At 42.8% G+C, this 139,209-nt stretch overlaps 8 protein-coding genes across 16 annotated transcripts; 3 read left to right on the top strand and 5 right to left on the bottom strand.

Moving 5' to 3' along the window:
• Positions 1-12,935: 12,935 nt before the first annotated feature.
• Positions 12,936-16,749, bottom strand: LOC121573048. 3 transcript variants are annotated; one of them, XM_045226688.1, is made up of 4 exons: positions 16,623-16,749; positions 13,928-14,133; positions 13,548-13,667; positions 12,936-13,274 (listed from the first exon to the last, which is right to left on the bottom strand). In XM_045226688.1, the coding sequence occupies exons 2-4, from the start codon at positions 14,114-14,116 to the stop codon at positions 13,188-13,190; spliced, it is 396 nt and encodes a 131-aa protein (XP_045082623.1). In that variant the 5' UTR covers positions 14,117-14,133; positions 16,623-16,749; the 3' UTR covers positions 12,936-13,187. The 3 variants fall into 3 exon arrangements, with proteins under 3 accessions (XP_045082623.1, XP_045082624.1, XP_045082625.1); XM_045226689.1 differs by lacking the exon at positions 16,623-16,749 and adding an exon at positions 14,395-14,498; XM_045226690.1 differs by lacking the exon at positions 16,623-16,749 and adding an exon at positions 14,280-14,352.
• An 8,080-nt stretch (positions 16,750-24,829) lies between these two features.
• On the bottom strand, positions 24,830-27,357 carry LOC123492909 (zinc finger protein 420-like). The gene is made up of 2 exons (XM_045226600.1): positions 27,256-27,357; positions 24,830-26,493 (listed from the first exon to the last, which is right to left on the bottom strand). The coding sequence occupies exons 1-2, from the start codon at positions 27,355-27,357 to the stop codon at positions 25,015-25,017; spliced, it is 1,581 nt and encodes a 526-aa protein (XP_045082535.1). The 3' UTR covers positions 24,830-25,014.
• Positions 27,358-29,728: 2,371 nt separating this feature from the next.
• On the top strand, positions 29,729-38,959 carry LOC121572340 (serine hydrolase RBBP9). Its single transcript, XM_041884404.2, has 5 exons — positions 29,729-29,938; positions 35,266-35,308; positions 35,403-35,508; positions 35,611-35,696; positions 38,324-38,959. The coding sequence occupies exons 1-5, from the start codon at positions 29,843-29,845 to the stop codon at positions 38,545-38,547; spliced, it is 555 nt and encodes a 184-aa protein (XP_041740338.1). The 5' UTR covers positions 29,729-29,842; the 3' UTR covers positions 38,548-38,959.
• A 1,322-nt stretch (positions 38,960-40,281) lies between these two features.
• LOC121572342 (DNA-directed RNA polymerase III subunit RPC6) lies at positions 40,282-46,424 on the bottom strand. Its single transcript, XM_045226517.1, has 9 exons — positions 46,263-46,424; positions 45,681-45,798; positions 44,933-45,000; positions 44,749-44,816; positions 44,282-44,394; positions 43,962-44,105; positions 43,478-43,585; positions 42,869-43,060; positions 40,282-40,491 (listed from the first exon to the last, which is right to left on the bottom strand). The coding sequence occupies exons 1-9, from the start codon at positions 46,316-46,318 to the stop codon at positions 40,414-40,416; spliced, it is 945 nt and encodes a 314-aa protein (XP_045082452.1). The 5' UTR covers positions 46,319-46,424; the 3' UTR covers positions 40,282-40,413.
• Positions 46,425-46,604: 180 nt separating this feature from the next.
• dzank1 (double zinc ribbon and ankyrin repeat domains 1) lies at positions 46,605-57,031 on the top strand. Of its 5 annotated transcripts, none has more exons than XM_045226511.1 (21): positions 46,605-46,850; positions 46,937-47,074; positions 47,269-47,422; positions 47,687-47,816; positions 48,199-48,247; positions 48,758-48,879; positions 49,335-49,417; positions 49,531-49,648; positions 50,068-50,181; positions 50,394-50,486; positions 51,459-51,581; positions 51,842-52,006; positions 52,450-52,693; positions 53,300-53,403; positions 53,797-53,880; positions 54,103-54,220; positions 54,726-54,820; positions 55,258-55,341; positions 55,626-55,753; positions 56,214-56,288; positions 56,631-57,031. In XM_045226511.1, the coding sequence occupies exons 2-21, from the start codon at positions 46,966-46,968 to the stop codon at positions 56,797-56,799; spliced, it is 2,361 nt and encodes a 786-aa protein (XP_045082446.1). In that variant the 5' UTR covers positions 46,605-46,850; positions 46,937-46,965; the 3' UTR covers positions 56,800-57,031. The 5 variants fall into 5 exon arrangements, with proteins under 5 accessions (XP_045082446.1, XP_045082445.1, XP_045082444.1 ...); XM_045226510.1 differs by having other exon boundaries at positions 46,630-46,850; positions 46,958-47,074; positions 54,723-54,820; XM_045226509.1 differs by having other exon boundaries at positions 46,630-46,850; positions 54,723-54,820.
• Positions 57,032-59,488: 2,457 nt separating this feature from the next.
• LOC121572339 (cysteine-rich protein 2-binding protein) lies at positions 59,489-66,268 on the bottom strand. The gene is made up of 10 exons (XM_041884403.2): positions 66,013-66,268; positions 65,524-65,645; positions 65,037-65,158; positions 64,609-64,790; positions 63,774-64,199; positions 62,752-63,356; positions 62,335-62,468; positions 61,664-61,839; positions 60,916-61,106; positions 59,489-60,077 (listed from the first exon to the last, which is right to left on the bottom strand). Exons 1-10 carry the CDS (start codon positions 66,266-66,268, stop codon positions 59,904-59,906), a joined length of 2,388 nt encoding a protein of 795 aa, XP_041740337.2. The 3' UTR covers positions 59,489-59,903.
• On the bottom strand, positions 66,209-67,466 carry LOC121572341 (protein PET117 homolog, mitochondrial). Of its 2 annotated transcripts, none has more exons than XM_045226518.1 (3): positions 67,251-67,466; positions 66,778-66,930; positions 66,209-66,292 (listed from the first exon to the last, which is right to left on the bottom strand). In XM_045226518.1, exons 1-3 carry the CDS (start codon positions 67,344-67,346, stop codon positions 66,290-66,292), a joined length of 252 nt encoding a protein of 83 aa, XP_045082453.1. In that variant the 5' UTR covers positions 67,347-67,466; the 3' UTR covers positions 66,209-66,289. The 2 variants fall into 2 exon arrangements, with proteins under 2 accessions (XP_045082453.1, XP_041740339.2); XM_041884405.2 differs by having other exon boundaries at positions 66,212-66,295.
• Positions 67,467-82,141: 14,675 nt separating this feature from the next.
• On the top strand, positions 82,142-133,804 carry LOC123492886 (ribosome-binding protein 1-like). 2 transcript variants are annotated; one of them, XM_045226507.1, is made up of 29 exons: positions 82,142-82,239; positions 86,789-87,481; positions 90,104-90,255; positions 93,264-93,386; positions 93,953-94,105; positions 94,483-94,601; positions 95,202-95,355; positions 111,255-111,393; positions 111,736-111,950; positions 117,302-117,339; positions 117,437-117,550; positions 118,944-119,030; positions 119,525-119,594; positions 120,256-120,384; positions 120,589-120,629; positions 120,837-120,924; positions 121,047-121,139; positions 121,506-121,598; positions 121,949-122,047; positions 122,322-122,411; positions 123,663-123,755; positions 123,865-123,936; positions 124,109-124,201; positions 124,512-124,595; positions 125,245-125,310; positions 126,256-126,339; positions 126,993-127,073; positions 129,173-129,316; positions 132,996-133,804. In XM_045226507.1, exons 2-29 carry the CDS (start codon positions 86,821-86,823, stop codon positions 133,032-133,034), a joined length of 3,414 nt encoding a protein of 1,137 aa, XP_045082442.1. In that variant the 5' UTR covers positions 82,142-82,239; positions 86,789-86,820; the 3' UTR covers positions 133,035-133,804. The 2 variants fall into 2 exon arrangements, with proteins under 2 accessions (XP_045082442.1, XP_045082443.1); XM_045226508.1 differs by lacking the exon at positions 125,245-125,310.
• Positions 133,805-139,209: the final 5,405 nt, after the last annotated feature.

Raw genomic sequence — 139,209 nt, 5'->3', positions numbered from 1 at the left:
CAAACAAATGTGAGCAAGGTTTGTAATTATTATATTTTTTGTCAAATATTATATCTGTTTGAGATCCTTGCGGTCAATTTGCAGTCTTCAAATTATTTGTTATTATGAAGAAATGGAAACACTAGTTTCCATGTGACCTGTGGTCTTCCTCTGTCAGGGTTTCCACTAGTTACCGGAGCCACAAAGTAAAAAAAACAACAACAACAAAAACGTGTGGTTTTTGGTCTTAATTTAAGGTTAGGCATAAGGTTAGCAGTGTGGTTAAGGTTAGGTTTAAAATCACATTTTAAGAATATAAATTGTAGAAATAGGCGGGGTTTATGACTTTGTGGCTGTGGTAACTAGTGACGACCGGGAGGAAGGACCTCACCGATGGCTTCCTGAACAAGGGGGCAGGTCAAAGATACTTTTTGAGGAGATGGGAAACTCCATTTGAATCGACTTATCCCCGATTGTGTACATTGCCCGTGCTACGTCTACGCATTCTGGGCGATTCTGGGACAAGGAGCGCTCTCCTTCAAGAAGTGAATAGAAGTCAATAGGGAGCTAGCTCAAAAACCCAACATTAGCATGAATTTCGTCAACAAGAAGTACAACGTTACAAATCTTTTCCAAGATGTGAGATAATTAACTTGCTATCTGTAATATTGTATAGCTTGTGACATAACGTACTGTCGAGGAAAATAGGCACCTTTCTCGACTCATACCCTGACTTTAAGAAGGGATTGCGTGATGATTAGTTTAGCATCCGCGTGACGCGGATGATAACGTGAACGCAATTGGTCGACAGTCTGTTGGGTGGGACATTTGCTCCTACAGCTTTGCTTCGGTACTGCCTGCAGTGTTGCCAATTTAGCGAGTATTCATACCCCTGTAGTGACACATTTTCAGAAAATCGACTAGCAACAAATCTAGCGACTTTTTCTGGTGTTATTGGATACCTTTGGAGACTGACGTGAAAGCCTCTCTCCCATGTCAATATGCCTTGCCTATTGCTGTTTTGGTTAGTTGTTATTATACAATTTCACTGTAGAGCCCCCAGTCCCGCTCAACCTGCCTCAGATAGCTCCTTTGTCCCACCCCCCACACACGCGGAGACCAGCTCAATCGGTGCCTCCAGTGATGCTATCTCTTTCATCGTTACCCAACGCTTAGGTTTACATCCACTGTACTCATATCCTTCCATATCCTTGTATGTACATAATGCCCTGAATCTATTCTACAACGCCTGGAAATCTGCCCCTTTTATTCTCTGTACCCAACGCACTAGAAGACCAGTTCTTAAAGCCTTTAGCCATATCCTTATTCTACTCCCCCTCTGTTCCTCTGGTGATGTAAATGTTAACCCAGGCCCTGTAGCCCCCAAGTATCACTCCTTTTTTTATTTTTTTTATTTCACCTTTATTTAACCAGGTAAACCAGTTGAGAACAAGTTCTCATTTACAACTGCGACCTGGCCAAGATAAAGCATAGCAGTGCGATAAAAACAACAACACAGAGTTACATATGGGGTAAAACAAAACAAAAATCAAAAAAATACAACAGAAATACAATTAATATACAGTGTGCAAATTTAGCAAGTTATGGAGGTAAGGCAATAAAATAGGCTATAGTGCAAAATAATTACAATTTAGTATTAACACTGGAATGATGTGCAAGAGATGATGTGCAAATAGAGATACTGGGGGTACAGATGAGCAAAATAAATAACAATATAGGGATGAGGTAGTTGGGCGGGCTAATTTCAGATGGGCTGTGTACAGGTGCAGTGATCGGTAAGGTGCTCTGACAACTGATGCCTAAAGTTAGTGAGGGAGATAAGCGTCTCCAGCTTCAGAGATTTTTGCAGTTTGTTCCAGTCATTGGCAGCAGAGAACTGGAAGGAATTGCGGCCAAAGGAGGTGTTGGCTTTGGGGATGACCAGTGAGATATACCCGCTGGAGCGCAGACTACGGGTGGGTGTTGCTATGGTGACCAATGAGCTAAGATAAGGCGGGGATTTGCCTAGCAGTGATTTATAGATGGCCTGGAGCCAGTGGGTTTGGCGACGAATATGTAGTGAGGACCAGCCAACAAGAGCGTACAGGTCACAGTGGTGGGTATTATATGGGGCTTTGGAGACAAAACGGATGGCACTGTGATAGACAACATCCAATTTGCTGAGTAGAGTGTTGGAGGCTATTTTGTAAATGACATCGCCGAAGTCAAGGATCGGTAGGATAGTCAGTTTTACAAGGGCATGTTTGGCAGCATGAGTGAAGGAGGCTTTGTTGCGAAATAGGAAACCGATTCTAGATTTAACTTTGGATTGGAGATTCTTAATGTGAGTCTGGAAGGAGAGTTTACAGTCTAACCAGACACCTAGATATTTGTAGTTGTCCACGTACTCTAGGTCAGACCCGTCTAGAGTAGTGATTCTAGTCGGGTGGGCGGGTGCAAGCAGCGTTCGGTTGAAGAGCATGCATTTTGTTTTACTAGTGTTTAAGAGCAGTTGGAGGCTACTGAAGGAGTGTTGTATGGAATTGAAGCTCGTTTGGAGGTTTGTTAACACAGTGTCCAATGAAGGGCCAGATGTATACAAAATGGTGTCGTCTGCGTAGAGGTGGATCTGAGAGTCACCAGCAGCAAGAGCGACGTCATTGATATACACAGAGAAAAGAGTTGGCCCAAGAATTGAACCCTGTGGCACCCCCATAGAGACTGCCATAGGTCCAGACAACAGGCCCTCCGATTTGACACATTGAACTCTATCTGAGAAGTAGTTGGTGAACCAGGCGAGGCAGTCATTAGAGAAACCAAGGCTATTTAGTCTGCCAATAAGAATGCGGTGGTTGACAGAGTCGAAAGCCTTGGCCAGGTCAATGAAAACGGCTGCACAGTACTGTCTATTATCGATCGCGGTTATAATATCATTTAGGACCTTGAGCGTGGCTGAAGTGCACCCATGACCAGCTCGGAAACCGGATTGCATAGCAGAGAAGGTACGGTGGGATTCGAAATGGTTGGTGATCTGTTTGTTGACTTGGCTTTCAAAAACTTTTGAAAGGCAGGGCAGGATGGATATGGGTCTGTAACAGTTGGGTCCTACTCCCCAGGGCTATCATTTGTTGACTTCTATAACCGTAAAAGCCTTGGTTTCTTGCATGTTAACATCAGAAGCCTCCTCCCTAAGTTTGAGTTATTCACTGCGTTAGCACACTCCGCCAACCATTTACATTTACATTTACGTCATTTAGCAGACGCTCTTATCCAGAGCGACTTAAATTGGTGCATTCACCTTATAGCCAGTGGGATAACCACTTTACAATATGTTTTTTTTTCTTTCTTTGGGGTGGGGTAAGGTGGGTAGAATGATTACTTTATCCTATCCCAGGGATTCCTTAAAGAGGTGGGGTTTCAAGTGTCTCCGGAAGGTGGTGAGTGACTCCGCTGTCCTGGCGTCGTGAGGGAGCTTGTTCCACCATTAGGGTGCCAGAGAACCCTGATGTTCTAGCAGTGTCTGAATCCTGGTTTAGGAAGGCCACCAAAAACTCTGAAATTTCCATCCCCAACTACAAAATGTTCCATCTAGATAGAACTGCCAAAGGGGGCGGAGTTGCAATCTACTGTAGAGATAGCCTGCAGAGCTCTATCATACTATCCAGGTCTGTGCCCAAACAGTTTGAGCTTCTACTTCTAAAAATCCACCTTTCCAGAAATAAGTCTCTCACTGTTGCCGTTTGCTACAGACACCCCTCAGCCCCCAGCTGTGCCCTGGACACCATATGTGAATTGATTGCCCGCCATCTATCCTCAGAGTTCGTACTGCTTGGTGACCTAAACTGGGATATGCTTAACCCCCCCGGCCATCCTACAATCTAAACTAGATGCCCTCAATCTCACACAAATTATCAAGGAACCTAACAGGTACAACCCTAAATCCGTAAAACATGGGCACCCTCATAGATATCATCCTGACTAATTTACCCTCTAAATACACCTCCACTGTCTTCAACCAGGATCTCAGCGATCACTGCCTCATTGCCTGCGTCCGTAATGGGTCCGCGGTCAAACGACCACCCCTCATCACTGTCAAACGCTCCCTAAAACACTTCAGCGAGCAGGCCTTTCTAATTGACCTGGCCCGGGTATCCTGGATGGATATTGACCTCATTGTCACGATTTAACTAGATGTGAACCCAAATGCAGACAACTACACCGAGCCAGAGAAGGTTTAACAGGTTTATTTACAATGTGCAATTGTCCAGGTTTCCAAAAATAGGGGAAGAGCAAGTCCAGGTTTACAGGGAGGGTAACAGATCCAGGTTCTGAGCAGGAGTGGTACCGTAACGTCCTAGTGTCCGTGGTGAGTCCAAAAGGGAGGTCCGGTAGTGGAAGGCAGGGTGGTGGTGGCAGGAGTGAAGCGGAGGCAGGAGTCAGGTTCCAATAATCTGTGGCACAGGAGAAAAGTAAATAGAACAGGCCAAAAACACAAAGAGCGAAAACAAGCAGGTTGAGTCAACAGCGAGACTAACATGGTCGTCTTGACTATGATCTGACGATGAGTGGCAAGTTTGACCGGGTCTTAAAGGCTGAGGTGATTATGGTGAATGAGCTGCAGCTGGAACCCTGACTCCCGCACACCAGACTTCACTCCTGCAATCAAGAACAGACAGAGGGGAGGGGAAGAGCAGAGAGAGAGCTACCTAGCAGCAGTAGGCCTAACACTCATTCCGTCAGTAGAGGATGCCTGGTTGTTCTTTAAAAGTGCTTTCCTCTCCATCTTAAATAAGCATGCCCCATTCAAAAAATTCAGAACTAAGAACAGATATAGCCCCTGGCTCACCCCAGACTTGACTGCCCTTGACCAGCACAAAAACATCCTGTGGCGTACCACCGATAAATCTACGATAATCGAGAATTTAAATAAGCATTTTGCTACGGCTGGCCATGCTTTCCACCTGGCTACCCCTACCCCGGCCACCAGCTCTGCACCCTCCGCTGCAACTTGCCCATGCCCCCCCCCCCGCTTCTCCTTCACACAAATTCAGACAGCTGATGTTCTGAAAGAGCTGCAAAATCTGGTCCCCTACAAATCAGCTGGGCTAGACAATCTGGACCATTTCTTTCAAAAACTAGCCGCCAAAATTGTCATAACCCCTATTACTAGCCTGTTCAACCTCTCGTAACGTCTGAGATCCCCAGAGATTGGAAAGCTGCCGCGGTCATCCCCTCTTCAAAGGGGGTGACATTCTAGATCCAAACTGTTACAGACCTATATCCATCCTGCCCTGCCTTTCGAACGTTTTTGAAAGCCAAGTTAACAAACAGATCACTGACCATTTCGAATCCCACCGTACCTTTTCCGCTATGCAATCTGGTTTCCGAGCTGGTCATGGGTGCACCTCAGCCACGCTCAAGGTCCTAAACGATATTATAACCGCGATCGATAAAAGACAGTACTGTGCAGCCATCTTCATCGACCTGGCCAAGGCGTTCGGCTCTGTCAATCACCGCATTCTTATTGGCTGACTAAATAGCCTTGGTTTCTCAAATGACTGCCTCGCCTGGTTCACCAACTACTTCTCAGATAGAGTTCAATGTGTCAAATCGGAGGGCCTGTTGTCTGGACCTCTGGCAGTCTCTATGGGGGTGCCACAGGGTTCAATTCTTGGGCCGACTCTATTCTCTGTGTATATCAATGATGTCGCTCTTGCTGCTGGTGAGTCTCAGATCCACCTCTATGCAGACGACACCATTTTGTATACATCTGGCCCTTCATTGTACACTGTGTTAACAAACCTCCAAACGAGCTTCAATGCCATAAAACACTCCTTCCGTAGCCTCCAACTGCTCTTAAACACTATTAAAACTAAATGCATGCTCTTCAATCGAACGCTGCTTGCACCCGCCCGCCCGACTAGAATCACTACTCTCGGCGGGTCTGACTTAGAATATGTGGACAACTACAAATACCTAGGTGTCTGGTTAGACCGTAAACTCTCCTTCCAGACTCACATTAAGCATCTCCAATCCTAAGTTAAATCTAGAATCGGCTTCCTATTTCGCAAACAAAGCCACCTTCACTCATGCTGCCAAACATGCCCTCGTAAAACTGACTATCCTACCGATCCTTGACTTCGGTGATGTCATTTACAAAATAGCCTCCAACACTCTACTCAGCAAATTGGATGTAGTCTATCACAGTGCCATCTGTTTTGTCACCAAAGCCCCATATACTACCCACCATTGTGACCTGTACGCTCTCGTTGGCTGGCCCTCACTACATATTCGTTGCCAATCCCACTGGCTCCAGGTCATCTATAAATCTCTGCTAGGCAAATCCCCGCCTTATCTTAGCTCATTGGTCACCATAGCAACACCCACCCGTAGTATGCGCTCCAGCAGGTATATCTCACTGGTCATCCCCAAAGCCAACACCTCCTTTGGCCGCCATTCCTTCCAGTTCTCTGCTGCTAATGACTGGAACGAACTGCAAAAATCTCTGAAGCTGGAGACTCTTATCACCCTCACTAACTTTAAGCATCAGTTGTCAGAGCAGCTTACCGATCACTGCACCTGTACACAGCCCATCTGTAATTAGCCCACCCAACTACCTCATCCCCATATTGTTATTTATTTTGCTCATTTGCACCCCAGTATCTCTATTTGCACATCATCTTCTGCACATCTATCACTCCAGTGTTAATACTAAATTGTAATTATTTTGCACTATGGCCTATTTATTGCCTTACCTCCATAACTTATTACATTTGCACACACTGCATATAGATTTTCTATTGTGTTATTGACTGTATGTTTTGTTTATCCCATGTGTAACTCTGTGTTGTTGTTGTTTTTATCGCACTGCTTTGCTTTATCTTGGCCAGGTCGCAGTTGTAAATGAGAACTTGTTCTCAACTGGCCTACCTGGTTAAATAAAGGTTAAATAAAATAAAATAAAAATGCACATATCGTTCTTACTCTTCTCAACGAGAAGAGATGTAAAAAAACACATGACAACTCAAAAACACACTCAAAAGGCAAAGCCTTATAACAGTTCCACCCAAAACACGCTGCCATTTATGGTTTTAAAAAATTACTCTGCAAAAAAGGCTGAGGCCACCATGGCATTAGCTGTCGCTGAACACTGTTCCATGCTGGCATGTGATCACATTGGAGAAGCATGTAGAGCTGCTTTCTCATACTCCGCTGCTGCTACCCACTTCAAAATGCACAGGACAAAGTGCACAGAAATGATTAATGGTGTTCTAGCGCCATACTTTCTGAAAAAGTTGGTCGCAGATGTGGGTGACCAGTGTTTCAGCCTCCTCCTCGTAGAGTCCACGGATGTAAGTGTTTCTAAGTACTTGGGGGTTGTGATAAGGTACTTTAGTGACACCAAGCAGACAATTGTATCAACATTTCTGGGGCTTGTTGAGTTGGAGGGAGGAGATGCCCAATCTATAGCCTGTGCTGTTGTGGCTTTCGTCGAGAAGTGTTGTCTTAAAAAAGAGAAACTCCTGGGGATATGGACTGACAATGCCTCTGTTATGACTGGGATTAACAATGGGATCCATAAAGTGCTGAAGGAGGAGTATGGCCTCAAAGATCTGGTTCTTATTCGCTGTGTGTGCCACTCTCTGCAGCTTGCTGTAAGTCATGCTTCCAATGACACCATCCCCCGTAGTGTGGAGTACTTGGTACGAGAGACTTATAACTGGTTTTCAGTGTCTCCAAAGCGCAGGGAGGCCTACAAGGCCATATATGAGACCATCAACTGTGGGGAGAAACCTTTACAGATAACCAAGGTGTGTGCCACACGTTGGCTCTCCATTGAACCCGCGGTTTCATGCATTTTGGACCAGTGGGAGGAGCTTAGGCTGCATTTCGCAGTCACCAAGTCCAGTGAACACTGCTACATGGCTGAGGTTTTATACTCCATGTACAGTGATCATCAAAACATATTGTATCTGACTTTTTTGAAGTCAGTGCTGGGTGAGGTACAGTTGGCCATCAAGGCTTTTGAGGGAGAGCAAGTAGATCCTCTTAAGCTACTTGACAGCTTGGTTAGTCTGATCAAGTCTGTGAGCAGCAGGGTGCTGAATCCACTGGCACATTTTGATGTACTCAAAGGGCCAATAGATGGATACATCAGTCCCAAACTGTACCTTGGTTACCTTTTTGAGTCAAAGGCAGCTGAGCTCCACCTTGCGCCTGAGGATGAAAACAATGTCCGAAAGCGGTGTGTAGCCTTCACCATCTTCCTCACTAATGAGTTGAGGGTGAGACTGTCGGACAACATCGAAGCATTGGCACATCAGCTGCTTACTCATTTAAGTCAGCTCCCTCAGTTGCTGAACCTACCATAGAGAGCCTTGACCAAAATGACGATGGCCCACTCTTTCTGTGAGCCAGTACAGCCTGTGTGTGTGTGGAGGGAGGTCTGATATATATATATTTTTAACCTGAATTAGGGCCAGACTAGTTACCATCATTTTCTCACATTACCATTGACTGTTTTTTCTATTGTCTCTTTTTGGTCCATTTAGATTGTTAATGTAGATTGTATACAAAAAAATGTAAAAAATGTTATGGTTAAACATTTTCATGTTTTACTGTGACTTGTTGTAGGCTCCTAAGTGGACCATAAGGTTAAAAACCAAAAAAAACGAAGTAACTCCGCCAAAGTGTCTATTTTGGGTCACTTTTGCAGGTCCCAAGCCCGGATAAAGGGGAAGGGTTCGAACTCGACAGAAGAAAGTTATTTTGTAGTTCTAAACATATTTAGGGTAATTTTTACTCACTTTTTGTCTCTCCCACGATGTTATTCCTCTCTCCTACAGCGTCCATCACAATTACATGCACATGGCCAATTATGCAAATTAGGTGATGACGTCATTTAGCGACTTCTAGCAACTTTTAGGACAGGCAATAGCTACTTTCCTTACTGAGGAGTTGGCAACACTGCAGTGCCTGACGCCCAGCCCAGAAATACAATTTCTATATACTGCCACAGAGTCAGATTCGAAAATTCCTAATAAGACACTTCAGTCACCACCTTAATGCACAAAACATCCATTGCATTATTCAAATAATTGTCACGAGGCAGATTTTTTTTTCATCACTCATCCAACGTCTGCTATGTCGCGCTGCTCCCTGTGCACCCTGGGTGCTAGTGCGCATGTGAAGATGCTAGTCTGTATAAACCGGATGTAACTTGGATATAGACGGTCCATGAATCGGCGTATGCGAACGTGAGTAGATTACCAACAACGGTCGGGCATTTTGGATGCAGTCTCCAGTTTTTTACACCTCATTGTGTGGACCCACCACAGGAAGTCAGGTGGGAAGTGCCTCCTGCATATTGACCTGGGTCATGTACGTGACGGCACACAACAGAAAACGTTTATAAGACACTTTGCAACGGAAAACAAAAATGAGTGTTTCTTATTGGACAAGTCCAAGTCAGTCCCTTTTCTTCCATCTGGTGCCAAATGAACACAATGATAGCAGTGGTCGCCTGAGCTAGGCACTGCACTAATTCATTCATATGTTTTCATAATAAGCAATAGTACATGCCCAGCTGTTAGATATCTGAGATTATTTATATATTTATTACAGTTAAATCAATTGTGTAAGATTTTTAATCACAAGACGGAAATACAGTGGGGGAAAAAAGTATTTAGTCAGCCACCAATTGTGCAAGTTCTCCCACTTAAAAAGATGAGAGAGGCCTGTAATTTTCATCATAGGTACACGTCAACTATGACAGACAAAATGAGAAGAAAAAAATCCAGAAAATCACATTGTAGGATTTTTAATGAATTTATTTGCAAATTATGGTGGAAAATAAGTATTTGGTCAATAACAAAAGTTTCTCAATACTTTGTTATATACCCTTTGTTGGCAATGACACAGGTCAAACGTTTTCTGTAAGTCTTCACAAGGTTTTCACACACTGTTGCTGGTATTTTGGCCCATTCCTCCATGCAGATCTCCTCTAGAGCAGTGATGTTTTGGGGCTGTCGCTGGGCAACGCGGACTTTCAACTCCCTCCAAAGATTTTCTATGGGGTTGAGATCTGGAGACTGGCTAGGCCACTCCAGGACCTTGAAATGCTTCTTACGAAGCCACTCCTTCGTTGCCCGGGCAGTGTGTGCATCCAAATGCACTCTAGCAAACTTCATACGGGCCTGGACATGTACTGACTTAAGCAGGGGGACACGTCTGGCACTGCAGGATTTGAGTCCCTGGCGGCGTAGTGTGTTACTGATGGTAGGCTTTGTTACTTTGGTCCCAGCTCTCTGCAGGTCATTCACTAGGTCCCCCCGTGTGGTTCTGGGATTTTTGCTCACCGTTCTTGTGATCATTTTGACCCCACGGGGTGAGATCTTGCGTAGAGCCCCAGATCGAGGGAGATTATCAGTGGTCTTGTATGTCTTCCGTTTCCTAATAATTGCTCCCACAGTTGATTTCTTCAAACCAAGCTGCTTACCTATTGCAGATTCAGTCTTCCCAGCCTGGTGCAGGTCTACAATTTTGTTTCTGGTGTCCTTTGACAGCTCTTTGGTCTTGGCTACAGTGGAGTTTGGAGTGTGACTGTTTGAGGTTGTGGACAGGTGTCTTTTATACTGATAACAAGTTCAAACAGGTGCCATTAATACAGGTAACAAGTGGAGGACAGAGGAGCCTCTTAAAGAAGAAATTACAGGTCTGTGAGAGCCAGAAATCTTGCTTGTTTGTAGGTGACCAAATACTTATTTTCCACCATAATTTGCAAATAAATTCATAAAAAATCCTACAATGTGATTTTCTGGATTTTTTTTTCTCAGTTTGTCTGTCATAGTTGACGTGTACCTATGATGAAAATTACAGGCCTCTCTCATCTTTTTAAGTGGGAGAACTTGCACAATTGGTGGCTGACTAAATACTTTTTTCCCCCACTGTAGTTGGTTGTGTGCAAGTTATAATACAGAATCTTTGTCCACAGGCACCATGGTGATGATATATTGGAAAACCAGGCCACCCATGGCGAATTCACTGAAATGTGGGATAAATTCGCTCCAAAGAAAGAGCGAGAATCCTTGAGGGAGGTCATCAGCAACCTCAAAGCTATTTGAAGTACTTATGTAAAAATACTTTAAAGTACTACTTAAGTAGTTTTTTGGTGTATCTGTACATTACAATTTATATTTTTGACAACTTGTACTTTTACTTCACTACATTCCTAAAAAAAAGAATGTACTTTTTACTCCATAAATGTTCCCTGACTGTCCAAAAGTACTTGGAAAATTGTCAAATTCACACACTTATCAAGAGAACATTTTTATTGTATTTATTTAACCTTTATTTAACTAGGCAACATCCCTGGTCATCTCTACTGCCTCTGATCTGGCGGACTCACTAAACACAAGTGCTTTGTTTGTAAATTATGTCTGAGTGTTGGAGTGTGCCCCTGGCTATTACATTTACATTTTAGTCATTTAGGAGACGCTCTTATCCAGAGCGACTTACAGTTAGTGAATGCATACATGTATTTATTTTTTTTTCATACTGGCCCCCCGTGGGAAACGAACCCACATCCCTGCCAGCCAAACCGTTCCCTTACCTTGGACGACGCTGGACCAATTGTGCGCCGCCCATGGGTCTCCCGGTCGCGGCCGGCTGCGACAGAGCCTGGACTCGAACCAGGATCTCTAGTGGCACAGCTAGTACTGCGATGCAGTGCCTTAGACCACTGCGCCACTAGGGAGTGATACATTTTTTAAAACATGAAAATTGTGCCGTCTGGTTTGCTTAATATAAGGAATTTGAAATTATTTATACATTTACTTTGACTCTTGATACTTAAGTATATTTTAACAATTACATTTACTTTTGATACTTAAGTATATTTAAAACCAAATACTTTTAGACTTTTACTCAAGTAGTATTTTACTGGATGACTTTCACTTTTACTTGGGTCATTTTCTATTAAGGTATCTTTAGTTTTACTCAAGTATGACAATTGTGTACTTTTTCCACCACTGCACCTATTCGGTGTGTGACAATAAAACATTTGTTTTACCTTCTCTCTGGATGAGTGGGAGAAGTAGGCCTACATCAAATGAGCATTTTCCAAACTTCACCTCCATGTTGCTCAGCTTCACTCTCTGTTCCATCACCATGTCTCTCAGCTCAGTCCAAATGTCAGGGGTGGTGTTGGAGTGTTCAGTTGTCTGTTTGTGGGTCGTCTCTGTAGCTTCAGTCTTTTGCCTCTCGATCTGAACCTCTTGCAACCTACTATCGCCCCCTTCCCTGTGACCCTGTTGAGTAATGTAATTCTCTCTGAACCCTCCACTCTCTCCCTGAGCCCATGTCCCAGACAGACAGCACCCCCCATTCTAAAAGAACACCTCTACTGAAATTATGTAGTCTAGGGCTCAGTGCCCTTTTTATATATATACACAACTTGGGGAACGGCTGCATGAGAATTTAACACACGTCTGTGACAGAAAGAACACTCTGAGAGAACATTGCCAAAGATGACCTCATGTCTCTTATTTCTGATGTTCCTTACAACATTGGGAAAAGTGCACCTGTGCTTCGGTCTCTCCCCTTCCTGCTCTGACCTGTGTTGTTGTTTGGTGGAAAGTGGCAGGCTAGCAGCTTTATGGCTTAGTCAGCCAAAGTAAACAAGGGAAGCAAGAACACTTTCAAACACGCTGACAAGTGTTGCTTCAAGTGCTGATAAAGGTAGACCTACATGGCATGCAAGCTATGTGTATTGTGTAATTGTGTAGTATGTGTAATAGTTTTTCTGCCATTCTAAATGTAAACATTTATAGGCCTACATCAAAGGCACTTTTTAAAACCGAAGTGAAATAAAGTATACCAATGTGTTCCTACTACTAAGAACTATGACAAATTAAAAATACAATTATTCTAGAAGAAAACAACACCAAAACTCCCTTTTAGAGTAATTTATTAACCTCTTAATGAATCAGTAGAACTTGACTGTGGTGGCCAAAGGATTATTAAAGATGTATAATAGATCAAACAGACTAAAGGAGTTCAAAGTGAAACAAAATTGAAATGTCAAGCTCCAAATATTGTGTTTGTGTTGACAATAAAATGCTTTTCAAGAGTTGTAGATGTATGGTGATGCAGCAGCGGGGTTAGTTCATTCCAGAATGCTTTGATAAACTTAAATTCCAACTCCATTGTCAATTACACTGGTCCACCAGAAGGTAGCTTGGAGTTGGAAAGGCAGAATGTGGGACCTCAAGCACGACAAAATGGCAGATCATAGTCTGAAAATTGAGAGACAGACATCATCAGATACTTGAGCATTTTAGGGCCAGTTTCCCAGTCCCGGATGAGCCTATTCCTGGACCAAAAAGCATGCTCAAAGTAAAATCTCAACTGAAAGTGCTTTTTAGTCCTGGACTAGGTTTAATCTGGGTCTGAGAAACTGGCCAATACTGTGTATATCATAAGATCTCAGGTAATCTTATTAATATATACTGTAGGCTAACTATTTACTTCAAGGTGAATGGTGATTTAACAGGTAATTTATATATTACCTTGAGATCCAGAGAATTCTGCAGGCTGCAATCAGCCAAGTTTACATTGGCTTCGTTCTTACACACAGTCTGTCCCACTTTGACAGTCATGATGTGTTTCACCCGAGCCGGAGGATAAATCTAAAAGTCAACAGAAATATTTACATAACATGAATACTTTAATCTAAGTTTATACTTTTAATATTCTCCTTCAGGTCTAGTGCCAAATCTGAGGACATAATTACAATTTCAGTTCAATTAGTTATGAAGTATTTTTTCAGTTCAGTTAGTTATTAAGTATTTATAACTATTATAAAACAAATTATATTTTACTGCAGGTACTATAAAAGGTTATTCCAATACTTTCTTCAGAGCAGTGTGCAAGTGCGCAGTCTACTGACCTGTAGTGTGGCAGATAGAATGTTGATGACCTTGTACACAAAGGCATACTTGCTCATGCGATTATGGAAATCAATGGCAAAGTTGGCTGCCTCTGTGACATCAGAGCCATAGGAGTACTGTCCGGAATTGTCCCCCAACACACAAGAGATCATGGTGAGTGCCGCAAGAATTGTGCGCAAAGCAGTCATCACTGTACCGTTCAAGTCTGTGGAAGCAAGAGAGCATATTTATACATATTTTACCATTAGAGATTTGTTCTATTTGGCGTTCTTTAAGATAGCATAAAAAGCCAACTAAGCATATTAGAGGCGTCAGGACTAGCTACCCTGCAGGTTTTGAAACAGCACGTACTGAACAATAGAGCAGGTTTAGAACAGGTTTATCTTCAATATATGAATATCGTCTGAGAGTTCAGCATTCAGCTGCCTGAATGCTGAGTCATCTTCTAGCAGCTATTCTAGTTTACCGTGGTGAGGATATGCCGTCCTCCTCTTTGCTCAAGCGAAACATAGCATCAGTGATTCTCTAACACTTTCACATTTATTGTGTTCAGCTGGTCCAGAATTCCACTGATGAATCATTTCCACAGAGGTGATTCACCGCTACAGCTGCAGCTTCAGCAGACAGCAGCTTGTTTGTGTCGGCTTCCCTTGACCAGTATGCATCGAGAGAGAAATCAGAACAACACATTTCTTGCTGGATGATGCCTCAGGAGTCATTTATTTACTGTATAACCCAATGCAATTACTTTCTGTCCTTAGGGTTAGGGTTCCACAAAACCAGGAAGTTACCTTTGACAGTATACATTTTTACATTTTAGTCATTTAGCAGACGCTCTTATCCAGTGAGTGCATACATTTGTTATTTTTTTCCCATACTGGCCCCCCGTGGGAATCGAACCCACAACCCTGGCGTTGCAAGCGCCATGCTCTACCAACTGAGCTACACGGGAGCTCAGCGGAAGCCACTCCTACTCATCAGAACAAACAGTTATAAACAGTTATAACTTATACTGACACTCCGCTGCTCAAACTGTTAGTTTGTGTATCAACATGGCAGAGGCCATGGACTTTCTGTTTTTCAATCTGTCTGGATCTACTGAAGGATCCAGTGACTATTCCCTGTGGATACAGCTACTGTATGGACTATATAAGGGTCGGTCCACTTAGCTAACTTAAGTCGAAATTGTGCACCAATATTTAACTTGAATCCACTTAAACTAAAAATGGCGCCATTTTTTAAACCATCATTGTAAAGCCCTAGTTGCTTTGACAAAGTTTTCTGAAGATTATTATTTATTTCAGGCGATAAGTATTTAATTTACATTTGTCCCTCATTTTAAGGTTAACACTGTTGCGTGAACTGAACTCTCGTTTTAATATGGTGAAACTATTCCTTTTAAATAATTTTTTCAAAAGAAACATTAAACATCTAATAGTTAAATCATAGTGTAAAAGCAGGTGAGCCTGGTTTTACTCCCCTTTTGGCCATTTTGTGGTGTTTTGTGGTGGAAAACTGAGCAGGTCAAGCAAAACACATCAACCCTGTAACCATAGATAGATAGGCTAGAATTTTTTTAAACAATAAATAAAACATGTGTGAAGCTTGTTTTCAGTTGCCCCTCCCTGTTGCACACAACATGCTTTCATTCCCCCTGTCACAAGGAGTTATGTTTGATAAAAAAAATGAAAACTTCATACCTGTTATGTCAACCCTGTTACTTAATTGCCACTTTGTCATTTTTCTTAATTTAAACCCTTGAGATGGGAAAACATGTTTTCTTTAATTAAATGAACATGTGCTCTTTATGACAGAATGTTAAAATTAGGGGAAATAAATACTTTTTAAAAACCAAATTACACTACCCAAAAGGCACTCTATTAGTGGAATGACCAATAAAGGGCTGCTCAGAGGTTTACTATACCGATTAGCAGCATTTCTGTCTGTGTAAGATGGAAGGACATGGATGCCATGATACAGTCTTAGCTGCAGCAGAATGGACAGAGAAGCAGGTAAGGATGGGAACTCCACTTTCAGATGTCACATATTTATATTTAAACATATTTTTAGATTTCTTCTTAACCTTCACATTGTCAATATATCTCATATCAAGTTAAAGTGCTTCTATGTTGAAGAGTTAGAAAATCAGCCAATGTTCAGAAATGTCAAATTACACGAAACAATCTAGAATGAGATAAAAGTCAACAATCAAATTATGTATGAACATTAAGGGATAGTTCACTTTTTATGTTTTAGATTACTCAGGGTGTTGTCGTTTTATCCAAACCATTTTAAAGTTTATTATCTGGTTTTTTAGCAACATCCATCATCTGGCATGTTTTTTGGAGCATGTAGCAATATAGTGGAGATGGATTGAACCAGTGTTTTCAAAATAGGGAAATGTGGGAAGGCAGACCACTTTCCCCATGCGTTAATGCATAGCTAACTGGTTGATCCAGTTTGGATGAGATGAAAACACCCTAAATAAGTAAAAAATAACATTATAAAATTCAAAGAGTGGAACTACCCCTTTAGTTTAGGGATTAATTATGTTTATTATCAATTAAGTCATTTGTTTACTGTCCTTATACAGCAATACATTGACACTACACACATGTTATGGTAGAAACAATTACAAAACCTGCCAATATTAGAAAATAAACTTTCAGAGATTTCTTGTAAGACACAGGGTACCTGACAATACGTTTTTAGATGAGTTCCATGTCCATTGTGCTTTATTTCTTTGCAGAAGCAGTTGGAGGAGAAACAGACATCCCAGCAGTGAAAGAGAGCAGATTCAGGAGCTGAGACAGGCTGTGGACACTCTGAAGGTGAGAGTTGGGGACAGCAATCTATATTTACATTATACATATTTACAGGCTATCTGGGGTCCTCCCTGCCCCCCTCACGTCCCTCGCCCCTCCACCTGTCTCATCTCCCTTTCCCCTCCTTACCCACCCTCCCTCCCTCCACCTCCCTCCCTCTCGCTCTCTCCATAAGCACACTCACTCAGTGCTCACGTTGAACCATCAAATAAAATACAACAGTATTCTGACAGAGTTTCTTAATAACAATAGACACTGAACTGCTCTGGGCTATTTGTAAAGCAGTCGGATACATTTCATGTTAGCATCATTTACACGTCTCTCATTTGAACTACAGTGGGGGAAAAAAGTATTTAGTCAGCCACCAATTGTGCAAGTCCTCCCACTTAAAAAGATGAGTGTCACGATCGTTAATAGATGGGACAGACCAAAGCGCAGCGTGATATGCGTACATGTTTATAGAATAAACACCACAACGACAAATGAACCAAAACGTGACGTCCAAGGTAACATACAAACAACATACCTTACACGGAACAAGATCCCACAACTAACAGGTGCCAAAAGGCTGCCTAAGTATGGTCCCCAATCAGAGACAACGAGCAACAGCTGCCTCTGATTGGGAACCACACAGGCCAACATAGATCTAGACATACAAGATCTAAACATAGAAAATCCAACATAGAACATCACCACCATATATTCACAACAAGGAAAATCACACCCTGACTCAACAAATACGAGTCCTTAGAGTCAGGGCGTGACAATGAGAGAGGCCTCTAATTTTCATCATAGGTACATGTCAACTATGACAGACAAAATGAGAAAAAAAAATCCAGAAAATCACATTGTAGGATTTTTTATGAATTTATTTGCAAATTATGGTGGAAAATAAGTATTTGGTCAATAACAAAAGTTTCTCAATACTTTGTTATATACCCTTTGTTGGCAATGACACAGGTCAAACGTTTTCTGTAAGTCTTCACAAGGTTTTCACACACTGTTGCTGGTATTTTGGCCCATTCCTCCATGCAGATCTCCTCTAGAGCAGTGATGTTTTGGGGCTGTCGCTGGGCAACGCGGACTTTCAACTCCCTCCAAAGATTTTCTATGGGGTTGAGATCTGGAGACTGGCTAGGCCACTCCAGGACCTTGAAATGCTTCTTACGAAGCCACTCCTTCGTTGCCCGGGCGGTGTGTTTGGGATCATTGTCATGCTGAAAGACCCAGCCACGTTTCATCTTCAATGCCCTTGCTGATGGAAGGAGGTTTTCACTCAAAATCTCACGATATATGGCCCCATTCATTCTTTCCTTTACACGGATCAGTCGTCCTGGTCCCTTTGCAGAAAAACAGCCCCAAAGCATGATGTTTCCACCCCCCATGCTTCACAGTAGGTATGGTGTTCTTTGGATGCAACTCAGCATTCTTTGTCCTCCAAACACGACGAGTTGAGTCTTTACCAAAAAGTTATATTTTGGTTTCATCTGACCATATGACATTCTCCCAATCCTCTTCTGGATCATCCAAATGCACTCTAGCAAACTTCAGACGGGCCTGGACATGTACTGGCTTAAGCAGGGGGACACGTCTGGCACTGCAGGATTTGAGTCCCTGGCGGCGTAGTGTGTTACTGATGGTAGGCTTTGTTACTTTGGTCCCAGCTCTCTGCAGGTCATTCACTAGGTCCCCCCGTGTGGTTCTGGGATTTTTGCTCACCGTTCTTGTGATCATTTTGACCCCACGGGGTGAGATCTTGCGTGGAGCCCCAGATCGAGGGAGATTATCAGTGGTCTTGTATGTCTTCCATTTCCTAATAATTGCTCCCACAGTTGATTTCTTCAAACCAAGCTGCTTACCTATTGCAGATTCAGTCTTCCCGGCCAGGTGCAGGTCTACAATTTTGTTTCTGGTGTCCTTTGACAGCTCTTTGGTCTTGGCCATAGTGGAGTTTGGAGTGTGACTGTTTGAGGTTGTGGAGAGGTGTCTTTTATACTGATAACAAGTTCAAACAGGTGCCATTAATACAGGTAACGAGTGGAGGACAGAGGAGCCTCTTAAAGAAGAAGTTACAGGTCTGTGAGAGCCAGAAATCTTGCTTGTTTGTAGGTGACCAAATACTTATTCTCCACCATAATTTGCAAATAAATTCATTAAAAATCCTACAATGTGATTTTCTGGATTTTTTTTCCTCAATTTGTCTGTCATAGTTGACGTGTACCTATGATGAAAATTACAGGCCTCTCTCATCTTTTTAAGTGGGAGAACTTGCACAATTGGTGGCTGACTAAATACTTTTTTTCCCCACTGTACATAGTGTAACCACCATTTCATGTAACCAAAAGCTATTCAATACTCAAGCTGTTATTGAATTATGAAGTATTTCCTGGTATGATAAACAGATCTGTATAATCAAGTATTTCGTGGTATTACCCTTAAACAAGTCTTTGATGGCTGGACCTGGGGCAGTCGGACCTCTAAAAGTAAGCTTGGGAGGAGGTCCTGAGTGAGTGTGTGCATGTGCCTGTGTGTGAGAGACGGAGTATGTGTGTGTAGATAAGGAGATAACAACTAGAATATTACAAGATGTTTGTGAACAATAAGTCTCAGTCATGTTATGTCAAGAATAAGTTTAACTGATTATTTGTCTCCACCAGGGCCGCCTCTACGGGGTGGCAAAGCCGGGCATGGACCTCCCAGATAGAATTTGTCAAATTCACAGTTTTCTTTCTCACAGACAGCTACAGCTAGGTTCATTAAGTTTTGGTAGTGGCACACTGAATAATTATAGCTAGTTGGCTAAGCTTTGATCAGGATGGATATCCAGAAATAGCTGGGCACTGCCAAGAGCAAAAGAACTGAGGACCACCATGTCGAGACCGATGCCGAGCTCACCGAGCAGCCTGCTAGCCCGACCACAGAGGTTGAGGAGCCTAGCAGCAAATGCAATACCCACCCATCCCCCGCGCCGCCTGCTGACCAACAAGATCGAGAAGAGCCATGGCCTAGCACCAGCAGCACGAGGGTAACATCACAACAAGCACTTGCACCTCCGTTACCCCAGCCACTAGCACCTGACGACCTCGGTGATGAGGAGCCAGTACAGGTTTGTCTTGACACTTACCCAAGACGCATTTTCAGTGGGAGAAAGTGAGCTTTTAGAACCGCCTGGTTCAAGGTCTGCATTTGGTTGTGGTGCACGCTATGTCGTCTGAGGAGGCGATAGAGGTTTTTTTCAATGTGTGTAGCTCCCAGTACAATTTCTTTAAGAAACCCACGATGGCTGCACATTACACTGGGGAAAAACGGAAAATACTTCTTGATCAGAGATAGACTGGCCACCTCGCCACAGTGTCAGTCATTTTGAAATCAAGTGACAACATCACAGAGATGCTCGGTGAAATCAAATCTACTCGCGCATATGGCACAGATGTGAGGCTTGAGGCCACAGGCTTATTGAATGAAGTGACAGAGCCGAGTTTTAAGATGACTCACAACATCCTGGTGTTCCTTGACCATCTTAACAAGTTACTGCAGTCTGAAGCTACTGATCTGCACACCGGTGTAAAACTTGTCCGCAGTATGTATGGGTGCGTTGAAAAACTGCAATGTGATGCTGAATTCAAAAAGCTTTGGGAGGCATGTCAGGAGGCACAAGCACACCAGCTCCAAGCAAATGACGGAGACTCATGAGTAAAATGCTGAAAGACTATGCAGTTGAAAGAACACTGGGTCATGATGATGGAGACGAGAGGGACTGTAAACGACAGTTTTTCAGCACTTTGGATGCCGTGCTGGGGGAAATGCCATCACGATTTATCAAAGGAAATAGTCAACTGGTGGAAGCTCTGTATGCCATGGATCCCGAGAGCCCAAACTGTTTGGATGTAAACAAGGTCAAGCCATTGTTGGATCTAACCAAAACTGTACTAGTGGAAGTGGAGTTTATTGTGGCTTGCACATTCTTGCAAAGTGAAATCGCATCCACAGCCAGCAACAACAAATGAACCCGACTCAGTGTTCTTCAAAGATACTGCGGGCCTTCGTCAGCAATGCCGACTGTGCTGTTGGCACTGAAACATGAATTAACATTTGGGGCATCTACAGCAATGTGTAAAAATTCCTTCTCCATCCTGAAGAACGTATTCAGTGAACACAGACACAGCTTGTTCAGCTGGCTTTTGAGAGGGACCTGACAAGTAAATTTCGTCAGGAAGAAGAATGGAATCAGAAACTTCTCATGAGGTTCAGCACATCATTGAGGAGGCTGCAGCTCTTCTAAATGGTAAGCTACAACCTTTATGACCCTGGCCGCTGTGCCAGAATGATTCATTCCTTCCTGTTCAAGTGAGCACAGCACAACAAGGTGAGTCCAAAAATGTATTGTATGCTGCTGCATAAATGATGTAATATGCCAGGGAGATATGTATACTGTAGCTAAGAAAGAAAATACTAAGTGTGTGTTGTGTAGTAAGCTGTTAGTAGCCCATGTGCCTCAGCCTAATCATTTGGTCCCTTTTCCCCTCATAACTTAGCCTACTGTTCTGACTTGGTGGTGCACATTTAGCCTATAGCCTGTTTTAGAGAAATGTCATCATCAAATATTGTAAGAGCTTTCATTGTCTGCTTATATGCCCCCTTTATTTATCCTACGGTTCTGACTTGTGTACAGGGAGAATTCTGTCGCTGTACATTTCAAAAGTGCTGAACAAATAGTTACATTGACTACGTCCGTCCTAGCTCGCTCATTAATGTCTTAATCGAAATTACGGATTGCCTCTTATCCGCTCATCGTCCCCTCTGCTGTTTGTGGGCACTGTTTGTCACCGTTATAGTGCAATTCATGTAGTATTGTTTAGTGTTGTGTTGTGTAGTGGCTTTGCTGGCATGCATCCCCAAAAAACGTGTTTTGTTTGCCCCACCAAGATTTACATGCTAAAATCGCCACTTGGCGGAGCGCACTGCATATCAATTACCCGGAGCTCCTAACAGTGTATCTGGCGCTCAGGCACTTCCCCCTGCTTTTGTCGGGCCGGCTTGTGCTGGTCAGAACCGACAATATGTCAGTGGTGGCATGCATCAACAGACAGGGAGAGACTCCCTCCTAACTTTGGCTCGCTCCCTATTGCTAGGGAGCAGTGAGCACATGCTCTCGCTTCTGGTTACGCATGTCCCCAGTTGCCTCAACTCGGTTGCAGATCTTTTATCCAGGTGGGGCCCTCTCTCTCAGGAGTTGAGGCTACACCCCTGGATGGTCTCCCTGATATAGGAAATGTTCGGCAGGGCCGAAGTAGATCATTACGCATCGCAAGATAACACGCAGTGTCGTCAATTTTTCTCAATGAGGGACCTATGGGCCTGGCCCCTGAGAGGGCCAATCTGATGGCTAGAGGATTACCTCCGAATGTTATTGCTACCATTCATTCCGCAAGGGCGCCCTCCACGAGAGGACTGTATGCATGTAAGTGGCAAGCGTTTGAGCTCTGGTGCCAAGATAAAGGGCTGGTTCCTATTTAGTGCTCTGTTCGTACAGGAGCTTTTTAAGCATTCTCCACTTTAAAAGTGTACAACTAGGAATTGTGGGAATTGTGGGAATTGACGGAGCCACCCCCTGGTGGTGCAGTTCCTGAAAGGTGTATGTTGTCTCAGACCGGTCTCTAAACCTATTGCGCCCGCATGGGACATGGCGCCTCTGGAGTCAGTGGATCTGAAGATCCTCTCCTACAAAACCTCCCTGCTCATGGCTGTAAGAATATTTGATAGCCTAGTGGTGCTCATCCTGTCGAGCTGATCTGTGCATGTTGGTAGGTGCCAAGTATGTGTATGCCTACAGCAGCTATGGCTGCATTTTGGATATACTTGTATGTCGTAGTGGGGCGCATATCTTTTTTGTGTTATTAGAACTATGTTTATACTGGTGTCTTCGCCCAATATATTAGTGACCATTGCCCAGTTGTTTGTGTTAGAGATGTGAGAATACAAAAATCTAAGCCTTGTGTCATCACAAAGAGAACTTAAAAAACTTCAGTGAACAGGCTTTTTTACATTATCTTTATTTTAGTGACCTTGATTGCATTTGAGCTATCCCTGAACCTGATTTAGCTTTCAGCCTTTTTGCAGATGTCTTCAACACTATTGTGGATAATCATGCTCGCTTCAAAAAATTAAGAGTTAAAGGTAGATCGAATGCCTGGTACACTCCGGAATTATTAGGTCATTCATTAAAGAGATGATGCTTTGGTCAAGGCCAGGAACACAGGCTTAGGCCCGGACTGGCAAGCTTTTAAGCAACTGAGGAATCAACTGAGGGTTCTTCCTCCTCACTTCCACAATAAATTAATTCAGACACAGCCCTCATTACGGAACAAAATGCCATCATTGAGTCATTTACTGTATCATCATTTTATTTCAGTGGGCTCTCTTTGAAAGAACTTCTAAGCCTATTCACAACGATATTGGGCTGGATGCTGATAGGGGAAACTTGCTGAATGATCAGAGAAATGACAGTAAAAGCTTTTCTTTTAGGCTATTTACAGAAAAAGTCATGGATGCTTTGCTAGCAATAGACAACAAGAACTCCACAGGGGCCGACCAATTGGATCCCGGTCTGCTTAAGTGTGCAGCGCCCATCATTGTTGGCTCAATAACCCCCATTTGTATTTAATATTGTTATCAGGAAATATTCAAAAAGTATGGAAATCAGCTCTTGTGCTGCCACTCCATAAGGGCGGGGATAGTAGTTATCTTAATAATTATCGCCCCATTTCAAGGCTTCCTTGTCTAGTTAAGATTCTTGAATCCTTGGTAAATGTACAACTTTGATCTTTTTTATCTAACAAATGTATTTTGAATGTAAACCAGTCAGGGTTTAGGCCTGGGCATAGCACTATTACAGCAACCACTTTAGTTGTTAATGATCTTGTCAATGCTTTAGACACTAAAATGAAATGTGCTACTTTGTTTGTGGGCCTGTAAAAAGCTTTTGATACTGTTGATCATGCTATTTTATTGAATGGAGCAGCTGCCTCTACTTTTAAACCCCTGGATGCCGTTTTTCATAGCACCCTTCGTTTTATCACAGGAGACAGTTGTATTACTCATCACTGTATTCTTTACCAAAAGGTTGGCTGGACCTCTTTGAAGTCACATAGATCACATCATTAAGCTCTTTTTTTTTTCACAAAGCCCTGCTCAACAAACTTCTGACTTACCTAACATCACTGTTAAGATTTAAAATTACAAGTTATCAAACCCGTTCACAGGGTTGGTTAACTCTGGCGACTTCTTTCGTGTCCAGAGAGTTAGGTAAATCAGCCTTTAATTTCCTTGCACCTTACATGTGGAATGATCTACAATACACTTTAAAATTGGAAGAATTGGTTCCTATGGCATTTCAGACTGTTGTTAAGGGACCTTTTTACTGAAGAATGTCTGTTTTTTATGATTTTGTTTTGCTTTTCATGTATTGTTGTGTATAATAACGTGTATTTTATTTTGTATATGAATGTGTAGTTGAATGTGTTTATTGTATTTTGATGTGTATTGTGGTGCTATTCAGGGCTCATCTGGAAAAGAGACCTTGGTCTCAGGATTGACTCCCTGTCAAAATAAAGGTTAAATAAATATAAAACAACAGTTGTTGTGTACAGCTACATTTCAGATAAAATTTTTGTACATTTGAACTGCAGTAGGACCAATCTACCTTGTTTTATCAGGGCTCTGAATCAATACTAGTTGTGCCCCACCCCCATGGATTTAAAATGAGCCCTCAGGCATGTCATCCTGGAGCCGGGCCTGGTCTCCACTCAACAATAGGAAGCATCAACCTATATCACTAGTGTTGAATAATGCCTGAGGCCATTTATTGATAAAAAACGATTTAAAACAATGCTGAAAAACACCTACTACTACAATGTTTAAACAACACTAATCTAACGTAGCAGCTGTAAAATAAACGCTTGAGCGGGGTCAGAGAAACTGGAAGCATCAGTTTTTGAGGCTTTGCCTCTTCTCTGTTTTCTCCCTAAAAACCGGATACCCCCCTATTTTCAATATACTGTAACTGTTAGAGGCTGACAAGTTTTGAGAGGGCTGGCACCTTATTGACCATGCATAGATCACACAGATGAAGGCCACAATGATGCACTTTAAGAAAGCTTGAGGTAGCAAAACTCCCACCAGTCACAGAAAGGCACGGCTTCTCTCCTATGTGTGTCCACTGATCTACCATCAACTTGCTTGAGCTAACAAAAGTGGGAAGGTTACCCACCAGTGTTGTGTTTTCTATTGTGTTCAGCCAGGCTTCTTGACTGAGTGAATCTCTTCCCACACTGATCACAAACATAAGGCTTTTCTCCAGTGTACGTTCGCTGATGTGATTTCAGCTGCTGAGATTGAGCAAATTGCTTCCTGCAGTCAGAGCAGTGGTAAGGCTTCTCTCCTGTGTCTATTCTCTTGTGTTTAACCAGGGTTCCTGACTGAGTGAATCTCTTACCACACTGATCACAACCATAAGGCTTCTCTCCGGTGTGTATTCGTTGGTGAACTATTAAATCCTTAGAAGAAGTACAGCTCATCCCACAGTCTGAACAGTGGTAAGGCTTTTCTCCAGTGTGTATTCTCTTATGTTCAACCAGGGTTCCTGACTGAGTGAATCTCTTCCCGCAGTCAGAACAGTGATATGGCTTCTCTCCCGTGTGTGTTCTCTGGTGTATGGTCAGGGTTTTTGAGAAAGTAAAGCGCATTCCACAGTCAGAGCAGTGGTAAGGCTTATCTCCTGTGTGTGTTTTCTGGTGGCTGTTCAGGTTGCTTGCCTGAGTAAAACTCATCCCACAGTCAGCGCAGTAGTAAGGCTTCTCTCCTGTGTGTATTCTTTGGTGTAACTTTAAATGCGCCGACCTAACAAAACACTTCCCACATTCAGGACAATGGAAAGGCCTCTCTCCAGTGTGGGTTTGCTTGTGTTTAACCAGGGATCCCGAATTAACAAAACTCTTCCCACATTCATCACAGCCATAAGGCTTCTCTCCTGTATGTATTCTCTGATGTGCTGCCAGGTGGCTTGAGTTAGTAAAGCTCATCCCACAGTCTGAGCAGTGGTAAGGCTTCTCCCCTGTGTGTATTCTCTTGTGTAGAGCCAGGTGTGCTGACTGAGTGAATGTCTTCCCACATTGTTCACAGCTAAAAGGTTTCTCTGCTCTGTGTATTCTCTGGTGTACCATCAGTCCATCTAATCTAGCAAAACTCTTCCCACAGTCAGAGCAGCTGTAAGGTTTCTCTCCTGTGTGTGTTCGCTGGTGAATTTTTAATTCTCTAGAAGTAGTAAAACTCATTCCACAATCTGAACAGTGGTGAAGCTTCTGTCCTGAGTGTCTCCGTTGGTGTGATTTCAGGTTGCTTGGCTGATTAAAACTCTTCCCACAGACAGAGCAGTGGTAAGGCTTCTCTCCCGTGTGTATTCGCTGATGGTTTATCAGGGAGTTGAATGTAGTAAAACCCTTCCCACATAGATCACAGCTGTAAGACTTATTTCCTGTGTGTGCCAGTTGGTGTCTTTTCAAATTACCTGACAGCGCGAACTTCATCCCACAGTCAGAGCAGTGGTAAGGTTTTGCACCTGTGTGTACTCTCTGGTGCAATTGTAATGACTGTGATGTTGAAAGGCTCTTTCCACACTGAGTGCAGTGGTAAAGCTTTTCTCCTGTGTGTATACTCTTATGCCTTTTCAGGTCCAAGTAAAACTATTTCCGCAGTGAGAGCATTGATGTGGTCTGGCTGGTTTGGGCTTCTCTAAGTTTGGTTCCTCTGAAGGACTCTTCCCACTCTCAGAGCAAGAGTCTGGTCTCTCTCCTGCCAAAGACAAACAGAGTATTCAGTTAAACAGCAAGACCTGAATGAAACCTCTACATGATAAATCCATCTTCCTATTCGGTTCAATCCAAATCAGATCCCTCAATAACCTGTATTTTCAGAACATTTAGGCTAATATTTTTTATTTTATTTGGTGGCCTTCAACATCATTGAGATTTTAAAAAACGAATTATGTGGAGCTTCAAATCTAATCATTCTCTCATGAAATGTGATGTATTTAGGCTGAGTAGAAATTGATATTGAGAACTACAATATTCCAATCAATGGCATAGAACGCATTTGATCCATTGTTAATATTTTGATGGTAGCCCTCTGATGGTCTAGGCTAAATATGTGGATTTAACAATTCCTACAGTATAGAACAACATATTCAAGTGTAGAACTTCTGTGGGATGCCACTTTAAAATCACACATCAGTTAAAGTTTCTGGCTGTTTTAAGACAGTACTCACTGGTGTTAAGATCTCCAGTCTCCTCTTTGTCACCCTCCTCCTCTTCTGTCAATGAGACAGTCATCTCACCCTCCTCATCTTTCACCCCAACCACTGCATCCGCCTCATTCTCTTCCTCCTCTTTCACTCTTAAAGCTTCTTCCTCTTCTTTCATTGTAACGTCCTCAAAAAATGTTTTTACTGTGACAGCCTCCTCTTCCTTCTCCCTTTTCACGAGAGCTTCTTTCTCTGTCCGGTAGACGTCCTCTTCTTTAACAGTGGGGAAGTAGCTCAGTGAGCTCATGGTCGGGATGTTAGCTAGCTAGCAATCTAGCTATCATTAGGGTCTAGGCTAGTGCTAATCTAGGTTGAAGATAACCTATAGGTGTCAGCCAACTTGCTGATTCATATGAAAATATGAAATTCACGAGGTAAGTACTAGATAGGATAAAAGTGTATTTAAAACACACAGTGACTAGTATACCGAAATGGTCTAAAAAGCTTCAATGTTTCGGCAATGACGGATAGCAGCAAGCTACGGAGGTGGGATCTGTTGTTGTTGTTGTTGTTGTTGTTGAAACTGCCAAAAGAACCGTGCCGTCCACTACTAGATAGACACACATTGCCATCTGCTGACTGGAGTGCATAACGCAGTTGAGGAAAATATTCTTTTTATTTTCAGACAGAAAAGTGTATTGCTTTCAAATACTTATTTTTCTAAGATTAATATGACATTATAAAGCATACTGCGTACATATAGGCAAACATGCATGTGTTGATTAATGCAAATTCGATTGACACATTTAAACACACATTACATTGTTAAAACATATTAAATTAATATTAGATGATGATACATTAAATAAGATTTAAAAAAGACACAAAACAGAATTCAGAACCTGGCTGTCATGTAAATGGTAACACTTTATTTTAAGGTACACATATTAGCCTCTATTTTCTCATTTGTTAGTGTGTATATAGCTAATAAGGCCTTTATTATGTCTTATTAGTAGACCTTAATTAAGTGTTTCTTATTCAAACATTATAAGTCATGTATTTACTGGTCAATCCGTAATAACCTCATAGCCATAATAAAGGCTTACTAATAGCTAATAAAGGGAAGGTTACACAAGAAACAGACTCTTAGTATGCTGTCTCAATGTTGGATTAATAAGGGCAAAGTACCTTAAGATGTGTTCCCTATACAAAATGTGACCATATTTTTACTTGTAGAAATATTGTCCAGACATGACATCTGGACATAAAGGGAACACCTCATATGCTATACAGCCCAACATTCAAGTCCAAATTTGATGGAAACAATTAGCAACTAAACTTCCATATGAATAGCCTACTTAAAGCAATTGGATTTTTATTTTAACCTATACCCATGTATTCTGGATCTACTGTATGACTACCATAATGTATGGTTGAAATATTTTCTAATTTGTGATGGAATGATATAATTATTTTGTCATTTGTGTAGGCCTATCTCAGAGATGGAAAGAGGTCTCATCTTTGTATCTGTGCCATTATGGTGTCTGTGACAGCATGGGCAGCGCCATTGAGTCTCCATTTTAGGCCCAGTGCAGTCAAAAACGTGATTCTCCTGTGTTTTATTCACATTTCCACACGATGAGGTTGGAATAATACTGTGAAATTGTAAAAATTACGATAATGCCCTTTTAGTGTAAGAGCTGTTTGAAAAGATGACCAGAAATGTCTGCCTGTTTTGGTGGGATGTGGTTTTGGCCTACCTGGTGATGTCACCAGGCGGTAAATTAGTTAATAGACCAATAAGAAAGAGAGTTCCAAACCTCTCTGCCAATAACAGTTTTCCCCTCCCCACTCAGACCACTCCCAGACAGTCCTAGCAAAATATTTGCTTGAGAAATTGCTCTTTGCTAAGAAGCTGGTTTTGTTTATTTTTGACCATTTAAATTGAAAACACTCACAGTACGATAATTAATCGTTGCCCAGAAATGATTGGATATTTAAATAAAACGGCTGCATTGGACCTTTAAAGTAGTCCATTTTCTTCTTCTTTTGTGTTTGAAAAAAGTGTCATTCATTTATTGTGGCCACAAGATGGCGGTGATATAGCTTAAATTCATTTACAAACCATAGCACCCTATTTGAAGAAGAAGACAATACTCTGCTCAATGGCTGATCGCTCCCAACACATAGGAATCCCCACCCAGTTGACTACTTAAAAATGAAGGGATTCGATTAATGCCCCAGACCTTCCCCGGGTGAACCGGGTTACATTGGTTTCTGAACCGGGCTGCCTCCCAGGCGTGAGCCAGGTTCCCCGTTTTGGCCGACGGCGAAGTCGGCTCAAAATAAAAGTGACGTAGGTTAAGCATGTGGAGTAATGAGTAGGATTCTGTGTTTTCACGTGCAAAAGTAATTGCTTTATCTCCTTTCCCAATGAAAACTAGTTTAAAAATTTGAACATATATCTTATGGAAAAGTGATGTTGTATGTTTCTGAACGATGCACCATGCTGCCTTGTTGACAACATGACCAGCACAGATTACTGTTTGATTTGAGAAGGGTGCACCTCCCTCATCGCTTTTGCCCGTTCACTTCTCTTAGTCGAACTCCCTCAATGGCCATGACCATGCTAAAACGGGTTGAGTCTATGGTCTATCTGGAACGCAACCATTCGATGCGCAACATTGACGCACTCGAACATGCACTGATAAGAGTCATATGACTACTCACAGGCAGCATTGTTTAGGGAAGTGTATTCAAACATCGACAGAAGACAACGTGGATAAGAGAAAATGCCATTGACGAAAGCGATAATTGTCCCAGGAAATGGAGCTGGAGATGTAGAGCGGTGCAATTGGTATGGCTGGGCCAAAAAACAGATAAATAAGGTGCGCACTGGTAAAGTATCGGAAAGTCTTAACAGCTTGCGCCCGCATGCTCCCCAAACGAGATGTGCGTTATGTGGCTCCTATGTTGAAGAAAACGTTTTCATGTATTGGTTACTCTGCTTGTTACATAAATTAGCTTTAAACTGTAGGAACCACTTGTTTTACTTTTGCCAGAAGATACCGACCCTACCTTTACACTTGGTTACACTGAGCTGACATGGGGTCGGAACGTAATCATGATTACATTAAGACAGCATGGCGCCAGTGCGAGATATGGTATATGGTACATCAAGAAGATTTAAATACTTATATTTTTCCTGAAAAACGGCCCTTTTCATCCTCATGTTAGCCAGTAGTGGCCATAGCAGCCATTATGGAATGGCAAGGTGGCTTTGAACAACAACAGAGCTGATTTGCTGACACTGCTAGCCAGGGGCGGTGTGTTCATTAGGGCGATATGGGCGATGCACTGCCAAACGGGAAAAGGAAGGGATTTTTTTTCTAATCAATTATATCACGGCAACAGTAGTTTTCAGTGTTCTAATCTAGACGTCTGATCTGCCACTAAATGTCCAATCAGGCTAAAGTCGTGCTTCAAATGGCCCCGCCCCTTTTGGGGCAATTTCAGTCAGGTTGAAAATCGCCCAGGAGTCTCTCATAGACTATCATGTAAAATATTTTTTTTTTCAAATATCAGAGCTTTCAATACAATCTCTATGGGTTCCGGGAGGGCTTGCACTTACGCGCTTTCGTCATACGTAACATAAGTAACCATGAACATAACTAAGAAAAGAGCGGGTAGCAGCGTCAATCAATTCACGTACAACTGTCAAGATGGCTAGCTTTGCGAGGCAAAGATGAAACTGAGGGCTCCACCAACCCTGGTATTTTTCTTGGACTTGTCAACTTTGTGGCACAATTAGATGAGGTGTTTGACCATCTTAAAAATGCTAAAGTTTTCAAGGGCACATCAAAGACCATTCAAAACGAGCTACTGGAGTGTATGCTAGCGGTCATGAGGGAACATATTGTGGAGGAGGTGAAGTCGGCGAACTTCCGTAGCTATCCAAGCTGACGAGACCACGGATGTTTCTACACAGACACAGCTGGTGCTTGTGCTGAGGTACATAGATAGCAACCACAAAGTGCATGAGCGCTTTTTTGAGTTCCTTCCCATCTCGGAATCAACCTCAGTCTCAATCGCCAGTGTGCTTTTGGAGAGACTGAACGGTCTTTTTGCCGACGACGAGAAAGTCAAACTCATTGCGCAAGCTTACGATGGAGCCAGTGTGAGGGGAGAGAAGGCTGGTGTGCAGCAAAAGGTGCGTAAGCATTTCAAGAATGCCCATTACGTGCATTGCTATGCGCATCAGCTGAATTTGATCATACAGCAAGCTAGAACAGTTTCAGTACAAGTAATGTAGCCTCTCTCTCTCTTTGTCCCTCCCTGTCTGTCTCTTTAACACACACACGCCCAAATCAGTTCACAGTTGATGTTGTTTAAAATAGTTATTTTTCATTTTAAAAAAAGTAAAAATAAAAAAAAAATCTGTTCATGTTCATTTTTACAAATCTATACAATTGGCCAGAATATGGTTGTTCATTTTTACAAAGCCATACAGATAGCTGTGTTTACCTTTTCTAGAAATTATTTTCAAATTCTGTTTTCAGGCAAAATGTCTATCACTGTTCATTTTCACAAATCTATACAAGAGGGCAGAATATGGAAGTCTATAAAAAATTCTTATTACCAATAACTTGCATCAATATTTTCAGTAGCCTCTATCAAAAGCTCCTGCTTGCTTGTTGTGAATTATGCTCAGGTGCACATATTTCCAATTCAACCATGAGGCCTTTTTGAAGCAAGTAATGTGTATATCAGTATTGACTTATATGCTGCCCCTGTCTTCATGTTACATTTACATTTACGTCATTTAGCAGACGCTCTTATCCAGAGCGACTTACAGTTAGCGCATACATTATTTTATCGAACCCACAACCCTGGCGTTGCAAACGCCATGCTCTACCAACTGAGCTACATCCCCTGCCGGCCATTCCCTCCCCTACCCTGGACGACGCTGGGCCAATTGTGCGCCGCCCCATGGGTCTCTTTTGCTGGACATATCTTTTTTTAAATGTGTGTAGGTCACCTAAATCATCAGAAAAATTGCCCCCCCTGAGAATTTTTTCAGGAGCCGCCACTGCTGCTAGCTAGCATGATAACGAAAAGGGCAGTTTTCCGGGAACACTTGCACTATTTTAATGTTCTCGATGGAGCAGTGTGGATAAAGGTCAAATTTGGAGTACAGTGGTATATCCCATCTCTGCATTGAGGTACGTTTTCCGACCCATATCTTGCCCCAGCTCCACGGTGTCTTAATGTAACCATGATTGCGTTCCGACCCCAGTGCAACTCTGTGTAAATAAGCGTAACTGTAGGGTGGGTATCTTCTGGCAAGTTTTACTCCAATGTTTGTAGGCTAAACAATGTAATTGTAAACACTGTATAGCTTCAAAAACATGGTTAAAATTATAATTTTGATCTCATGGAGTGGTAACATTTCTCCAGCCCCATTCCTAAAAAAAAAAAAAAAAAAAGTGCTTTGTTTGAACTGCAGACTGCCCCTTTAAAATGTGATAATATGTGCATAAATTGACAGGATTCTGCACAGATTATCATTGCCTGGACTCACTCAGTTTGAATCCTGGAGCCGAAAAGGTCTGTCTGTGCCCTTGAGCAAGGCCCATAACCAGTGGCGGCTCCTGAAAAAATTCTCAGGGGGGGCAATTTTTCTGATGATTTAGGTGACCTACACACATTTAAAAAAAGATATGTCCAGCAACAACATGAAGACAGGGGCAGCATATAAGTCAATACCAGAAGCATTTATTGACTGATCTCAAAAGTGTTGGCTTACCAGGGTTGGTGGAGCCCTCAGTTTCATCTTTGCCTCGCAAAGCTAACTCAAACACTCCGCAAAACTTCACACACTGGATTAGCCGGCTGAGGATGTGGCGGTTCTTGCTAATGTCGTAGTAAATATATTTGTTATAGTGAATATGGAATATGATATGTTGAGTAAAATGTTGTGCTAAGATCTATTTAGGTCAGGAGCTGGTTATAAGTTATGTTCCTATCCAATAACAATGGACAAAAGGGTCCTATCTTGTCAGCCTTGTCAGTTTCAGTTCTCCAGTAAACTTGTGATTATCAACACTAACCTCATCGTTGTGGCGGCGGACAGCTAGCCTGTATCCCTCATCCAGTTGAGTGGGAATGTTCACTCTCCCCAAAGCAGACAATCTCAAACAGCTATCCATGTGGGTCTTTGACAGCTCATGTTTCTTAATCTTTCCTGAAAGATGGTGCATGTCCGTTACACACCAGTCGCTGTCCAAGCGGTGCTGTCTGCCGTGCCGCCTTCAGGGTGAAAGAGTAAGCAGGGGGGTAGCAGAAGACTGCATTAGCTACATCGCAGCCTGCTAGCCAGGTTTTTCGTTCGTACCAATTTTTGGAAAATCCTCGGGTGTAGGACTTCCCCCCTTTAGTAGAAACCTGTTGAATCATTAAATTTGGTCTGGGAGGTCCTAATTGTTTCGTTGCCAATTTATCTTCATTTGTTCGCCGACAAAAAGGAACTTCTTTCAAAGACACAATCGAGTTGCACTGAAGCCTAGCCATTTTGATAGAAGTAGTGAATTGATTGACGCTGCTACCCGCTCTTTTCTTAGTTACGTTCATGGTTATATGTTACGTATGACGAAAGCGCGTAAGTGCAAGCCCTCAGAAACCCATAGAGATTGTATTGAAAGCTCTGATATTTGAAAAAAATAGATTTTACATGGGAGTCTATGACAGACTTCTGGGCGATTTTCAACCTGACTGAAATCGCCCCAAAAGGGGGGGCATTTGAAGCACGACTTTAGCCTGATTGGACATTTAGTGGCACTGTGGCAGATCAGACGTCTAGATTACAACACTGATAACTACTGTTGCCGTGATATAATTGATTAGAAAAAAAATCCCTTCCTTTTCCCGTTTGGCAGTGCGTCGCCCATATCGCCCTATTGAACACACCGCCCCTGCCCATAACCCTAATTGCTGCAGGGGCGCTGGACAATGGTGACCCTGGTCGTGACCCCACTCTCTGAGGGTGTCTTGGGGAGTTGGGATAAAATAAATAAAAATACATTCACACATGCATATTAATACCCACCAAATTATGTATTATTATTATATTCAGTGACAGATTACCACAAATGTAGCCTATATTCCTCACATATCACATTATAAACTTGCCTAGATTCCTCAGATATCATGTTATAAGCTAGCTCTAGACAGAGCCCTGCATTTTGGATGGATGGATATCCTCCATACAGGGTTCTAATTGATAAGTGCAATGCATGGAAGAGATATGGTCTGTGATTGTTCTGGCAATTATCTCATAGAAACTTCATTGGAAGGAAGAATGTTTGATACGCTTTTTACATTTGTATCACAAATCATTTCTGAGAATTATATGACGGACGAGTATGATGGAGTATGTCTAGATTTTGAAATAAAATGTTTCACATTAATTTATTCAACATTACAAATATTAATGTGAATATCTCAAAAGTACCCTTTTTGATTTTGTTAATTTTTTAGACATAATTGTTTTAAACAATATACTCATCAAGTACATCACATTTCCAGTGGGTGCTCTGCTACTTTTGAAGTTATGACACAGTGAATGGGGAAAATTGATTCAAAGGGAACTTCCTCTGCTGGTCATTTGCTGAAATATGATTGGTTAATGACCTATGTCAATTTCTATGTATAAAATGTGTAATATCTTCAAAAGTAGCAAAGCTCCCAATCTGGAAATGTGACGTGTCTGAAGAGTATATTGTTCCAAACAATGTCTAAAAATAAACTATATCAAAAAGGGTACTTTAGAGATATTCATATCAACATTTTCAATGTTGAAGAAATTAATGAAAAATTGCATTTAAGAATTTCGACATACTCCATATTTTAGAGCACACTATAAGGAGTATAATGAAACCAAGATGGCTGTATCATGTGCGGTTCACAGATCATAGGGTCTAAAAAGGGCCTAAAATTGCCACTTTCATCATGCTTTTCTCAGAAATGGTTTGTGATGCAAATGTAAAAAAAAGCCTATCAAACATCCTTCCTCCCAAATAAGTTTCTATGTGAGAATTTCCATAAAAATGTGATACGCAAAATATTTTTGGGCTATCCTGGCGTGGAATCGCCCATTTTCAACCTTTTACTTACTGATACGTCATTAGGTATTAATAGTTAACTTGCTGTCCTGTAGATTCCGGATATGACCTGCCTGTTGAGAAACATGCCTGACCCAGGTATGTAGAATTAAGTTAAGTATTTAAACCCATTCATTTTGGGCCTCCAATTTCATTACTGTGAGGTGCTAGGACTGTATTTTTCTTTTTCTAGTGACAGCCAGAGAGAGCATATGGCTGCCATTCATGCAGGAGGAGCTCCAATGTGATGAGGAGACTGTCATCATTGGCCACAGCTCTGGGGCAGCTGCAGCCATGAGGTAGGATAGTGATTACAAAGAATGAGGATATTCCTCATGCAAAATACTCTTCCCTTTTGTTTGGTCGAAAGTGACTATACCTAACTTTGTGGTACCATGCAGGTATGCAGAAACACACAAAGTGTTTGGCCTCATTCTGGTGGGTGCCTATACTTCCGACCTGGGAGATGAGAATGAGAGAGAGAGTGGTGAGTTTACTGATTTCTTACCAGTGTCACTTCCAATTAACTGCAACACCCACTTTTCTAATTGGATTCCAGCATTCAGGTTGGATTCAATCTTAGAATTGGGTATTTCAAAACCGAAAATTTTGATTCCGATCATTCGGTGTGTAGTCATGAAAATCTGGATAATCTTGATCCCACTGGAAGGGTGGATTAAAAAAGGTATTACAACAGAGAAATTAAAAAAGGTTACTAATCATTAAATATTTCCATTATGTTAAATTGACTGCAGTATAGGTACAGTGGGGAGAACAAGTATTTGATACACTGCCGATTTTGCAGGTTTTCCTACTTACAAAGCATGTAGAGGTCTGTCATTTTTATCATAGGTACACTTCAACTGTGAGAGACGGAATCTAAAACAAAAATCCAGAAAATCACATTGTATGATTTTTAAGTAATTAATTTGCATTTTATTGCATGACGTAAGTATTTGATCACCTACCAACCAGTAAGAATTCCATCTCTCACAGACCTGTTAGTTTTTCTTTAAGAAGCCCTCCTGTTCTCCACTCATTACCTGTATTAACTGCACCTGTTTGAACTCGTTACCTGTATAAAAGACACCTGTCCACACTCAATCAAACAGACTCCAACCTCTCCACAATGGCCAAGACCAGAGAGCTGTGTAAGGACATCAGGGATACAATTGTAGACCTGCACAAGGCTGGGATGGGCTACAGGACAATAGGCAAGCAGCTTGGTGAGAAGGCAACAACTGTTGGCGCAATTATTAGAAAATGGAAGAAGTTCAAGATGACGGTCAATCACCCTCGGTCTGGGGCTCCATGCAAGATCTCACCTCGTGGGGCATCAATGAATATGAGGAAGGTGAGGGATCAGCCCAGAACTACACAGCAGGACCTGGTCAATGACCTGAAGAGAGCTGGGACCACAGTCTCAAAGAAAACCATTAGTAACACAATACACCGTCATGGATTAAAATCGTGCAGCGCACGCAAGGTCCCCCTGCTCAAGCCAGCGCATGTCCAGGCCCGTCTGAAGTTTGCCAATGACCATCTGGATGATCCAGAGGAGGAATGGGAGAAGATCATGTGGTCTGATGAGACAAAAATAGAGCTTTTTGGTCTAAACGCCACTCGCCGTGTTTGGAGGAAGAAGTAGGATGACTACAACCCCAAGAACACCATCCCAACCGTGAAGCAGGAGGTGGAAACATCATTCTTTGGGGATGCTTTTCTGCAAAGGGGACAGGACGAATGCACCGTACTGAGGGGAGGATGGCTGGATGGGGCCATGTATCGCAAGATCTTGGCCAACAACCTCCTTCCCTCAGTAAGAGCATTGAAGATGGGTCGTGGCTGGGTCTTCCAGCATGACAACGACCCGAAACACACAGCCAGGGCAACTAAGGAGTGGCTCCGTAAGAAGCATCTCAAGGTCCTGGAGTGGCCTAGCCAGTCTCGAGACCTGAACCCAATAAAAAATCTTTAAAGGGAGCTGAAAGTCTGTATTGCCCAGCGACAGCCCCGAAACCTGAAGGATCTGGAGAAGGTCTGTATGGAGGAGTGGGCCAAAATCCCTGCTGCAGTGTGTGCAAACCTGGTCAAGACCTACAGGAAACGTATGATCTCTGTAATTGCAAACAAAGGTTTCTGTACCAAATATTAAGTTCTGCTTTTCTGATGTATCAAATACTTATGTCATGCAATAAAATGCAAATTACTTAAAAATCATACAATGTGATTTTCTGGATTTTTGTTTTAGATTCCGTCTCTCACAGTTGAAGTGTACCTATGATAAAAATTACAGACCTCTACATGCTTTGTAAGTAGGAAAACCTGCAAAATCGGCAGTGTATCAAATACTTGTTCTCCCCACTGTATGTGGTCAGTTGTTGTATTGAGAAGTGTTAAATAAAAGCATGTACTTACAAGTGATAAGAGAAGCAAGCTCCATCATTTATGAATATCTTTATTAATGTAGTTTAGTCATCTGTAGTAACATTATCTGTCCAGTACATGGCAAGGTTTGGGCCTATTCAAAGCACTGAAAATACAGATTCTGTGATGTTGAGATTTTAATGTCTGGATCAGAATGACCCTATCCAACCATTTTCTGGCTCAAAATCACCCAGATTGATCTGATCCTGGATTGCAAAATAGGGGGTTACAGAATCCAGATCATTCTGATTCTGAAAAACTGGGCCCAGGTGTTTAGACCAGCCTAGTGTTCATTTCTAAATTGGGATACAAGAGCGCCACAGAAAAGCTGCAGTCAAGTGTCCCTAAATCCAGTTTAATGTAAATCACCACTCACCAGTGGTTTATCCATCCCCCACCTCTAGTCACTGAAACAGTGGCCACATCCCAGGCTGCCTATATTGCAGTCGCGTTGTGCAGATTATCATATCGTAAATCATATTGAATTGGTTTAATGTACAACTCCATTTCCTAATTTGTAGAGATCTGAGACCAATCCGATTTGTATCCGATCTCTGCAAATGTGAAAGTAGCGTTTGACATTGCAGAGACCACATCAATATAATTTAATGATCTGATCATCTGCGACTGCAATGTAGGCAGTATGTAATACGCCCGTTATGTCTCCCTGTGTATCTCTTCACTCAGGATATTTTAGCCGGCCATGGGAGTGGGAGCAAATGAGAAGAAACGTTGGGCACATTGTTCAGTTTGGCTCCACGGATGACCCTTTCCTGCCTTGGAAGGAGCAGCAAGCTGTGGCCGAGGGCCTGGGCGCGGAGCTGCACAAGTACACAGAACGAGGACACTTCCAGAACACACAATTCCCTGAGCTCATTGACGCAGTGCGAAAGCTGAGAACAGCTGCTTAAAAAGCAGCAGAGTTGTCCACCATTGGAATATGAGAAGCAATGAGGACAATGGCCCAATTACAATTCTCTGTTCAGTTGCTCCCTTCACTGTGTCCCTCTGGGGAATCCTCATGTGGACCCTTATGATTAAGATGACGATATGCTGGAGATTCCAATTCATCAAGTGTAGTTCACAATGTCATCAATGTGCTTAATTTTTGCTCCATTACTTTGAGTGCTCTATGGAAGACTCGCCAGTTTTGATTCCCCTGGGTTTCCATCAGTTTGTTGATTCACACACATATGCACGTTTTACTGACAGCCGTGTTTCCATCAAACTGGCTTCTTGCGAATAAAATACTGTGCGTAATGACGTAGTGCAAGTAAAAAGAACTGTCATAACCTTTTTATAACTAATAAAAAACAGAAGTTCTATGTGTTTCCATTCCTTAACTATGTTGATGGTTTTCAGCACAAAAAGTCTGCAACAAACAGCCCACTCTGGTCTTGGCGCTTGCGCTCGAACAGAATATACATTTGAGTAATCGCTTGCACAGGCTAACATCGAACTCCGGTATAAAAACACATGCTATTGAGACCCTTCAATCCAACATTGCCAAACAGGAATATAACCGATTAGTGATCTACTAGTGTACCCAAATTATCTACATCATACCACTCCTTTTCTTCAATCAGATTGAGATCCACATAAGGCCTTCAGAGTCATGAAGGAACATACCAGTCAGCCCTACCAGATCCCTGATAGCATACTCCTCCACCCTTTTTCCAATCACCTGGCCAAAACCCCTCTGTTGAGATACTTCATATTCCCAACAATCTTCCAAGATTGCAAGTGTGGGTTTGTCTGAAGCACTACCCTTCAATCTGTAAGCAAGGGCTTTGTAGCAACATCATAACGCTCAGTCTATTTAAGAGTTGCCTTGGGTGATCTGTTCTTGCAGACACAAATTTTGATTGCAAACACATTACACTAACAGCTTTAGTTTATGAGATATTACATTTTTCTGTGTTTGGCTGAGAGTTTCCGTTTAAGGGGGTGGAGACTTTGCTAATATCTTTTCTCATACATCTCCCCCCAGAACCTAATCAAGCATCTGACAATTACGCAAGATTTTAGTTCTGGGTTAGATTTAGCAGATAATTCAAGGTTTTACCTGCAATTGTGATTTAGTTTTACTTAAATGCCCTATAGTCACTATCGATAAGAGTGTCTGCTAAATGACTGACTTGACCTTTGAAGCTAAAAAGGTTCAGGTGGTATCTCTTCCATTTTGAAACACTCTGATGCTTAAACAGAACAGAAGATGACAAGTTATGCTTCATTGATTGGGTTTCTGTAATGTAAACCACCGTAGGCCTCTGCAGAGATCTGAGACCAATCAGATCTGTGCCAATGCTGAAATAGGGTTGAACATACCAGGAATCCCATCAATACGATTTAGCACAACATGACTGCAATGTAGTCGGCTGTATGACTGCTATTGCTACAGGTAATATTCAGATTGGCAGAAGGGGTAGAAAATTGTCTCGTACAAAAAGCTTTAGGCTATTGCAATGCTATGTTATATCATGTGTGCTGTAGAAGTAAAACAATTTCTATGTTTATTTCCAGAGCAAAAGGAATGCTTTTGCAAAACTTGTCCATCTTCAACACTTTCATGAGTGCTAGATGGAAATGTAGTGGCAGGATACAATTGAGCTTGTTACATTCCCAAGGAGAGTCGACGTTCTCAGTCAGTCTTAAAGGATTTATTAAGCCGTGTATAAATAAAAGTATATTCAGATGCATCAAAGATTGCTAGAAGAAAAATATACATGAAACACTTTCTCCACAGAGAAAAAAAACTAAACAAGCCAAGACACCAGTCAAAAGTCCAGCCACTCTGCCATATACACACAGTTTGAGGGGGATATCTCGCCTCCTTCATGACAGTCATCAAACACCTAAGAGAAGAGACAGAAATAAATTATGTATACTCCTGGAAGAATACTGCATCATCAAACCTACATTACTTACTTTCCCTTTTTCTAGCATTTCCTGATGGCTATCTGGCTCAGAGTATGTGAGCGGAGCTGGAGCGTGGAGCGAGATTCCCAAAGGCTGGTGCCTCGGCCTTCTCGCCCACTCCAATATCGCTCACTTCACGAGCTCAGGGCATGCCCGGCCCAGTACACATTCGTAGTCTACTTGTGCGCTCCTATAGCCCCTTACTTTAGCTACTGTTTTGGAGTATGCTAAATATCTTCATTAAAAAACTGATAAAACACACAGGTGCTAAATCAAGGTGACTTACAAAGATGAGGACCAAGAGCAAGAGAGGGAGTGCGGTTATGTAGTGTCCACAACTAAATAATAATTGTGGAATCTGAAAAGACACTTATCCCAAAAGCATGATGATGTACTTACTACGTGCACATACTAAAAGAAAGGAACGAGGTGGGTAGATAACTAAGTGTGTCATTGTAGCAAAGTATTTATAAACAAAAAAATCAGATCTCAAACTTTTCGTTCTATTATCTATACAATAGGACATAATTGATTTTGACCCAATAGGGCTGGCATATTCCCACGTTCAAGGAGCTTTCCGTTTTGATTGGGTTATTTTGCCTAAAAACCTTTAGGCCTACCTATAATTTTTTAAATGAAAAAACAACTCTGCATCTCTGCCCAGCCTCGCAAGAGTGCCCAAAAGGGTGTTTAAGATCCCCAGTGGAAGCCACAGACTGGCCAAACTTGTGTTTCTAAAAATGAATTCAAAGGCACTAATAAGTAATTGTTTGTTTAATTTGTATTTAATTCTAAGTAAATCAAAGCCTCTATTTGCAAATGTATAGACTATAATGATTGTATACAACAAAATGTTGTTTAAATGCTGCACACTTTATTTCCCTACCAGCCTATTGTGTCGCACTCGCAAATGCTTCACAATGTATTTCTTTGTAGGCTATAGCCTTGAAATAAAAAAAAAATATATAGCCTAAATAATTCATTTCCATTTATTCTTAGGCTCCCTGTCTGGCTCCTGACCTATTTAGAGTGTTTATAGGCTGTTTAATATGACATGTAGCCTATTTTAAATTATGTTCACCTTTTCATGTTTATTCAAACACTTTTCATTCAAATCCATATGGTTTGGTTTCAATACTTAAAAACCAATTGGTAGGTCTAGGTAGTCACAAAAATAGATGGGTATTGGTTAAATTGTGATTTTAATGAATGGAACGAATTTGGAGCTGGAGTTTTGTTCCCGGTTTTTAGCAGGGCCGTAGGAAAGGACATGGAGTGCAAGAGCAGTGCACATCGCTCATCGAGCGGGATTTCCAACCACTCAACTCCGCTCACATGCTCTGATCTGGCTACAGGTGAAGTACTTTGAATAGAAATAGTAAAACATTTAAGATCAGAACTGTCTGCAGGACTCCTTTCTTTCTGCCCAGCCCTAAGTCAAAACATGCATTTCTAGTATTTGACGAGCGACTGGGCACTCCAACGTCCATACTAGCAAACCACTTACGGCCAAACTACACTGGGCATGTGTGTTTACGTGTCTTCTACACGTCTCTCTGAAGCATGCTCAACTGATAAAATGGCTGACGCTTTTGATTTGGGCCTCCGTTTGCTGCTTTTGGTATAGCAGACTAAACAACACTAACGAAGGAAAACGCAACACTAGTGATGTAGTTTTGGTGTTAGAATACAGTGTACAAAACATTAGGAACACCTTTCTAATATTGTTACATCCCTTTTGCCCTCAGAACAGCCTCAATTCGTCGGGGCATGGACTCTACAAGGTGTCGAAAGCGTTCCACAGAGATGCTGGCCCATGTTGACTCCCATGCTTCCCACAGTTGTGTCAAGTTCGCTGGATGTCATTTGGGTGGTGGACCACTCTTGATACACACGGGAAACTGTTGAGCGTGAAAAACCCAGCAGCGTTGCAGTTCTTGACACAAACTGGTACGCCTGGCACCTACTACCATACCCTGTTCAAAGGCACTTAAATCTTTTGTCTTGCCCATTCACCCTCTGAATGGCACACATACACAATCCATGTCTCAATTGTCTCAAGGCTTAAAAATCCTTCTTTAACCTGTCTCCTCCCCTTCATTTACACTGATTGAAGTGGATTTAGCAAGTGACATCAGTAAGGGATCATAGCATTCACCTGGTCAGTCTGTCATGGAAAGAGAAGGTTTTCCTAATGTTTTGTACACCCAGTGTACATATATCCCCAATGCGATGTTTAATACCAAGTGACATGCTGGTATGGATATTGAAACGGAGCCACTTGACTCTTGTTGCCTGTGGAGGAGGGCTCACCGGACAGAGGCCACAGGGCGCCTTGACCAGGCCCGTAGGCTGGATGATGGGGTTGACCCCTCTGTACAGCTTCATCTGGCCGTCCACACTGCCCACAGTGCCCTCCTTGGCCGCGATGATGGTCATCTCCACCTTGCCGTCGTAGATGAGCGTGTTCAGAATAGTCTCAATGTCCTCCATAGACAGGTCCACCTGTACACAAAGTGCAATATTCAGACTTACAACCTCCATAGGAAATACATAGCAACTGTATGCTGAAAGGTGAGACTGTTACAGTTGTTATATTTTACCCACTCACATTGTACCCTTTTCACCATATTTGTATAGAGTACCGACCATATTTTCCTGGATCTGATATTTTATTTTTGCATGGACCTTTCCAGCCCATTACCTGCAACTATGGCAGATTCATAACCAGGCCAGTGCAGACAGTACAGCTCTGTTTGGTCAATAGTGTGAAAAGAGTACTAAGTGTGGGCAAATATGCCCCGGTCCTGACCAACAAGTGGAGGATTCCACCCTGGTCTTGACAACTTTGTCCGTTATCTGCAAAAACGTGGCAAAATTGCTTGTCAAAACCGAACTGAATGTAGCCAGCTGCAGTCTCACCTTGCTGATGCCGAGTTCACAAATATACTTCCACACTTCGTGAGAGGTGGCGAAGGAGCTGTTTCTTTGCACCATGGGGTTCTGCTTGCTGTCCCTCGCCACCTCGGCCTGGAGGGTGACAAACAAACCAATATGACCGTAGAAATGATGTTCTAGTAAACTCTTGGTTGCCAGATAGCCTGTAACTAGGAGACAGAATTGTTTCTGGCTATATCACCCAGCCCTGCATTTAGAATGGGAAGAATTGTAGGGTACATTCCAAACCAAATGCATGTGGGCCAGAAGCCGTAAAGATTTTCTTTATGGCATAATCTATTAGATTGAAGCATGCTTCACACTGTTCCCAACGTTGATGTGCTCATATAAAATCAGTGTAATTAGTAACTTATTTCCAAACATTTACAGTACAGAACACACCCATTTAATTTATGTGACTTGTCCATTGTTAGACATTTGTCCCACTCCCATTCAGTGGACCCCTCACCTTACTCTGAAGGAATTTGAAACACTGCTGATTGAGAACCTCCACAAACTCAGACTCAAAGTCCTGGTCACTATACCAGGCTCCCCCAGTCACCGAGCGGTCTGGCTGCAGGTTGTATAGCATGTAAACCTTCTTCTTTGACGCCTGGACAAACAACAACAACTCATTATAGGTGAGACTAAACACTTATTACAGAGTTTGGATAGCATGACTGCTGATGCATTCATATTATTAAGTGGTACCTTTCTTGATTCAACTATTTATCTCTGGTTTTTAAAACATGTATTTTAGAATATTTTAGTGCTTGGAGCTCGACTCACGGCCACTGATTTCACAGCCTTGATCAGCTTCTTGCTCTCTAGGTTCTTGAGGATCTTGTTGATCTCTGTCAGTGGAAGGTTGCTCTTATATCTAATGTCCCTGCTCCAGATCCCTTTGTGAAAGGAAGAGGACAGTTCATAAATATACAAATGGAAAGAACATTGCACAAAGAAATACAATCAAGGAAAATAATGTTGTGGTGGTGGACACTGTGAGTTGGCCAGGTTTGAATGGACTTGATGGCCCCATCCAAAGACAACACCCATCTCTTACCCCCTAGCACTTGGGTAGATCTGAGAGGATTGGATAGATGTAAACAATATGGGGGAAATGTAACCTAGCCTATCAGAGGGAAAGGTGAAGCATTTGCTTAACCCTACCCAATTCTGTCTGATCTACCCAAGTAGGCTACCTAAGGGGGTAGGGGCAAGGGGTTGTCTGGAAAGGATGCCTCTGAAATTCCTACCTTTGTTTCCTGCATCCTCAATGACCTGATACACTAGCTTCTCTTGGTTGTCAGATCCTTTCATTTTGCTTTGGGACATAATAAAACACAGTTAAAGTTCCCAATCATCCAGACATCAAAGTCCTTCCTTAAAAGTATATTTAAAAAACATTGTTAAGTGTTTAATGACGATGCTGACATTTACCTTGCTGTCTGGGCATCCTTCATGCGGTATAGAAGTCCTGAGCTGTTTCGTAGAAGGTCCAACTGACCCTGTGTGCACAAAATCAAACTTTGTTACAATATTCTTATCCTCAGCATTGCGCTATCAACCAGAACTATTGAGCCAATGTTCTGAAAATCGGATCATTAACGAACACATCATGCATCATGTTCTTTAGCATTATGTTTTTGTTACTGACCAACATGAACATCCAATGCATTTATATGAAGGTTGGGCGTTATTACAATATTATTTTTTTAAACATTTTGTTTTTACATATTATAATTTATTGAGGATGATTGACAGCAATCGTCGTTGGTGACGACATCGTGATGTGACAGAAGATAGTCTAACCTATTTCAACTTGACTGACAGTAAAGCACAGAGTCAGGCAGTGCTAAGCAGAGAAGCGCATCGGTGGACATTGAGTAAACGGCCTATATTCCTATTTGCTAATGCACACTCCTTAACTAACCTGTGTCTAACCGTTTTAAAAACCTAAGTTTCCCTTTTCTCTCCATTCAATAGGAATACGACTTTGGGCTATAGGTGTACATACACTTTCAGTTTTATGCATTCTGGATAAAAGACACCCACCCACACCTCTGCTAGATCTGTTTGATCTTGTCAACTCCGTTGTCATTGTCAAGCCAAACGCATGACAATTCCATAAGGAGTCGCCAAGAGAGCAGAAACGGACTGGCACCCAGGCTACACCTGTGCCACTTACCAATGACAGTAGTCTGTTGATGGCCATGGCTCTCTGTTGAGCCTCCAACTGAGGCATGTCATTCTGGATCACCTGGTCTGTTATTCCATGAGGAAACTGTTGACAGAGCGCCTTTATCCTTTATAATAGAAGAGAACATTAACGTTAGTTAGCAACCTAGCTAGTCAGGACATCAGATTTACTATAAGTTCAACTATAAATGTCTTACTGCTTATTCCTAAATTATGATTGATGTAGCTAGATAGGTAGTCTAACTAGTAGATGAAGAGCATTAGCTTGTTCATGTACTATACAGTAACGTTAGTTAGCTAGCTCACTATAGCTACATGCATCAAACTGTCATTGTCAAACTTGTGGGACTAGGAGTTTAGGATTGAAAACATTGGCTGAATTAATTGAAACGCCCTTTTTAGCAACTTAGTTTAGTTTTATAAGGCATATTTAAAAGTAGCTAACGTTAAGTCCCTTGATCTAAGTGTTGCTAGCTAGTTGGTCAAATGCAGCCCATTTGAGCAAGTGAAAATAGACAGCTAACTAGGTTGCGAGCTAGCCTAGGCTAGGGATTTCTTGACAGCGACAAACCTGTTTTCAATGTCTACAGCATCTGTGGATTCCTTCTTTACTTTCACATCCGCCATCGTGGAGAGTTGTACAATATTGTATTGGTTAGCTAGCTAGCAATGCAATTCGTCAACATTTTGAACATGCGACTCTGGGTCCAAGTCGCATTTGGGTGGCTATATAGAAGCCCGGAAATTGCCTGTTAAAAACGTAGAAAATACTTTTCACTGTAGTTCAATTCATTTATAATTGGATTTCTTTCCTCAGCCTATTGTCATCAGTATTTTTGTATTTAGTGAGTGATTGCAAAGCAGTCGGTGCATTTTGTAACAATAACAAAGATGCTTTGATCATGATTATAATGAAAGAGCGTGCGCGACATGCATAGAACGCAATGGATTACATTTCTATGGCGCTAGCATTCAAAGTTCTCCAAGTATTTCAGGAATTGGAAAATAATAGCTAATATAATAAAAGTTGAGAATAAACAATGAAAACATTGTGAATCCTGCCATTGGCTGTGGTGGTTGCTAAGGAGTATGTTTCTCCGTTGCTGCGTCGCATAGGCATTGTAACATCTGCGGTCACTGATCAGCGCAGCTATATCAGGTAAAAAAACGCCTTTATCCCGCTTAAAGACTTTATAATAAAACATATCATTTTTGCAATGGACTAATGAAAATGTTTTTTTATAGCTGAATGCATTTTTATTATAGGACCGAACATGACAGCCGGTTGCATTGCGGTGCCTCTCATCATACCGATTCGAATCCCCCCTCCTGGTAAAGCCAAGCACGAGATAGACATCACAACTCCTGTTGAGATCAAATCAGGTGAAAACATGCGTGTATCCATAATGTGTGGATGATGCTAGTGCATACATGAATATATCTTATGTAGTACATTTATGTTTGAACATTGTTTTCACATTGTTCACTGTTTTTACAATGATATCCACCATGCACTCTTAGATAACATCTGCCCTAGATTCAACGTTTTTTGACAAACAACATATATTGCTTCCTAGATACCCCAGATGTCACTATCTACTACACTCTGAATGGTACTAAACCAGAGGTGACAAAGAGACCAGGGTTTGGAGAGAACAGCACTTTGAAGTATAGCAGACCAATACGCTTACCTGAAGGAAAAGTGTCAGTCAAAGCTCTGGCCATCACCAGGTTGGATTGTGAAAGGATTCTACTAAAATAAATCACACAAAGACATTTATTGTTTCATTGCCATTCAGTCCTGGGTCAAATATGATTTAGTTTTCCCTGTACAGTGGAATCAACATAATAGTCCCAAAAGTGCAAACTCCAAGCAAAATCAAGGATACCCTAAATACTTGATTTATTTGACTGATGTCTGGTGCTGTTATGTTATAATAATTGCTATTATGGATAATTGATGGCTGAAACTGACCTTATGTTTATCTGCCTTAGGGATGGTCGAGAGAGTGCCATTGTCACCAAGCTATTTCTGGTGGAGTATGTGCCCTCAAACGAGCCACCTTCCATTGAGGACAATGAAGATAACTTTCTGAAGGAGTATGAACGAGACCTCCCTAGACAGGTATAGTCAGGTATACAGTATGTGCATGCTAACACTTCATTTCAATGTCGTCTGAAGTTTGACATGTAATGACAGCTTCAGACAAGATATGTCACATTGCCGGTCTGCCATAAATTTGCTATCTAGCTCTAAATCTTTACTAAAACGTCATGCTTCTTCACTGATTTTTTAGGGGGAAGCCTAGCAATGACATGTAACATAACTGACATAACTGTTATTACATGTTAGGCTACGTCAAGCGCTAAGGCATTCTCATGAAAACTGTAGACATTACAATGATGGAGCATTCAAACAAATGTGTTACCATCTGCATCAATATGTGCTGAGGTGAAGCCGAGTATACTGTCACTGTGGATCTATTGTATTGCTCTGTTTCTCACAGGAGATGGGGACAGAGAACGGTTCTGGAGATGCGTCACTGAAGCTTCAAGGTATGTCTAATTTAATAACTTTTACTAATGAGCAATAAACTGCCTAAACAACGTTACAAAGTTAGCTCAAGCCTAATTTCCCTAAAGGGCTATTTCCCAATGCCTTATAAAAGTATTAGTGTCACAAACATTTTTGTGTACACTTGACCATACAGCGGTCATTACTGTAATGTAAGTACTAAATATCATATTCATATGCAATGCACAAGACTGTTATAAACTCAATGTCAGCATTTCTAAATGCTTGTCTCAATAAGTGCAAGCTTCTGTGTCAGTGCATATCATAGAATTAGGAATTAGAATAGGATCTCTATGGTGAAACACTGTCATACTGACATTTACTATATATATATGGAGATTCATATAATACTTATAAACCTTATAACATTCATAAGCTATCAGTAATACCCTTTATAATATGAAGAGGATTATTGCTAGTTTATGGATTTTATGCAGTGTAAGAGCGTGTACTTTTTGGTAATAGTTGTGTGTGTCCTGGGTTCTCTTTAGTGCCAAAGACCAAGGGAGGAGACTCCTACAGGCCCCCTAAAGGTCCACGGTTCCTTAGCAGCCGTCTAGGGCTTGTGTCCCCTGCTCCGGAGCCCATGTCTTCACATCGTTCTCAGACACTGGTACATTCACAACAAATATATTATGAATATTATTTAAGCAATAAGGCACCTCGGGGGTTTGTGGTATATGGCCAATATACCACGGCTAAGGGCTGTATCCAGGTATAAGAACAACCCTTAGCCATGGTATATTGGCCATATACAACACCCCCTTGGACCTTATTGCTTAATTATATTATAGATTATATTATATCATTATTATGGTGATGATGGTGACTGATTATAATATGGTCATTTATCACAATCCGCTAAGAGTTAACAAATACATGAATGTGACCCATGTGGGAATCCAACCCACAACCCTGGTGTTCCAAGTTAGCCTATGGTCATTGGCATACCAAAATAATATATTTTTTCTGTAAGGACATTCAACATAACAGCACAAACAGGCAAATACAGCTTCTTACTTCGAACGCCACAGAACATTAATTATTTGGTGTTAAATGCTCTTTCAGAATGCAAGCTCGGAAGACAGTCCCTTCAAAAACCTGACCAGCACTCAAATGTCAAGGATCCAAAGGGAGACAGACTTTCTGAGGTGAGTGAACAGAAGCAGAGAGAAAGAACGAGAAAAAGCATGAAACAAAGATGCAGAGAGATTGTTTCTAACGGAGAAGCGAATGATCTCTCGCACCTTCTACCTTTCCCCAGGTGTGCTAAGTGCTTGAGCCATCGCCCCTCAGACCCCTTTGCCCGCTTTTGTCTGCATTGTGGCACCGCTGTGATGCCTGTGCCAGGCCAGAGGCTGCCACCCACAGAGGGCGGACAGGTATCACCCCAGTCCTAAAACCACCTTTTACAACTGCTACTGCTACTGTTGTTAACATTTTGTTGATGGCCTACTCTTTGATTGTATGCACATTTTACAGTGTGGCATTTAACTTTAGGTTCATCTTACTGTGTTTATTTTACCCTATTAAGATGCAAAAAAATGGCAACACTAAATAATATGATTTCAAGAAAAATCACGAAAAGGATTTGGAGATATTGCATTATATAGCTGCAAAATTGAAATACAGTTTAGTGTTATTCAGTGTTTTAAGTCGTTTTTCTCCCCTAAGTCACCCAAGGCTAACAGGCCTGTGTTCATTCAGGCCTTTCAATTCAATGTTCAATTTGGCCTGTGTGTTCATTCTGGCATTTCAATTTAATTCAAAGCCAAGGTTTGGGTTTCTCTTTTGTCTTAAGATGGGCTTGTGTGTCCACTGTAAAACAATGGTGCCTGTCAACACCTCCACATGTGTGGTATGTGAGGCCCCCATGAGCCCCCAGCTCCATCCTCAGGCCAGCTTAAGACTCCAGGTAAATATGAAGTTTACTGCCACAAACACTCCGCTTTCAAACACCTTGTGACTTTGCACATATACTTTATTTGCAGGCGTGTTAACATTTACCTTTTCAATCCAAAGCAGTGTAAATGGATTGGTTTTCTCTCTTGCTCTGTCTGTCTGTGTGTGTGTGTGTGTGTGTGTGTGTGTACACCTGTCCTCTCGCTTTCTTTTTCTGTGCTGTAGAACAGGGTGATCTGTCAGTCATGTGGAACCGGAAACCCTCCGCATATCTCAAATTGTGTCACCTGTGAAACTAAACTACTGCAGCCACCCACTGTAAGAGCTCATTGATTGTATTATAGTAGCCTAATTATCCTTATTAGGCTTAGTTTAGACTTGTATAAATGCCTAGATTTTTGTTGTGGTATGTAATTAGTCAGAAAGCAAGCAAACTACAAATATATGTAACCGAGTTGAATTGGGTAAACTCACTTCTCAAGTTGAAAAACCTCCACCCGCAGCATATAATTACTAGCCTTTCGGTAGCGCAGCTGGCTAAGGTGTTTCAAGAGGGCGGTCACATTAGTTTGCAAGACATAAGATTTTTATGATAGCCTAGCGGTTAGAGCTGAAAGGTTGCTGCCTGGTTTGAATATCCGAGCCGACAAGGTGAAAAATCTGTGGATGTGCCCTTGAGCAAGGCACTTAACCCTAATTTGCTCCAGGGGCCCTGTAGTACTATGGCTAACCCTATAAAACAACACATTTCACTGCACCTATCTGGTGTGTGACAATAAAACATATATACTGTACATTATATACTTTAGTTATTGTATAATATGCTACAGACAGCCAGCTTAATGTAACTACACTACACAATATTTTATAGTTGAATATCACACTTACCTTCTGAGGAGTATCTCTCTCAACATATTGAGAGCGTGAACTACCATGTGGAGTTTATACAACCAGGTTTCTCCCATTCCGGTCATACTATTACTACTATTACTAGCACATAGCCACTGGGTCTGCAGGCTTTTGTTCCATCCCAGCACTAACACACCTGTTTCAAATAATGAGCTAGTCATGGTTTCAGTTTGGACTACTTAAATCAGTGGTGTTAGTGATGGGCTGGAACAAAAGCCTGCACATCCAGTAGCTCTCCAGCACCCACCCTGTGATAGACAAGACATTGTGAGTCTTGTGCATTATCAGATGTAGGCCTACATGTTGTGATTGTACACATTAGATTTCATTTATTGAGAAGTCAAGGTGCTACCATAGGTTTTTTGAAAAATTTCTCTTTAGGCTGTTTTGAGTGGTCAGAGTGCCCCGCCGCTTCCATCTGGAGAAGGCAAGATGGTGTCCTGTTCTAAGTGCAGCCGGGTCAACCACTCGGATGCACGCTTCTGTGACTGGTGCGGTTCCAAGGTAAGCATACTACTTGCCCCAACCAACTGTTCCTCCATCCATTCAACCTTCCATTCATTTCACTAAAACAGAATGTTGAAAGCAGCGATGAGGCTGGTTCCACCAGGTTAACATTAGCCTCTAGCAATTTAAACTTCTTCCACTACCATAAACATACTTTTAGACAGCTGAAGCAAGCGCACACATTTTCTTCAGAAAGTGTACCTTTTATCCTCTGTCCGTTTCATTCTCTGTTGTTAACTGGTGCCCATCCCTGCCAGCCTGGCCATTCAGTCAGCTGTTTGATCTGCTCCCGGTGCGGAGCGAGCAGCCACCCCTATGCCAACTTCTGTGGCTCCTGTGGGGTGTTTCTGGAGGGGCCGCCCAGGGGGGAGTCGCGTGCCAGCCTTGCCTATTCCACAGGGGGGAATCTGGAGTTGGAGCGAGTACGTCCCTCGCCATGCCATATTTACTTATATCTAAACAGGGTTGGGGGGTCAATTTCATTTAAATTCAGTCAATTCAGGAATAAACTTAAATTCCAATTACATATTCTTCTCACAGAGAATCATTGAGGAAAATTGGAATTTCAGTTTACTTCCTGAATTGAAATGAAATTGACCCCCACCCTGATCCTAACAACCCTTGTTAAAGGGGCACATGTGTGCGCACACACTCTTAGTCACCAAATGTGATACAGTGGTACATTCTCTGAGTGTTTTGTTAGAGCCATCCTTCCCACAAATTATATTTAAAAAATTCTCTCTCCATTTCTCTTTCTCCCTCTCTGCTTATTTCTCCCCCCCCTCTTCTCTCTCTCTATCACTCTTCCTCCCCCTTTCTTTCTTTCTTTCTTTCTTTCTTTCTTTCTTTTTCTCTGCATCAACAGATGTCCACTCACACCTCTGACGGTGCCACTGCCACCTGGCAGGCTGTGCCCTCCTCCGTTTTCCCCGGTGTGGCGTTGGCCCCGGGACCAGTACGGGCGGACCAGCAGACTCAGACTGTGGGCTTGTTCTACCCATCGGGCACTGAGCTCCACAGGAAGGGCCAGCAGGTGACGCTGGAGCTGAGGAGACAGGAGCAGATGAGGGACCGCAGACCACTGCTCACAGCTATAAGCCCAGGCAGAGGTGACCGCTCGCCAGTGCCTAAATAACTGCTAACCGGTGTAGGGTGAAGTTGCCCCTAGATGCTGATCTTGAGTCAGTTTAGCAATTTCCCCACTAATGATTAAGGTTAGGATTGGGGGAGAGGAAGTTGATCCTAGGGGAAACGTTATCCCAGAGCACTACTAACCCTAATGTAGCGATGGAGGGAGAACAGCTGGAGTGGAGCTTGAACTGGCGACCGTGTGGTTACAAGGCAAAAGCACAGGGCGAGATCATTTTTTGTGCCTCAAAAGCCCAGGCCTCCCGGCAGAGTCAGTAAGACACCTGCATAGATGCACAAGCACTAAGCAACGCTACAGAGCTGACCACTTTCTCAATCAATCCCATTTATTTTATAAAGCCCTTTTCACATCAGCAGTTGTCACAAAGTGCTATACAGATACCCAGCCTAGAGCATGCAATGCAGATGCAGAAGCTAGGAAAAACTCCCTAGAAAGGCAGGAACCTCTTCAACTGTTTTATCGCTTGCACCACGAAGTAGTAAAATAAATGCTGGGGACTCTTTTATTTAGCAACTGTCTCTGACACTTTCGTTCTCCCTTTTATCGCTCTTTCACTCTTCTCTAGGGTACTGGAGGAAGCAGCTGGACCATGTGTGTGCTCACCTGCGCAGCTACACTCAGAACAACACAGAGTTTCGAGCTCTCATAGGGGAGCCTCGCATGGGCCGGGTATGACTAGCCTCTCTTATAACTAATCCAGGCTGTAACCTTGGTAACAGTTTACTGAAAACCAACAGATACAGAATGTTTTATTAGCTTGTATGAACCTTTATGTATTTCTATAACTGTAAGTGAGACAGGATCATCATGATGACACTAAGACGTTAAAAAAGTGTGTCAGATGTTTGACAAGTCTTACAACACATTATATCTGTATCGTAATGCATTAGGTAAAGTGTTATCATTATCTGGAACCAAACACTATCTGTAGCATTGGTTCCAATTCATGCAAATGTCCCCAACAAAGGTATTCATAAAAGGATTCTTTATCCCCAGGACAATGGGGTAAAAATCATCTTTGATGTATGTTCTTGTGCTTCTTGTTTTTTGTTCTCCTTTCAGATGGTTTCAGCTGTGATCCAGGAGGACAACTACGAAGTCAGTTTGAGGATCAACTTTGTCTCTGCCGGACTTGAAAAGACCAAGGTCTTTCATTTTTGCTATGCTATTACACTTTGAAATGGATGCATTTACATTTAAATTTCTGTTATACACTGTAACATGTCACCTGTCAATCGCTTTTAATTTGCTAAATATTGTGGAATTCCTTATGTACTGTGTAAAATATTGCCTTTAGTCAATTCTCCTTTGTCTTGTCTGGAGCATAGTTCAGGCCAAACATAAGGCCCACAACAAATATTTTCTTAGTCCTGTCAGGTAGACGGGATTGAGAAGCCCCTTATCCTATCAGAGAACCGGAACCTCAGCAGTGTGACGGAAGGCATGAACGGCCTAACAGCCAGACAGACCAGCCTGGGTGAGAAAGGTAAACCTACATACTTTTTATTTGAGATATTAATACCATCTACTGTCTATCTTATACTTATCTCTCGGGGACAGACTACGTTTCTATTTAGGGGGGTGGAGACCGGAGACTTCACTAGTCGCGTTAGTATCTTTCTCTCAACCTCTCCTCCCAGACCCTAATTGAGCATCTGACGCAATTACGCAATATTTTATTTATTCTACTGTATCTAGAGTTTGGCACATATCATGATTTTTTACGAGAGACTTACTAAAGTTATATGCCTGACTTCCGTCGCCAGGGGGCATGTGGGGTCCGGAGATGGGAGCATAGACGGCTACACCAGACTCCGGCACTACATGCTTGACTCTTAAGTCAGAATACTACCCTTAGTTATTCGTTGACGTCTCAGAAGTGTTGGTTTAGCTTTTGTATTTGTTTTAGATCATTCTTTGTATTCATGTTAATTTATTTTAGGTACATTTGTATGTATATTCATGTTGTCTGGCTGTGATGACGCTAGTAGGGAGTGAGAACGCTACCTCAAAGTCTGGAGCTTCCAGGAAAACAGTGAAAAACCTCAGTCAGAGCTGGACCTCTGACGTTGCACAGAAACCGCCTGTAAGTTGGACTTTTTCTTAGCTGGGGCTTGGGCTCGGACTCGGAACAATCCAGAAACAGCCCCAAGCCCTTTTGGAGCTCTGAGAGGATCACATATGGTCCACTCGGCCCTCTAATAGACTTAGTAGGACTTTAGGTATATTGCTTTTGCCTGTCAAATCCTTTCAGATCTCCACAAGTACCGAGAGTTTAAGGGATTGGGGTTGTTTCTGGACCGAGCCATTCTTTTGTTTACAGTCGTTTGTGCCTTGGATAAGTGCAAACTTTCTAAAGTGCAGTTCAGTTCAATCCAAGTGCATTATTTCACGGGCATGATCTGTTTCAATGCACATATTCACAGTAGTGCCAGGTCACTGCGTATCTGACTGTAAGTGAATGGTGTTAATGTCCAATGACCTTCATTTGTTATGACAATGTCATTTCTTTCTATTTTCAAGCCATCCAAAGACAGTCTGCTTCTGAGGGAAGTTGGCCCAGATGGCAGGGGGCACATCTCTGTGGTCCAGCAACTGCTTGATGAGGTAACTTAATTAAAGCTGGTGAAAGGAATGTTCATTTTGAGATGCTAGTTAAGAATCTGGCTCGAAGGACCATGAAATAACTACACCGACTGATATAGCTGAGCCGAGCCGAACTGTACTACACTGGCCTGGTTGTACATTCACCAGAGTTGCTGGAATCTTGTTACATCCATGTTAAAGGAATATCAGAGCCAGCACTGTGTAGTTCGCGTCGGCATGGTAGGGTAAAAGTTGTTCTAATTTTCCCTGCTTGTATTGTCCCTAACATGGCGATGTTGTGCCAGGGTGCAGATCCCTCATGCCAGGGGTGTGACGGGCGCCCTGCCCTGGTTGTTGCTGTGCTGCACGAGCACCACGAGGTCCTCCCTGTGCTGGTACAAAGGGGCGCTGACGTCAACCAGCAGTCTGGGCCGTAAGTACAGTGCTAACGGATTCAAGTCGATTTGGGATTGGGCACACAAATAGGTAGGAGGAATAATGGTTGGTTTATACCTACCCAATATAAAATCATGACTTCGGACAGTCTCTTATATGTGAATTACATAATTCCGATTTTTATTCAGATTCTCCCGGAGAATCTTGTCGGAAGTTGTCTCCCGAAGTACTTTAAGCCTGCTACACACTACGCAAACGGAGCGCCGTATACGGTCCGTTCTGAAAAATTCAGCGGCACAAAAGTACATAGAACTCTATGCAAACTACGCTCCGTCTGCGTAGTGTGTATTAGGCTTTACATGTGCATGCGCTGCATCCAACCATTAATCGCACCGGTATACATTTCGTGCTGAAAATACTGAGGTGTTGGACCTGGGACTGTCATTCCAGCATCTTCCCACTTAAAAAACGGTTAAGTTTCTCTCTTTCTTTCATAGGGTGAACAACACCGCTCTGCACGAGGCTGCTGCTCTTGGGAGTAAGGGCTTCCAGTGTGCAGAGACACTATTAGGGTAAGAGACTATCAGCTATATGCTGTATATCGGCATGCTCCGGTTTAGTGCACGCACTTAGGACAGCCCCTAGCCATTGCATAGCCCAGGTCAGGAATTGACTATTTCCAAAATCAGAGTTTCCCAAACTCGGTCCTGGGGGCACATTTAGTTTTTTGCCCTAACACTACGCAGCTGATTCAAATAATCAAAGCTTGATGAAGAGTTGGTTATTTGAATCAGCTGTGTAGTGATAGGGCAAAAACCAAAACGTGCCCCCAGGTTGGGCCCCAGGGCTGAGTTTGGGAAACCCTGCTGTACATAACCAGTCTCAATTCATTTATCCCATCCCAATCCTTTCAGATGCAACGCCAGCATTCGGAAGAAGAACGACAGAGGTCTGACTGCCTATGACTTGGCGGTCACGTCAGAGTGCAGCCCATTGGTGTCTCTGCTAGCTGCTAAGATGGGTCAGAGCATGCTAGACAGACTGGTCAAACCCAGGACTCACCCAAGCCTAGATGCATTCTGAGGACACATAATTAATTGTGTGCATCCTAAATGGCACCCTATTCCCTATAGTGCACTGCTATGGGCCCTGCTCAAAAGTAGTGCACTAAATAGGCAATAGGGTGCCATTTGGGATGCAAACTTCCTCCATGGTGGCCTTAATTGTTGAATGGTCAATTCAGAAAATATATATTCCTCTCCGGCAACTGAGTTAGGAAGGACGCCTGTATCTTTGTAGTGACTGGGTGTATTGATACACCATCCAAAGTGTAATTAATAACTTCACTATGCTCAAAGGGATATTCAATGTCTGCTTTTTGTTATTTGTACCCATCTACTGTACCAACAGGTGCCCGTCTTTGTGGTTGAATCTGTGTTTGAAATTCATTGCTCGAATGAGGGACCTTACAGATAATTGTATATGTGGGGTACAGAGATAAGGTAGTCATTCAGAAATCATGTTAAACACTATTATTGCACAGAGTGAGTCCATGCAACTTGTGAAGCACATTTACTCCTGAACTTATTTAGGCTTGCCATTACAGTGCATTCGGAAAGTATTCAGACCCCTTGACTTTTTCCACATTTTGTTACGTTAAAGCCTTATTCTAAAATTGATTAAATTGTTTCCCCCCCCCCCTAATCAATCTGCACACAATACCCCATAATGACAAAGCAAAAACGTTTTTATTTTATTTTCTTTTACAAATAAAAATATTACATTTACATATGTATTCAGACCCTTTACTCAGTACTTTGTTGAAGCACATTTGGCAGCGATTACAGCCTTGAGTATTCTTAGGTATGACGCTACAAGCTTGGCACACCTATATTTGGGGAGCTTCTCCCATTCTTCTCTGCAGATCCTCTCAAGCTCTGTCAGGTTGGATGGGGAGCGTCGCTGCACAGCTATTTTCAGGTATCTCTAGAGATGTCCAGCTCTGGCTGGGCCACTCAAGGACATTCAGAGACTTGTCCCGAAGCCACTCCTGCGTTGTCTTGGCATTTTCCTGTTGGAAGGTGAACCTTGGCCCCAGTCTGAGGTCCTGAGCACTCTAGAGCAGGTTTTCATCAAGGATCTCTGTACTTTGCTCCGTTCATCTTTCCCTCAATCCTGACTAGTCTCCCAGTCCCTGCCGCTGAAAAACATCTCCACAGCATGATGCTGCCACCACCGTGCATCAAAGTAGGGATGGTGCCCGGTTTCCTCCAGACGTGACACTTGGCATTTAGGCCAAAGAGTTCTATCTTGGTTTCATCAGACCAGAGAATCTTGTTTCTCATGGTCTGAGTCTTTATGTGCCTTTTGGTAAACTCCAAGCGGGCTGTCATGTGCCTTTTACTGAGTGGCTTCCGTCTGGCCACTCTACCATAAAGGCCTGATTGGTGGAGTGCTGCAGAGATGGTTGTCCTTCTGGAAGGTTCTCCTATCTCCAGAGCTCTATCAGAGTGACCATCGGGTTCTTGGTCACCTCCCTGACCAAGGCCCTTCTCTCCCCCAATTGCTCAGTTTGGCCGGGCGGCCAGCTCTAGGAAGAGTCTTGGTGGTTCCAAACTGATCAATGGAAACAGGATGCACCTGAGCTCAATTTCGAGTCTCATAGCAACTGAATACTTATGTAAATAAGGTATTTCCGTTTTTTTATTTGTAATACATTTGTCATTATAGGGTATTGTGTGTAGATTGATGAGGAAAAAAAATAATTTCATCAATTTTAAATTGTAACGTAACAAAATGTGGAAAAAGTCAAGGGGTCTGAATACTTTCCGAAGGCACTGTACAAAGGGGTTGACTACTTATTGACTTAAGACATTTCAGCTTTTCATTTTGAATTAATTAATTCCGCTGACATTATCGAGTATTGTGTGTAGTAAGTAAGAAGTTTTGTATTTGGTCCCATATTCCTAGCACGCAACTACATACAGATTGTGACTCTACAAACTTGTTGGATGCATTTGCAGTTTGTTTTGGTGTTTCAGATGATGTTGTGCCAAATTGAAATGAATGGTAAATAATGTACTGTTTCATTTTGGAGTCACTTTTATTGTAAATAAGACTATAATACATTTCTGAACACTTCTACATTAATGTGGACGCTACCATGATTATGGATAATTGTGAATAATGATGAGTGAGAAAGTTAGAGGCACAAAGATCATACCCCCGAAAAAATGCTAACCTCACCTGTTATTTATTGGTGAGAGGTTAGCATTTTTTCGGGGGTATGATATTTATGCCTCGAACTTTCAGGACTATCCGTACTCCTGGTAGCATCCACATTACTGTAGAAGTGTTTAGAAACATTCTATTCTTATTTACAATAAAAGTGAACATTATTTACCATTCATTAATATTGGGCACAAAATAATCTGAAACGCAACTAAAACAAACTGCAAATGCATCCAACAATTCTGTAGAGTTACAAGCTTGAAGTCATTGCGTGCTAGGAATATGGGAACAAATACTAAACTTTTGACTACTTTAATACACATAAGTCAATTTGTCCAAATACTTTTGGTTCCATAAAATGGGGGGGACTATAACTAAATAAAAGTACTGTAATTTATAAACGGTTCACCCGACATGGATGAAAATACCCTCAAATTAAAGCTGACAGTCTGCACTTCATCTCAGTGCTGGAGTAGAGCCAAAACAGCAAAAAATCGACATTATCTATATTCCAGCAAGCAAATGAAGACAGAATTCAGAATGTGAGTGATTTTGTCTTTATATGAGAATTGCCACTTGGGCTGCAGAATTGTTCAAAAATGTGAGTGTACAAAATTACAATAAAATACCATCCTTCAGGATCTTCTGTGGATCAACAAAAAAAACACCTCACCATAGGTTCTCACAAGTATAATGACCACAAAGAAACAGTGTAACATACAATGGCTACACTGAATAGCACAGGCACTTCCAGATGGTTTTTTTCCTCCTTCTGACTGGCTGCCTGTATAGAAATATAAATACTACAACAGACAAAGCTCCACAGACAATTACAATTTGACTAGTACACTCAATATGGCTACCAGTTCACCAATGGAACGTTAACTTACATGGGAATGTCCATTCTAGTAATTATATTTCTATGGCCTGGATACTGGCCTGTCCCGTTTCCTGTCTCACCGCCGTAGCCGCAGGAAGAATGCGTGTCGGCACTCCTTGCAGTCCAGCGGGTAGTATTTGTCGTAAAAGTCCAAGATGTACTCCTCCGTCTTAAAGCCAAACTTCTGGTATAGGAGCATGGCGGGGTTACTGGCCGAGACGTGTAGAGTGACGTCTTTTCCCATGCAGGTCTGTGGGGGAAAAGAGAACCTTGCCTGAAAAGACAGCTTCCCTTTTTTCGACCACTTAACCTGTGCTGTTGTAGATCGATCCAAATTTAAGTGCATTTCATGGTTATTTATTTATAGTTATTTCTCGCAGTCTCAAGCTGACTTGACTAATTATAATGTAGCCGTAGGGTCAAGTTAGTCCCTGGTCTAAAAACCACTAACCGCCAGTACAGCGACTTTACACTACATGTACAAAACACATTCCTAATATTGAATTGCACCCCCTTTTGCCCTCAGAACAGCCTCAATTCGTCTGGGCATGGACTCTTCAAGGTGTCGAAAGCGTTCCACAGGGATGCCCATGTTGACTCCAAAGCGTCAATGTTGTGTCAAGTTGGCTGAATGTCCTTTGGGTGGTGGACCATCCTTGAAACACACGGGAAACTGTTGAGCATGAAAAACCCAGCAGCGTTGCAGTTCTTGATACACTGAAACCGGTGCGACTGGCACCTACTACCATACACCATTCAAAGGCACTTACATTTTTTGACTTGCCCATTCACCCTCTGAATGGCACACATACACAATCAATGTCTCAATTGTCTCAAGGCTTTAACCTGTCTCCTCCCCTTCATCTATACTGATTTAAGTGGATTTAACAGGTAACACCCTTAAGGGATCATAGCTTTGACCTGGTCAGTCTGTCATGAAAAGAGCTCTATACAATGTGGCTTAGAGACTCTATTAAAGCTGCACTTCACCACTTTATGTAGACACTAGTATAGTGCCCCTTTAATTGCTGCTTGCAACTCTAGTATTGTTGTTTTTAATAGTCATTATTATGATTTTGTTACCATACCTGAATGAGATGGTAGATCATGAATGTAGCGATCCCAGCCCTCCTCCACTCGGGATGCACCAGCAGGAAGGAGATGTAGGCCTCGTTGTACTTCACGTCCGGCACCATGAACCCAAAGCCGATCACCACCTTCTTATAAAGGACCACTACGCTGAAGTCTGGGTACTGGAGACACTCGGAGAGATCCACGCCTGATAAGAGAGCCAGAGAGAAAATCTGCCGTCAATCTAAAACTTTTGAGGGAAATATTTAAAAAGTAGAATAAATATGCAGACTGTTGTATACTTCCATGTGATTTATTTTACAAGGACAATGTTTCCATCTGCATTAACAGGTACATATTTAAAGGGACATTACACTTTAAATCAACGTTTGTCAGATGTTTTATAAGTAGTCTAATATCAAGATGACTCCATGTCCCACAACATGGGTTGTGTAAATCCAGCAATATGCCTCAACCCCAAATGAATGGAAGAGATAAGCACAGACTAAAATCAGGAAATTAAATGGTGCTCACCTTTTCCATTCATTTGGAATTGAGGCATATAGCTTGATCTACACAACAGATGTCCTGGAACGTGGACATATCTCGACACTAGTCTACTTTTGAGGTCTGAAAACATCTGACAGACTTAAATTTTTTAATTAAATGTCCCTTTTAAGTTCCCAGTCTGACATGTACACATTATCTAGTAAAATAAAAAATAAAAATCCAAACTTGATAGTATGGCCCTGTTCAGTCTCCTACCTGGCCAGAAGATGTCGTGGCACATGGAGTTAACAGAGGGGATGTGGTTGGGCCGTACGTAACAGTAGTCGATGGGGGCCTCTGGCTCGGGGACCCAGCGGGGCTCTTTCCTGTGGGGGTAGGCACGGATCTCCGCCAACAGCTTCAGCTTCATAGGCTTGTTCTCGTAGTCCCTCCTGGTGATGGATTCATTAGTGCACACCGTAGCAAAACATTTTGCAATGGAAAACATTTCGTAACAAAAACAAGTTTCTTATTGAAGAAGTTCAAGTAGTCCCTCTCCGTTTCAGTCCATTTGTTTTGATTTGGTGTCTAGTGAATACGACCCAGGAGATTGGATAGAAAATAAATGCCATGAATAGAGCCAACATGATTCTTTAATTTATGTGTCAGAGAGGAATGACTATTCTTCACAATGTATTTCAATCTGATTGTAACAAAAATATTGGGTACGTTCAGGGGCACGTTCAGGAGGGCTACATACTGCACGTTACAGATAAAAATGAATAGAGCCAAAATAATATTGACTCCTTCCATGCTGTGATTGTTATACCTCACCTTGAGTATCAGGGTTTAATTACAGGTTAATGTCATAGGTCAGGTGGTCACAAATGTCTCTTACCATATTAGGGGTATAAGGCTGCATGTGGAGGTAACAGCGTGTGGCATACCTTATGAAGGGTTTGAGGGTGCGGGAGGTGTACGGGCTCTTGATGCCCTGGTCTACGCTGGCGTCGGAGCCCATGAGCCGGTGCCAGAAGGACACTGTGGGCTGGTGGTACCCTCTTCTGCTGGACACCGTCGTCTAAAGGGATCAAATGCATTCCATAGACGTGTGATCGAAGCAAAAGATGTATCACGCATGTGATGTAATGTGTTTGGAAATATTCCAACCATTCCTCTCGTTCTCGTTCTTCTAGTTCGTGACCGCTCATAACAAATCGGAATTTAATCATAGTCATAATAATAATAAATGCCACATAGCAGACTTTTTATCCAAAGCGATCAACAGTACAGAGAGTGCATACATTTGTGTGTGTGATCTGTGCACGAATTTGACATCTGTGCTCGTGGTAGTGAAGGCGTACCTGGAAGCGGTCGAGGATTCGGAGGTCGTGGCTGGTGGTGTGGTACTTCCCCACGCCGGAGCCCCCGTAGCGGCCCTGTCCCCCCTCCTGGGCCCCGTACACCCCTCCCACCAGACTTAGGGTGGCGCTGACCGCCTGGTCGATGTCCAGCAGGGGGAGCCCTCTCTGGCGCTTGGCCTGCCTCACCAGTAGCTTCCTGTGCAGCCGCTTGGCCTGCGCAGTCACCGCCAGCGCCTGCGGACAGGCCTCCAGGCGCCGCAGCAGCACGCGCTCCTCATACAGGCTGAGGGGGGCAAACCGGGGCTCTGAGGGGGACGAACCCTCCCCCTTCTCTGTTAGGGCCCCCCTCCTCTCCCCGCCACCCCGCGCCCCCCTGGCCACGTTGGATTGACCTTCGCCGTGCCCCCGCCTTTCGTCGTCTTCATCGTCCTGGCCGCGGCCCTCCTCATCGTCACTCTCTGCTTCCTGCTTGATGTGCGCCCCTGCCACCCCTGGCTGCATCTTCTTGCGAACGACAAGGGCGCCAGTGCCCAGGGACATGCTGGGTGAGGGGATGTACTCGATGCCGGGATCGATGACGCCTTCGCCGTCCAGCTCCTCGTCATCTGGAGTTCCAAATCAGAAATGGGAAATATTAACGGTTTCCAGCCATTCACTGATCATTTCAACTAATTATATACCACTTGGTTTTTGAGGAATATGATTTATGATATGTTACTCTCATGGAAAGTCATTAATTCCTATAGCACTACAGACTGATACTGTATATCATAGAAATTAATTGATATTGGCATGGAATGCACCTTGAGATATTGCTCCATTGTTGACGTGTTTTTGTTGGTGGGCCCACCCACAAATCGTACATTGTGGCATTAAATGCTATCAGACACCATTTTTCATCTTGCCCCTGTGGGCCAAATTTGGACTGCTTACCACTAAAACAATGACTATTTTGAATGGTGCCTTTCATTTTCTATCTAGACTAAAAACTCAGAGAGATCAAGGGGACCCCGACTTCTTACCGTGAAAGAGCGCCATCGGTGGCATGACGTCAGGGATGAGGTCAGCCTCCGACAGCAGGCTGGGCGTGGCCGAGTGGGAGGCGGGGGTGCCGGGCGCAGAGAAGTCCGGAGAGGGCGATGGCGAGGGGCTGGTGAGTGGCGTTCGGTCTGAGGAGCTCATTGAGGAGAAGTCCACCACCTCGCCTTTCTCCAGGACCAAGTCGGGTCGCCGCCCGCCGCCACGGCCGCTGAACTTCACGGGTGTGGAGGAGGCGCTGCGATCCATGTACCCCGCAGCCTCCTTCTGCGCCCGCCGGATGTCCTTGGCCTCGTGGGTTCGTGAGCGCTTTTCTTTCAGCTGCATGGCGCTCTCCACCGGATTCCGGCCTGCGCGCTTCCGTAAGCCTTCCACCGTGATGATGGGGTCCAGGGTTGGCTTGGAGGCGGCTGAGAAAGTAACAAACACCAGCTAAGCAAATGGTTAAACAAAAAGGGCTCTAAATGCTCAATCAAAAACACATGCATTTACAGTCGCCTGGAAGGGTGAATTTATTTTGGACTCCACTTCAACAGTAGCTGGTTATCCCTAAAAAAAATGTAATTGATTTGCACAACAGACTTTGCACAATTCTGCAAACTGCTTAGGGTTAACTACCTCTACCAATAGAAGCACACATTTTAATTTGTAATATTCCTGTCATTTTTAAAGTCAAGGTCCCCCTCCGTCCTTGACTTTTCCTAAATAAGTATATTTAACACAATGACGTTGTTATAATTTCAATTTCACAAAATAATCCTTTGGTTGTGTCTGAAATGTAAAAACCGTATGGTTAGTTCTGAGTGTTCCGCAGTTCACCTTTAGACTTTAGGGAGGCCACAGAGGACTTGTCCCCATCTGGGCGCAGGGTGGGTGGACGGTTCTGCACCAGCTTCCACCAGCCCGGCTCGCCAAACTCCTGGGCCCCTGAGCGGAAGAATGTGGGGCTCCCCACCGACAAACAGCCCGCCACTGTGCTCCACCACGTGGAAGTCTTCTTTCTGCAGGTAATGGTGAGGCGTCAAAAACTCTCTCAATTTACAAAATACTAGACTTGTAAAGAAAAATTAAAACATAGCTCTTTTTTCCACAAAGGTTGGGTCAAGTTCCAAATCTGTCCGCTCTTGATATTCTGATAAGTGACTGAGCAATTATCAGGTTTTCTGTTTATATTTTTAGGGTTGATTGCAAATTGTTATCAAAATCTTACCAACTGACAACCAAATTAATGTTGTTTTCTTTCTAACCTGGTCCCCAGTAGGAAGGTCCAGTGTCTCCCAATGAAGGCACAGATGTCCTCCTTCCATCTGAAGTAGCCTTGGCGCCCCGTGCCCTCCAACGAAAGGTTGTACATGGCCAACATAACTACCTGAAATAAAACAGACAACACACCAAACTGCAATGAAAACCAGGAAAATAAAATATGACATTCTTTCAGTACTCATTTCAGAGGGCTGTTGCCGAAAACAAATATAATCAAAGCAATAAAGTCCACAGCAATATACAATATATAGTACTTTGCAATTTTATACTTGTCCATACTGTAGATAAGGATCTTGCCCCATATATTTAGCCAATAGATGCAATGGAACAATTAAATTATATTTACTTTTCACGTAAAGCCCCATTTTGTTTAAGGTGTCCCTTTTAACCTTGTTCATATCTTATGTAAACTGCAATGCAAATCAGTTCTTTATTGTAAACTGCCAAAGTGCTTCATTGTGGCACATGTACCTGTTGCCAGGTGAGTCTCATCCTCTCAAAGGTCTCCTTGCCATCTTCTGTACAGTCATAGCAGGTGAACTTGAAGAAGTTATCTCCTTTCAGGTAGCTGGGTTGCTCTCCGTGCAGCTGTGCTGAATGGTGGGGAGGAGAATAAAAAGACTGCTAAGAGACAAGGCATTCTGTTCATTTAATTCTCATTTTTTATTTGAAAAGCATGTACGGTGCAACAGGACACGACGTGACATCCAAATATTGACTTGTGCGAATTTATAGAGAAAAGCTGCAGCACTTTTTAATATCTATGGATGGACAGATAAGGCCAACCCCACTGAAATCACTGAGGAAATAACTGCGCAAAACATACTTTGTCCAAATCGTACTGACAAATTTGCAAGTGTTAAGTGATATTGAGAAAGAACGATGCCCCGTCGCAGGGAGAGGTTGCTCTCCCTCCCTGCTGTCGGTGCGCCCCCAGGGGCTGCCTGGCCGGCCTCTCACCGGTGGGGATCCACTTGTGGCACTTGTCACAGTAGAAGGCCATGTCCTCGTTCCAGCCACCCTCGGCGTCCTCCCCCAGGTCGCTGTTGAGCGAGTCACCGCTCTGGTCGTGCGAGAGGTCCACCGAGGCCTGGTCTTCCTCCACGATGAGCAGCGTCTCGCCCTCCACCTCACCCTCCTCCAGCCCCTCCGAGGCGGAGGTGCACATGGCCTCATCTTCCACTTGGCCCCTCTGCTCACCACCACTTTCCATCATCACCAGGTGGAGTCAGGCAGTCTACTGCTGTGCAGAGAGAGGTTTAGTTTTAGTTTTACCAGTCAAAATTGTGTAAGGAGATTTTAAAATGAAAGCAGTATGATTCAGGGATTCCTTATTCTGTGAGAGAAATCATGACATTACCTACTACCTAACTACAAACTATGTATAGCCTACCTTTAGGGAACTAACTGCATGCCACACATAGGCCTACATGTTTTTCAAAACCAGTGACAATCAATAGCTATCCAGAAGGGTGGCAATGGCTTCTGCAGTGTCAGCTAGTTTACTTTTCCTCCAAACCCGTAATTGATAAATAATTGGCCAGAGAATCTACAAAGACGTCAATTGTAAAAGGCAAGGGTTTACATTTGCATAAAGACAGCCCAGCCCAGTTCGAAAGCAAACTACGGTGTACTACATTGCTTTATCAATATTTCAACACGAACATTAGCCATAGCTGCACTACATAAGAATTGTGAAGGCTGTCAAAGTAGTTGTTGTTATGCCTGGGGTTGGTCGGAGTCCTGTCGCCCCAATTCTCTCCTGTCGCGCTCTGCCTTGAGCTCCTTGGTCAGACTTCTTTGTTGTTCGAGCACTCGCAGGTTCTCGCTCTTCCTCTCCAAACGTTCAATGTCTCTAAGTACTCCCTCATGAAGTTTCTGATGGACAAACAAAACGGCCACTGTAAGAGCTGCTCTGTCTAAAATTATGGCTAGAGGTGTTGTTGCTAGCTAGCTACCGTTAGCTGTCTGCTAGCAGAAAAGCATGCAGATGCTAACTCTAGTTAGCTAAAGTTAGCTAAGCTAAAGGTAATGTTTCTGCTTACAACTTTCTCAATGTAGCTAAGTTGCAACTGACTTTTGCATGGGAAACATTGCACCATACTATGACATATGGCTAGTTAGCTAGCTAATGTTATCTAGGAATTGGAGTGTACAGTAATTGAGCTGGTCCGCAGGCTAGCTATCTAATTGTTTACCTCTTGGTCCCAGTTTTGTTTGAGATGCACTCCTGCAACGGTGCTGACTGTAAGTATCACAGAAACGCCTAGAACAACTTTAGAGATTGTAGACATAGCTAGCTATCTAGTATTGCATGTAGTTTGGAGACACAGGGAATTGCTAAACTAGGGTTGGATAACGTCAGGACAGGACATCTCAGAAATGTGTCGAGGTCGATGAGTTTAGGCTGTAGAGTAGAGTACCGACTCTGGAGACAGTCGAACAAATCGATTTAATCGACTTTCTGAACAATTATCCAATAAATAATAATAATAATAATAATGCAAATATTCTGGACATAAAACACGAATTAAATCATGTGAAATAACATACAAAATGTGTTTAAAGTCTTCAATATAAGTGGCTAGATGTGATCCACACTGGACACTGATGCATATGCAAAATATTTTATTAAAGGAAAATGCTCTCAACCATTGCTTTCAACCATGGGGCGGCAGGTAGCTTAGTGGTTAAGAGCGTTGTGCCAGTAACCGAAAGGTCGCTGGTTCTAATCCCTGAGCCGACTAGGTGAAATATCTGTCGATGTGCCCTTTAGCAAGGCACTTAACCCTAATCGCTCTGGATAAGAGCGTCTACTAAATGACTAAAATTTAATCTTTGTAGTTGTAAATATTTGATGCAAGGCGAATAGTTCATATTTGATAATTGTGCTGTTTGACACTTTCAGGGTACAGAAGGTGATAACACAGATGAAAGGTATCTGCCTTGCTATCATCACTTAAAAATAAACTTTGAGACACATATCCTGAGATATAGTTGAAATCCGCTAAAATTATATTGCTAGTTTTGGTTAATTGATTTTTGCTATGATAGTCGTGTCATGCAACTGCCACCCCCCCAGTGTTGCCAACTTAGCGTCTTTGTCGCTATATTTAGCGAGTATTCAGACCCCTCTAGCGACACATTTTCAAAAAAGCGACTAGTGACAAATCTAGCGTCCATCACAATTACATGCACATGGCAAATTAGGTCATGACGTCATTTAGCGACTTTTAGGACAGCCAATAGCTACTTTCCTTACAGAGGAGTTGGCAACACTGTACCCCACTCATTTGTCAATGACAAACGGTGGCATCCTGGTCTGGTTGTGATCTCAAACATTGCCAGGCATGTTGGCTCATTCATACAACCAAAAAACATACAAAGCCAGGTTCGACTTGCTGAAGAACTACAGTAAGCAGTTAGAAGAAAGCCTTGTGAAACTTTGTGAATAGTCATCCATTGAAACTAAAGACATGTAATGCACTCGTGGCCGCGCACTTCCTCCAGGACTGCCGCGCAGAGACTCAAGAGATTGAACTTCACAGACTTCACACCATTAGTTGAGATTATTAGATCAACGTTTTTTCTGTGATCGAACCAACATTATATCAGCCCCCTTTCAATGCAACAAACCAAAACAAATCTATCTTTGAAAGATTTAGTCTGTGATTTTGTTGTATGCAGAGCCAGAGCACAACGGAGTAGAATTCTATAGGCAGGGGTAGCCCACGTCTTTCAATCACCCGCGAGTGAATGCGCATTTCAGATCAGTTAAGATCATAGAGCAGAAGCCGCGCGTGTGCACATTTGTTGATATTCTTTGCTAGTTAGCGAGTTATTAGCCCAGTTATAGAGAAGTACAGGTCAGCAATGGAGAGTTACTGCTTCCTACAAGAGCACAAAATGTGTAGGCTACATTTCATGCTGTCTTTGAAAAGGTAGTCAGGTAAAAAGCTAATGTCTTAATTAAAGGGGCAGTGTTATATTTTGAAACAGGCTTGAATATGCAAATAAGCCAATAGGCAGAGGGGCAGCCTACTGTACATTGTCTAATTCTCTGTATGGTAATAATATATATATATTTTTTTGTAAAGTGGTTTCTTACATCATACAACACAATACAATGCAATTGACAGTCACCAATTTGGCCCATGGTGTTTCAGACCAAGTACAAATCATTCATTAATGTCAAGCCCTTCATAATGTAAACATTTCATACATGCTATTTCCATGTGAAAATGTTATGGCATTTGCTCCATTGGTTTTGTTGGTAGGCCTACATTATGCTCAAATAACCACAATAGCCTATTGGCTACTGTCTAAAACTGTAAGGGTACAGCCTCACTGTAAACACGCGCCGGAAGTTGCACAAAGTTCTCACAATGTTCAAGTTTCTGCTCACAATACCTAAAATTTGCTCAGTGCCCCAAAAATTAGAGGGAACATGGCTCTTGTCTATCACTGCCCCTATCCCATGAGCTTCTACTGGTACATGTAACCACAGGAGCTCCCCTTTCTGCACATTATGTAACATTACATAATAATGTACATAAAACACAGCCGTGGCAACTCACTTTCGGATGAAAAGCTGAAAAATGTACAGCACCTCCCCTCTCCTATCTAACAATGTTAATTCATGCACTCAGACCTCCCGAATATGCAACACTGCTCTGACTGAATTTTGAAAGGATCGGTCTGAGAGTTTTTGTTTCAGTTTATGCGTGAATGTGTCTGTACTCTTTAATGTATCCCACATCCCCCTCCCTCCCCTCAATGTGTCTTGAGCTAAAAACCTAAGTGGACGTTTCAGCACAGTACACAATGTTCCAAATCCCACTGCTACAGGAACTCAGCATTTTCCTGAAAGAGTATACGTTTTGCTTGCAAAGACTGATGTGTTGCAGCATCTAAGAATTATTGATCAGAAATTGATTTTTTTAGTTAGATTTTTTTTTGCTTCATGTTGACTTTGGTAAATATTGTTTTTAGCATTTTGGATGTAGCTCAATTGAAAGATGGAATAACTGAATCCCACTTTGAGTGTACTACTTAAGTTCATAAAAAATAAGAAAGCTTCTCAGAAATAGGAACTGATCATTGCTTCATACAGAAACTAAATGAACCGTTCTCTCTGCCATTGTTGCATTTGTTGTTGGTGAAATATGAAGTTTGATCTGATATTCGAAAAGGATCACGAAGCAGTCACTAAGTTCATGCTTTACTAAGATGACACCAGACCTTAAACGTTATCTTGTCTTGACAAACCTTTGGCATGTTAGAGTCATTTATGTACCAGAGATTTTTTAACCTTTGCTTTTGTCCAGCCTCTCGCTGCACTAGTGTGTTGGGGGGGGGGACTTTTCCCTGGCATTATCAACGCCTGTGACAGTTAAAGCAAACAGTCAGACTTCCCAAATATATTTGACCGCCCCAACTATGCCCCTCTTCTGTTTAACTTCCTAAAAATGCAATTACCAGATGTCACATTTCCCATGAGCCTCGGGGATTTGGGTCATGTTTATGAGGGCATGCAATGGAATGCTCTTTAAAACGTTTTTGCAACAGAAAATGAGAATGAGCGTTTCTTATTGGACAAGGGCAAGTAGCCCCTCCCTGTTTGGGTCCGTTTTCTCCCATTTGGTGCCTAATGAACATGACCCAGGTCTGCATGCCATGTAGTGTACTCTAAACCGAGTCAAAATCCTGCCTCATATTTGGGATTTTTGGCAGACGTTTCACCAGTTCATCAGCAGTATTTGATAACTGTGTTCTTGGCACACGTTTGCACTGTGCAAACCTCTGCTGTTTTGGCAGGATATCACTTAGGAGTGGGCGAACTTGATTACAAACAAACCTACTCCAAATGTTCACTGTTGCATATCTTTTTTTAAATAATGACACACTACAAAATAGGCCTACTTATTTTCTCATGATTCCATTCAATGCTAACCCAAAATAGCAATTTCTGTCACTTTCTTGGCATGTGTATCTTTGGCATCCATCTGCACCCACCAACAATTATAGAAACTAGACTAGAGTGTCCAATATGTTTTTCAAGCAAACGTGCTGAGCAAACACTTAATTTCCCATGGTGTAGCTTCTGGGCAAATAAAAAAAAGTCCTTTGTCCTCCTCAGAACTCCGATAGAAATTATCTTCCCAATGATCAGTTTTCCCAGGTTCTATCAGAGAAATGTGGAGTGTTGTGTCTATTCCTGAGAATGTGAGGTCTACGTGCCGAATCAGTTCATATTTATTGCATAAACATTTAGATTGACTGCAGAACACACGTGTTCAAGACACAACTGTTTTCATCAAGTTTTTCTCAGGATGTTTACTATAAAACACCTATTGAAAACCTTTTGATTACCCACAGTCCCTCATACACTGCTCAAAAAAATAAAGGGAACACTAAAATAACACATTCTAGATCTGAAAGAATGAAATAATCTTATGAAATACTTTTTTCTTTACATAGTTGAATGTGCTGACAACAAAATCACACAAAAATGATCAATGGAAATCAAATGTATTAACCCATGGAGGTCTGGATTTGGAGTCACCCTCAAAATTAAAGTGGAAAACCACACTACAGGCTGATCCAACTTTGATGTAATGTCCTTAAAACAAGTCAAAATGAGGCTCAGTAGTGTGTGTGGCCTCCACGTGCCTGTATGACCTCCCTACAACGCCTGGGCATGCTCCTGATGAGGTGGCGGATGGTCTCCTGAGGGATCTCCTCCCAGACCTGGACTAAAGCATCCGCCAACTCCTGGACAGTCTGTGGTGCAACGTGGCGTTGGTGGATGGAGCGAGACATGATGTCCCAGATGTGCTCAATTGGATTCAGGTCTGGGGAACGGGCGGGCCAGTCCATAGCATCAATGCCTTCCTCTTGCAGGAACTGCTGACACACTCCAGCCACATGAGGTCTAGCATTGTCTTGCATTAGGAGGAACCCAGGGCCAACCGCACCAGCATATGGTCTCACAAGGGGTCTGAGGATCTCATCTCGGTACCTAATGGCAGTCAGGCTACCTCTGGCGAGCACATAGAGGGCTGTGCGGCCCCCCAAAGAAATGCCACCCCACACCATGACTGACCCACCGCCAAACCGGTCATGCTGGAGGATGTTGCAGGCAGCAGAACGTTCTCCACGGCATCTCTAGGCTCTGTACGTCTGTCACGTGCTCAGAGTGAACCTGCTTTCATCTGTGAAGAGCACAGGGCGCCAGTGGCAAATTTGCCAATCTTGGTGTTCTCTGGCAAATGCCAAACGTCCTGCACGGTGTTGGGCTGTAAGCACAACCCCCACCTGTGGACGTCGGGCCCTCATACCACCTTCATGGAGTCTGTTTCTGACCGTTTGAGCAGACACATGCACATTTGTGGCCTGCTGGAGGTCATTTTGCAGGGCTCTGGCAGTGCTCCTCCTGCTCCTCCTTGCACAAAGGCGGAGGTAGCAGTCCTGCTGCTGGGTTGTTGCCCTCCTACGGCCTCCTCCACGTCTCCTGATGTACTGGCCTGTCTCCTGGTAGCGCCTCCATGCTCTGGACACTACGCTGACAGACACAGCAAACCTTCTTGCCACAGCTCGCATTGATGTGCCATCCTGGATGAGCTGCACTACCTGAGCCACTTGTGTGGGTTGTAGACTTCGTCTCATGCTACCACTAGAGCGAAAGCACCGCCAGCATTCAAAAGTGACCAAAACATCAGCCAGGAAGCATAGGAACTGAGAAGTGGTCTGTGGTCACCACCTGCAAAACCAGTCCTTTATTGGGCGTGTCTTGCTAATTGCCTATAATTTCCACCTGTTGTCTATTCCATTTGCACAACAGCATGTGAAATGTATTGTCAATCAGTGTTGCTTCCTAAGTGGACAGTTTGATTTCACAGAAGTGTGATTGACTTGGAGTTACATTGTGTTGTTTAAGTGTTCCCTTTATTTTTTTGTTTAAGTGTATTTCTCCCTCTGCCTCTCTCCTCCAGGTTCATTTTAACAACATTGAAAATCTACCTCTTTATCAGTGTAAATACAGATCCTCTTCTAAAGTGGAATGACAGTCTGAGGTGCAAAGGTTTACCAGTTCTGCATGGAGGAGAAAAGAGAGAGAGAGCACGAGAGAGGGAGGGTGGAAATGACCCACAAACATGTTTGTTTTTTCACCCCCCTGAAAATCATATCTACCCCAGTAGGGCACTGGCACGTCGTCCACACTATGGCCCAAGAGAGGCCCGGGGAGGGAGCTAGGCTGTGTCAATGTACTCAGCACAAAGGTAGGTCTGTATGACGGGCCTGCTTCCTGTATAGTAAGGGCCTCTTTACACTACACTACTTTGACGACACAAACTAGGTCCAGGAGAGATACTTGTGTAGTGTGAAGAGACAGATCTAGATTGTGAACAAAAAAGTTGCAAGTCTGATGTTGAAGATAGATAGATCTCACTAGACATATTTTACTAATGTACATCCACCCAAGTCTCTGCATTGCCTGTTTTAATTTAGTTTCACTTCAATTTAACTATTTAAAAACTTTAACTTCTTACACACAACTTTACCTTACATACACTACGTGACCAAAAGTATGTCGACACCTGCTCGTCGAACATCTCATTCCAAAATCATGGGCATTAATATGAAGTTGGTCCCCCCTTTGCTGCTATAACAGCCTCCACTCTTCTGGGAAAGATTTCCACTAAATGTTGGAACATTGCTGTGGGAACTTGCTTCCATTCAGCCACAAGAGCTCTAGTGAGGTCGGGCACTGATAATGGGCGATTAGGCCTGGCTCGCAGTCGGTGTTCCAATTCATCCCAAAGGTGTTCGATGGGGTTGAGGTCAGGGCTCTGTGCAGGCCAATCAAGTTCTTCCACACCGATCTCGACAAACCATTTCTGTGTGGACCTTGCTTTGTGCACGGGGTCACTGTCATGCTGAAACAGGAAAGGGCCTTCCCCAAACTTTTGCCACAAAGTTGGAAGCACCGAATCGTCTAGAATGTCATTGTATACCTTTCCCCCCTTAATTGGAACTAAGGGGCCTAGCCCGAACCATGAAAAACAGCCCCAGACCATTATTCCTCCTCCACCAAACTTTACAGTTGGCACTATGCATTGGGAAAGCTAGCGTTCTCCTGGCATCCGCCAAACCCAGATTCGTCCGTTGGACTGACAGATGGTGAAGCACGATTCATCACTCCAGAGTACGCGTTTCACTGCTCCAGAGTCCAATGGTGGCGAGCTTTACAACACTTCAGCCAACGCTTGACATTGCTCATGGTGATCTTAGGTTTGTGTGCGGCTGCTCGGCCATGGAAACCCATTTCATGAAGCTTCCGACGAACAGTTCTTGTGCTGACGTTTCTTCCAGAGGCAGTTTGGCACTCGGTAGTGAGTGTTGCAACCGAGCACAGACAATTTTCATGCACTACGCGCTTCAGCACTCAGAAGTCCTGTTCTGTGAGCTTGTGTGGCCTACCACTTTGAGGCTGATCCGTTGTTGCTCCTAGACATTTCCCCTTCACAATAACAGTACTTATAGTTGACCGGGCAGCTCTAGCAGGGCAGAAATTTCACGAACTGACTTTTTGGAAAGGTGGCATCCTATGACGGTGCCACGTTGGAAGTCACTGAGCTCTTCAGTAAGGCCATTCTACTGCCAATGTTTGTCTATGGAGATTGCATGGCTGTGTGCTCGATTTTATACACCTGTCAGCAATGGGTGTGACTGAAATAGCTGAATCCACTAATTTGAAGGGGTGTCCACATACTTTTGTATATGTAGTGTATATAGTAAATCGTTTATGTAGAGTATACAACAGCAATTTTTAAAAACCCGTTGAGTATAACACAAAAATAGACATTAAAACAGCCTGTTGCACAAATTTGTTCATTTATCTTCTGCGATCATGGTCGGATATGGGGAGTTATCTTAAACTGTGACGTGTGCAAAAACACACCTGACAAATGCCACCATCAATGAGGTCACCCAATGACTGGGGAGTTTTGACAAAGGGGGTGTGGGTGGCAAAGTCAATCATTGCCTTTTCTTCTTTCCATGAAGATTCAATCAGGTCTAAATTGCAGTGGTTTAATCACTGGACGGTAATCTGCTCTCTCTGTATCTTTGCTGATAGAAAAGGGGTTTTATGAGTCTTGACTGATAACTGCATCATTGGTGTTATTGAGAAAGTCAAATTACTTTTACAGTAAGACATTTGCTTTTCACTGTTCCTGCCATTCTTGGGTGTAAACTTTAACCCTGTGATATACAGTGCTGTGAAAAAGTATTTGCCCCCTTTCAAATTTTCTCTACTTTTGCATATTTGTGATACTGAATGTTATCAGATCTTCAACCAAAACTTAATATTAGATAAAGGGAACATAAGTGAACAGATAACACAACAATTACATATTTATTTCATAAACAAAGTTATGCAACACCCAATGCTTGTTTCAAGTCCTGCCACAACATCTCAATTGTGATTAGGTCTGGACTTTGACTAGGCCATTCCAAAACTTCCAATTTGTTGCTTTTTAGCAATTTTCATGTAGACTTGATTGTGTGTTTTGGAACATTGTCTTGCTGCATGACCCAGCTGCGCTTCAGCTTCAGCTCACAGACGGATGGTCTGACATTCTCCTGTAGAATTCTCTGATACAGAGCAGAATTCATGGTTCCTTCTATTAAGGCAAGTCATCCAGGTCCTGAGGCAGCAAAGCATCCCCAAACCATCACACCACCACCACCACCATGCTTGACCTTTGGTATGATGTTCTTACTGTGGAATGCAGTGTTTGGTTTTCACCAGGCATAATGGGACCCATCTCATCCAAAAAGTTGACTCAAGTTTGCCAAAAAGCACCTGGATGATCATCAAGACTCTTGGAAGAACGTTCTCGGGACAGATGATTCAAAAGTATAACTTTTTGGACGACATGGTTCCAGTAATGCCTGGAGAAAACCAAACTCTGCAAAATCAAAAAAAATTCCGTGATGAGATTCGAATTCGCAACCTTTGTGTGGCTAGACGTTAGCGTTATACGACCACCCATCCACCCCGACCAACCACCCTACTTTTGTTTTTGCCTTAAGTAACCATCTGTCTTATGTAACCATACCAAACATAACATACAGTGGGGAAAAAAAGTATTTAGTCAAATCAAATCAAATTTTATTGGCCACATGCGCCGAATACAACAGGTGCAGACATTACAGTGAAATGCTTACTTACAGCCCTTAACCAACAGTGCATTTATTTTTAACAAAAAAGTAAAAATAAAACAACAACAAAAAAAGTGTTGAGAAAAAAAGAGCAGAAGTAAAATAAAATAACAGTAGGGAGGCTATATATACAGGGGGTACCGGTGCAGAGTCAATGTGCGGGGGCACCGGCTAGTTGAAGTAATATGTACATGTGGGTAGAGTTAAAGTGACTATGCATAAATTATTAACAGAGTAGCAGCAGCGTAAAAGGATGGGGTGGGGGGGCAGTGCAAAAAGTCCATGTAGCCATGATTAGCTGTTCAGGAGTCTTATGGCTTGGGGGTAGAAGCTGTTGAGAAGTCTTTTGGACCTAGACTTGGCACTCCGGTACCGCTTGCCGTGCGGTAGCAGAGAGAACAGTCTATGACTAGGATGGCTGGAGTCTTTGACAATTTTGAGGGCCTTCCTCTGACACCGCCTGGTATAGAGGTCCTGGATGGCAGGAAGCTTGGCCCCAGTGATGTACTGGGCCGTACGCACTACCCTCTGTAGTTTCTTGCGGTCGGAGGCCAAGCAGATGCCATACCAGGCGGTGATGCAACCAGTCAGGATGCTCTCGATGGTGCAGCTGTAGAATTTATTTGAGGATCTGAGGACCCATGCCAAATCTTTTCAGTCTCCTGAGGGGGAATAGGCTTTGTCGTGCCCTCTTCACGACTGTCTTGGTGTGTTTGGACCATGATAGTTCGTTGGTGATGTGGACATCAAGGAACTTGAAGCTCTCAACCTGTTCCACTACAGCCCCGTCGATGAGAATGGGGGCATGCGCAGTCCTCTTTTTCTTCCTGTAGTCCACAATCATCTCCTTTGTCTTGGTCACGTTGAGGGAGAGGTTGTTGTCCTGGCACCACACGGCCAGGTCTCTGACCTCCTCCCTATAGGCTGTCTCATCGTTGTCGGTGATCAGACCTACCACTGTTGTGTCGTCGGCAAACTTAATGATGGTGTTGGAGTCGTGCCACCAAATGTGCAAGTTCTCCCACTTAAAAAGATAAGAGAGGCCTGTAATTTTCATCATAGGTACACGTCAACTATGACAGACAAAATGAGAATTTTTTTTCCAGAAAATCACATTGTAGGATTTTTAATGAATTTATTTGCAAATTATGGTGGAAAATAAGTATTTGGTCAATAACAAAAGTTTCTCAATACTTTGTTATATACCCTTTGTTGGCAATGACACAGGTCAAACGTTTTCTGTAAGTCTTCACAAGGTTTTCACACACTGTTGCTGGTATTTTGGCCCATTCCTCCATGCAGATCTCCTCTAGAGCAGTGATGTTTTGGGGCTGTCGCTGGGCAACACGGACTTTCAACTCCCTCCAAAGATTTTCTATGGGGTTGAGATCTGGAGACTGGCTAGGCCACTCCAGAACATTGAAATGCTTCTTACGAAGCCACTCCTTCGTTGCCCGGGCGGTGTGTTTGGGATCATTGTCATGCTGAAAGACCCAGCCACGTTTCATCTTCAATGCCCTTGCTGATGAAAGGAGGTTTTCACTCAAAATCTCACGATACATGGCCCATTCATTCTTTCCTTTACACGGATCAGTCGTCCTGGTCCCTTTTCAGAAAAACAGCCCCAAAGCATGATGTTTCCACCCCCATGCTTCACAGTAGGTATGGTGTTCTTTGGATGCAACTCAGCATTTTTTGTCCTCCAAACACGACGAGTTGAGTTTTGACCAAAAAGTTCTATTTTGGTTTCATCTGACCATATGACATTCTCCCAATCCTCTTCTGGATCATCCAAATGCACTCTAGCAAACTTCAGACGGGCCTGGACATGTACTGGCTTAAGCAGGGGGACACGTCTGGCACTGCAGGATTTGAGTCCCTGGCGGCGTAGTGTGTTACTGATGGTAGGCTTTGTTACTTTGGTCCCAGCTCTCTGCAGGTCATTCACTAGGTCCCCCTGTGTGGTTCTGGGATTTTTGCTCACCGTTCTTGTGATCATTTTGACCCCCACGGGGTGAGATCTTGCGTGGAGCCCCAGATCGAGGGAGATTATCAGTGGTCTTGTATGTCTTCCATTTCCTAATAATTGCTCCCACAGTTGATTTCTTCAAACCAAGCTGCTTACCTATTGCAGATTCAGTCTTCCCAGCCTGGTGCAGGTCTACAATTTTGTTTCTGGTGTCCTTTGACAGCTCTTTGGTCTTGGCCATAGTGGAGCTTGGAGTGTGACTGTTTGAGGTTGTGGACAGGTGTCTTTTATACTGATAACAAGTTCAAACAGGTGCCATTAATACAGGTAACGAGTGGAGGACAGAGGAGCCTCTTAAAGAAGAAGTTACAGGTCTGTGAGAGCCAGAAATCTTGCTTGTTTGTAGGTGACCAAATACTTATTTTCCACCATAATTTGCAAATAAATTCATTAAAAATCCTACAATGTGATTTTCTGGATTTGTTTTCCCTCAATTTGTCTGTCATAGTTGACATGTACCTATGATGAAAATTACAGGCCTCTCTCATCTTTTTAAGTGGGAGAACTTGAACAATTGGTGGCTGATTAAATACTTTTTTTCCCCACTGTATCATACTAAATTGAGTATCCCAGATTTACTTTCACTATGTTACGTCTAGTCTATGAGACCAGGCTGTGTAGGCACAGGACAATGTCTTTGAGTCCAGTGTAATCAATCCCAGACTTCAGGCTGGACTGGTAGTAAAAGCACTACAACATTTGAGCAACTGTAGCAACACAACCATATCCAATTCTGGGATGTTGTTGTATTGAATTTCAAAGTTCATTTGGTCCTACTTCCTTTGGATAGTGCCCCACAAATTATTTGTGAATGCCAAAAACGGACTATCAACAGACAGTCTATCTTGCAGATTTACTGTATGTGGTGATAACCGATGGCTTATGCTTCTCAGGGTGTTATGGGTAAAGATTGGTAAAATAAATGCTAACTGCAAGTCTGTTGACATGCAGCAATTTATGTCACAGACATCTTAGAGATATCTTACCACTCAAAAAAGTAGTTGTTGCGTTGTCTTTTGTTGTGTTATGTTGTTGTTTTGTGTTTGTTTAGTAGGCCTACAGTAGTCTCTCTCGCCTGACTTTGGTAGAACGAGACATTTAATCTGGCTTGCGTGATTACATGTTTAGCTGACTCTGAATCTGTGGATATAGTATTACAGTACCAGTCAAAGGTTGGACACACCTACTCATTCCAGGGATTTTCTTTATTTTTTAAAATTTTCTACATTGTAGAACAATAGTGAAGACATCAAAACTATGAAATAACACATATGGAATCATGTAGTAACCAAAAAAGTATTAAACAAATCAAAATATATTTTATATTTGAGATTCTTCAAAGTAGCCACCCTTTGCCTTGATGACAGCTTTGCAAACTTGGCATTCTCTCAACCAGCTTCATGAGGTAGTCACCTGAAAAGCATTTAAGTTAACAGGTGTGCCTTGTTAAAAGTTAATTTGTGGAATTTTTTTCCTCCTTAATGCGTTTGAGCCAATCAGTTGTGCTGTGACAAGGTAGGGGTGGTATACAGAAGATAGCCTTATTTGGTAAAAGACCAAGTCCATATTATGGCAAGAACAGCTCAAATAAGCAAAGCGAAACAACAGTCCATCATTACTTTAAGACAAGAACTTTGAAAGTTCCTTCAAGTGCAGTCGCAAAAACCATCAAGCGCTATGATGAAACTGGCTCTCATGAGGACTGCCACAGGAAAGGAAGACCCAGAGTTACCTCTGCTGCAGAGGATAAGTTCATTAGAGTTAACTGCACCTCAGCCCAAATGCTTCACAGAGTTCAAGTAACAGACACATCTCAACATCAACTGTTCAGAGGAGACTGCGTGAATCAGGCCTTCATGGTCAAATTGCTGCAAAAAAAACACTACTAAAGGACAACAATAAGAAGAAGATACTTGCTTGGGCCAAGGAGCACGAGCAATATACATTAGACCGGTGGAAATCTGTCCTTTGGTCTGATGAGTCCAAATTTGAGATTTTTGGTTCCAACCGCCGTGTTTTTGTGAGATGCAGAGTAGGTGAACGGATGATCTCCACATGTGTGGTTCCCACCGTGAAGCATGGAGGAGGAGATGTGATGGTGTGGGGGTGCTTTGCTGGTTACACTGTCTGTGATTTATTTAGAATTCAAGGCACACTTAACCAGCATGGCTACCACAGCATTCTGCAGCGATACGCCATCCCATCTGGTTTGGCTTAGTGGTACTATCATTTGTTTTTCAACAGGACAATGACCCAAAACACCTCCAGGCTGTGTAAGGGCTATTTGAACAAGAAGGAGAGTCATTGAGGTAGGGGTGGCGCAGTGGTCTAAGAAGGAGAGTCATTGAACTCCTGAGTGGCGCAGTGGTCTAAGGCACTGCATCGCAGTGCTAACTGTGCCACTAGAGATCCTGGTTCGAGTCCAGGCTCTGTCGCAGCCGGCCGCGACCGGGAGACTCATGGGCGGCGCACAATTGGCCCAGCGTCGTCCAGGGTAGGGGAGGGAATGGCCGGCAGGGATGTAGCTCAGTTGGTAGAGCATGGCGTTTGCAACGCCAGGGTTGTGGGTTTGATTCCCACGGGGGGCCAGTATATATATATATTTAAAAAAATATATTCACTAACTGTAAGCGTCTGCTAAATGACTAAAATGTAAATGTAATTGAGTGCTGCATCAGATGACCTGGGCTCCACAATCACCCGACCTCAACCCAATTGAGATGGTTTGGGATGAGTTAGTGAAGGAAAAGCAGCCAACGCAGAGTGAAGGAAAAGCAGCCAACAAGTGCTCAGCATATGTGGGAACTCCTTCAAGACTGTTGGAAAATCATTCCAGGTGAAGCTGGTTGAGAGAATGCCAAGAGTGTGCAAAGCTGTCTTGCTTGGGCAGCTACTTTGAAGAATCTCAAATATATTTTGATTTGTTTAACACTTTTTTGGTTACATGATTCTATATGTGTTATTTCATAGCTTTGATGTCTTCACTATTATTCTACAATGTAGAAAATAGTAAAAATAAAGAAAAACACTTGAATGAGTAGGTGTCCAAACTTTTGACTGGTACTGTATGTCTGTAGATAGTCTATTCAAGTCAAGTGTTGCATTATATTTTTCTTAATACACCTCTACTTTCTTCCCTGCAAGAAAGGTCCAATACCTGTACTCCATGTTGTGTTTGGATGATAATGATTAACTGGTGCCAAGTGTTTCCCGGTTCTACTTGGCCTGCTTGCCTAACTGTTTGCCTTAGAATTGGGAGTAAACACATATCAAGGATGTGTGCTGTGCTTAGAAGCTGTGTGTCTGCAATTGGGTGTAGGTGAGGTGTGTGTGTGTGTGTGTTGCAATGTGTATTTTGTTACAGGTGTCTTTTTATGTGTGCTATGTGGATATGCATAGTACTTGGGAGTTCAGGTTTACTTAAATGGGAGGGAACAGAGTGAAGTGTGTGTGTGTGCGTGCGTGCGTGTGTGTGTGGGAGAGAGCAAGAGAGATAATAGATATTGTTGGAACAGTCCAACAGAAATAGACTACAAATCCCAATAGTCGGGCTTTATGGGGCAGTCACGCCTCCTCTGTCTCCTGCTGGCTAAAATTTGGTCTTCACTTGTTACCACAGCCACAAAGTCATAAACCCCGCCTTTTCTACTATTTTATCTTCTTACAATCTAACCTTAAATTAAGACAAACAAGTAAAATTTTGTTTTCGTGATTTATTACGATATATTGACTTTGTGGCTGTGGTAACTAGTTGAAACCCTAAAACTGACGTGGTTAGTTTAAATGCCTTTGACTGATCTCCCTCTACCCAATGAAATCGCTCTTTGAAATTAGTTTTTTGGGCAACGGGATGGCTTTTTGCCAGCTCAGAGAAAGTGCCACGACTCCACACAGCAGCTATTCTGAAAGAGTGAACATTGGTGGTTGGGGTAAGAGATTCTTTATAAAACAATTTGTGAATCATAAAAAAAGAATAGGAAATGGTCTTAACTGAGCGTAGTGTAAGGAACAGCTGTATCGTTGTTATTCAGCCTCGTACGAATAGACAAATGCAAGTCGGAAAATTAATAGATTTGTTTTCCACATTAAGAAAAAAATGTATTCTTGAAACTTTGACTTCGGAACTATCGTTACTTTTCATGATACAATGTTGCTTGATCTTTTCGGTTTGAAAGAATAAACAGTATCAATTAATGTTTGGGGTAGCCTAAGATTCCCTTTTATTCCCTTTTGGTGCCCTATTCTAATGAACTGCATCTGTAGATAAAAAAAAATGTATATATTTTTTAAATATTATATAGTCAAACCAAGTGACTTTCAAATTTCCTAAGTTTGGCAGTGGGCTGAACCGATGGTATCGGGATAGCCTTATCTCCTCGCTCATATTCTTGAGTTAATTAAAGGGCTCAACGTCGAACAAATCTTGATGCTGCGGTGAATGAGTAATCAATCAACGGGCGCTAATGATGGTTGTAGGCCGTCTCTGGAGGACACGTAGCTAAGGATACTGGAGTTAAGTTTTCTTAGCTAGAGGAAACGAAAACAAATTGCCCAGTTAAATGTATTTCGTGTGGAGGAGACGCTAGATGTTTTAAAATTAAAACACTACAGAATGAGAATAAGGACCAGTATATAAAGTAAGCGGTTGTAGGCCTGCCTGTTGTGAAACGTTTAACACCGCATCAACCTATTCGCAATATTCTCTACAATGCTTTTTCATTGTTTAATTGTAATGGGTAGCGTATTTGAGGGACTGTAAATTGTAAAGTTGTTGTATGATGCCAATAAACTTTGAAACTGGCAAGTGGTTATGTAGGCTATAGGTAGAAACTTTAAGGCAACTGTACTCTTCTTGTTACATAAGAAGAGGGGTACATCACAAGGGGTTAATTGTTTGTAAAGACACTAGCCCCTTCTACACTCTCTAGAATTCAGCATTATCTACACTACCAGTCAAAAGTTTTAGAACACCTACTCATTCAAGGGTTTTTCTTTATTTTTACTATTTTCTAAATTGTAGAATAATAGTGAAGCCATCAAAACTATGAAATAACACATACGGTATCATGTAGTAACCAAAAAAGTGTTAAACAAATCAAAATATATTTTATATTTGAGATTCTTCAAATAGCCACCCATTGCCTTGATGACAGCTTTGCACACACTTGGCATTCTCTCAACCAGCTTCTTGAGGTAGTCACCTGGAATGTGTTTCAATTTACAGGTGTGCCTTCTTAAAAGTTAATTTGTGGCATTTCTTTCCTTCTTAATGCGTTTTGAGACAATCAGTTGTGTTGTGACAAGGTAATTATATATTTGGTAAAAGACCAAGTCCATATTATGGCAACAACAGCTCAAATAAGCAAAGAGAAACGACAGTCCATCATTACTATAAGACATGAAGGTCAGTCAATATGGAACATTTCAAGAACTTTGAACGTTTCTTCAATTACTTCAAACCATCAAGCGCTATGATGAAACTGGCTCTCATGAGGACCGCCACAGGAATGGAAGACCCAGAGTTACCTCTGCTGCAGAGGATAAGTTCATTAGAGTAACCAGCCTCATAAATTGCAGCCCAAATAAAGATTCACAGAGTTCAAGTAACAGACACATCTCAACATCAACTGTTCAGAGGAGACTATGTGAATCAGGCCTTCATGGTCGAATTGCTGCAAAGAAACCACTACTAAAGGACACCAATAATAAGAAGAGACCTGCTTGGACCAAGAAACATGAGCAATGGACATTAGTCTGTTGGAAATGTGTCCTTTGGTCTGGAGTCCAAATTTGAGATTTTTGGTTCCAACCACCGTGTCTCTGTGAGACGCGGTGTGGGTGAACGGATGATCTCTGCAAGTGTAGTTCCCACCGTAAAGCATGGAGGAGGAGGTGTTAAGGTGTGGGGGTGCTTTGCTGGTGACACTGTCTGTGATTTATTTAGAATTCAAGGCACACTTAACCAGCATGGCTACCACAGCATTCTGCAGCGATATGCCATCCCATCTGGTCTGGGCTTAGTGGGACTATCATTTATTTTTCAACAGGACAATGACCCAACACACCTCCAGGCTGTGTAAGGGCTATTTTACCAAGAAGGAGAGTGATGGAGTGCTGCATCAGATGACCTGGGGCCTCCACAATCCCCCGACCTCAAACAAATTGAGATGGTTTGGGTTGAGTTGGACCGCAGAGTGAAGGAAAAGCAGCCAACAAGTGCTCAGCATATGTGGGAACTCCTTCAAGACTGTTGGAAAAGCATTCCAGTTGACGCTGGTTGAGAGAATGCCAAGAGTGGGCAAAGCTGTCATCAAGGCAAAGGGTGGCTGTTTGAAGAATCTCAAATATTTTTGACTACATGATTCCATATGTGTTATTTCATAGTTTTGATGTCTTCACTATTATCTTACAATGTAGAAAATAGTAAAAGAAAGAAAAACCCTTGAATGAGTAGGTGTTCTAGAACCTTTGACCGGTAGTGTACAGTTAGGGTAAATGTCGGTAGTGTATTTTGATACATCGGACGTTTTTACATTTAGAGTGATTAACTACAGATTGTGCTACACCGAACAGTACCTAACCTGTAACTCCCAGTAATGGATACCAAAAATCTTTGGTTAAAGTGCATTATCTGGTGTAACAATCTGTAGCTAGAGAATGATGTGAAGGCTTTGGATACTTTTATTTACTCCATTTATTTGTTGACATTTTATCTCAATATGGGCTACATAATAATCATACCCATGTGTTTTTGTTTTGTTTTAAAGCATCATTGGAATGAATAGTTGTTGCCTATTGCAAAACTGATAGATTGATCAGTGACCCTATTTATCTATAGGCTAATGTGGATGTAAAACAACAGTTTGCTCCTTTAGGAGTTTATTTCAGTTTGATCGAATGACTCCGAATCACCTTGTCAAGTAATTTAAATCCAACACTAAAGCATTTTATCCCAAAGTATCAGTTTCAGAATGGATACCCAAATGCTTGTGTTCCATAAGATTGCTATTATTGCTTTTTGATCTATTATGAATATTTTATTTTGACTATTGAAGAGAGGGAGAAAGCATGGAAGGGGGTGTGTTGTCACTCCTTTAGAGTCAGCATTTTTTCTTCATCTAAGGCCTTGTTTATGTCCCAAATGGCACCCTATTCCCTATGTAGTGCACTGCTTTTGAAGTGAGTGCCCTGGTAAACAATAGAGCACTACATAAGGAATATGGTACCATTTGGTACTCAGACCTTATCTACTGTATAGAGTCAGCATTGCCTCTGAGGAGTATGAGTAGCTGAAAGCCCACTCTCGAAGGAGTCGTTCTCCAGAATGGTTCCTGGTCGCAGTAACTCATAGGGAATTTTCATTGTGTGCAGTGCAACTGTGTACAGGTGTGTCCTCTGGAAACTGGAGACAGTGCCATTTTTGTATGTGAACGTAAATGGGATGGGGGGGTATGTGTCTCTCGAGGGTGTTGCGTAACATGAGTTCTCTTGTGAGCGGAAAGTTGCAGGCTGAACTCTCGGTCCTCTGTGAGAAGAGCTTTTCTTTGTACAGGGGAGAAATTACGGCCTGTGAAGCTGTTTTTCTTTACCCTTACTGGAAGTTCAGGAGCTGGTAGTATGCCCATGGAGAGATTGTTGTTTTTACCCAGCAAAATGTGTTCCACCTTTACCATGTAGTGAATTTGGTCCACCTTTCCTCAAAGGCCGCTAAAACAAGCAAGAAAGCCATAAACTATAAGAATCTGGTTATTGTTATAAAATCCCAATAAAGTAATCAATGGATAGGTAGATGACCGTTAGGTTGATAATCAATTACTTAATTTGGAATAGTACGCAACGGTTTACAGAATCTGTAAAAATGTATGTTTATTGTGATTAGTGCCTTTCGTGTGTGTCAATCTCCTGCACCGCAGGTAGTCTACTTGTATGAACTTCTCAAGTTCTGCGAGACACTCATGCATCTCTACCCCTGCTTGTGATTTTTCCTATTTGACTGATCATTGATGATATATATTAGATCAGTGAGCCAGCCAACATATTTTTCTAAATAAAGGCTTTTAAACATTACTACACATGGCCGAACACATTTTTGGAAGTTTTGCTTCCATCAACTTATTTTTGCTTGTGTAACTTCTCTAAATATTCTGAAACCTGAAATGTTTTCTTAATTTAAATCTCAAAGACAAATTCTAATGGCATAAAATCAACATTCTGTATTCAACATCAGCATTCATGATAAACCAGAAATATAGGAATGATATTTTAGTGGTTACCAAAGTTAGCTGGCTACCTCATTGATCCTTTTTTTGTGAAATGTCACCCTGGTGATTGATAAATATATTGAGAGGGGGACAAAACTAAATCGTGAAGTGGCCGGCATTGAACCCATTTGCTAAACATTATGTTGTGACTTTTGATGATTATGGATCGCATCCTTTGACACCTAGCTAATCGTGACCTCTGCTTTTTTTGTGCTAGGCTTTGCGGAGGGACAAGATTGAAATAAAGACATGGACGTTTACGACCCCCAAACCCTCGGCTTCATGGTCTTTGGTGTATTCATGGTGATCTCCGCCATCGGCATTGCTCTGGTCTCCACACTCTCCATGAAGGAGACGTCGTACGAGGAGGCCCTGGCCAAGCACCGCCGCGAGCTGGGCAAGTCTGCCCAGATCCAACTCTCTCTGAAGAATAAGAAGAAGCAGAAAGCGTTGGAGAATAAGAGCAAAGCCAAGAAGAAAGAAGAGCGGCCTAACGGGAATCTCCCAGAACCGGTCGCAGAGTCCATTAGCGAGCCCGAACCCGAACCTGAGCCTCTCGCCGCCCCTAAGCCTGAACCCGAGCCCATCGTTGCTGCCCCGGAGCCTGTCATAGTCGCCTGTGCTGCCCCTGCCCCAGTGGCCGTGGAGGCCGCCGCCCCCTCCCCGAAGAAGAAGAAGAAAGTGGCCAAGGTGGCGCCGGCCCCTGCCAAGCCTGCCGTCGTCCCGGAGACCATCGCCAAGGAAGTGCCTGTCATGGTCGTGCCACCTGTGGCGGTTGAGGTTGCCCCGGTGACTGCCGCGCCCGCTCCTGTGTCCAGTGACACTCCCGCCACACCCGTTGCCAAGGCAGAGGAGCTCAAGGCTGAAGCACCTGCTAAGAAGAAAAAATCCAAGGCAAAGGCTGAGCCAGGTTGATAGTAAATAATTTGCTTTGATGAAATTGTTACTGTTTTATTTATATGATAACTCGTAATGTAAAACTATTGCAATTCATGTACTCTATAAACCAGGATTGGGGTCAATTTGAATTACATTTGTAATTTTTTAATTTAAGTCATTTAGCAAACGCTCTTATCCAGAGGAACTTACAAGAGCCATTAGGGTTAAGTGTCTTGCTTCAGGGCACATCGACAGATTTTTCACCTAGTTGGCTTGGATTTGATTTGAACCAGCGACCTTTCAGTTACTAGCCCAACGCTCTTTACCACTAGGCTACTTGCTGAATTCAGGTAAGTCAATTCAGGAAGTTAATTGAATATAAAATTGAGGAATGGAAAAACGTTTAACATAAATAGTTTCTCCTTTTATGTTTATCAAGAAGTCATTGAATGGCCTTTTTTCAATTATTGAATTAGAAATTCAGACATTTCTATTCGAAATTGACCACAACCCTGCTATCAACAGCTGCATTCCAATAGGAAGTTGTTAGCTCAGTCTGATTAAACAGCCATATCATTACACAGGTGCACCTTGTATTGTGGACAATAAAAGGCACTCTAAAATGTGCAGTTTTGTCACACAACACAATGCCACGGATGTCTCAAGTTTTGAGGGAGTGTGCAATTTCAGCCCTCCACATCTGGCTTCTTCACATGCATGATCATCTGAGGAGGCTGGGCCTGGCTCCCCAGTGGGTCGGCCTGGCTCACAAGTGGGTGCGCCCCTGCCCAGTCATGTGAAATCCAAAGATTAGGGCCTAATGAATTTATTTCAATTGACTGATTTCCTTATGAACTGTTACTCAGCAAAATTGTAGAAATTGTTGCACGTTGCGTTTTTATATTTTTGTTCAGTATAGAATTAAAGATCACATGGCCCCTCATTCTCCTAAGACTTCCCCCTTTCTAACATCCCCAACTTATTTTTTGTTTACTACTACGGTACAGTAAGTCATACAAGTAATTTATCTAAGATAACCTGGTCATTCATCCAAGTAATGAAATAGTAAACCATCCAAGTTATAGAAAAGTACATTTATTATTCAACTTGTAAACTAAACTTAGCAAAAAAAGAAACATCCTCTCACTGTCAACTGCGTTTATTTTCATTAAACTTAACATGTGTACATATTTGTATGAACATAACAAGATTCAACAACTGAGACAAACTCAACAAGTTCCACAGACGTGACTAACAGAAATGGAATAATGTGTCACTGAACAAAGGGGGTGTCAAAATCAAAAGTAACAGTCAATATCTGGTGTGGCCACCAGCTGTATTAAGCAGTGCATCTCCTCCTCATGGACTGCACCAGATTTGCCAGTTCTTGCTGTGAGATGTTACCTCACTCTTCCACCAAGGCACCTGCAAGTTCCCAGACATTTCTGGGGGGAATGGCCCTAGCCTTCACCCGCCGATCCAACAGGTCCCAGACGTGCTCAATGGGATTGAGATCCGGGCTCTTCGCTGGCCATGGCAGAACACTGATATTCCTGTCTTGCAGGAAATCACGCACAGAACGAGCAGTATGGCTGGTGGCATTGTTATGCTGGAGGGTCATGTCAGGATGAGCCTGCAGGAAGGGTACCACATGAGGGAGAAGGATGTCTTCCCTGTAACGCACAGCGTTGAGATTGCCTGCAATGACAACAAGTTCAGTCCGATGATGCTGTGACACACCGCCCCAGACCATGACGGACCCTCCACCTCCAAATCGATCCCGCTCCAGAGTACAGGCCTCGGTGTAACGCTCATTCCTTCAACGATAAACGGGAATCCGTCCATCACCCCTGGTGAGACAAAATCGCAACTCGTCAGTGAAGAGCACTTTTTGCCAGTCCTGTCTGGTCTAGCGACGGTGGGTTTGTGCCCATAGGCGACGTTGTTGCCGGTGATGTTTGGTGAGGACCTGCCGTACAACAGGCCTACAAGCCCTCAGTCCAGCCTCTTTCAGCCTATTGCGGGCAGTTGTTGTTGCCATCCTGTACCTGTCTCGCAGGTGTGAAATTCAGATGTACCGATCCTGTACAGGTGTTGTTACACATGTTCTGCCACTGTGAGGACGATCAGCTGTCCGTCCTGTCTCCCTGTAGCGCTGTCTTAGGTGTCTCACAGTACGGACATTGCAATTTATTGCCCTGGCCACATCTGCAGTCCTCATGCCTCCTTGCAGCATGCCTAAGGCACGTTCACGCAGATGAGCAGGGCATCTTTCTTTTGGTGTTTTTCAGAGTCAGTAGAAAGGCCTCTTTTTAGTGTCCTAAGTTTTCATAACTGTGACCTTAATTGCCTACCGTCTGTAAGCTGTTAGTGTCTTAACGACCGTTCCACAGGTGCATGTTCATTAATTGTTTATGGTTCATTGAAGAAGCATGGGAAACAGTGTGAAGTTATTTGGATTTTTACGAATTATCTTTGAAAGACCGGGTCCTGAAAAAGGGACGTTTCCTTTTTTGCTGAGTTTAGTAAGTAATCCAAATGATAGACAAGTAGTACATCATAAAAAATATAAACGAGTCATCCATCCTGTAACCCCTGACATAGGTAACTCCCTGGCACACTTATCATCCTCACTCACACTCTCTGCTTATAGTGGTTGCTGCCGTTGACTCTGCGGATGCTCCCCTCCTCCTGCCATACAAGACTCTCCTGTCCACCGTGAGCAGCATGATGTTCAGCGAGGGAGAGACCCAGAGGCTCATCGAAGTGCTCAGTGACAAGGCTGGCCTCGACTCCTGGCAACTGGTACAGTATTACCCTCCAGACTGACTGACTGCAAGCATTACAGACAGTGGCCTGTGGCCGAGCCACCTCCGCATTCCCTTTAGTAGAAATGCAGGCACATACATACATACATACATACATACATACATACATACATACATACATACATACATACATACATACATAAATAGAAAGGAGCAGGCGTTTTCTGAGACAAGATTGAGAAACCTTGGTTACGGTTAAAATGTACCAGACATGATTGTGCATGATGGAATATCTTTTGTCTGAGTCAAACAGTCATTATGTGTAGTCATAACGTACATACACACAATTCTAAATTGCAGAAACCTTTTAATTAATTAAGCATAGCAACATTTCAAGTAATAAACAATACTGTAGCTTTTTTTCCCTTTCACACTTATTTTAATATTGTAATTTTTACACCCCTAAATATGAATCATCCTAGTAGTTTTGGAAGCACCTTTGTTCCGATATTTCCCAACTGAGAGGTTATATTGACTGTATCCCAAATGGCACCCTATTCCCTATATAGTGCACTACTTTTGACCAGAGCCCTATTGACCCTGGTCAAAAGCAGTGCACTCTATAGGAAATAGGGTGCCATTTGGGATGTAGTCATTCTCTGGCTTATCTTAACATTTGTATTAATTATGGATCACCCTGGGGTCCAGCAAAATTAAGGCAGTTATACAATTTTTAAAACATTACAATACAGTCACAGGTTTCACAACACACTATGTGCCCTCAGGCCCCTACTCCACCACTACCACATATCTACAATACAAAATCCATGTGTGTGTGTATAGTGCGTATGTTATCGTGTGTGTATGCATGTGTCTGTGCCTATGTGTGTGTTGCTTCACAGTCCCCGCTGTTCCATAATGTGTATTTTTATCTGTTTTTTTAAATCTAATTTTACTGCTTGCATCAGTTATTTGATGTGGAATAGAGTTCCATGTAGTCATGGCTCTATGTAGTACTGTGCGCCTCCCATAGTCTTTTCTGGACTTGGGGACTGTGACGAGACCTCTGGTGGCATGTCTTGTGGGGTATGCATGGGTGTCCGAGCTGTGCGCCAGTAGTTCAGACAGCTCGGTTCATTCAACATGTCAATACCTCTCATAAATACAAGTAGTGATGAAGTCAATCTCTCCTCCACTTTAAGCCAGGAGAGATTGACATGCATATTATTAATGTTAGCTCTCTGTGTAGATCCAAGGGCCAGCCGTGCTGCCCTGTTCTGAGCCAATTGCAATTTTCCAAAGTCCCTTTTTGTGGCACCTGACCACACGACTGAACAGTAGTCCAGGTGCGACAAAACTAGGGCCTGTAGGACCTGCCTTGTTGATAATGCTGTTAAGAAGGTAGAGCAGCGCTTTATTATGGACAGACTTCTCCCCGTCTTAGCTTCTGTTGTATCAATATGTTTTGACCATGACAGTTTACAATCCAGGGTTACTCCAAGCAGTTTAGTCACCTCAACTTGCTCAATTTCCACATTATTTATTACAAGATTTAGTTTAGGTTTAGTGAATGATTTGTCCCAAATACAATGCTTTTAGTTTTATAAATATTTAGAACTAACTTATTCCTTGCCACCCACTCTGAAACTAACTGCAGCTCTTTGTTAAGTGTTGCAGTCAATTTAGTCGCTGTAGTAGCTGACGTGTATATTGTTGAGTCATCCACATACATAGACACACTCACTTTACTCAAAGCCAGTGGCATGTCATTAGTAAAGATTGAAAAAAAAGTAAGGGGCCTAGACAGCTGTCCTGGGGAATTCCTGATTCTACCTGGATTGTTGGAGAGGCTTCCATTTAAAGAACACCCCCTATGTTCTGTTCGACAGTTAACTCTTTATCTACAATATAGCAGGGGGTGTAAAGCCATAACACATACGTTTTTCCAGCAGCAGACTATGATCGATAATGTCAAAAGCCGCACTGAAGTCTAACAGAACAGCCCCCACGATATTTTTATCATACACAAATGACTGATGATTGGCTGAGAGAAATTTAAATGCTGTGCTTGTTGAATGTCCTTCCCTATAAGTGTGCTGAAAGTCTGTTGTCAATTTGTTTACTGTAAAATAGCATTGCATCTTGTCAAACACTATTTTTTCCAAAAGTTTACTAAGGGTTGGTAACAGGCTGATTACTCCTGAGTGGCGCAGTGGTCTAAGGCACTGCATCGCAGTGTTAACTGTGCCACTAGAGATCCTGGTTCGAATCCAGGCTCTGTCGCAGCCGGCCGCGACCGGGAGACTCATGGGCGGCGCACAATTGGCCCAGCGTCGTCCAGGGTAGGGGAGGGAATGGCCGGCAGGGATGTAGCTCAGTTGATAGAGCATGGCGTTTGCAATGCCAGGGTTGTGGGTTCGATTCCCACGGGGGGCCAGTATAAAAAAATATGTATTCACTAACTGTAAGTCGCTCTGGATAAGAGCGTCTGCTAAATGACTAAAATGTAAATGTAAATGATTGGTCGGCTATTTGAGCCAGTAAAGGGGGCTTGACTATTCTTAGGTAGCGGAATTGCAATTGCTTCCCTCCAGGCCTGGGGGCACGCACTTTCTAGTAGACTTAAATTGAAAATATGGCAAATAAGAGTTGCAATATCGTCCGCTATTATCCTCAGTAATTTTCCATCCAAGTTGTCAGACCACGGTGGCTTATCATTGTTGATAGACAACAATAATATTTTCACCTCTTCCACACTCACTTTACGGAATTCAAAATTACAATGCTTGTCTTTCCTAATTTGGTCAGATATACTTGGATGTGTAGTAGTGTCAGCGTTTGTTGCTGGCATGTCATGCCTAAATTTGCTAATCTTGGCAATTAAAAAATCATTAAAGTAGTTGGCAATATCAGTCGGTTTTGTGATGAATGAGCCATCTGATTCAATGAATGATGGAGCTGAGGTTGCCTTTTTTCCCAACATTTCATTTAACATCAACTGTAGCCGATCAGTGGTGGTCAACTTGTGTCATATCTGATGGTTAGGCCTCTCAGAAGGGGGATCCCATGGCTGCCCTGAAGAAACAGCTAGAGGAGAAGGAGAAGCAGCTGTCTACCGAGCAGGAGGATGCCACCGCCGCCAAGAATCGACTGAGGGAGCTCACCAAGGTAAAAGACCATGGGTCCATCCCAATAGTATCTTATTTTTCCTTAAGTGTACACACATCTAAAAGCATTGGATTGGTGGAGAGATGGGCTAGTGGGTATTTCCACCTTATTTCTTATACCAGTAATGTCCTTTAAAATCAGTGAACAAGTGCACACTTTGAGAGGAAGGAGAGATAATTGGGTAAACTGACATCCTACTGACTTCCATGCACAGGGTAGAAACAATGCCATAATACACCTTATTCAACTAATGAAACGCATGATGATAAGTTGATGAATGGAATTAATTGTGTTAGTGCTGGGCTAGGTAGCATCTTAAACAGGTCTTGGCCTCAGTGCAGTAGGCCAGGATTTGGTAGCTGGTGCTTACTGTAAATATCTCCCTGCGGTATTTTTGCCACTGGCTCACACTGTGCCTGTTGGAACACTCAGGAAGAGAAACAGATTAACAAACCAAAAAAAGGGGTAGAACAAAAATGTGCACCCAAGGACCAGGATTGGGGGAACACTGACTTTAACCAAGTGTTTTTCGCTGATGTCACTAACGATCCCCGATGCCCACACAGGAGCTGAGCACAGAGAAATCCAAGATGGCGACGGTCGAGACCCGTCTGCGCTCAGAGCTAAGTGCTCACACTCAGGAGATAACTGCCCTCCAGGCTCGCATGCAGGCCTCCTACCAGGACCACGTGGCTAAGACCCAGCAGCTCAACCTCAAGGTCAGAGTTCACGACCCCATAAACGTCAGGGTCATTTTCAGGAGGGGTGATTTAACGTACTGAACAGTCCAGACAGAAATGCCATGAATAGAGCTGACTTGAGTCTTGACTCCACATCAGAGACATGTCTGTTCTACATGTGTTTCCATCTGAACGTTCCACAATGATCCTGTGCCTGACTGAATGTGGAGCTGCTGCTTCCACCACTTTGACAGCAGCCTCTGAATTTGACAGTAATAACATATTGTGACCCCTAGGTAACAATGTGTTGGACTTGTTTGTAAAAGTACAAGACAGACAAGATGAGAAAAATCAGCTGTTAACTGTCTGCACAAACATTTATGGAAATATTTGTTCTTGCTAACACCCCCATACAGATAGCGAGCCTGCAGGAGCAGCTGGACAATGGCCCAGTCGCTCAGCTGGCCCGCTTGCAGCAGGAGAACTCCATCCTGAGAGACGCCCTCAACCAGGCCACCAGCCAGGCCGAGAGCAGGTAGATGGGGAAATAAACAATACAACTCCTATTCTATGGAGAAATCTGAGTCTTGTTCAGTGGGAAAAAATTGAGTAAAATGGGGTGGAACTTCCTAGACTTTTCCCAATAAGAAATATTCATTTTCTTTTGTTGAAACGTTCTGCTATGGTGTGCCCTAATGAACACAGCCCAGGTGTGGTCTACTCTTAAAATGCCCTTTTCTCAATTCGACTTTACTTGGGGGTGGGTGGTAGTTTTAGTTTTACAATGTAATGAGGTACAAGTGGGTGTATTGGCTGGCTGGATGGATACATAATTAATTCTAGCTTGTACAGACATGGTCAAGCGACTCCAAAAATGACCATGATTTATCTAGCATTTTGAATATGTATCACTATTTGCTTATCATGCCATTTTATTGTCAATTATCACTAAGTATTAACATAATGCAAAAATAACACATGCCTAAAGAGCCTGAATTATGTCCATTCTTGGACACCAGCAACTGAGTTATACAGCTACTCCATATCCAAAACTGTCCTAGCCACACTCTACTCAAATTCATCAAGTCAAGCAATCTTTCTGACAAGTCCCTCTCCGATCTCTTTCCCCCTCCAGGCAGAACGCGGAGCTGGCCAAGCTGAGGCAGGACTGTGTTCGTCTGAACCGGGACCTGGGCGAGAGGACGGAAGCCCTGCAGGCTGACAATGAGCACAGGAAGGTCCTGGAGGCCAAAGTGGCAGCTGCAGAGGAGCAACTTGCCCAGTTCCAGGTGAGCGGAGTAGGGTGAAGTTGCCCCCCCCAATCTCCACGGCATCCAAGTGACCTCTAACCTTTCATTTGATCCAACCACAATGGAGGACAACAATGGAGCAAGAGGTGTGGCCTTGCATTCCTCCTGTTTTATCTTATTTAGTTGGAAGGGGGGTGGGGAAGTATGCGTTGTAGAGTGCAAAACAAGTTGAGAATGTCACAATTCGGCATCATGATTTGGGGCCCAAAATTAAAACCTTGGCTTTAGTCAATTCAGTTCTACTGCACCAGTGCACTGCTAGTCCAATAGTGCACTACATGAGAACATGGCTGTCAATTCATTTGGGACTAAGGTCAGTCAGTTTTTAATCTAGAACAGATGTGGACAACTGAGGCGTGTTCAGTAGGGAGTAAATTGAGTGAAATATGGAGGTAATACCTAAATGTGTTGCATAAGAACAGATATTTTAGTTTTCCATTCTCTGTTGAGTTTTGCTACAGTGTGCCTTACTAACTTTATTCATATATTTTCAAATCAAATCAAATTTTATTTGTCACATGCGCCAAATACAACAGGTGTAGACTTTACTGTGAAATGCTTACTTACAAGCCCTTAACCAACAATGCAGTTCAATTAATAGTTAAGAAAATATTTACTAAATAAACTCAAGTAAAAAATAAAATTACACAATAAAAGAACACTAACGAGGCTACAGTTGAAGTTGGAAGTTTACATACACCTTAGCCAAATACATTTCAACTCGGTTTTTCACAATTCCTGACATTTAATCCTTGTAAAAATTCCTTGTCTTAGGTCAGTTAGGATCACCACTTTATTTTAAGAATATGAAATGTCAGAATAATAGTAGAGAGAATGATTTTCAGCTTTTTATTTATTTCATCACATTCCCAGTGGGTCAGAAGTTTACATACACCCAATTAGTATTTGGTAGCATTGTCTTTAAATTGTTTAACTTTGGTCAAACATTTCGAGTAGCCTTCCACAAGCATCCCACAATAAGTTGGGTGAATTTTGGCCCATTCCTCCTGACAGAGCTGGTGTAACTGAGTCAGGTTTGTAGGTCTCCTTGCTTGCACACGCTTTTTCAGTTCTGCCCACAAATTTTCTATAGGATTGAGGTCAGGGCCACTCCAATACCTTGCCTTTGTTGTCCTTAAGCCATTTTGACACAACTTTGGAAGTATGCTTGGGGTCATTGTCCATTTGGAAGACCCATTTGCGACCAAGCTTTAACTTCCTGACTGATGTCTTGAGATGTTGCTTCAATATATCCACATCATTTTCCTTCCTCATGATGCCATCTATTTTGTGAAGTGCACCAGTCCCTCCTGCAGCAAAGCACCCCCACAGCATGATGCTGCCACCCCCGTGCTTCACGGTTGGGATAGTGTTCTTCGGCTTGCAAGCAACCCCCTTTTTCCTCCAAACATAACGATGGTCATTATGGCCAAACAGTTCTATTTTTGTTTCATTAGACCAGAGGACGATCTTTGTCCCCATGTGCAGTTGCAAACCGTAGTCTGTCTTTTTTATGGCGGTTTTGGAGTAGTGGCTTCTTCCTTGCTGAGCGGCCTTTCAGGTTATATCGATATAGGACTCGTTTTACTGTGGATATTGTCACGATCGTTGGTTAGAGAGGACCAAGGCGCAGCGTGTTGAGCGAACATACTTTAATAGTAAAGTGCAAACACGAATACAAAACAATAAACGATACGTAACGTCCTCAGACAATGACTGACAAGGAACAAAAACCCACAAACACAAGGTGAAAACAGACATTATAAATATGGCTCCCAATCAGAGACAACGAGCCAAACAGCTGACACTCGTTACCTCTGATTGGGAGTCACTCATCCAAACAAAGAAATACAACCACATAGAACAACCCAACCAAACAGAACACAACGAAACGAACACACCCTGGCTCAACATACAAAGTCCCGGAGCCAGAGCGTGACAGATATAGATACTTTTGTACCTGTTTCCTCCAGCATCTTCACAAGGTCCTTTGCTGTTGTTCTGGGATTTATTTGCATTTTTCGCACCAAAGTACGTTCATCTCTAGGAGACAGAACGCGTCTCCTTCCTGAGCGGTATGACTGCTGCGTGGTCCCATGGTGTTTATACTTGCGACCGCGCCTCAATAAGGGCTAAACAAGGGAGGGCTGGGTGGGCATACCTCCTCGGCGGTGGTTCTGGCTCCGGCCCTGATCCCCACCTCCTCTCCAACCCCCCAAAGTACCCCTGGTCCTGTCTAGCCCCGCTGGTCGGAGCCGGACTGACGACACGCGCCCCTGGCTTGGTGCGTGGAACAGGAACGGGCCTCACCGGACTGACGACTCCATTCCCTGGTTTGGTGTGAGTAGCAGGAACGAGCTGGACCAGGCTGACGACTCGCATCCCTGGTTTGGTGCGAGTAGCAGGAACGGGCTGGACCAGGCTGACGCCTCGCACCCCTGGCTTGGTGCGAGTAGCAGGAACGGGTTGGACCAGGCTGGCGACTCGCACCCCTGGTTTGGTGCGAGTGGCAGGAACAGGCCGGGTCGGGCTGGCGACGCACACCGTAGGCTTTGTGCGTGGAGCAGGGACAGGCCGGGCTGGGCTGGCGACGCACACCGTAGGCTTTGTGTGTGGAGCAGGAACAGGCCGGGCTGGGCTGGCGACGCACACCGTAGGCTTTGTGCGTGGAGCAGGGACAGGCCGGGCTGGACTGGCGACGCACCTCGTAGGCTTGGTGCGTGGAGCAGGGACAGGCCGGGCTGGGCTGTCGACGCACACCACTGACTTGGTGGGAATGGCAGGAACCGGCCGGGCTGGGCTGACGACGTGCACCACTGACTTGGTGGGAATGGCAGGAACAGGCCGGGCTGGGCTGACGACGCGCACCACTGACTTGGTGGGAATGGCAGGAACAGGCCGGGCCGGGCTGTCGACGCACACCACAGACTTGGTGGGAATGGCAGGAACAGGCCGGGCTGGGCTGACGACGCGCACCACTGCCTTGGTGGGAATGGCAGGAACAGGCCGGACCGTACTGGGGACACACACCACTGGCCCCACGCAGGGATCAGGAACGGGCCGGACCGGACTGGTAACACACCCCAGTACCTCTCGCCGTGCCTCCACACTTTCCCTCTCCTCTGTGCCCAGTGGCCCCCTAACCTGGCGGCCTTCTCTGCCAACGCTTTGCACCGCTCTAACCCGTACACCTGCTGCCCCGACGTCGTGAGCCCCCCCCTAAAAATTTCCTGGGGGTCTCTCATCCCCGTGGCCCAGGCCTCTCTCCCTCTTGCCAGACTCGCAATCATCTCCTCCCACGTCCATCCTCTCTCTCCTCGTCACGCTGCTTGATCTGGTTAAGGTGGGTTTTTCTGTCACGATCGTTGGTTAGAGAGGACCAAGGCGCAGCGTGTTGAGCGAACATACTTTAATAGTAAAGTGCAAACACGAATACAAAACAATAAACGATACGTAACGTCCTCAGACAATGACTGACAAGGAACAAAAACCCACAAACACAAGGTGAAAACAGACATTATAAATATGGCTCCCAATCAGAGACAACGAGCCAAACAGCTGACACTCGTTACCTCTGATTGGGAGTCACTCATCCAAACAAAGAAATACAACCACATAGAACAACCCAACCAAACAGAACACAACGAAACGAACACACCCTGGCTCAACATACAAAGTCCCGGAGCCAGAGCGTGACAGATATAGATACTTTTGTACCTGTTTCCTCCAGCATCTTCACAAGGTCCTTTGCTGTTGTTCTGGGATTTATTTGCATTTTTCGCACCAAAGTACGTTCATCTCTAGGAGACAGAACGCGTCTCCTTCCTGAGCGGTATGACTGCTGCGTGGTCCCATGGTGTTTATACTTGCGACCGCGCCTCAATAAGGGCTAAACAAGGGAGGGCTGGGTGGGCATACCTCCTCGGCGGTGGTTCTGGCTCCGGCCCTGATCCCCACCTCCTCTCCAACCCCCCAAAGTACCCCTGGTCCTGTCTAGCCCCGCTGGTAGGATGAACCAGACTTGTGGAGGTCTACAATTTTTTTGTCTGAGGTCTTGGCTGGTTTCTTTTGATTTTCCCATGATGTCAAGCAACGAGGCACAGAGTTTGAAGGTAGGCCTTGAAATACATCCACAGGTACACCTCCAATTGACTAAAATGATGTCAATTAGCCTATCAGAAGTATTTGTAAATTTCTGACCCACTGGAATTGTGATATAGTGAACTATAAGTGAAATAATCTGTCTGTAAACAATTGTTGGAAAAATTACTTGTCATGCACAAAGTAGATGTCCTAACCTACTTGCCAAAACTATAGTTTGTTAACAAGGAAATTGTGGAGTGGTTGAAAAACGAGTTTGAATGACTCCAACCAAAGTGTATGTAAACTTCCGACTTCAACTGTATATACAGGGGTTACCGGTACCGAGTCAATGTGCGGGGGTACAGGTTAGTCGAGGTAATTTGTACATGTAGGTAGGTAACCCCTGATAATTGACAGCGGGTAGCAGCGGGGTATACAGGTCCTGGATGGCAGGAAGCTTGGCCCCAGTGATGTACTGGGCCGTACACACCACCCTCTGTAGCGCGTTATGGTCAGATGTTGAGCAGTTGCCATACCAGGCGGTGATGTAACTGGTAAGGATGCTCTCGATGGTGCAGCTGTATAACATTTTGAGGATCTGGGGACCCATGCCAAATCTTTTCAGTCTCCTGAGGGGGAAAAGGTGTTGTCGTGCCCTCTTCACGACTGTCTTGGTGTGTTTTGACCATGATAGTTTGTTGGTGATGTGGACACAAGGAACTTGAATCTCTCGACCCGCTCCACTACAGCCCTATCGATGTTAATGGGGGCCTGATCGGCCCGCCTTTTCCTGTAATCCATGATCAGCTCCTTTGTCTTGCTCACATAGAGGGAGAGGTTGTTGTCCTGGCACCACACTGCCAGGTCTCTGACCTCCTCCCTATAGGCTGTCTCATCTTTGTCGGTGATCAGGCCTACCACTGTTGTGTCGTCAGAAAACTTAATGATAGTGTTGGAGTCGTGTTTGGCCACGCAGTCGTGGGTGAACAGCGAGTACAGGAGGGGACTAAGCACGCACCCCTGAGGGGCCCCAGTGTTGAGGATCAGCGTGGCAGATGTGTTGTTGCCTACCCTTACCACCTAGGGGTGGCCCGTCAGGAAGTCCAGAGCTGTGTTCGAATACCCATACTAACATACTGTATACTACATACTTAATGAGTATATACTACATACTATTAGTTCATTTTAGGATACTGTAAACAAACTATCATTTAGGTTGAGCATACTAGCACTTTGCCTGTCTACCAGATGTCATATGTCATAACACTGTCATGACCCATATATTTACACCTGTTGTGACATATATTGTGTTATTTTAGGGCTGGTTATGACACCTAATTAAGTCTCTAAGTTTCTGCCAAGAAGTTTCCTTTCATTTGAAAGTTTGTTAAATACTTTGTAGTTGTAATGAATTCTTTAGTTTTTTTCATCATATTTTAAATAACTTGTAGAAAATACGCTATGACACTGTCATAAAATATTATGACCATCATACTCATATAGGCCTATCTGGCTTATATATCACGTACATGCCCTTATATCCAGGCTCTGTCGTAGCTGGCCGCGACCGGGAGACCCATGGGGCGGCGCACAATTGGCCCAGCGTTGTCCAGGGTAGGGGAGGGAATGGCCGGCAGGGATGTAGCTCAGTTGGTAGAGCATGGCGTTTGCAAAGCCAGGGTTGTGGGTTCGTTTCCCACGGGGGGCCAGTATGAAAAAAATAATGTATGCACTAACTGTAATTCGCTATGGATAAGAGTGTCTGCTAAATGACTAAAGAAAAAAAACAAAAATGATAAAAGACAAAAATTAAAAAATAACAAAAAAATATATAAAAACATAAAAAATAAATAAATAATAAAATAACGAAAAGGAGACTAAAAAATAAAAATAAAAATATCACTCATCGGTCAAAAAGAGGGTGTCTTGTACTACTCCTGAAATCTACTCCTGCATTCATCCCAGTCATCAGCAACAGAGCATTGGGGTAGGTGCATGTCTGACATCAATGTGTGCCCAATTACAATGATAATTTTATGTATTTATTTTTATATATAACATAAACATACTGTTTACATTTACGTCATTTAGCAGACACTCTTATCCAGAGCGACTTACAAATTGGTGCATTCACCTTATAGCCAGTGGGATAACCACTTTACAATGTTATTATTATTATTTTTTGGGGGGGGGGGTAAAAGGATTACTTTATCCTATCCCTGGTATTCCTTAAAGAGGTGGGGTTTCAAATGTCTCCGGAAGGTGGTGAGTGACTCCGCTGTCCTGGCGTCGTGAGGGAGCTTGTTCCACCATTGGGGTGCCAGAGCAGCGAACAGTTTTGACTGGGCTGAGCGGGAACTGTGCTTCCGCAGAGGTAGGGGAGCCAGCAGGCCAGAGGTGGATGAACGCAATGCCCTCGTTTGGGTGTAGGGACTGATCAGTGCCTGAAGGTACGGAGGTGCCGTTCCCCTCACAGCTCCGTAGGCAAGCACCATGGTCTTGTAGCAGATGCGAGCTTCAACTGGAAGCCAGTGGAGTGTGCGGAGGAGCGTGGTGACGTGAGAGAACTTGGGAAGGTTGAACACCAGACGGGCTGCGGCATTCTGGATGAGTTGTAGGGGTTTAATGGCACAGGCAGGGAGCCCAGCCAACAGCGAGTTGCAGTAATCTAGACGGGAGATGACAAGTGCCTGGATTAGGACCTGTGCCGCTTCCTGTGTAAGGCAGGGTCGTACTCTCCGAATGTTGTAGAGCATGAACCTACAGGATCGGGTCACCGCCTTGATGTTAGCGGAGAACGACAGGGTGTTGTCCAGGGTCACGCCAAGGCTCTTCGCACTCTGGGAGGAGGACACAACTGAGTTGTCAACCGTGATGGCGAGATCATGGAACGGGCAGTCCTTCCCCGGGAGGAAGAGCAGCTCCGTCTTGCCAAGGTTCAGCTTGAGGTGGTGATCCGTCATCCATACTGATATGTCTGCCAGACATGCAGAGATGCGATTCGCCACCTGGTTATCAGAAGGGGGAAAGGAGAAGATTAGTTGTGTGTCGTCTGCGTAGCAATGATAGGAGAGGCCATGTGAGGATATGACAGAGCCAAGTGACTTGGTGTATAGCGAGAATAGGAGAGGGCCTAGAACTGAGCCCTGGGGGACACCAGTGGTGAGAGCACGTGGTGCGGAGACAGATTCTCGCCACGCCACTTGGTAGGAGCGACCGGTCAGGTAGGACGCAATCCAAGAGTGAGCCGCGCCGGAGATGCTCGGCGAGGGTGGAGAGGAGGATATGATGGTTCACAGTATCAAAGGCAGCAGACAGGTCTAGAAGGACAAGAGCAGAGGAGAGAGAGTTAGCTTTAGCAGTGCGGAGAGCCTCCGTGACACAGAGAAGAGCAGTCTCAGTTGAATGACCAGTCTTGAAACCTGACTGGTTTGGATCAAGAAGGTCATTCTGAGAGAGATAGCAAGAGAGTTGGCTAAAGACGGCACGCTCGAGTTTTGGAGAGAAAAGAAAGAAGGGATGCTGGTCTGTAGTTGTTGACATCAGAGGGATCGAGTGTTGGTTTTTTGAGAAGGGGTGCAACTCTCGCTCTCTTGAAGAAGGAAGGGACATAGCCAGCGGTCAAGGATGAGTCGATCAGCGAGGTGAGGTAAGGGAGAAGGTCACCGGAGATGGTCTGGAGAAGAGAGGGGGGGATAGGGTCAAGCGGGCAGGTTGTTGGGCGGCCGGCCGTCACAAGTCGCAAGATTTTATCTGGAGAGAGAGGGGATAAAGAAGTCAAAGCATAGGGTAGGGCAGTGTGAGCAGGACCAGCAGTGTCATTTGACTTAACAAACGAGGATCGGATGTCGTCAACCTTCTTTTCAAAATGTTTGACGAAGTCATCCACAGAGAGGGAGGAGGGGGGGAGGGGGGGAGGGGGAGGAGGATTCAGCAGGGAGGAGAAGGTGGCAAAGAGCTTCCTAGGGTTAGAGGCAGATACTTGGAATTTAGAGTGGGTAATGGAATGTTTTGCCTTGTGTGGTAGGTTTTGTGGGTTGTGACACTCTTATGTAGGTATCATAACCAGCCATAAAAGAACACTATATACTGTATTTCACAACAGGTCTAAATATGTGTCATGCCAGTGTTATGACCATATTATAACAGGTTATATCAGATGTTATGACATATTATACAACGGGTAGGTCTAATCCTGAATGCTGATTGTTTAAAACCGCATTCTAGCCGGTGTCTATTCCACAAGTTACCACCGGCTAAATCTATGACGTTAAAATGTCTATTTACTCTGTTCCATCTGACTGTGCAATCCACTGTCTCATCAGCCCAGCCAGGCAATTTATAAACTTGATCTCCACTATAAAAAGCATCTAGACATTATCTCACAATTCTTTTAGACTAACATTTAGTTTTCAACAGCAGAGATTTGAATAAACCTTGCTGTCTGTCTCTCCGACATCTGCAACATTGTTTCAATATTCAAATTCTATCTCCAGCTGTTGCATAGTAATGAACGTGTCGGGAGTCAGGATGAGACCGGTAGGCAGCTTTTCTCAGCCAGTCGAAATCATGAAATCGCACATCATTAGCTCATTTGTTATGGATGTATCCAAATAAATGTCATTAGAAAACAGCTTATTCTGTTGTTATTCTGGCTGCACTGTTTGACGTGACTGTAAGTTAGCCGTAGTTGTCTAGCTAGCAAGCAGGGATAAGAACGTTGCCAGCCAGTATGGCAATAGAACATTTAGAACGAACAACATAGATACAGAATATAAATACTTAACGACTGGGTCGCGTCTCTGGCAACCAAACCGATAGAACGAACGACCGGCCGGCGTGGGTAGCGACCCTAGGTTTATGTTGGGACTATCTTGTGGAAGGATGGAATGGTATCAATAAATTCATCAAAATAAAGTTTTATTTGTAAATCCATTATTTGAATATGTTGGTAACCCGTTGTATAAAAGGGAATAATGCCTTTGAAGCTGGGAGTTTGGAGGATATATTGGCATGGTTTGTCGGCCCTCGACGAACAACACTGTGCCATATATATCCTCCAAACACCGGCTTCTCGGGCATTATCACTTAATTATAAAATGGTTATGACCGTGTTATGACGCTGAGTGTCAAATAAAGTGTTACCAAATATATTTTCTTCGCACTTCCGCATCTGTTGTGAAAGGTGGCAGAGCTAGAGCGGTGTTTGTCAGACCATGAGACATCCCAAAAATCGGTCTTCTCACTAAATCGTCTATAGCGTCCAAACAGTTTGGTCTACAAACTATTATGAAAAAATAAGACAAACATGATGGTGTTCTCTGTTTTGTTGTACGACCACCACAAGCGACTCATCAGAACAGCCGATCTATTAACTTCTGCCTGTAGCGTCCGAACAGTTTGGGCTACACACTAATGACTCATCTGTGGAAAGGTGAGACTCTCACAAACACGTACATGCCGGTACATTTGCCCCTGTCAAAATCTGTTAGTAAAATATTTTTTAAATATTTTTGGGGGATACTTTAATGGGTCCTAAAATTCTAAACCAAATAGCTAAATTATCCATAGTATGACCATCTTAAAACAATTCCATATCCCCACCCCCCTCCCCCTCCACAACAGCTTAGATTTACAGAGGAAAAAGTCAGAAGAACTTGCATGCGTTTCCCAAAACATGTAGAGAGAACTTTCACTAGGTGCGTCATTGGCGCATGTGTCGATACTGATAGGATGGAAAGAACATTAGAAATTATTCCACAATACTGACGATGGATTAGTTCCTAGAGATGTATTATCACCTACAGTGCCAGTTTGGACACACCTACTCATTCAAGGGTTCTTCTTTATTTTGACTATTTTCTACATTGTAGAATAATGGTGAAGACATCAAAACTATGAAATAACACACATGGAATCATGTTGTAACCCAAAAAGTGTTAAACAAATCAAAATATTTTAGATTCTTCAAAGTAGCCACCTTTTGCCTTGATGACAGCTTTGCACACTCTTGGCATTCTCTCAACCAGCTTCATGAGGAATGCTTTTCCAACAGTCTTGAAGGAGTTCCCACATATGCTGAGCATTTGTTGGCTGCTTTTCCTTTACTCTGCGGTCCAACTCATCCCAAACCATCTCAATTGGGTTGAAGGTTGGGTGATTGTGTAGGCCAGGTCATCTGATGCAGTACTCCATCACTCTCCTTCTTGGTCAAATAGCCCTTACACAGCCTGGAGGTGTGTTGGGTCATTGTCCTGTTGAAAAACAAATAATAGTCCCATTAAGCGCAAACCAGATGGAATGGTGTATCGCTGCAGAATGCTGTGGTAGCCATGCTGGTTAAGTGTGCCTTGAATTCTAAATAAATCAGTGTCACCAGCAAAGCACCATCACACCACCTCCTCCATGCTTCACGGTGGGATGGACACATGCAGAGGTCATTCATTCACCTCACAGACACGGCGGTTGGAACCAAAAATCTCAAATTTGGACTCATCAGACCAAAGGACAGATTTCCACCGGTCTAATGTCCATTGCTTGTGTTTCTATGCCCAAGTAAGTATCTTCTTCTTATTGGTGTCCTTTAGTAGTGGTTTCTTTGCAGCAATTCGACCATGAAGGCCAGATTCACGCAGTCTCCTCTGAACAGCTGATGTTGGGATGTGTCTGTTACTTGAACTCTGAAGCATTTATTTGGGCTGCAATTTCTGAGGCTGGTAACTCTTGGAATTTCTCCTCTGCAGCAGAGGTAACTCTGGGTCTTCCTTTCCTGTTGCGATCCTCATGAGTGCCAGTCATCATAGTGCTTGATGGTTTTTGCCACTGCACTTGAAGAAACTTTTTAAAAGTTCTTGAATTTTCCGGATTGACTGACCTTCATGTCTTTTAAAGTAATGATGGACTGTCGTTTCGCTTTGCTTATTTGAGCTGTTCTTGCCATAATATGGATTGGTCTTTTACCAAATAGGGCTATCTTCTGTATACCACCCCTACCTTGTCACAACACAACTGATTGGCTCAAACGCATTAAGAAGGAAAGAAATTCCACAAATTAACTTTTAAGAAGGCACACCTGTTAATTGAAATGCATTCCAGGTGGCTACCTCATGAAGCTGGTTGAGAGAATGCCAAGAGTGTGCAAAGCTGTCATCAAGGCAAAGAGTGGCTACTTTGAAGAATCTTAAATATAAAATATATTTTGATTTGTTTAACACTGTTTTTGGTTACTACATGATTCCACATGTGTTATTTCATAGTTTTGATGTCTTCACTATTATTCTACAATGTAGTAAAAATAATGTAAAACCCTTGAATGAGTAGGTGTGTCCAAACTTTTGACTAGTCTGCAATGTCTGAAAATATTGAGGCGGCTTATTCTAACGGTTACCGTATAATAATACACAGATCATTGCGCACGTTACACGTCATGAGATATGTTGAGGCAGAAATTAGATGGTAGCCTACAATTGGCAAAATAGAAGACAATTGAATGAACATGAAATTGATGTCAATATGATCGACCAGTTTATTAGGTACACCCATCTAGTACAGAGTCGGACCCCCCCTTTGCCTCCAGAACAACCTGAATTATTCGGGGCATGGATTCTACAAGTCGGAAACATTCCACAGGGATGTTGGTCCATGCTGACGTAATGGCATCACGTAGTTGCTGCAGATTGGACGGCGGTACACCACCGCCACCAACCTGTACCGTTGACACCAGGCAGGATGGCTCAACTGTTGTGCTGCGCTGTTATTTGTCTGTTTATGGCCCGCCTGTTAGGTTGCACGATTCTTGCAATTCTCTCATCAATGAGCAGTTTTCGCCCATAGGACTGCCGCTGACTGGATGTGTTTTGTTTGTCGCACCATTCTCGGGAAACCCTAGACACCTGTCGTGCGTGAAAAGCCCAGGAGGATGGACGTTTATGAGATCCTGAATCCGGCATTCCTGGCACCCACCATCATACTACGCTCAAAGTCGCTTAGGTCACTTGTTTTGCCCATTCTCACATTCAATCGAACCGCAACTGAATGACTTGATGCCTGTCTGCCTGCTTTATATAGCAAGCCATGGCCATGTGACTCCATGTATTTATATTTTAGTGCAGTCATCTCTGTTTGAATTTGCAGCATCTATTTATCCTTTGCAGCTTTGTATTTGTAGTCAACTTCGTTCTGAAGTTATCGGTGGTCACAGAGAGACCGATAAACATCTTGATTCTATGTTTAGCGGAAGGACACTTTCTTTTCTAAAGGCTCACTTAACTGTTCTACACGTGGTCTAAGGCAGTCGGTTATTAACGAGTGTTTTCAAGTGCTACTTTAGTAACAATGGTTTTTGGAAACAGCTCTGAGGTTTAAGGATGCTCCTACGAAGGTTCTTATGATTAACTAAGCCTTAAGATGCTTTTGGGAAACCGGGCCCAGGTCATACAGTGGGGTATTCCAGAAAGCAGGTATATTAGCCAGCTAACTTTGCTAAACAGCCACAAATAACTCTTGATTACCTGGTTGATGAAGATACAGTGGGGGAAAAAAGTATTTAGTCAGCCACCAATTTTGCAAGTTCTCCCACTTAAAAAGATGAGAGAGGCCTGTAATTTTCATCATAGGGACACGTCAACTATGACAGACAAAATGAGATTTTTTTTCTCCAGAAAATCACATTGTAGGGTTTTTTATGAATTTATTTGCAAATTATGGTGGAAAATAAGTATTTGGTCAATAACTAAAGTTTCTCAATACTTTTATGTACCCTTTGTTGGCAATGACACAGGTCAAACGTTTTCTGTAAGTCTTCACAAGGTTTTCACACACTGTTGCTGGTATTTTGGCCCATTCCTCCATGCAGATCTCCTCTAGAGCAGTGATGTTTTGGGGCTGTCGCTGGGCAACACAGACTTTCAACTCCCTCCAAAGATTTTCTATGGGGTTGAGATATGGAGACTGGCTAGGCCACTCCAGGACCTTGAAATGCTTCTTACGAAGCCACTCCTTCGTTGCCCGGGCGGTGTGAGATCCAGCCACGTTTCATCTTCAATGCCCTTGCTGATGGAAGGAGGTTTTCACTCAAAATCTCATGATACATGGCCCCATTCATTCTTTCCTTTACACGGATCAGTCGTCCTGGTCCCTTTGCAGAAAAACAGCCCCAAAGCATGATGTTTCCACCCCCATGCTTCACAGTAGGTATGGTGTTCTTTGGATGCAACTCAGCATTCTTTGTCCTCCAAACACGACGAGTTTAGTTTTTACCAAAAAGTTCTATTTTGGTTTCATCTGACCATATGACATTCTCCCAATCCTCTTCTGGATCATCCAAATGTACTCTAGCAAACTTCAGACGGGCCTGGACATGTACTGGCTTAAGCAGGGGGACTCGTCTGGCACTGCAGGATTTGAGTCCCTGGCGACGTAGTGTGTTACTGATGGTAGGCTTTGTTACTTTGGTCCCAGCTCTCTGCAGGTCATTCACTAGGTCCCCCCGTGTGGTTCTGGGATTTTTGCTCACCGTTCTTGTGATCATTTTGACCCCACGGGGTGAGATCTTGCGTGGAGCCCCAGATCGAGGGAGATTATCAGTGGTCTTGTATGTCTTCCATTTCCTAATAATTGCTCCCACAGTTGATTTCTTCAAACCAAGCTGCTTACCTATTGCAGATTCAGTCTTCCCAGCCTGGTGCAGGTCTACAATTTTGTTTCTGGTGTCCTTTGACAGCTCTTTTGGTCTTGGCCATAGTGGAGTTTGGAGTGTGACTGTTTGAGGTTGTGGACAGGTGTCTTTTATACTGATAACAAGTTCAAACAGGTGCCATTAATACAGGTAACGAGTGGAGGACAGAGGAGCCTCTTAAAGAAGAAGTTACAGGTCTGTGAGAGCCAGAAATCTTGCTTGTTTGTAGGTGACCAACTACTTATTTTCCACCATAATTTGCAAATAAATTCATTAAAAATGCTACAATGTGATTTTCTGGAGAAAAAAAATCTCATTTTGTCTGTCATAGTTGACGTGTACCTATGATGAAAATTACAGGCCTCTCTCATCTTTTTAAGTGGGAGAACTTGCACAATTGGTGGCTGACTAAATACTTTTTCCCCCCACTTTATCTATATACAGTGGGGAGAACAAGTATTTGATATACTGCCGATTTTGCAGGTTTTCCTACTTACAAAGCATGTAGAGGTCTGTAATTTCTATCCAGAAAATCACATTGTATGATTTTTAAGTAATTAATTTGCCTTTGTTTGCAATTACAGAGAGGAAATGTTTCCTGTAGGTCTTGACCAGGTTTGCACACACTGCAGCAGGGATTTTGGCCCACTCCTCCATACCTTCTCCAGATCCTTCAGGTTTCGGGGCTGTCGCTGGGCAATACGGACTTTCAGCTCCCTCCAAAGATGTTCTATTGGGTTCAGGTCTGGAGACTGGCTAGGCCACTCCAGGACCTTGAGATGCTTCTTACGGAGCCACTCCTTAGTTGCCCTGGCTGTGTGTTTCGGGTCGTTGTCATGCTGGAAGACCCAGCCACGACCCATCTTCAATGATCTTACTGAGGGAAGGAGGTTGTTGGCCAAGATCTCGCGATACATGGCCCCATCCATCCTCCCCTCAATACGGTGCAGTCGTCCTGTCCCCTTTGCAGAAAAGCATCCCCAAAGAATGATGTTTCCACCTCCATGCTTCACGGTTGGGATGGTGTTCTTGGGGTTGTACTCATCCTTCTTCTTCCTCCAAACATGGCGAGTGGAGTTTAGACCAAAAAGCTCTATTTTTGTCTCATCAGACCACATGACCTTCTCCCATTCATCCTCTGGATCATCCAGATGGTCATTGGCAAACTTCAGACGGGCCTGGACATGCGCTGGCTTGAGCAGGGGGACCTTGCGTGCGCTGCAGGATTTTAATCCATGACGGCGTAGTGTGTTACTAATGGTTTTCTTTGAGACTGTGGTCCCAGCTCTCTTCAGGTCATTGACCAGGTCCTGCCATGTAGTTCTGGGCTGACCCCTCACCTTCCTCATTATCATTGATGCCCCACGAGGTGAGATCTTGCATGGAGCCCCAGACCAAGGGTGATTGACCGTCATCTTGAACTTCTTCCATTTTATAATAATTGCGCCAACAGTTGTTGCCTTCTCACCAAGCTGCTTGTCTATTGTCCTGTTGCCCATCCCAGCCTTGTGCAGGTCTACAAATTTATCCCTGATGTCCTTACACAGCTCTCTGGTCTTGGCCATTGTGGAGAGGTTGGAGTCTGTTTGAGTGTGTGGACAGGTGTCTTTTATACAGGTAACGAGTTCAAACAGGTGCAGTTAATACAGGTAATGAGTGGAGAACAGGAGGGCTTCTTAAAGAAAAACGAACAGGTCTGTGAGAGCCGGAATTCTTACTGGTTGGTAGGTGATCAAATACTTATGTCATGCAGTAAAATGCAAATTAATTACTTAAAAATCATACAATGTGATTTTCTGGATTTTTGTTTTGGATTCCGTCTCTCACAGTTGAAGTGTACCTATGATAAACATTACAGACCTCTACATGCTTTGTAAGTAGGAAAACCTGCAAAATCGACAGTGTATCAAATACTTGTTACAAATGGTTGTTGCTGTCATGTCAATTATTTTAGGTCTATTTCTCAAAATGATCAAGTTATTTCAAGGCATTTCTGGTTAACTCATTGATACAGCTTTCTGGAACGGCCCCAGATCTCTTATGCATCTTATATAAGGAACACGCATACATAATAGACTCATTGCACATGATAATAAGTTGTTGCCGTGCTCATTCACAGGCGTGCCAGGCGGAGAGTGAGCGGGCCGTGCAGCAGAGGCTGGAGGAGGTGAGCCAGAAGCTCCAGAAGTCCCAGGACACCAGCAACATCATGCAGGCCCAACTAGACCAGGCTCAACAGGAGGCCACCGCCTTCGCCGGTCAGTGGACCCCACCTCACTGGTTACATACCTTGACCACATGATAACCTGCTACTCTGTAACAGTGCTAGTCGCGCTAACCCAGTCACTCTAACCTCTATTTTAACCCTAACCATCACAGGAAAAGCCTTGCACTAAGTGGGAGAGGTCTCTCACACACAGCTATGTTCCCGATACCTTATTATTTAGATTTGCTTTTAGATTTAGATTCATACTGATCTCTCTACTCGTCGCCACATTTCTCATTTTTTTAGTCCTTTTTTGTGTGGATTTATACAAATTTGGCAGACTAGGCTCTGGTTTTGAATTGAATTAAATTGAATAAAACTTGGATCTCCACAGAGCTCCAGGAGCGCATGGCCACCACGGAGGCCGAGCTGAAGGAGCGCTGTGCCGAGCTGGAGGACCTTAAGTCCCAACAGGCAGTAGTGTCAGCTGTGGAGGAGGCTGCCAAGGAGCAGACTGCCCCACTGGAGGCTGCCGTTGAAACCCCCACCGAAAAGCAGGAGACTGTGACTGAAGGTGTTACCGAGACCCCCACTGCCACCGAAATCCAAGTAAGCTCCAGAGGCCTGTTTTTTTATTTTCCCCCAGCTGCAAATAGTTTAGATTGTAGACACAATTCCAAATCAACCCCTGGCCCCTAAGCAGTCTTGTAGATCGGAAAATATTTGGATAGGTATAAGCAATATGGCCGACATTCCACCTGTCAGAGTACAGGTGGAGCTGTAACCATATTGCTTACACCAATCCAATACTTTCAGATCTACCTGTTTTTTGTTTTGTCAAAGCAAAGGGGCCTCATTTATCAAAGGTGCATGTGCACAAAAAATACTCTAACCCTTGCGGGCGCCATTTTTCCTGCAAAGTATACGTATCTCCACGTGAATCTCAGACCATGAGTATGCACAACTTCTAGTGGTTGATCAACTGTATTGCAAGCAAATATTGTTATTTTTGGGGAAATTGAGGTTTATGATGCACTGGAATTATAATAGTGGTAGGCTAATAAAAAACAGTTAAATGTAGGCCTAATGATAAAACAGATGCATTAGGCCATTGGTAAGAAGATCGCATAGCAGCATGTTGCCTAATTAGGGCTGTCCCAAACAAAACCAAATCTTGGTAGACCGAGAGTTGTCTGTTCATTCAACCAAGCGATTGGTCAACATTTTAAAACACATTTTTCCTTATAGACACACCCGGTGTTTGAATAAAATCAACTATATGTAGGCTACTGAGCTTGTCTGACACTTTAAGCGCTGCGATTAAAAATGAAGACACACAAATTACTAAAGAGGGAGCCAGAGATCAATATAGCCAAACCAGAAGAAAAAAAAACTGTTCCTGCCCACTGCTGCTGCTGGCCTTCGCAGATTCTGCCATTAGGCTCCTAAAGTTGCCGGTAATAGGCTACATCAGCGGTCGGCAACATTTTCCATTTGGAGTGCCAAGTTATCGTACCATTTCCGTTAGGCTCCTAAAGTTGCCGGTAATAGGCTACATCAGCGGTCTGCAACATTTTCCATTTGGAGTGCCAAGTTATTGTACCATTTCTACGGATCTGCGTGCCGGTTATGATTTTCACATTTTCGTGGAACAGTTTCATTTATAATAAAGTCTTCATATCTCAATCAATGTCATGGTTAATCAAAATTCTATCTAAATGAAAATGATACAAATCTAAAAGTAACTTATTTTGCCAATATGTAAAAATAGCCTACATAAAGCCAACAAATAAAAACATTGCAGCCCACAGGTCGAAAATATCCTAATGAAAATAAATATCCTATAAATCACATTGGCAACACATGGCCTGTCTGCAAGGAACTCGTGCTAGCAAACTTGCAACATTGTATAAAATGTTCTGGGCCCTCAGTTTCCTGCGCCAGTGAACTCCGGACAGACAGACACAGCTGTAGGCTATTTGTGCAGGGGATAAGAAGTAATCAGTTAGGCCTATTTTATGATGTTTTCACTGGATCAGAGCATTAGTAATTTTTTTTCACTTTCATGCTGAGTGGTTATCATAGGGAGAGAGCTGGAAAGATTTTTCAAATGGGCTACGTTGAACTATTGTCATTCTCAATGGATGTATAAACAGACTTTGCTTACTTGCTGTTTGAGGCGAAGGAAAAAATTACTTTGAAGCTATGGTGAGTTAAGACAATCAGAAATGGTATCAGATCCCGAAATGGGCACATTTATAGGCTGACATTTGCGTGCAGGCCAGGTAGCCTAGGCCTACTTCTATGCGTAATCAGGTGCATGTCCTTACTCAAGATTGACAGGAGCGCTCCAAAACACAAGACAATGAATACATTCACAACTTGTAAATGGAATGAAATAAACCAAAACTTTCTCAAAGTGTAGCCGAGGTTGTGCGCTCTGCAAACAACGTGTCCACTCCTACAATAATGGTAAGACTGTAACAGAAATCACCATAATCAAACAAACATTGTAGATTATAAGCGCACAACCATCACTGTACTCTTCCTGTGGTCCAAACACATTAAGGCACTTACATTACACATAAAACAAAAGAAAGAACAGTACATATAACATTATTACACCACTACATATCTACAATACAAAATGTATAATACCACTAAAGAACAATATTACAATGTAAGTGTGTGTAGAGTGCGTGTGTGTGTGTGTGTGTGTGTGTGTATGTATGTATGCGTGTACCTATGTGTGTCTCACAGTCCCCCGCAGTTCCATAAGATGTATGGTTTTATTTATTAATTTCTTTGTAGTTTTTACCCCCTTTTCTCCCTAATTTCGTGATGTCTCATCGCTGCAACTCCACAACGGGCTTGGGAGAGGCGAAGGTCGAGTCATGCGTCCTCCGAAACATGACCCGCCAAACCGCGCTTCTTAACACCCGCCCGCTTAACCTGGAAGCCAGCTGCACCAATGTGTCGGCCTGCAGGCACCCGGCCTGCCACAAGATGTCGCTAGAACGCGATGAGCCAAGTAAAGCTCCCCATTTCCAAATCATACAGCAAATGAGGGCATTTTTGTTACCATAAAAGGTGAATGGAGGGTGTTTTCCAGGTGGGGTTGTAGCGCTGATTTTATCTATGACAGTTTGATAAATCCTAATAATTTTTGGCGCACACATCCTAGAATCTCGATGTACGCCAGAATTTAGTAAGACATTTAATCACGGTTCATAAATGAGGCAGCTTTGACAATAAACCCTTATACTATAAGCCTGTAGACCACTAATCAGTATCCATTGTTTTTAACACTAGAACCTAATTTTATTATTACTCTGCCATTTCTAAAGTCATTGACTTGTCCTAAATAAGTCTATATAACACGCTGTCGTTGTTTAGAATCTTAATATCACAAACAGAACTGGAGTTATAACCAGTTTTGGCGGGCATGTAATTTTAATGTTTTTCCCCCATTGCCCCTCCTCCTCCCGACAGTTTGAGGTGCCGTGCCCAGTTGATAATCACCCCGATAATTGCCTCGAAACTGAACCTAAACCATACCGAAACGATTTTCACACATATAACAGATTAAATAAATTAAGTGAAGTATGATGTGGGAGAATGGGTGAGTTGATGAGCGAGGGGAAGCGAACGATGCACCAATTGTGGTTGAAGAACAGGGCGTGCCATTCTATTGTATTGATCTATTCTAATTATAAGCTCAAAATGGTATATACCCTACATCAGTCCACTGAATCCAAGCAGTCTTATCAGTCTACTCTGGCCTACTTGGAGTACACAGTAAGTGCGTGCATAATTTACAATGGCAAAAAGACTAAGATGAACGGCTGCACATGCTGTGTAAGCATTGCTACAAAATCTGAACAAAAACGACTGATGGTGGGGAAGAAATTAATCATGACATCTCTGATTATTCTTCTGATTCTGAGCTTCAGCCTGAACCTACACCTCAGAGGCCTAAGCATAAAAAAGCCAGAATTGTGCGCACTGAGCAGGTGTCAGTGCCACCACGAAATGAAACGGTGAGACAGGACAGAGGAAGGGACCACACCGTTTGGATAAAACACGCCGGTGACAATGCTACGGGCCGATTATCAGCACAGAATGTCATCACTGAGAGGGCAGACCCTACATCTAAAGCATAAAACAACATCATCAGCTTTTTGTAAAATATGAATGGGAATATACTAAAGTTAGATTTTACTCATTTACTTATAATAATTTCTAGGGGTGCCAATAATTGTGGCACACATTTTGGATAAAAATAGTTCATTTATTTCAAATTAATTTTTTCCTATAATTTTACTTACATTTAAGGTTAGATTTTTGTGAATAATTTGAATGAAAGACCAAGAGAATAAACAGCAAAGAAAAACATTTCGCTGCCCGTTTTTTCTCATATTTACCAAGGGTGCCAATATTAGTGGAGGGCACTGTAAGCATCAGACCCTTTGCTATGACTCAAAATTGAGCTCAGGTGCATGCTGTTTCCATTGATCATCCTTGAGATGTTTCTACAACTTGATTGGAGTCCACCTGTGGTATTTTCAATTGATTTGATATGATTTGGAAGGCACACACCTGTCTATATAAGGTCCCACAGTTGACAGTGCATGTCAGAGCAAAAACCAAGCCATGAGGTCGAAGGAATTGTCCGTAGAGCTCAGAGACAGCATTGTGTCAAGGTACAGATCTGGGGAAGGGTACCAAAAAATGTCTGCAGTATTGAAGGTCCCCAAGAACACAGTGGCCTCCATCATTCTTAAATGAAAGAAGTTTGGAACCACCAAGACTCTTCCTAGAGCTGGCCGCCTGGCCAAACTGAGCAATCGGGGGAGAAGGGCCTTGGTCAGGGAGGTGACCAAAAACCTGATGGTTACTCTGACAGAGCTCCAGAGTGCCTCTGTGGAGATGGGAGAAACTTCCAGAAGGACAACCATCTCTGCAGCACTCCACCAATCAGGCCTTTATGGTAGAGTGGCCAGACGGAAGCCACTCCTCAGTAAAAGGCACATGACAGCCCGCTTGGAGTTTGCCAAAAGGCACCTAAATGACTCTCAGACCATGAGAAACAAGATTCTCTGGTCTGATGAAACCAAGGTTGAACTCTTTGGCCTGAATGCCAAGCGTCACGTCTGGAGGAAACCTGGCATCATCCCTACGGTGAAGCATGGTGGCGGCAGCATCATGCTGTGTGGATGTTTTTCAGCGGTAGGGACTGGGAGACTAGTCAGGATCGAGGGAAAGATGAACGGAGCAAAGTACAGAGAGATCCTTGATGTAAACCTGCTCTAGAGCGCTCAGGACCTCAGACTGGGGCTAAGGTTCACCTTCCAACAGGACAAAGACCCTAAGCACACAGCCAACACAATACAAGAGTGACTTCGGGACAAGTCTCAATGTCCTTGAGTGGCCCAGCCAGAGCCCAGACTTGAACCCGATCAAACATCTCTGGAGAGACCTGAAAATAGCTGTGCAGCTCCCAATCCAACCTGACAGAGCTTGAGAGGATCTGCAGAGGAGAATGGGAGAAACTCCCCAAATACAGGTGTACCAAGCTTGTGGCGTCATACCCAAGAAGACTCGAGGCTGTAATCGCTGCCAAAGGTGCTTCAACAATGTACTGAGTAAAGGGTCTGAATACTTGTGGAAATGTGATATTTCCTGGTTTTTTTTAAATAAATTTGCAAAAATGTCTAAAAAACAGTTTTTACTTTTGCTTTGTCATTATATGGTAAAATAATAAATGCTATTGTTATTATAAAAAAATGTATTGTAATTGTAACGCCTTCATTTATTTTTTATCATGCTATATATGAAATGTATTAATTACATTGTTAAAATGTTGCTGTCAGAATGACCGCTCATTAGCTTGAAAGGGGGTCCCTCGTGGCCACACGTCATGCTCAGAGCTTTAGTCTATCCATCTTGTTTCTAAACAGGTTGACTACTCCGCTGAGATTGAAGAGCTAAAGATCAGGTACGCTGAGTCATATTTCTGTTAGATACCATGTATCGAATCTCCGTATCCAACCTTTTCTACCGAATGGGGATATTTATTTCTCTCCCTCTTTCAGTCTGATAACCAAAGAAGGTCATGTGGCCACTCTAGAAGAAAAGCTCCAACAGCTGAAGGTTGAACTGGAGCTGGTGAGATCTTCCCACACTGTTGAGGAGCCACAGATCAACGGGTATGTTAACTTTACTGGGATATCATGTGGCCTGGGGTTGGTTTAGCCAAGTGGTTAGCGCCGCGGTCCTCAGCACATGTATACAACAGTGTCCTTGTGGGTTCCAATCCTGCACCTCACTGCTATTATTACACACATCTTGTCTCATCTCACTTTGTTGTCTCTCTAGCTATACCACTGTATCTGTTCTATTACATACAGTACCAGTCAAAAGGTTGGACACCTACTCATTCAAGGGTTTTTCTTTATTTTGACTATTTTCTACATTGTAGAATAATAGTGGAGATCTCAAAACTATGAAATAACACATATGGAAACATTTAGTAACCAAAAAAAGTGTTAAACAAATCAAAATATATTTTATATTTGAGATTCTTCAAATAGCCACCCTTTGCCTTGATGACAGCTTTGTACACTCTTGGCATTTTCTCAACGAGCTTCATGAGGTAGTCAACTGGAATGCATTTCAATTAACAGGAGTGCCTTGTTAAAGGTTAATTTGTGGAATTTCTTTCCTTCTTAATGCGTTTGAGCCAATCAAGGTAGGGGTGGTATACAGAAGATAGCCCTATTTGGTAAAAGACCAAGTCCATATTATGGAAAGAACAGCTCAAATAAGCAAAGTGAAACGACAGTCCATCATTACTTTAAGACATGTAGGTCAGTCAATCCAGAACATTTCAAGAACTTTGAACATTTCTTCAAGTGCAGTCGCAAAAAGCATCAAGCGCTATGATGAAACTGGCTCTCATGAGGACCGCCACAGGAAAGGAAGACCCAGAGTTACCTCTGCTGCAGAGGATAAGTTCATTAGAGTTAACTGCATCTCAGATTGCAGCCCAAATAAATGCTTCACAGAGTTCAAGTAACAGACACATCTCAACATCAACTGTTCAGAGGAGACTGCGTGAATAAGGCCTTCATGGTCGAATTGCTGCAAAGAAACCACTACTAAAGGCAAAGGGTGGCTACTTTGAAGAATCTCAAATATAAAATATATTTTGATTTGTTTAACACTTTTTTTGGTTACTACATGATTCCATGTGTGTTATTTCATTGTTTTGATGTCTTCACTGTTATTCTACAATGTAGAAAATAGTAAAAATAAAGAAAAACCCTTGGTGTCCAAACTTTTGACTGGTAGTGTATATTATGTATTTTATTTGTTGGGTTTTGTTTCCTGTTTGGACCCAGAAGAGTAGCAGCGGCTAATTGGAATTCCCACTCTTTTAGGGAAATAAACATTACTGGTGCCTCATCCACATATTTAGACCAACAAATGGGAATTTTCCCTGCCCAAAACCAAAAACTATCAAATCTGGTCAAGAATCTGAAGTCATAATCATTCCATAGATTTTGAAAAACATTAAGTTATGTTTTTCTGGCATGTCAGTGTGAAGGAAGAGGAGGAGCAATCACCTGTTGAAGAACAGCTGGTGAAGATGGACAACACGGCAGAGATCGAACTCCTACAGAACAGGTATGGGAGGAATTTTGTATATTTCTATTCTTTTATAGTTCTATTATGAACTATTCACTTTACTTACTTAGCCGGTACGCACAAATCTCCAATGGCAAGCCTATTATTCAATTATTGGCCCTCTAGGGACGAAGTACTGTCTGTGGTTAATTGGTCAGTTTATCATTGACTAGACCATGAGTTCACTCACCTGGTGTCCCAACTCTGAAGAATGAACCCAGTGTAGTGGTCTGTGTTCAGTAGAACACAATGTTGTGGAATGTTCAGATACAAACACTATGTATACGTAAAGGAAAAGGAATCACATCGGCTATATTCATGACAATTCTATCTGCAACAGTTCACAACGTTTTCCTACTGAACTTGTCCCAGAAGTGTTTTGGCCCTCTAGGACAATAATTGATTAGCCCTGTCTAGTCTGGTCTAGTCTGTAGTGCTCTAAATAAGTCTGTCTTACTATATCACAACCTAATAACTCAGTTTTCCCATGTCAGCCTTAAGGAAAAAGAGCGCATTGTGACGTCCCTTGAAGAGCAACTGCAGACGTTGAGTGCCAAGATGGAGGTGAAGAGAACTGATGCTGTAAATTGGCAAACCTGTTGGCAAATTAGAGTTAGAAATTCAACATTTCTCTCTTAAAATCCTGTATTTGTGTACACTACCGGTCAAAGGTTTTAATTTATTTTTACTATTTTCTACATTGTAGAATAATATTTAAGACATCAAAACTATGAAATAACACATATGGAATCATGTAGGTACCAAAAAAGTGTTAAACAAATCAAAATATATTTTATATTTGAGATTCTTCAAATAGCCTCCCTTTGCCTTGATGACAGCTTTGCACACTCTTGGTATTCTCTCAACCAGCTTCATGAGGTAGCCACCTGGAATGCATTTCAATTAACAGGTGTGCCTTCTTAAAAGTTCATTTGTGGAATTTCTTTCCTTCTTAATGCGTTTGAGCCAATCAGTTGTGTTGTGACAAGGTAGAACAGAAGATAGCCCTATTTGGTAATAGACCAAGTCCATATTATGGCAAGAACAGCTCAAATAAGCAAACAGAAACGACAGTAATAAAATGAAACCCTTGAATGAGTATGTGTTCTAAAACTTTTGACCGGTAGTGTATGTACTATATGTTCCATTCAACACCAGAAGTTCCCTCATGGGACAAATGTATTATCAGTAAAGTTATTTGAATTGTATTGAATCTGTTGTGCAGGCGGAGAGACCAGCAGACACAGAGCAGCTTCAGAGCAGTCTGAAGGAGAGGGAGAGCCAAGTGGCCTCGTTAGAGGAAGAGTTCAAACAGCTGAGAGAGGAGATGGAGCAAGGGAAGAGTGCAAACGCTGTAAGGCTTCTATTCTGTGTGCGCACAAGTGTGTGTGTGTGTGTGTGGTGTTAAGCCTTACTGTGTAAGGTTTAGTCTTACTCTGTAAGGCCTAGATTTAGTTTTACTGCGTAAAGTTTGTTTTCTATATGTGCTTTTTGTCAGATGAAAAACGTGACCATTGGTATCTTGAATGATGCATATTCTTTCAATTCTCCAACACAGGAGTCGGGAAGTGAGACAGAAGCCGAACAGCCATTTGAAAGGTATGTGTCCATTCCTAAGCCTTTAAGCACTTGAGGTGTATTCTTTGACCCAATAGTGCATGCATTGTCTAATCTAATGAGCAGGGTTGGGGGTCAATTCCAGTTGAAATGGTATTTCCCCATAGGAATGAATTTCAATTCCTGAACTGGTACTGGAATTGATATGGAATTTCCCCCCAGCCCTGCTAATGAGTGTTATGTTTTCAGCCTTGAGAAAGATTCCCAGATGCTATCTCTGGAAGAGGAGCTACAACGGCTAAAGGAGGAAATGGAACAAGTTAGGAACAAAAGCAATGTAAGTTAGTGTAATGTGGGTTTGATGGTTTTGCGTTGCTCAAAGAGAGGTATGCTTGTTGCCCCTTGACTGTGTTGGCTTAGCTGAAAGCGAAATGCTAAATGCTCTGCTGTTCCCTACAGGATCTCCGCGAAAAGAACTGGGCGGCAATGGAAGCCTTGACCGCTGCTGAGAAGTTGAATGAGGAAAGGCTGGCTGTGGCGAAGGGTGCACAGGTCAGTGGCATGCAACACCCAGAGTCGTATATATGCGCTCCGCTTCATGCTGCCTCTTTCCTTTCATGGCAGCCATGGTTCTGCCTCCTGATCAATATTGGCTAATAGGAGGTCAGGGATCTTCTCAATTTTCAACAAGGCTATCTGAATGGCTAAACTTGGAACTAGAATCCAAATGCAAATCATGAATGAAATGCTCAGAGGCAGCAACATGATGTCTGGCACTAAAGTCGGTTGAACTCTCTGTAAATACTCTGGCTACACTCACATTGACAAATGAGGATACGTCAGACATATGCACACTGTTGTGAATACGGTTTGTGATGGGTAGCTTTCATGATGCTTTGACTTTGCGTCTTTTTCTAGAGCGTAGCCGAGGATGCACTGAGCTCGTTCCAGACAGAAGCTCAAAAGGCTCTTCAGATGATCTGTCCTGACATCTCTTTAGAAGCTGAGCAGGTAAGTTAGTTGGGTTTGCAATCGCCAACACAGACTTCAAATTATTATTCTCCGGCACAAAGCTTGTTGTTCTGTGTGGATACTCCTTGCTAGTCTGAATTGGAGCTCGTTCCTTATTTACCCACACATTACTAACAGGGTGGTCAGTAATATATTATGTCGTTAACAGGAATGGATTTGGAAAATAAAATCACTCTGGAAAGTTGCCAATGTAAATCCTTGCCGATGTAAAAATAGATTTCACCTTAAACATGACTACGTCAGCAGCCATTTTTTTTTCCAGCTCTGTAGTTAAAATACCTCAATTACTAATTGTAACCATAAGATATGATATGTGTTATTCTTTACAGAATAACTGGTTGGAGCTACTCATCCAGAAAGCACAGGCTACTGAAATTCCACAGAGCCAAGAAGTCCAGCAAGAGAACTTGCAAACCACAGACTCTGAGGTGAGGACCCTGTGTTTTACCCTGATTATAGTGTATGCATTGCATTTTGAAGTGACCAACATTATTGTAACGTTGGACTGCTTCAAAATACCACTAACAATAGAAGTTCCTCTACACCTGTTGCTATAAGAAGACATTTAGTCGCCTACTGCTCAACATTAATTACATGTTCGTACCTGAAACGGACAACAAAAGTGAATTTAGGCTTTTCCTGCCCTGGTGTTTCAGATGAGCCCCAGACACTGTCATGATTGTGTGCTTGTTTTCTCTTTAGGAGCTTTTGTCAAAGCTCAGAGAAGCCGAGGAGTCCCAGAAAACACTACAGGCAGAGTGTGAGCAGTACAGAACTGTCCTGGCTGAAACGGTAAGTCAAACCATGGTCCTGTGTGTGAACGCCTAACTTTCCATCCAACTTCAGTCAGTTTGAGGGGGACACAGCTTGACTTTGGTGTCCGTGTCTGTGATAAAACCCTGGTGTGTGTCCCAAATTGCACCCCATATCCGACAATGCACTTGATAGGGAATAGATTGTGTAATACAGAAGGTGGAGTGACATGAATAACGTGTAAGCTTTATTAACCTCTTAAGGATCGGTCCCTTTTTTTCAATTTTTGCCTAAAATGACATACCCAAATCTAACTGCCTGTAGCTCAGGACCTGAAGCAAGGATATATGTATTCTTGATACCATTTGAAAGGAAACACCTCGAAGTTTGTGGAAATGTGAAATTAATGTAGGAGAATATATCACATTAGATCTGGTAAAAGATAATACAAACAAAAAAACATGCGTTTTCTATTTTATTTTTTGTTCCATCATCTTTGAAATGCAAGAGAAAGGCCACAATATAATATTGCAGTTTAGGCACAGTTTAGATGTTGGCCACTAGATGGCAGCAGTGTGTGTGCAAAGTTTCAGATTGATCCAGTGAAGCATTGCAATACTGGACTATTTTGTATCAAGTCTGCCCAAATGTGCCGAATTGGTCAATTGATACATTTTCAAGTACATAACTATAGAGAACATACAAAAATGATATGGTAATACAAAATGTAAGTTTACACACTCCCAGGAATGTCATACATGATGGATGATTAGCTTATACACTAACTTTCACACATCTAGATGGCCGGGCGGGGTGGGTGTGGAGCCAGAGACAGCAGGGGTTCAAACTGTAGAACCCAGTTCCTACATTTGAATATAAAAATGGATTTGATCAAACAAAACCTATGCTACATTTTATCTCTGGGACCCTTAGGATGACAAATCAGAGTAAGATTACTGAATGTAAGTACATTATTTACCTTCAGAGGGGAATGTATCAAACCAGTTGCCGTGATAAGTTTTTTGTTGTTGTGCACTCTCCTCAAACAATAGCATGGTATTTTTTCACTGTAATAGCTACTGTAAATTGGATAGTGCAGTTAGATTAACAACAATTTAAGCTTTATGCCCATATAAGACGGAATTGAAGAACCCTGCCGTAGAGGTTAACGTAAACAGGCAAGAATCGCTAGCTGCACTAACATACTTGTACTCTCGCTTTACACCTAGAAGTAGGTATTATGATGTAAGATAACAGCGCCACATAACTGCATTCCCACACTTCCTTTAGGAGGGCATGCTGAAAGACCTTCAGAAGAGTGTGGAGGAAGAGGAGCACGTGTGGAAGGCCAAAATTGCAGAGGCTGAGGAGCAACGGCAAGCAGTAAGTTATTTTTCTTCAATTCTCTCTCTGGTCTTACTGAATATCAGCAGACGTGATGGTTTCCTATAAGATGACTTGATACGAAGTTAAAAGCAATTTTGTCTTGCAGGCTTTGGATCAGGTGAAGGTGTTGGAGCAAGCTGCAGAGGATATGAAGATGGACAATGAAAGCACAGACCAGGTAGAGCTTTTGCACCAGTTTTGTGATGGTGATGGGTGTATACAAAGCTCAATCTAAACCCTAATGTACTGTATGTTGGATTTACTTCCAGTCACAGACTTGAGTAAACCAGCTTTTTGATTGGTTTTAGTATGATATTTAAAAGTTTCTTATTATCCTGTGTTTTGTGCAGCTGAAAGAGCAGGTGATGCTTCTGGAGGCCCAGTTGGAGAAACAGCTGGAGTCCATCAGCTGTAGCCAGACCTACGCCGAGGAGGTCGCCCAGGTAGGCAAACCACGCCATTACACCTGGGTCATTATGTTTTCAGGTTAAAAATGTTTTCAGTTTGTCATTGTCATGTTGTGGTCTGTGCCTAAAGGACACGACCTACGTTCAGCTTTTATTTTCATATATTTTATTTTTGATTAGGATCTCTTTTAGCACCCCATGGGTTAGTCTTCCAAGTGTGGCAATACAGTTGTTTAAACACAGATTTTACATCGTTAACATCCACCTACTGTATATGTATTTTTTGCTACTTGGGTTGTACATTGGTTGCTTGTAGCTACAGTCTACATCTTCTTTGCCTTTGCAGCTAAAGGCCTTCTTAACGAAGACCCAGAGTCAGCTGGAGACAGCCCAATTGGAAGCACAGAAGCAGGCAGAGGAACTATCTGTGGTAGGTTTGACGCGCCAGTCGTCATTTTAGTGCCATAAAATGATGCCATTTCCACTCCAGCAGTGATGGACTCTGCTGTTTGCGGGCTTAAATGAGCAATCTACTATTGACCCCCTGCTTCAAGTAGAAGTTTCCCTCAACCACAGCTCTAGGATCAGATTACACTAACCTTTGCCATTAGGCTTATGAAAGATATCTGATCTTGTATCAGTGGTTAGTGGTCAATTCTACCAACTGTATTGCGCCGTTGGAGGGGGACAATGAACAACAAGGCTCTTTGGCCTCTTTGAACAGCAGTTTGAGTTCAGATGGGCACAACGTTATGTTCTGATAGAAAGACATTGTCTAGAACAGACATGGGTTTCTGATGTGTAGAGTTAATGCCAGCTCGATTTGTGGCATTTCTATCTGCAATGTTCAGTATGTTAAGTGAAAGAACCCTCCTGAGCGCGACCCAGGGCTTTGGGTGTGTCCCAATAGTATTTCCTTCCTCCTGAAGGGTGCATTTGTTCAATACATCCCACAAATCTAAAATAATTGGCTTGTGGGAGATTACACCAAATCACTGCACACTTTGGGAGGAAGAAGAGATAATTGGAGCATTGCAACATTGCCTTCTTGTTGAGTGGCAGATTGCTTCCTGTTGCAGGTCAGACAGCAGCTGAGCGAGACGACGGAGCACGTGCAGAGCCAGGAGGCCTCCGAGCCCACACAGGTCAGGGTGCCTGGCCGACAGGGAGCACCCTGCACAAGCTTGCTGAGAACTATCAGACTCACAATTTATTTATCGAATTGACTACAAGCCGCAATCCTGAATGGAAACGATAAGCACCACGTAATTTTCAGATTTGTGGTGCTCATCTTGATTTTGGAGTGTAATATCCCTTTATGCACTAGGCTAGGGCACCCTACCAATGTAGTGTTCATTCACATAGTGTTCACTCACCTATTAGAGACCAATCTGTATCTAAATAATAATGTACGGCATGTCGTCACGCTGTAATTATGCCCTTATACAATTAAATAATATTTAATATTTTCAGTTATTAGCTATTATGACAAATATGTGGACATCATTCAGATCAGAAGCAGCAGAATCCAGTGTAAAAACAATTTCACATTACACATGATCTATTCTGTCTGATAGTTCTCAAAGGCAGCAGCTTTTGCTATACGTTAACCACACTATGTGCTTTATAAAACGCAAACGTTTTATAGCAATTAAATGCCTATTTAACTCTAGTTGTCGGCTTCCTTGCATGAACATGTATGTGTGTGTTTGCAAGTCCCATATTCTGAGGCGCTGCACCAGTGGCTGTTGTAAGAAAAACTTGATTGAAACAGCAAAACGCTAACACCCTTCAAATGTATTTTTCAAATAGCCAGAGCTCAGTGGTGAGTGAGTGAGTTTTTCTTTGTTGATGCTTGTTTGGTACATTGCATAACGGACCACTTTGGAAGACCAGCACAGCTTGCTTGTTTCACCTGAACCAGAGACGGCCCTTCAGGTGTCTACTTGTTCTAACCTCACCGTTTTGGAAAACCTCTTCACACTTTGCTGCGGGACTGGCCCATACGCCACCACATTGTGTCCTACCGCCCCTGGTCTTTCTGGGGGGAGTGATTGGACTGACCAGTTTTTGTGTGTGTATTATCTCAGGTCCAAACCCAGCTGGAGCAGACTACAAACAAGATGCAAACGGAGGAAGAGATGAGACAGCAGCTGGCCGTTGACTTTGACCAGGTAAGTCATACTAAAGTCATGGTTTCAGCAGAATGTCTTTAATATGTTCGCGATATAGTGAGTATACAACTGACATGGTAAGAAGGAGGTTAGATGTGCCGGAGTCTGGTGTAGCAGTCTAAACTCCCAACCAAATATACCCCTGGAAACGGGGGTTGGAGTGCTGTCTCGGCCACCCTTTTTGTCTACACCCCTACTGTCTCCCTCTCTACATTTTCAGCTGTGCTGTCAAAAATAATAAAAACACTTAAGGTCAGAATTCCTATCTCCTTAAAAAAAATGAATGTTAGATAAGTGTTAATTGATCCAATGTTTCAATGTATTACTTAATGCATTCCATTAGTTGGGCACCAGTGATCACATCTGGATGAGCACAGTATGGAACAGAAATCGTACAGCTTCTTTTACTCAATCCGCTCACCCGTGACATATCGGTCATACAATACAGTACAACTTTATTGTCCAATGTGAATTCTTATTTTTGCTACCTTATGTTATTCCCAACCTCTCGGATACCACCACATCATTTGGCTGTCAGTCTTTGGAGCCAATCAGTCGTTATGTTTGGGATGTATTGCCAATGGCATTTTTATTTCTATCTACGACCATTTACTTCATCTTTGTTCTTAAATCTTTTTGCTCTCCCCTTGCAGGCTCAGAAGTGCGTGACTGACCTGCAGACACAGATGGACCAAATGAAGGCAGCAGGAGACTGCTCCACAGGAGAACTCAAGGTGCTTACCACTGTCTTCATTTACTTCTTTACTCTCTACCTCTCTCACCGACATGGACTTCACAGGTCATCCTATTAGATAGCTTAGGAAAGCTGCTTCCGACTCGTATCTAAACCAAATATGCTATCAACAACCTCCGACATGGTTCTGTAATGGCACACCAAACTGGAGCCGCTAGTGTGGTGGTGGCAGTGGCGAACCGTGACTATAGGACCTAGGCCTTCAGAGGGACCAAAAATCTTCCATCACGTTATCAAACCAAAAAATCTAGAAAATAACAGAAAACATAGCATCACTTAATGCGCCCGACATATCTTCTGTAGTCGGACCATTCTAGTTCTAGTGAAGGAAGAGGAATACTTTTTGATGACATTAGGAGTTAATCAAACAGGCCTGGCCGTGCTTTGGGCTGCCGCACACACAGCGACAACCGGCATAGACACAACATGAAACACAGCATAGAATATTGCACTGTTTACACAATTTATGGTAGCCTACACCACTATCACCAATAGCGACAACAACAGTGTCGCATCAAAGGTGACAGCCTCATGGTGCTGAACGGACAGCGACTGTAATACCTGTGCACTCCATGGCACTGAAGGAGAGACAATTTTGGTCAAATATATAGACATGGCTGATACAGGCGACAGCAGTCTCACACAACGTCAAATAATGTTAAAGAATAAGCAGCCCATTCACTCCAGTAGGCCCCATGAAATCATACCAATACAAATGCAAAAACCATTTCATGTTCCAAATGAAATTAACAAAGCACCTATTACTTCCCATTGCAAATATATTTTATCACATTCATCTAAAGTTTAAATGCAACAATGTTTCAGTCATTATTTTCAGAGATAGCTAACAGCAAGTGAGCTGCAACAAAAAACAGTGCCACTCACCAGATTGTGATCATTTGTAAACGAAGTTTGAAAGTTAATCTTGAAAAGGGTGACCCTAACAAATTAGCAACAACATCCACCTTGAAGTTGATAACAGCTGCTGCGGCCACCGTGGCCATTGTCACACTACTACAACACAAGCTAGCTAACGTTACTAGCGTTAGCGTGGGAAAACTAAAGCTTGCAACACTGATTATTTTCTCTTGTGCCCTCTTCTTCTTTAAGATTTTCTGGCAGACGATAACCTATTAGTGTATTGCCGTATTCATTCTGTATTATGAATTCATTACCTCTTGCGCTCTCAGTAGTAACGTGTCTATGAGAAGGCCTAGGACATTAGCAAAAAAGAAAAAAGTCCCACCCATTGCAAGTCAAAATGTGATTGGTTCGTTCCACTGTCACTCCAAAATTCTGCTCTAATACAGTTGAATGGCAGAGGCCTTCTGTCCAGCTTCTGAAGGCCTAGCCAATGGCTGGCTGTGCTAGATTTTTCTACCCAGAGATCACCAAAGGATATCCTGATTTGGATCTTTTTTTTCTATTCGTATTAAGCCTTCTCTTTCTAACACAAACTGAAGAGATGAAGTCAGAATATTATTATAAGTATTGTAAAGATGAAAAATAAATGTTAAATAAGTATATATACATTTTTATAGATCCTTAGGCCTTCTCTGAAGGCCATTGTGGTTCCCCACTGGGTGGTGGGCAGCCTCATGGCTTTAAGCCAAATTCATAGTTGCTATTGTGAGTCCGGCAACTTTAATGTCACACTACAATGTAAAAACAAAAAACAATCTACTAGTAACACATTTCTAGTACAAAATACATTTGGTATTGCCCCACTAATTACCTGGTAATCACTTAGAAACTACTTAACATAGTTCGACGTAATTATTTCTCAATAATTACTTCTCGGTCACTTGGGGATTCATTATAATGAATACCAGGAAGTACCAATTGTTACCAAGAAGTTACCAGTTTGGTTCAATGATTAAAAGTAATAACCAGAAAGTACAAATAATTCCTATTGGTATTTTCACATTAAATACCACACTACCAATAAAATAATAATGCAACCTTCTGGCTTCTGGTCTACCTCTCTAACCTCTAGGCTACCTCCCCTCTCCGTTGATATTAAATAAGTATTTTAAGAATTAGAATAAATTTATTTTGTGTGTTTTCTGAATGATCCAGGAGAGGCTGGAGAAAGAGAAGAAGCTAACCAAGGACTTTGGCCAGGCGGCAACCAAGCTCCAGCAGATGCTCAAGGCCACCCAGGAGCAGTTCGCCAAAGAGCAGGACACCGTCAAAACCTTGCAGAGCCACCTTGTTGGGAAGGTAGGCCAACCACACTGCACCACCTTATTTAGCAGGCCCACCACAGCTCATAGACCTACACTGTGTGGGTGTAGACACTTATGTCTTCTATGGAAAACCCTTTTCCCCCCCATTCCCATGTTTGGGTTTCAATCGAATGCCAGTGTAGGTAGGGGGCTTAACTCTTTTGGTGGCATGTGGCTATATTCAACAGAGTATAGTGGACCGTTATTAATGCTCTGCAGACCCTAGAAGTATGCACTATGCTGTAGGGGCCCGATTCCGACTTAGGAAATTACGCATTTCTTACGCACGCCTTTCCTACACACTTCTCAGTAGTTGGTATAAAGACTTACACTATATATACAAAAGTATGTGGACACCCCTTCAAATTAGTGGATTCCGCTATTTCAGCCACACACGTTGCTGACAAGTGTATAAAATCGAGCACACAGCCATGCAATCTCCATAGACAAACATTGGCAGTAGAATGGCCTTACTGAAAAGCTCAGCGACTTTCAACGTGGCACCGTCATAGGATGCCACCTTTCCAACAAGTCAATTTGTCAAATTTCTGCCCTGCTAGAGCTGCCCCGGTCAACTGTAAGTGCTGTTATTTTGAAGTGGAAACATCTAGGAGCAACAACGGCTCAGCCGTAAAGTGGTAGGCCACATAAGCTCACAGAATGGGACCGGTGGAAGCAACGTCAGCACAAGAACTGTTCATCGGGAGGCTAAGATCACCAGCTCTTATCAAGATCGCCATGCGCAATTCCAAGCGTCGGCTGGAGTGGTGGTAAGCTCGGCGCCATTGGACTCTGGAGCAGTGGAAATGTGAATGATGATCCCGCTTCACCATCTGGCAGTCCGACGGCCAAATCTGGGTTTGACGGATGCCAGGAGAACGCTACCGGCTCCAATGCATTGAGCCAACTGTGAAGTTTGGTGGAGGAGGAATAATGGTCTGGGGCTGTTTTTCATGGTTCAGGCTAGGCCCCTTAGTTCCAGTGAAATCTTAAATCTACAGCATGCAATGACATTCTAGACGATTCTGTGCTTCCAATTTGTGGCAACAGTTTGGGGAAGGCCCTTTCCTGTTTCAGCATGACAATGCCCCTATGCACAAAGCGAGGTCCATACAGAAATGCTTTGTCGAGATCGGTGTGGAAGAACTTGACTGGCCTGCACAGAGCCCTGACCTCAACCCCATCAAACACCTTTGGGATGAATTGGAACGCCGACTGCGAGCCAGGCCTAATCGCCTAACGTCAGTACCCGACCTTACTAATGCTCTTATGGCTGAATGGAAGCAAGTCCCCGCAGCAATGTTCCAACATCTAGTGGAAAGCCTTCCCAGAAGAGTGGTGACTGTTATAGCAGCAAAGGGGGGAGCAACTCCATATTAATGGCTATGATTTTGGAATGCAATGTTCGAGCAGGTGTCCACATACTGTTCATGTAGTGTACCTTTTAAGGTGCGTAACAGGCTTTGCAGGTGTGGTTCCCTTGCGCACGCTGAATAAATGTAATTCAACCGCTGAAAACCCTCCCATTTACATTTACATTTTAGTCATTTAGCAGACGCTCTTATCCAGAGCAACTTACAGTTAGTGAATACATATTTTTTTATACTGGCCCCCCATGGGAATCGAACCCACAACCCTCTATCAACTGAGCTACATCCCTGCCGGCCATTCCCTCCCCTACCCTGGACGACGCTGGGCCAATTGTGCGCCGCCCATGAGTCTCCCGGTCGCGGCCGGCTGCGACAGAGCCTGGATTCGAACCAGGATCTCTAGTGGCACAGTTAGCACTGCGATGCAGTGCCTTAGACCACTGCGCCACTCAGCTGGCTAACAGATTTTCTTGTGGAGTTTTCTTCAACAGGGTTTTCAGTACATTTATCTTATGCCATCCCTTTAAATACAGTGTACCTTTTTAGTTTGAATATTGTTGACAGACTCCATAGAATATATTGAGAGAATGGGTTCAGAATATTAGGGGTCAATGAAAGAAAGCAATCTAAATGTATGCGTATTCATCTCCGTTTCAGCACGAATTGGTAATAAATAAATACTCTGATCTTGCAGATTATTTAGGGTTAGGGAAGTATTTAAGAGCCATAAATGGGTTTGGAGACCCTTTACGCACGAAAGAAAGAAAACGGCGTTTCAATTTTCAGTTCTTTAACCCATGTTAATGTTTGAAGATTAGTGTACATAGAATTATAATAGGGAGAATAGTGTACAATAGTAGGCTATACCCTCATCTATTGCCTGCCATGCGTCGGATTCAAACTGTTATTGCTTGGTCTGCGCTCCGCTCCATAACGATTTAATTAGCCTATGTCTTTAAAAAGATAAATATGATCAACTATTACTAATGATCCTCAGCAACAACCACATGGCCATGACACCATTTACAGAGGAAGCAAATGAAGGTAAACAAAACTATCATTAAATTGAATAATGTAGGCTATACCAACTGAACGGAACGAACAGTAAATTGGCAGTTTAATATGTTATTAGGCCTGCTGACGGTTGCTACTGATAGTGGCTAATATTTAACATGATAAAATTAGGAAACTGAGAAAGTCGGGGAATCCTATAATTAGGATATTTGAGAGTGCCCTGCAAGTTAAAAGGCTATACATCATGGCACAGAAAGTTGATATGCTTCAGTTTGCTGCCATATGACTGTTCACATTTGTCTCCAGCGATTAGAAGGTAAAATGTATCTAAAACAAGTGTCATATTTACAACTCCCTTATCCAAATGGAAACTCATTTACCTAGCTCTTATCAAGATGTAAATTACAGTGCATGGAGAATGGTGTTATTTCTATTTGGAAAAAAATTATGGATGCTTTTTCCACTTGGAACCAGTAGTCCCCTAGACGTTATTCATGTTTTCCTCACGCATAAAGGTGGTGGGATTAAGTCAAGGTCAGAATATGGCGTATCTGTAGACACACCTCCATTTCACGCTATTCTCATGCTTAAGTTCAAGGTCAGAATATATAAAAGTGCCTAAAAATGGAAATGCGTTCCATTTACGCACACTTAACTCGGATCGGAATCGGGCCCTAGGTGATTAGGAAGGGCTAAAGTAGCACTTGAATAGATTGAGACACATATGGCCGTTTTCCCGGATTCAGAACAAGCCCAGTCCTGGACTAAAATGTACTTTCAATGGAGATTCTCAATTGAGAATAATTTTTGGCCCCGGACTAGGCATAATCTGGGTCCGGCAAACCGACCCCAAGAGTTGGATAATTTCAACATGAAACAACTTTATTTTTACTGCCCATTTCAATCTTGATATGATATGAAGTATTTATCAGGCTATTATTGCCGATATCGATACCATTGGTTTAAAAAGGGAGGATTAAAAATGCATGAATACGGAAGAAGCACAGCTGCAAATACAGCCAATGAGCCGAGTTACCTCTGCTCTGGATCACGAATGCTTAAATCAAGAGAAAAGTGAGCAGAGTATCGATACCAGAACATGTCAGTTTTGGATTGGGCAGTATTGATATTTTGGTATACTGTACATACGCCCATCCCTAGTTGTCGGGGTCCAGGCAGTGGTTTAGACTTGTTAGGGCCCTCGTTACTATTTATCAGATGGTCTTTGTATGTCTCTGTACAGTGATTTATTCAAAGTCCTATTTGTTTTTGGTACTTTCTCTCCACCAGGAGGAGCCCAAGCAACCAAAGGAAGGGACATCCGTCTAAGAAGACCGAATGAACATCCCACAACTTGCCAAAATGCCATAATTATTTTACTTTTCCCCCCTCTTTTTCTCTTGTACTGTAGTTTGCAGTCAAAAAATTATCATTTTGTTAAGGGATGGGGAGTTCAGAAGCGTTTAAAATTGTATGCCTTATTGTTATGTTGGAACCAACAATCAATTGAGGAGTCTCTGGCTGTCAGAAACGTCTGTTTATTTGTCCTGACATTCCTAGAACTCCCAGTGGTTCAGTGTTATTGAAAAGGGGAATTGCCTGTGCGTTAAATGTGCAGCAACTAGTGCAATCACTTTCTTGTCCTTTTGCCTGCCCTTTATATGACATTGAAAAGGGAGGTGATTTCATGGTACGCAGATGCAATACAATGTAATGCCTTATAATTAACGTAGTGGACTGCCGACAAATGTGAGAATTTGTAACAAATAAACTGTAGATCCATTTGGGTTGGTGGGTGTATTACTGTTTATTGCACAAATACATTATGGAAAAGAGGAATTATTTGTGACAAACACAAAATATGCAGTTTGACTGTACTATATGTTAAAGGGGAAGTTCAGGATTTTACAACTTGATGTTAGATCAGAGGTGTTGGATCAGGCCCACGGGGAGGGGTCCAATCCGGTCTGTGGATGACTAGTTCCCACGGATGGGTAGTAATGGATTACATGTAACAGTGATTACGTAATCTGATTTTTAAAATGTACTGTAATGATCAACCCAGATTCCCCCAAAAAATAAAATGTAATTTAATTACAGTTGAAGTCTTACATGTTGGATTACTTTGAAACAAACTTGAAAACTTTGTCAGCATTGCTGTCATTTAGTGCACCCTCAAGACTTCTCACGTTCTCAACTCCGATTCTATTGTCCTGCTGATCGTCCACCAAGGGTGGATGATGTCTTTTTGTATTCAAACTGGTTCAATTAATAGGTAAGGCTTCCAAAACAAGTACACCTGGTCAATCAGACAGTTGTCTAGACTCCACATGGAATTGTGAACCATGCTTAGACCGATGGTTTAAACGAGGGTTTAAAATGGCTAGCTGTTAGTTTTTCTCACAGGCCAACCTGGCCTCCTTGCTTCACAATTTATGAAGCCGATGCAGTAAAATACACTAAATCTGATCGTGCTTTCCTGTCAATTCTGTAACATGCTATTGACTGACTAGCCTAATAAAATAATAGAGCTATCTTTATGGTTATGGATGTGTTATTAGCTGGGCTAGCGTATATCAACACAATTTTGGGACACGACGTTAGGCTATCGTGTCCCAAAATTGTGTTGATATAGGCAAGCCTAGCCTACTATAGGTTGAACGTTGCACACATTCACACCAGATAGTGCCCTCCTTGATATAACCTTTAGTGTAGCCTACACTTCAAATATGTATTAAGCTTACACTAATTGTGGTTGTATTGTGAATTGAAGAGCAGGCAACTTGTAGTAAATGAATAATGAAAGGAGCTTCTTGGAGTCACTCAGACCAAAACACAGGCTATAGGACAGGCCTAATACAGAAATATGTGTCACTACAATACATATAGGTGAAATTACAAGTGTACACTTAATTGTACAAGGTTATATATGCATTTTGATAAACTGCTACTTTGTCACATTTGCGGTTTTTCACTCATAGACCAGCAGTGGAGGGCTTTCTCCTTTTAAAATAATCTTGCCCGAATGGGATTTAAACTCACAGACCCCATATGTCAACACCGTGGAGTAGATCACTTCAGTGGATCATTCCACCACTCCAGGCTAGAAGTAGTGGGTAAATTGCTGCTATTTGACAACACCATGAGTCATCGCCTTCAACTTTAACAACGTCTGAATACAAAGTTATATAATCGTCTTACTTTTTTCTTTAAAAGTACATGCATGTGTGTTAAATGGATGAGCTAAAATGTGTAATTTGGTCTTGCATGCGAAAACCCTTTTCAATTTTGTAGGACGTCAGTAATAATAATATTAATGTTTTATTGTCACATAGTAGCCTAGTCAAGGAAGCATCATACTAAAATATATTGGCACACTCCACTTAGACCATGGGTAACAAATTAAACCAAGCAGTTGGATGATTTAACAATCTGCCTTTGGTGGCCAAATTTACCAGTTGAACAAATGCAATTGGATGGTGGCTCTACCATTTAAGGTCTCTGATAGGTTGATTCGTTATTTTGTTACCGGATATAATTTTCTGCTCAGCTGGCCATCCTAAGCATCATGGCTAATTTGGCCAGGTTTTTCCTATGAGAAAAGCTAGCAGCTAGCCAGTTTAGACCAATGGTTTAAACCATTGTCCAAGCAAAAGTTCACAAGTATGGCCCCCACAGTATTTCTGCTGTTTACAGTGCACTTTCACTCTCTCCTTTCTGTGCTCTGAGTAGCAGGAGAGAAAGATGCTTTCTGATTGTGCATTACAATCACGGGGAAAACACCATTTTGAAAGCAACCACTGTTGTTACTGTTAAAGAAAAGAGTCCCAGCTTTCTGTAGGTCTACATTTTATATTTTGAACTATTGAGTTATGGATTCATGGCCATTCACGGTGAGTGCATTGGCCTATACATTTAAATCGACTGTTAGATATCAATTACACGGCTAACTATCAGCAATATTAGGCTATATTTAGAGTTAGCGATTTAGCTCACCTCTTCCTCAGGTGGTGAATTAGGCCCAAATTAATAAACCCTATTTTAACAGTAAAATATTGCAACAATAGTAAAATTCATGACAATCACTGGTTTATGTTGCACATCAAAATATCTTGAATCATGCATTCCTGCTTAGACATGTTAGATTAAACAATTTATTTCTTGAACCATACCATTTTAAAGCAACACCTCACAGCACAACGCATCTCCCCATGTGACCTACTTGTTGTGTGTATGTGTAACTGATAGATGCACACACACGCACACTACATGTTAATGTTTTTAAATGCACTGTAAGACTAGTCCTTGCCGGTGACGAGCATACCCATAACATGATGCAGCCACCACCATGCTTGAAAATATGAAGAGTGGTACTCAGTGTTGTGTTGGATTTGCACCAAACATAACGCTTTTTTTATTCAGGATATAAATAAAGTTCATTTCTTTGCCACATGTTTTTGCAGTTTTGTAATAATGCGTGTTTTGGAATATTTTTACTATGTACAGGCTTCCTTCTTTTCAATCTGTCATTTAGGTTAGTATTGTGGAGTAACTACAATGTTGTTGATCCATCCTCAGTATTCTTCTATCACAACCATTAAACTATGTAACTGTTTTAAAGTCACTATTGGCCTCATGGTGAAATCCCTGAGTGGTTTTCTTCCTCTCCGGCAACTGAGTTAGGAAGGACGCCTGTATCTTTGAAGTGACTGGGTGTATTGATACACCATCCAAAGTGTAATTAAAAACTTCACCATGCTCAGAGAGATATTTACATTTTTAGTCATTTAGCAGACACTCTTATCCAGAGCGACTTACAGTTAGTGAGTGCATACATTATTTTATTTTTATTTTTCATACTGGCCCCCCGTGGGAATCGAACCCACAACCCTGGCGTTGCAAATGCCATGCTCTACCAACTGAGCTACATCCCTCCCGGCCATTCCCTCCCCTACCCTGGACGACGCTGGGCCAATTGTGCGCCGCCCCATGGGTCTCCCGGTCGCGGCCGGCTACGACAGAGCCTGGATTCGGACCAGGATCTCTAGTGGCACAGCTAGCACTGCGATGCAGTGCCTTTGACCACTGCGCCACTCGGGAAATCATCTGAGATGTAACCGTACTCCCTTTCTCATTCCCAGTTGTGATACAAATGTGAATGATAGACTTAAAGCCACTGTCAGTAAAAAGCGTAAACAATCTATGCAATAAATAGCCTAATAAGGGGACATGCCGATATACAGAATTACCAGAACCTACAATTCCCTTGGTTTGACCTTTGAAATCATTTAAGAGTAGCACACAAACAATTGCATTTCTTTCCATAACAACCACATAATACTGTAACTAGGCACCCGAGAGTACAGACATTCACCCCCCAAAAAACCCCTCTCCAAGTGCATCTGTCATGCTAGATAGGTACTGTATGGGTAAACATGTGCCCAACAGGGAGCTATGCAGGCTCAAAGCTTTATGACTTGGACTGATAGGATGTTATGTTATAAATGGTTAGGAGAATCCCTCCCTGCTGTTTTTCGGATCAGAAAGAGCTGATGTAGCAATACTCATTGACCGGAGTCCATGACCTACATAAACAATCTCTGTTTTCCAGTTCCATTTGGCACATGGAAAGGTACAGCTGGTTCCAAGATAATATTTGCACTTACAGTGCCCCATTGTCTAGATCTCTAACACTAAATGCCTCTAAGGAGACACAAAAGCCTCAAGACAGATAGAAAATACAACACAGTGTAAATAACTTCCCGGGCACAAAAACAACAATGTATATATTTTTAAACCAGAACATTGTGTCCCATTCCCCCAGTGCATCCCTTATAATGGAGAACCTTCGCGTATTTCACAATTTACATTGCTTTAGTGTTAAAGGGGCAATCAGCAGTAGTTGCAATAAAACGTCCTCCCTGCCCGTTCCAATAAAAACCTGAGGGATGGGACTGGAGAATTATAACCAAATTCATAGCCAGAGCTATGGATGCATCCATGATATCAACATTACACAGTTTTAACCGTGTTAAGGCTATATTGTTTACATTTACAAAGCTTATATTTTGGGTTCTGATGGGGTACGACAGCTTATGAGGCATTTATAAGATGTATTCTTCAAGAATCAATGGGTACATCGATTTACAATTTAATTTACAAGTCCTAAAATGTATGTAGCAACTGCAGATTCCCCACACCTTTACCTCTTGTCTGACAAAGGCACAATGTCTCTTAAACACAAGTAATGTTCCTAAAATCAGATAAAAACTTCAAGCAATCATAGGTTACACCAGCAGAGGAAAAAAGGGGTTACTTTTTTACTTTACGTTAGCGTTAATCGATACCTCTGTAAATGCTGTTTTTTTTATGCTGTGTTAAACATTCTCAAACTGGGACTATCTGAACTGTTCTAGAGCATCATCCTCTGTGCTCTCATATCTTTGGTTCCTCCAATGACGCGTACTCCTTCAGAAACTTGATATGGAAATCTCTGAGCCAGGAGCACCTTCAGCTTCTCTGTCGTGGGCAGAATGGTCATTCTGAAGTGATAGGTCCAATGTCTTCTTTTTTTTTTACCCATCTACCAATAGGTGCCCTTCTTTGCGAGACATTGGAAAACCTCCCTGGTCTTTGTGATTTAAATCGGTTTGATATTCACTGCTCGACTGAGGGACCTTACAGATAATTGTATGTGTGGGGTACAGAGATGAGGTAGTCATTCAAAAATCATGTTAAACACTATTATTGCACACAGAGTGAATCCATGCAACTTATTATGTGACTTGTTAAGCAAATAATTACTCCTGAATTTATTTAGGCAAATTTGTCTATGTCTAACTGATGACAGTCGGAGCAGGTCTCTTTGCTGATGCCGCATGACCTCAGCTCAGCCTATCAGAAAACCGGGCCGGCCGTTGCCCATTCATCAGCCAAAAGCTCATTATAGATTACTATTACAAAAAAATGGTGCAAAAATCTTAACAACCCCATGACCCCCCGGCCATGTCACTTTTTTCATTAATTTCTTTTATATTAAGAAAATATTTTTGGTGTGTCAAGACCACCCAACTAAAAAATGGTCTAGCCCTTCTGGCATTGGTTTAACAGAGACTGTCAAACTGGATTGAAAAGGTAAGGTTAGCCAAACATTGTCTGAATTTTCATTCAGAATTAATTATTTGAGTTTTCAATATGATTGATAAGGTGTTTCGTTTTCAATTGCCCAGAGATGATATGTTAGCCATTCTTAGAGACAAGTTGGACATGGTGCTAGATAGGATGGAATGGAATTTGTTACACATACTTCTCATTACTGCTAATAAAGCAATAACAGAAAGATGGCTCGAGAAAGAACCTCCAACAGAGGAGGAGTGGATGTCATTTATAAGAATTTACATAATGGAAAAAATAACATTTCAATTAAGGTTAAAGCAAGAACAATTTGTGGACAAATGATCACTACTCATTGAGAACATGGAGAATCAGTGGGATTAGGGCTTGT

The sequence above is a fragment of the Coregonus clupeaformis genome, chromosome 17, assembly GCF_020615455.1.
Source record: "Coregonus clupeaformis isolate EN_2021a chromosome 17, ASM2061545v1, whole genome shotgun sequence".
Taxonomy (NCBI): domain Eukaryota; kingdom Metazoa; phylum Chordata; class Actinopteri; order Salmoniformes; family Salmonidae; genus Coregonus; species Coregonus clupeaformis.
The sequence above is the reverse complement of the archived record's forward strand: the minus strand, read 5'-3'. Positions and strand labels throughout refer to the sequence as shown.

Coding starts and splice junctions, on each gene's coding strand:
- LOC121573048 (XM_045226688.1), bottom strand. CDS start 14,116: ATGACTGCTTTGCGCACAATTCTTGCGGCACTCACCATGATCTCTTGT. Junction 13,668..13,927: donor TTCTATCTGCCACACTACAG/GTCAGTAGACTG, acceptor GTTGACTTTTAG/ATTTATCCTCCGGCTCGGGT. Junction 13,275..13,547: donor AGAATTCTCTGGATCTCAAG/GTAATATATAAA, acceptor CTCAATTTTCAG/ACTATGATCTGCCATTTTGT.
- LOC123492909 (XM_045226600.1), bottom strand. CDS start 27,357: ATGAGCTCACTGAGCTACTTCCCCACTGTTAAAGAAGAGGACGTCTAC. Junction 26,494..27,255: donor AGGAAGAGGAGGCTGTCACA/GTAAAAACATTT, acceptor CTGCGGAAATAG/TTTTACTTGGACCTGAAAAG.
- LOC121572340 (XM_041884404.2), top strand. CDS start 29,843: ATGCCATTGACGAAAGCGATAATTGTCCCAGGAAATGGAGCTGGAGAT. Junction 35,509..35,610: donor GGGGCAGCTGCAGCCATGAG/GTAGGATAGTGA, acceptor GGTACCATGCAG/GTATGCAGAAACACACAAAG. Junction 35,697..38,323: donor TGAGAATGAGAGAGAGAGTG/GTGAGTTTACTG, acceptor CTCTTCACTCAG/GATATTTTAGCCGGCCATGG.
- LOC121572342 (XM_045226517.1), bottom strand. CDS start 46,318: ATGGCGGATGTGAAAGTAAAGAAGGAATCCACAGATGCTGTAGACATT. Junction 44,817..44,932: donor AAGGATGCCCAGACAGCAAG/GTAAATGTCAGC, acceptor TATGTCCCAAAG/CAAAATGAAAGGATCTGACA. Junction 44,106..44,281: donor AGGCTGTGAAATCAGTGGCC/GTGAGTCGAGCT, acceptor TTGTTTGTCCAG/GCGTCAAAGAAGAAGGTTTA.
- dzank1 (XM_045226510.1), top strand. CDS start 46,966: ATGACAGCCGGTTGCATTGCGGTGCCTCTCATCATACCGATTCGAATC. Junction 50,487..51,458: donor AACTACTGCAGCCACCCACT/GTAAGAGCTCAT, acceptor ATTTCTCTTTAG/GCTGTTTTGAGTGGTCAGAG. Junction 51,582..51,841: donor GTGACTGGTGCGGTTCCAAG/GTAAGCATACTA, acceptor CATCCCTGCCAG/CCTGGCCATTCAGTCAGCTG.
- LOC121572339 (XM_041884403.2), bottom strand. CDS start 66,268: ATGATGGAAAGTGGTGGTGAGCAGAGGGGCCAAGTGGAAGATGAGGCC. Junction 64,200..64,608: donor GGCCTCCCTAAAGTCTAAAG/GTGAACTGCGGA, acceptor TTACTTTCTCAG/CCGCCTCCAAGCCAACCCTG. Junction 61,107..61,663: donor CCACGACATCTTCTGGCCAG/GTAGGAGACTGA, acceptor CTCTCTTATCAG/GCGTGGATCTCTCCGAGTGT.
- LOC121572341 (XM_041884405.2), bottom strand. CDS start 67,346: ATGTCTACAATCTCTAAAGTTGTTCTAGGCGTTTCTGTGATACTTACA. Junction 66,931..67,250: donor AACAAAACTGGGACCAAGAG/GTAAACAATTAG, acceptor TTTGTCCATCAG/AAACTTCATGAGGGAGTACT.
- LOC123492886 (XM_045226507.1), top strand. CDS start 86,821: ATGGACGTTTACGACCCCCAAACCCTCGGCTTCATGGTCTTTGGTGTA. Junction 117,551..118,943: donor GAGGAGCCACAGATCAACGG/GTATGTTAACTT, acceptor CTGGCATGTCAG/TGTGAAGGAAGAGGAGGAGC. Junction 122,412..123,662: donor GAACTGTCCTGGCTGAAACG/GTAAGTCAAACC, acceptor CACTTCCTTTAG/GAGGGCATGCTGAAAGACCT.